This window comes from Bactrocera neohumeralis, chromosome 2, assembly GCF_024586455.1.
Source record: "Bactrocera neohumeralis isolate Rockhampton chromosome 2, APGP_CSIRO_Bneo_wtdbg2-racon-allhic-juicebox.fasta_v2, whole genome shotgun sequence".
NCBI classification, from domain to species: Eukaryota; Metazoa; Arthropoda; class Insecta; order Diptera; family Tephritidae; genus Bactrocera; species Bactrocera neohumeralis.
The window spans coordinates 4376802-4520980 of record NC_065919.1 but is presented as its reverse complement, the minus strand read 5'-3'; the positions used below and the strand labels follow the sequence as shown (position 1 = coordinate 4520980).

Sequence of the window (144179 nt, the reverse complement as noted above, 5' to 3'; positions counted from 1 at the left end):
GCTGTTGCTATTGTTGTTGCGGTTGTGGCTGCCGCTGCTGATGGCCGCCTACAGCCTGCGGTCGATCGGCTACCGACTTTTCGGTGTGGCATGTGGCGTGACGCGGTGTGTTGTGGTCCGGGGCCGCGACGCTGTGAGTTGGTGTTAATGCTGCTGCCGCCTTCGCCGCCAACCACTGCCGGATATATGGTATTTCATTTGGGCGGCTTTGTATGCTGCTTGTTGTTGTTGTTGGTTACGATATTTGTTGGTTTCTTAATGTTGTTGCTAATGCTCGCCCAAGTCGCTGCACAAAGCTTTGATTAGCTATAATGGTGTTGTTATTGCTTGTTTTGTTTACCGTATTTCTTCATTTTTTTTGTTTTTTTGAGTTTGTTGCTGTGCCAGTTTGCTGTTGTTCATTTTAATGCGATTTCCCATTATAGTTGCAGGTGAAAATAATACAAAATATCCAAGCGAAAACAACAGCAACAACGTGCATGTATGTATATGCAATGCAGGCAGTTCTTGCAACTCCCCATATTTCAGCGAAATATTTAACTGCAAATTGGCCAAGTAAAAAGTAAGAAGGTGCAGGAAAACATGTTTCATTTGCATTTTACATTGTTCTATGCATTTACTCAGATTGCATTTGCTGCTTTGTTATTGTATGATTATTGCTTTTGCTGCTGTAGTTGTTGTTGTTTATTGCAATTACAGTTGCAGTTCTTGCATTATTGCGAAGGGATAAAATATTATGAATTATCGTTGGTGCCGCCCCTCGGCGAGCTTTGTTGCTTAGTTGGGGTTTGTCATGACAAATGAGCGAAATTTGCAACGCTGTCCACTAAAGCCATACTCACCATCCATAAAGAATAAGAAAAATTGTAATGGTGGGCATGTTTTGAAGGTCATGGATATTATTTTTTATAATAGTGTTACATTTTTATTATTTACAAGAAAAAAGAACTGCTGTGTTCCCAAAACAAGGAATAGACTAGCCTTACTGAAGCAAAGTCAAAGCTGGATATGACAAAAGGATATTTTTTATAATAGTGTTACATTTTTATTATCCGCTTACAAGAAAAAAAGAAGCCTGGCACCCATACCAGTCTTATCAAAAGAGACTCGATTCTATTGAATGTACTGTTAATAAGCCGCTTTGCTATCTGATGGTCAAAGGGCACTGGCAGTAAATCTACTGCTCCCGCGGCGCAACCAGCTGCAATAGTCAAGAAAACTGAAGCTGGATAATAGGGAGCACTGTCAGTAAACCCTTCACCAAACTTTCTCCCAAGCTTTGACCCTTCCGTAAAGAAGCTCACTACCCCTCTCCTCCAACGGCTTCTTCCCACTTACAAGCCCCCAGAGTTCGGTTTGGCGACTCCATGATCCAAGTGATCCGGTATGAAGTCAAAGAGTTTGAGGATTTCCGAGTTTTCAGAAACGTGTTCTTTTAGGACCCCAGATTCTCTGAGTCTGATAGGAACTTTCGCAGCCATATGTGCAAGATGGTGTTAAGTGCCATGGCTGGAGTGGATCTTAGTGCACCTCACATGCTGATGAGCGCCGCTTGTTGAACGCTCTTGAGTTTCTTTGCAAGTGTAGTCTTTTCTAGAGCCCTCCTACGCACAAAGACCCCATAGAACATAATTGGCTTGACCATGGTGTCTTAGAGCCACCACTTGTTAACTTCTGGTGAGAGACCCAACCTTTTGCCAATGGCTCTTCTACAGCAGTATAAGGCAATCGATTCCTTTATTGCTCTCTCTTCGATATTCAGATTCCATGAAAGCTTTCTATGCAGTATGAGCCTTAGATATTTCACTGTATCCACCGGTTGCAGACGGATGTCTCACATTTGTGGCAGCGGTGCCAACCAGGGTAGCTTTGATCAATTTATATCTCTGATGTCTATATATATTTTTTCTCATTTCAATTTCAGTCACCAAGTTATTTTTTACCATCGGCACAATCAACAGTTAATTTGTAGAAATCAAAAATCCAACTGTTAATTTCGTTAACACCAGTTATACCAGATGTTGTTTGCGTTGTCTAAAAGAATCTTTGTATAATATGTTTCGTTATAAAAGCAATTAGTCTTCCAGGATTACAAGTTTGTTCTCTATTAATTATAACAAAGCTTCAACTTCGGTTGCATCGAAGCTATACTACTCTCTACAAATGAAATTTTTTACCAGGAACTTGTTTTAGATCAGTTAGCTTGGCAGCCTTTGGAGGGGAATCGGACGTGTGCAAAATTTGAGATTGATATCGCAAAAATTGATGGACTAGTTCGCGAATATACAAGCGAACATGGATAAATCGACTCAGCTTGTCACGCTCAGAACGACATGCCTTTATACTACATATAGTATAGTATATTATATAGAGTCTCTGACGTTGGCTTCCGGGTGTCACAAATTTCGTGGCAAACTTAAGGTGGTATTCTGGTTTAGAAATTCGAAAAAATCGATTTTTTTTTGCATAGTTTCATAGTATAACCCTTCAAGAAAATGTCCCTAAGAGGATTTTTCGAAATTCAAATTATTTGCCGAGTTACAGCTCATTTTGTGACTCCGATTCCGACTGCGCGCGACTAGTTCTCAAACTTTAACCCGTTTTTCTCATAACTACTTTTCTAGAAACGGTGTGCATGATATCTCAAGTTCTACTCAACCAATTTACATGAAATTTTACACAGAGCTTTCTTATACATTATAGTATCGCACTACGAAGAGCTTTCGAAAGAATTTTTTTTTTTTTTTAAAAAATTCCGAACCACAAAAAAACAGGAAAAATACGAAACTTTTTTTTCAAACCTACACCATTTTGTAAAATTTTTTTTTTTTCAAAAACGTTTCGTAGTGCGATAACTACACTTTTACTCTTCACGGATTTCGCATAAATTTTCATTTTAGGTCACGGAAAGGATTTATATCCTGCACACCAGGACAAGCCATTGTTTCATCAGTCTCTATTTCGCCGACCTGCAGTTCTTTAAATTAATTTTTTTTTATATTATTTATGTTTTGTATTCTTAGAATATCAATAAAAAGCATGTAAAAAAATGGATAGTCAAAATAATTTTTGATTTTTTTTTTGTCGGGTCAAAAAAAATACCTATAATTCGGGCTTCTAAACCAGAATACCCCCTTAATATACAATTTTTGTTTTGGGGTTTCGTTGTATTCGCTTGAAGCCTGATATCTTTACCCAGTAAAAGGCGGAGAGAAATAGATAAAATCTTGGTATTATCACTTTTCCTCAGCTGTGAGACTTTAAGTGTTTTCGATTACTTTTTTTGATGAAGTCCAAGGTTCATGTCCTGTACTATGTTTGCCGCACTTTTTTCCTGTTTGAGAAGAAGCGTTGCTGTAAGCACGTTGAGGCCTTTTGTGGTGTAATTTGGGGATTTTAGCGATTTTGGTAAGGTATAATACCGTTATTAGCTTTGATCCTAATGAAAATTTAGCTGAATAAGGGCCGTTTTCTCAATGTCTGGTTAGCAGCCATCTGTCAGTTAAGTTTTGATTAACTTAGCCAAGACTTCTTCTTTCGGCAAAGAACCTAATAAGTGTCAATTAAAGATCAAATTAATATAAACGTGGCAATATGCTTTTAGAAGGTCGGCATATATGTATGTTGTCGTTTAGGTTTTAGTATTTTCAGAATTCCATAATTGACAAAATCAACTTTTAGGTTAAGTCGATTCACGTGGATTTTTTTAACATGTACAGCAAAACTTCAGCAATTCTTAAAGTGTCATTCAATAATTACAATTTCTTCTTAACAACACGAACTATAAAAGTTTCTCGTTAAAAGCACAACAATCGCACAAAACCACCATCAACTTTTCAAAGCCTTCGGGTCGCGGGCAACATTTTATTGCAAATCATACAATATTTATTATTATTATTATTATTATTATTATTATTATTTTTATTATTATTATTATTATTATGTCTATTACTAAATTATATGCAATTAAAATTTTATGTTTTATTTGTTTTCAAATTCTTCTACCATTTTTCAAATATTTCTCAACCCCCTTTATTGTCGCGCGTGTTCTACGGCGTATTCCATGGGCAAAAGCGCTTAATTTCTGCACTTCACACTGCCCGAGTGTGCGTGCACTGATATGCTAATCGCTGTGTCGCTCTCCCCCACCAACACCTCTTCGTCATTATGCGAGCGTCTGGTGTAAAATGCTATTTGAGATTTGCCAACCAGTTGAGTTGTTAAGAAAAATCATATTAAAGTAAATAAACATGTAGGGAAGCACTTAAGATCGTTTGCTGCCAAATTTGCGGTACGAGAAGTCAACGATTGCAAAATGTGTATTTGATAAAAAAGTTTATCGCATTACATACATACATATATCAAAAAGCCGAAGTCGACTTTATTTGATGTCGTCATGACGATGACTAGAAAGAATTTGGGCGTATTCTTTGTTTCTAGTTTATGGTAATTCAAAGTTTTTGTTAAACTTTTCTACTGTTTAAGAGGTTACATGGGTTTACGGGTTTAAAAAAATCGATTTTTCTTATTATCTTATTAAATTTTACAACACTTCTAGAACTTTGTCCTATATTTTCAAGTTGATCCGAGTAATAGTTTCGGCGATATAGCCTTGAGAACCTGTGCGCTCGAGGCTAGAGCCGTCTTAAAGCATGTTTTTCTCGAAACTGTGTTTTTAAAGTCAGTTGGCAAGATTTCTCGAGAACTACTCAACCGATCTTCATGAAATTTTACACAGTTCTTTTAGGTACAATTCTTAAAGACTTGGACAAGGAATTTTTTTCGATTATTTGAAAAAGAAAATGTCGCCAAGTTTTTACTGAAATTTTAATTTTTCTGTTTTTTACCCGAGGAAACTCAAATAACCCCTTAATACAAAATGCAACTTCGGGTCCAAACTACGATGTTCGAAATAATGAAAGTTCTCTTCTTAACATAAGTAGACGTTTCCCTCATTTGAAGCATCCTTATAAAACCGTTTTTCTTTAAAAAATGTACATTAAGGCACAAGGCTTTTTTACCTTAGTGCTTAGTGCTTGGTGCTTGCGTTAGGTTCTAGATATATAAAAACTTGCAGTCGACTTACAAAAGTAAAACATTCTAACTGCATTTATTAAGGTAAAATGCAACAATAACAACGTGGATTAAGGCACAACAACAACAAGCAAAACACAACACCCAATGTGTTGCAAAAATTTGACCGGGTGGCAAATAAACAAACGAAGCGATAACCTGACACAGTCTGTCTGCATGCCACTACCAATACACACACACACACACATACATTCATATGTATATATATATAGGTATGTAAGCATGTGTGCTTACGGTTTGTTGTTGTTTGCGCTTACCTGTAGGTTTTCGCGGAACTTGGAACTTTTCTCCCATTCAATAAATCATTTATGAAATATGACTTTATTCATTATTTGATTTAATTTCTTCCCTTTTTCATAAGTTTTTATACTCTTAATTGTTGTTGCTTCTTTTATGCATTTAGAAATGGAAAAAAATATACTTGTTGCCTTGCATATTTTTATGCCGCATGTAGCTTGTGCTGCATGCATCAACTAGACCGCTGTGCGCGCCACTTTGTGCAGCGACTGTTTGGCGGCTTGGCTCGCTCCAGTTGCTGTGAACGCTCATTACATTTGATTTCTTTCGCTTTTAAGTAATGCGAACAGTTGCTGTTGTTGTTGTATTACTTATATTTTGTATGAAATACACATGGTTGTTGCTGCTTTTTGCGCCTACTTAAAGCTTAGTTTAATTAACTAAGCCAGAAATTAATGGAAGCGCTTGTGTAGCGAAGATGTATGCAACAACAACAATGAACAATTTTTTTGTCAAACATGTATAGAACACTTTGCGTTGAAAGTATGCGCCGCTTTGCTAGTCCAGTATTTTAGGTAGCCCCCTGCATTCTTACATAAGTCCCGCGGTACCGTACATGTGTCTCCAATTTAGTTATGGAAGCTGGACGGTCAAATGTAACTAATAATAAGGATCCCTTACTAGAGTTTCCTTTTATATTTCGGAATTGCAACTCACAACTTTATCGTAAACTTTCGAAGTGGCTTAACTCAGCAACAGTGCATCGATGAACTTAATTAAATTTTTGGCGATGAAGCGTCATTAAGGACCAGTGTTTAGCGATGGTATGACAATAAGAGGTCGTGGATTACGCCAAGCTGAATGTATTGAAAATCGTCCAAATCAGTTGATGTTCTGGAAACTATTGATGCTGTGCCCATTATGATATGGCAAGATCGTCATGTGATCTATCGTGAGATTGCAACAACTATAGGCATTAGTGGAACCAGCATATAGGCAATATTGCATGTCATTTGATCGTAGAAAAGTTCTTTTCACCTTGGATCCCACCAATATTTAGATCGTAAAAACAGGCACGTGTTGATGAGATACATGAAACCCGTCATTGTGACGGGTGATGAATCCTAAATTTACGCGGATCAGCCCGAAAGTCAACAACAGTCGATTGTATGGGTGTCAAGATGAGCCGAAACTAACAAATGATGTTCGCGTACGAAACACTGCCAACAAAATGGGAGTCTGTTTTCTTGGAAAAACTGAACATGTCGCAACCATACCACTAAAAGAGAGAATATTCTGAGTGGTACAAAACCAAACTGAGGTTTTGAGCACTCAAAACATCGATTTGATGAGTCATCCTCCTCATAGTCCTGACTTGGCTCCGAATGACTTCTTTTTATTGCCGTACGCAAAAAATAAACTGAGAGATTAACGTTTTTCGACATCTGAGGAGGCGATTGATGGGGTCAGAATATATGCTTCGGAGAAATCTCAATCAGAGTGCCAAAAGTGCTTCGACAATTGGTACAAACGCAAGCAAAAGTGTATAAATCTTAATGGAAAATATTTTGAAAAGCCATAAAGCGATTTTCGATGGTTAAAACTTGTTCTCGAATCCCGAAGTATGTTACAAAAGGCAACCTATGTATTGAAGTTGAACCAAATACTGATATGAGCAACGCTTGTGGTTTCTGCCGTTTCAAAAAGATTTAGACTGAAGTCTTCCAACTATTTTCTAATATGCATCGCAAAAGACCTCAAGAGAGGAAAAGGTTCGGTCAATGATTTTTTGTGAGTATTTTATACTCATTTACGAGCGCTGCCTCTAATTACCTGACAACTTTTACGTCAGCGGGTACCGAGCTTCACAAATTGTTATCTTTAGACTTCTTCATTCTAGGATTCATCAAGCCAGCAAGCTAGGCTCCCTCTCCGAGGACAATGTTCAGCAAATCTATATAAATAATCCTTTCAACAAGATTTCAACATGGAAGAGAGCAGAGCGCATTCCAACATGTGGCACAAAAATGGTGAAAGCGAGAAAGAGAGAGAGAAAGAGATGAAGAAGGAGCTTCTGCGTAGGAATTATGGCTATATGACCTATGAAGAAGATAGTAATTTTATATAACCTTTTGCAAACCCAAAAATTTTCAGTTCTCTCAAAATCACAAAATTACTGTAATATATTAAAAATAAGAAATTTTTCAAAGCACTTTGTGTTTGATAATTTAAAAATAAATGCCACATAATTAAGTAGACGAATACTTTTGCTCTCGAGTGTATACATTTCCTGACTTAAACAGAAATGCATGCTCAAGCACTTAAGTTTAGTCTCTTAGACACTTACAATTGGCATAAATTTGCCATAAATTAAGCTGTTAAATTCTAAATGTTTGCGCACTTTCAGCATTTTATGATTACAGTGATAAGTGAACCGATCGTTGCAAAGAAGCTACATTGGCAGCAATGTCTAATATTTTGGCAGATTTATGGTTTGCTCTACACAAATGCTACTCTTCCTACTTATGAGAAATCCAACCGACTCAAATGGCTCAGATTATAGGTTATATCGTTCTCAAATGAAATGCTTTAGTTAATGGAAAAGAAGAATTAGAAAACTGCGCAATGTGAAAGCTCAAAAAAGTGACATGAAAGTTCGTGCAGTTTTATGAAATCTTTGTGGAAAGTTGTTGAAAGAGTTCGAACTATTTAAGTTCACGGGAAAAGACTGATTTAGATGTAGCTGCATTACCATGCTAACGAAATCAGGAATAAAATGGAAATATTAGACTGTTTTTGTGGAGGTATGGTACGTCTAGTTATTTGAGGTCTTCAATTTAGGTTTATGCTGCTTGTTAGATCGACTGATCGCTCTTTTTAAGTGGTGAACTTACGTTGTCATAGCTCCAATATCTTGAAGAGAAAATACAGAGCTATATAAGGTGAATAAATGTTTGTGTTAATTTTAATTAAGAGTCAAACTATACATATTTACACTAAAGTAACTGTTAAATTGTAATATTGGGTAGTCGAAAAAGTATTTTCGTATTTTGTCAATAGATGTCGCTGCAGTCGTATATCTCCAGTGCTACCAATCACACTGTATCATACCATATAGTGTTAGAAAGGTGGGATTTTAAACTTCATTTAACTAAAAATTATATTCGGGGAAGTTGAAAAAAAGTTACAACTGTTCGAAAATGAATGCAAATAATGAAGAAATTCGCTATATTTTGAAATTTTTGAAAAAAGGGAAGAATGCCATGCAAGCCACCAATGAAATTTGTGAAGTTTACGGAGACGACGCTGTATTAGTTCGTGTAGCACAACAATGGTTCGCTCGCTTCCGTTCTGGAAATTTCGAAATTTCGATTTACACTGATGGAATAATGTCTCTAGCGGAAAAATGACAAAAAGTGGTCGACCAAAATGGTACATACTTGTATTTGTTTATTTATTTATTATTATACATATAAAAAAAATAAGTTGAAGTTTGATTAGAAATACGAAAATACTTTTTCGACTACCCAATATAACATAAAGGCAAACAAATTTGTTTAGACTTGAGAAAAATTCACGTCCAGTGACTGGCTAAGTAGCTACACCCACAAACAAACCTAACCGCATTGCTTCATGACGCGCTAAGATCACCCGATCACTGGCTAAACTACAGCCCATAAGTGCCAACTATGAGCGCAGCGTGAATATTGCCATTACATGGTCATTACAGAAATGTTATTACGATTATTGGCATTATTATTATTACTATTTGTTTTAGCCTGCGGCAGGTTGACTACGCGATCACTTGATCGCTGCGATCGTTCACAGTCATAACTTCAAATGCGCTTCAAGCTCAAACAGCAACTGCACACCAAATTGTTGTTATATGTTGTTGGTAGTTGGTTGTCGAGCGTTAGCGGGAAATGCGGAAATATGTTGCTGCCACAATTGTAGGCATAGAGAATAACGCAAACTAAAATGTATATTAAAGACACAGTCTGACATTAAATGCGGCTAAGCGCCAAGTACGTGAGACCGACATACGGACCGATAGACGCAGCCAAACACTATTGTGGCGATCACCGATCGTGGCTAAGAGATCGCAACGCATTCTGAACGCTCTTCTATACAAGTAAACGGCTCTTACTGTGGCGGAGTGGTACAACTGCTCTGGTTGTTCAGCAAAGGGTGCGATGGTAGGCTGTGAATGGATTGAATTCTTCGCCACAAATTCATCAATATATCGCGTGGCGGCTGTGGAAGTGCTGTGGCGTTGGAGGTGTTGTTGGCTGCGGTGGTTGTAGCGCCTAGACAACTACCTCAAAAGCGTCTCTACCATATTCCAATTCAAATATGTACTTCATCTCCGCCTACATTGTGGCGCAAAAAGAAACGAATGAGAAACGAAAAAGAGCAAATACATCCTGCAAGCATTTTTTCTTCGCTTCGTTGCTTGCCGTAGACTACATTGTCTAGCCGCAGCGACTGGTTGCTGGAGCGCAGCATACATCATCATAACCATACTGATCGACAGACAGACAGTGTACAGCTAGACATTGCATTGTGTCTTACCGGAGCAGCGTTTTCTCGTTGCGATTAGCCAACTGCTTTCATTGTTTGTTATTGTTTGCTCAAATATTGAGGTTATGCTTTGATTTTTCTTGTTCAATGTTGTTTTCTAGCTGTTGCTGTTGTAATTGTAATGTTAAGTATTTGCTAGTTATTGCAATACTTTTTTGTTTTATTTATTTTATGCTTTCTTTCGTTGTGTTTTTGTTGTGCTCTTTTGGTTTCCACCCACTAAATACAGTTCATAAATCATCGCGATAACAAATTACCGCTTCCAATGGCGCGTTCGCGGTATTGAGGTGCTGGTAACTAACTACCCGATATCCAGTGGTTAAACTCTTCCAGTTAGTGCGCAAAATAGGCGCTATGTCGATTAGCTGCACGACGCGACGCCATGGCGGCTACGGTGGGTCTTACGTGTATATTTGAGTGAGTATAATTAAGAAATCCGAGGCTTGTTGTTTCCTTTTCATTGGTAGGATTTCTTACGTGGCGTGGCGGATCCCAAGAATGTTTCGCCTTCTCACTTTAGCTCGTCTTCAAACGGATGTTTTTTGGCTACCCAGAGGATACTTGGTCTAAGGCCGGAAGTGGTGAGCTACTTGGGCCATATTTAAAAGAATCGTTTGTGGCCACTTCCAAGTGAATAGCGGTCAGAGAACTTTCCTCACTTGCGTGAACTCCTACACATGGCTCCATCCTCTGGTATTTGGTAACGAACGAGGGCAAGACGAAAAATATTCTGTCATCAAACGAAAAGTCGTCGCACTCGCGTCCTGGCTCTCACGTCACTATTGACAGTCATAACTTCGTTGCCGTAGATAATTTCGTCTTTCTGGATCCAGCATAAACACCAACAACAATGTCAGCCTTGAAATCCAACGTAGAATAACTCTTGCTAATAGGTGCTACTGCGGACTGAGTAGGCAATTGAGAAGTAAAGTCATCTCTCAACGAACAAAGGCCAAACTCTATAAGTCACTTATAGGTATTGTCGTCCGTATGGATGAAAACACCTCAGCGCTGAAAGTATTCGACACAGTACCCGCCGGGGGAAGCAGAGGAAGAAGAAAACCTCCACTCCGTTAAAGAGATAAGGTGCAGAAGGACCTGGCTGCACTTGGTATCTCGAACTGGTTAGTTCGCTACACTTCCGGTATGTGTCATGTATGCCGTGACCTGTCACTAGCCCTACAACCTACCTGCAGTCTTTTCGAGAACGAGTGGGCAAAAAGCGTGCGTAGTTTCTTCGGTGTCGTTGCACATGATCTTGACGATCCTGCATGTCTTTAAGGCATTCCATCTCTTCCTCATAAGTCTGTCACTCTTTTCGGGAATTTCATTTATAGCGATTAAGTATTTGTTATATATATTTGTACTAGTGCGACAGCCAGAAGTATGGTACATTGGAATGCCATCAGCTATTTCGTCTACCGGAATGCACTTGTGGCCTGGAACCCACTAACTCAGAAGAATATTCTGTGACTCAATACGATGTGACAATAATGCCTTAATTGCCGTTTGGCTATCGAAGCTTGCTGTCTTGTTAGCTATCGCAGTAATTAACCTAACCTCAAAAACTTCCGCCTGGATGATACTGAAGTATTCCGGAAGCTTGAAGGGTCCATCTTGAAGGGCTCCATCAGCCTGTTTTAACCGTCTGTTGTTTGCTCCGCTTGTGCCCAATCCAACCTTTTCTTTCCCAGATGAAGAAAATTTATCTCACGTCGCTAGTCTCGAATCTGATCTAGCTGGTGAGCTTTCCACTGCAATGTTAGAGATTTCTTTTCTTTATTCCAACGGTTTTCTGTATAAGATTTTGCTGACTACGGTTCAGCATATCAAAGCACTGTCTTAACTACCACCCCATGTCTAGCCTTTCACCTCATCATCCTTTCTTCCACATTGAGTTTCCACTAGAGAGTTTTATCCAAAATTACGCCCAGGTACAGGGTTTGCTTATTAATTGTGAACTTAACTCCGTTGATCCTGGGGGTTTCCATGGTTGGGATCCTGTACCTCTTTGAAAAGAGTACAATATCCGTCTTACCGCCATTTACCTCTAGGTTAGCCAATGTCGCTCAAAAACGTATTACTTTTAGAACACATTACTAATTGTGTTACATGACCATTCCGGATAAATCTTCCGCTCAGTGGAGCTTTTATCCATGCTAAGTCGGCGGATACAATCCGGACTGCTTCCAGTCAATTAAAGATTGCGTCTTTGAAGACATTATTGAAAGAAGTGATTTATGCAAGAACTATTCTTAAATGGGCCACTGTGTCTCGCTGCTCTTCTTCGTATAGACTAAAGTTAAATATTTAGAATTGGAAGTTGTGATAGATCAATCTCATTTGTGCCAAACAGACACACAAGCTGAGTGAAAACAATGTTTTAGGAGGCAGTTAGAAGCAAAAGAGGTTACAGAGAAAGCAACGCAAAGTATGACGAAGCAAATTGGGCTATGTAGCTCCAAATATAATATAAACTACTAAGCCTAGAATATATCAATACAAATTGCAGCGAAGTATGGGGAAACTCGATACTCTTTAAGTTTCGACTGGCGCGCGATTGACGTCTATCGCTTGACCGCTTGGCTTCGGACGCACGATCAGTTCCTCTATTAAATTCGCAGTCAGTTGGTCAAAGAGTGTATCCGCTTATAGAATCTACACTGCGTACGCGGCAGACATACTCAGCCTCAGACTGGCCGGGCAACACGGCGAGGCGTGAGCCTCTAATGCCAGCAATGCCAATTCGTAGCCAGTTAGACGGCTGGTCCGCGATTAATTTACTGATCAGCTAACGCTTAGAAGGCACCAGCTGAGATGCGGCGATGTCCGCACAACTTTTGGGTAGAAGTGAGCGCCAGCGCTAAGACAACACCGCAATATCATACATACACACCTTGCAGTTGAAGTAAGTGTGCCTGCTGTCCGGTAAACAAACTCACAATTTGGATTGAATTTATTTGTGCACAAACAAGACTGGCCCCCGCTAACGCATGTAGGACCCCAAAGCTTACGGCTGCACATTGATGCATTGTTGTTGTGTGCGGCGTGTCGGTGCACGCTTCTACATTGAGATCTTCATTTCGCGATCTCTATGAGAACATCTTCCCGGTGTCGGCTTGTAAGTAGGGAGCGCGCCGAGGCGGTCAATCGATTGTTTGACCCCGAAGGCCATATTGTGCGGTGTAGACGATGCTGCTGCTGCCGTTGCTTCGTCCGATATGCGCTCATTTGGACCAGGCTTAAATGCAGAGTCAATGCGCTTAAGAACTGATTGATTTTACATTGGTTATTTTGTTATTGTTTTGTTGCTTTTGTGTATATGCACTTTGTGTTTATCGCTTGATTATATTTGTGAACTTTTCGCTGGTTCAAGTTTCTCATACCACTTCTGCTTTTAGTTTTTGTGCATCATTTCTTTCTATTCCGCTATTCTAAAGCTAACGTTATTAATTCCATTTGTGATGATCCAGTCAAACGGTGAGGGCATCGGCAGCGACATCAATCCTCGTTGCAGGGGAATCCACAAAATCCTATGGCATTCCTTTCTCCCGAGTTCGCATCTCTCATTAGCTGCTGCATTTATCTTTTAATAAAGTTCAAAGTCAATAAATTTTGGCTAAATCAATATTTGATTTATAATTTGGTGTAGTCAAAGGTCCACGGTGTCAAGTTACCATTTGTTTGGATGTGTAGAAATTGGGAAGATATTTGATATTATTTTTGTGTATGAAAAGCGTACAAGAATCTTCAAGAGAGTTAAATTCGGGAGAAGCAAAATAAAAATCTCAGACGTTAATAGAACCGGGAAAGTACAGTTCGAATAGCTTCTGGAAGCTAGCATACTTTGAAAACACAACCGATATTACTTCTTTAAACTTTTGAAACTCTTCCCGAGGTAATTATGGCCTAGTTTTTCGAGAAGAGTTTAGCTTTCTTTGTATTTATATTACATCAATCAATAGTTTTGATTCCTTTTTATTCGTGAAGTATTGAGTTGATAATGCCGCTTCCAAATACTTCAATACTTTTCTGCTGGGATCCTTCACTGCTTCTGGGACTATTCCTTGCAATTCCGGTATTATTTCAGTCATGGACCTGCAAAAATAATAAAACTATTTTACCCGTATTCTTTCGATGACATAACTCTCATCCCCGAGGTTTCAAAATTGGTTTCCAAACTAGGAAATTATGTGGAATGTAATACTGTGCTTTTAGTTTCGAAGTCATTTTGTTTGACCTGGGATTCTTAATAGTCGCTTCGAGTTCCATTATTAATGCAACGTTTTCAGTAATTATTAAGTAATTAATTCTATTAAAGCCCTTATTTTTCGGCTTTCGTGGCTACTGTTCATCCTCATTCTATTTTCCTTCCATACAGAAGCCACAACTTCGTGGCCTTGCATAAGAAACTAGAACTGTTTAGTCAACTACAATACAATCTTTAACCATTGGTATTTAGATAGGAGCTCCCTGACGTCTCTCACAAAACGGTTTTGATTAGCGAGTGGTGGGTTAAGCAATGGATTTTCTCTAGAGAAAAAGGGAGCAAGTAGGTTTGGTTAGATGGCTGATTAAAGATCGTAGGTGCCTTTTCCTGCTGGCTCATCAGCTTTACAGTTTCCTTCGATTCCGCTGTGGCCTGGCACCCATACCAGTCTTATAACAAAGACACTCGATGCTATTTATAGTGACCAGCCCTCAAGACAGTATTAATGAGTTCAAGGCTAGTTTCGCCGCTCTGCTATCTGAGTGGATGGTCACTTCTCTGAAGGAGGCTGCACTCCGGAGCAGTAAATCTACTGCTACCTTAATGGCTGCAACCTCGGTCTGGAAGACACATGTGAAGTACATTTAAAAAAGGTTAGTCTCTTTTTACACGAGTTAGGTGATCTAAATTCATAGTCCAAACATTTCGAAAAGTATTTGAGAAGAATATTCTTTAAGTATCTTTACATATTTCCTATAAAACGTTTGAAATGAGTGAATGCAGCAGAACTGAGTTCAGCTCTTGAACAAGTTATCAGTGGATTACAGGCACTTTAAATTAAGTCACTTGTCCACACTGCGTAATGAAGAATTGTAAAGCAACAATTCCTTTTTTACTGTTTAACTTCTCCAATAAACTTGTTTCTCTTATGGCGATGCATTAAAAATTTGCATAATAACAGATTTTTAAATTTATCAACGGCTTTTAAGTGTACAAGAGGACAAACATATATAAATGCATATAAACAGCTTGAATATATGAAGCTCAAAGCAACAGCTGCCGAGGTGACTCCAGTTATTGCCTGTGAGTGTTCGCTTTCAAGCTGTTGGATCCATAATAAAAAGAGGTAAACGCGGAAGCTGCGAGACTAATGACCGCAAATAACGATTATTAAACTGACGGCTGCATAAAGGGCGACATTGAGAAGAACGTGAAAGTGCCAATGATGCATAAAAAAGAGATAGTGTCTTTTTTGGTAGATTATATGAAATGGCAGAAGATGAAAAAGTACCAAGATAAGCATTAACAAGGTCGTAAGATGTGACAAATCAGAAAGCTTTCTGCAAATACGGACTGCTGGAGTTTAGAACTAAGACATTACATCAAATTTCTACTTTTGCACAGGAAAATGCCAAGAGTTGTGATAACAGAATCTTCAATTAACATAAAACAAATAGAACAGCCTAAACTTATAGAGATATAACGGAAGCGATTATAATCCCCTAAGGAGGGATAATATTTACATACTCTCTCACTCTATCTCTCTCTATCGGTAATATTCAAGTCGTAAAATGGTAAAAGGGGGAAAAAATTGCTCAACAGGAAAGTTGGCTAAAAACGGGGGATAACCAGAATTAAATTTTACATGTTACGGAAGAGTTCTCAGAAGAGCTAAGCAGGGAAAGCAGGCTCGTTGTATTCTTTTGGGAACTTTAATCGTTAATACTATGTATGGAAGAATGAGCAGGGCGCGATACCGGATCAGAGAACATGTTGTTGTTGTCGTAGCGAGTACCTAATCCCGGTTAGGATGGTAAGGATTTGATAAGTTGTCATTGAGGTCATCCAACGGTAGGTCCAGGAAACGTGCTATTTCGACGGGGTCGGACTAAAGGGAGAAGAGTCTCAGATGAGTAGGGTTAGCAGGGCATGCAAAGAGGTGGCTAGTGTCATGCGGGTGCTCAATGCACGCTGGACATCTATTTGATATGTCAGGGTTTATACTTGATAAGTAGGAGCTTAACCTGCTACAGTATCCAGAACGAAGCTGCGCGAGGGTCACTCTCGTTTCTCGTGGCAACTCGATCTGTAAACCTCGTATTCAGTCGTTCGAGTCTAGTGGTAGGGTGAACTTCTCAGATGTTCCCTCTGTTAAGAATATAACGGTATAAAGATTTTCGATATCGATAGGATTAGAAACGGATTGGAGTTTTAAAATCTTTTTCGAATGCCTTATTATATTTCGATACTCAGTTATTTTGGTTATGATTATAATGTTGCACTCGGCACAACCTGCTCAGTATTTTCTCTAGTAGAGTTTATAATAAAGCTTTCACTAAGTTATTACTTGAACACTGGGTGTTGAAAAACGGTACGAAGGTTATGTTAATTAGAATTGGGTAAGATTACAAGGTCTTTCTCGTCAATGATCATAAGAAAAGAGCGTCAAGGCAGCTTTTAAGGCTTATGCGTCCGTAGATATCTACATTTCTGAAGTAAAATAACAGTAATTTCTTTATTGGAACTCTTCATGTAGCCTTTACAAGCAGTGTGGAACCAACTATACTAGTATTTGCGAGCACTATGCGATAGATTTTTGGAATTATCGCCTTTTCTGCATGTAAAATATCTACGAATTCGAGTTGAGTTCAGGGGTCATGGTCTCAATGAAAATACCTTTGAATTTTTTAAATGTAAAATTTAACAAATAAACATTATATACATACATATTCCCAAAAGTCTGCAAGTCTGCTGAAGAAAGTAGTATAATGAGATAATGAGCGAACCTGCATGAAACTGATACGTGAAATGATTTCGCCAAAAAAAAAAAAAATCAATTCAAGTCACATTTAAAAACAATCCACTTTCAAAACATTGTACGAATAACCTGTTGACATTGATCCTCTTCTGCATGGCACACGTTTAACTTGCCGCCAGTTTATATGTCACTCAGCATTAATGTCAGCAACAAGCAGCGGAGTTGCACCCACACAAGAAGCGCCTGCGTTGCGAGGGAGTTGCGGTTTTCATATACTGTTGTTGTGAAATATGATCTGGATATGGTTGAGGTGCCTGTTGTTTTGTCATTTGACGCACCGCACACGCGCCGCCGACAAACAGACAAGTGGCGAGGCTATAAAAAAGCGACGTAGTGAGGGAATGATGCGCGTGCAGCGGAGCTTTGGGTTTTATACGTATGCTTACGCTTAATTTAACCGATTAAAGGAGCAAAAAATGCAAGCAGAAGAACAAGAAGAAGAAGAAGAGCATGTGATCTTCACATATGAATATTAATGCAATGATAAAACCAACAACAGCACATTGCAAAGCGCTTATAAGCGGCAAATGCTTTTGGTTTCATATACTCGCATGCAGTTTTCTGCTTCTTCTTGTTCTACTCCTTCTATTACCATCAGGCTGCGGTTAGCGCTTCGCCCTATCTGCAAGTGCCAACATTCACTTTGCGCGCCGATGCGTGTGTGGGCGATAATAGCGCCTGGCGCTCAGTTAACTGCCGCTGCCTTCAGAGTTAAGGATTTCTTCGAATTCCTCGTGCGGTTTTCCACGCCGCTGCAAGTGGCGCGCGAAATTGATATTCATGGCTTCCAATTGTCGGCCGCCCACACACGTCGCTGCTGAGAGCATTATTCCTATGTTGTTGTTGTTGCTGGTGTGGTTTGGCATGCCGGGCAAGTAGCCATTGTCTGCTGTTGCTGTTGACAAGCTTTTGCGCCTTCCATTTGATCGGCTGTCAATCATTGCGTGCCATGTGATTGACCTGATTACTGGTCGATACTTGAATTATTTAAAGTGACTTTTACGGCGTTTCAAGGTTGGCGAAGCAACAGTTTCTTGTGTGTGATCGAATTTCGTGGTCATTGTAAATTGTCGATTGAAACGGAAGCGGAAGTGGAACTGTGTGGTTTGTGGTGGCGTTTTTGGTGAATGTGTGAGGTAATCACATCAAAAGAAAAGTAGTTTTTTTAGAGAAAAATATAAGTAGTATTTCTTAGTGAATGGGCGCAAAATTAATAAAATATTGAGGTAGCATTATCTATATGTGAGATGGTATCTCGGTTTAGCGGGCAAAATGCTTAAGAAGTGTAAGACAAAAATTTTTATTGACATCATGTACGAGAGTCTATTAGGAAAATTCGCTTGCTTTTTACTCACACGTTCTCGAAAGGACTGCCGTACGGCTGTAGGCCTCTTGACACATCACAACCTACTAGCAACACATACGAGCCGGATGGGCATAAGTGATGACGAGGCATGCCGAAAGTGCAGTGAAGTTGGCATGAGAGAGACGCTGGTAAAATAACCTTTGCCTGTGTTCAGCATTTTCTAAATCTCGTCTTAGGTATCCAGGAGCTTCGGAGTTCAAGGGACTAGATGAATTATCAAACGTTGATATCAAGTCTCTCTTAAACTTCGCAAAACGCGTTGATGTCCTGTATGACGAATACTTAAACTCAAACTAAATTGAACCTCCATCTGGCATTGCTAATGACCAGTATGGTATTAGTGTCCGGTCATTGGAACGTGCAGAATATGTAACTATATACATATGTACATATCATCACGTCATATCTCATTTTGTTTAGTTTGGCTCCCAACAACGTTAAGTGACTTCGTTTGGCTCCGATTAAGAAGTCTAGAACTTGCTATTTCTAGAGTCTTTAATTAACTAAAATTTTCCTGAAATCATATTTTTTGGGCTTTTATATAAAGAATTACTAGACTGGCCAGTATAGTCTTGAATCCCTGCACCGAAAAGTGCGGGTTATGGTCTCAATAACCTCACGAAGTATTTTTCGAAGCAAGTTTTTTTAGGAGCAAAAGAGTTGAGATCGGAAATCTGACAATTTATGACGTTGATTGTTATTATGATTCTATGCTAAAATTATGTTACAAGTAGGGTATAAGTGGTGACGTAATATTATGGTACAAAAACACAAATTTTAGACTTCGTTTGAAGTAGATCGCTCTCCCACGGAAACGATACAAATTATTTTTGTTATTGGGCTAAAATTAAAAAAGAAATTTTTAAACAAATAGAAATAAATAGGTAAGCCCTCGTAAATATTGTACGTGCATATACATACATACATACATATATAAGACTTATATTTGCTTATACAACGCGCTAGTAAGGAAAACCTGTACAGCGAACCTTCTTATTGCCAATGCCCGAGCGCTTGGACGGTAAGAAATAACCATATGTACTTATGTATAATCCTTGCTGCAAGTATTAAATGTAAATAGCTCAATGCCGCAAGCAGTATATGTTGCACTCACACACACACACACACGAGGGCAATGCATCAGCAGCAGCGGCAATTGTTGCAACGCCATAAGTGTTGCGTGCAAAAATGTATTGACAAACACCACAACCGACAACAACAACACGTAATAATATGAAAAAAGTAGTAAAAACGTTTATCTGGCAATGCAACAAGGGCACAAAGAAAATTACGATAATGCCGGAAAGTGGAAGGAGGAGTGAATGACAAAAAAAAAATAATAAAAATAAACAAAAAACTAGGCTCAAATGAATATTTAAGGGAAAATCGAAAAAACGTTCTGTTCAATACCTAAGTCATATGTTGATGCCACATCGATGTGGCAACAATTTTGAAAGCACTTTAGCATTGCAGCTGCGGTACATATAAACACAGGCTTCATGAATCTAGTATATATATGTACATATGTATGTACATTGTGCCACTACTGCCAGCAGGAGTAACAACAACGGATGCGCCATGCTGTTGTCGCTGTTTCTGAGCGCATAATTCAAAAATAACTCGGACATTTAATGTTTAGTGTCGAATACGATTGGCGGAGAGAAGCTGTGCACAGCCATATAGTACATAATTCACTTGGAAGCAAGAAATGGTGGAACATTTTATTAACATACATATATACACATATAAACATACAACTATATATGCGATTTGTTGTTGTTGTTAAAATAGTGGGAAGGGTCTTTATACCCTGTCGATGGAACGAAGAGCTGTATGAGATGTACAATGGCATTGCCATAGTTCAGCGAATTAAGAGACAACGGCTTCTACTGGTCATGTTGTCCGAATGGATGAAAACACTCCAGTTCTGAGAGTATTGGACGCAGTACCCAGCGGGGGAGGCAGAGGAAGAGGAAGACCACCACTACTTTGCAAAGACCAGGTGTAGAAGAACCTGGTTACACTTGGAATCTCCTATTCTGTTAAACTCGGTTATAACAGCGTAAGCGATGTCTACGGCAATAAAGAAGAAGAAGTCTGTATACTCTGAAGAGGGTATATTAAGTTTACCTGGAAGTTTGTAACTCCTAGCAGGAAACGTCAGAGACCTTCTAAAACATATTCATACATATGTATATCCATATATTTAATTCATCAGCATGCCGAGTTGAGTCATGTCCGTCCGTCTGTCTGCATATCGGACAGTCTCTCTGTATATACGTGAATTAGTCGCTCAGGTTTTGATAATTTAGATATCAATCTTTAAATTTTCATACGCCTTTTTCTCTCTAAGGTGCCGCTCATGGAAAACTTTGTCTAATTAAATTTGCTTATATTATTAAAGAAAATCTTGTTTTTTCTCTCTATATTAGCATGTATAATGTAATCTCTTTATGTTACTTACAATTAATTGGAACGTTGTTGCCGCAAACAGAAATCTACTTAATTATGCATAATATAAGCGTCAGCGGCATATCATCAGCGCTGGATCAGTTTCAAATTAAGCAAATAGCTTCCTTTATATGTAATCAGATGCATTAATGTTTATCGTTAATAGAAATCTTGGTGTGAACAAGACAAATCGACACTTTCAGTTAATGTAAAACAACAACAACAATTGCACACACGCATTTTGATCCAGAATACCGTTTACAAGAACAGGCAACATGGCATGGTTAAATGTTTCATTACAATTTCAGCCAACACCCTAGCAGCTACATACTCCAAGGCGAATGTTGCCCACAAAACGCTTTCAAGCGAAAAATCTGATGATAAAACGCTTAGACTGGGGAAAAAGGATTGGAACAACATAAAAATGGACCTACCTAAGGTATGCAGGTGTAGTGAAGTGTAAGTGAAGTGAATACACTAAAATGCACTGAATGGAAAACATAATAATTATGCTTAAGAAGCTTGAGGTAAAGAATACAATTTTTAAAGCAAAGAAAGAACAGTGCAGATCGTAGCAGAAAAGGCTTAAACAGAGCTATGTCAAATGATATCGTTAGAGGTAAATATTTAGATATAATTCTCCCAAAAATGACAAAGAAAATCTATAACTAACTTTCAGAGCATACTTAATTTAATGGGGGCAGTAGGCTTTTCTCTAAAGTGATTCACAGAGATAACTGTGAAATATATGTAATTAATACTATACTACTCAATTATAAAAAAATTTTGAATAGACATAACGGTGCATAAAATTTTTTTAGGAGAGAACACTTCAAGCACTAAATAGTATTATTGAATGGAACCGATGGAAATGGAAGTATAATCCAGCCAATCCATATGAATGAGAGTCTCCTGAACATCGCCTATTTTTCCATTGTTCTTTTGAACTGTTTCGATATTTGTGCAGAGGTTAGATCTAAAGGTATAAAACTCATTGGAATCCTCGGTTGGAGGTCACGCTTAAAACAATGAAAGTATTTCTGCAATGGATTACATAATAATCTAATTTATTCCACTATTAACTCAATCCGGAGACTGTCATGCGGTTTGTGTTATCTTCCTACGTTGAAAATTTGAGATTTATGTATTTCAGGCCTCCATTCGTTGTCAAAAAATATGACGTAGCTTCTTAATTTCCCGATATTTGGACCAAAGTAAGCCTCCTTGTCGGCCGCGGACGTTAAAATAACTGATTTTGATTAGGATAGCGCTCAAAGATGCTTTCCAAGTAGATGTTCTTCGTCTTTATTGGCGAAGGCACCGCTCACGCTTCCTATTTGCTGTTTGGCACCTGTCTCTTCCTCTCCTTCCCCCGCGAGTACTGCGTCAAATACTCTCAGTGTGTATTTTCATCTATTCGGACGACATGACCTAGTCAGCGCAACCGCTGTCTCTTAATTTTCTGAGTAGCTACTCACAGCAATAATCTTGGATATATTTGTATTCTTCTTCATACCTTAACCGTCCATTATATTGCTTGAATCTATGATACGCCTCAGTTTGCTTGCGAAGGTGGTTCTAAAAAATATGCGATTTTTGGTTGCCAAACCCAGCACTACACCGCAAGAACTCAAATTTTATGGAGAACCGTTTGCTTCAAGAAATATATGCGCTTACAACCGCCGACTTCAGCAGCACTTCAATGAGATCCCTGAACCCTAATTGAAGATTTTCACTTGGATTAGTTAGCGGGCCTCGCATAAGAACATCACGACCTGCGCAAACTTGGAAGTGAAATGAAAGTTTCATAATCGCTCTTCTCTTTTGCAAAACATTTAAGCGGCTTGTAAATGGTTCTATCTGAACTTTGCTACATGTAAAACCAGCAAATGGTTGACGAGGTGAGGCATGTCGCAGGAGCTGAGTTACATTAAATGTGCAATAAATCGCATACTTTATCAAAGGGAAACATGGAAAAAGTGAAAAACATCAAAACAAATGCACATACATATGTATAAACATGAAGTCATGTCAAAACGGCAAGGCAGACGAAAAAATAACACGAAAATCCAATATTTACTTTTCAACCGTTGGTTGTCGTCAGCGCGTCGCTGTCTCCGGCCGTGGTGCATGCCGCCATTACCACCACCACCACCATGAACACCAATACCATTAACACTAACAACAACTGCAGCCGAACTACTGAAGCGTGATTTATTGCGAGCGAGATGCAAATGCCGAGATAAACTAATAAAAGTTAAGCTTGAAAAATTTTTAATTACACCGTAATTAATTAGTAGACCGGCGGGGGCATAAGCTGGCGGTGCGGCAAATGCATAAAAAACTAGCGAAAGAAACAAAAATATTGCAAGTAGCGGCCATACATGAAAAACAGATTACAACAATATGAACAGACCGATTTTTGTTGTTGCCAAAGTTTTTGCTGTTACTTCCGCAGCCTTTCATTACAGCCAGCAGCAAAGCGGAAGCCACGCCCACGCTCCGTTTGTGGCGAACGTGTCAGAGTACCTTGAAAAATAGTTAGTGCGACAGAGATAGCTGCATAGCGGTGCTGTTTTCAAAAACCACATGCTGAGCGCGTTTTGTAACCTGCTGAGCGCGAGCGTAAACTTGCAAGAGAATACACTTGTGTATGCGTCGCTAGAATAGCATCCATAATTGGTGGAATGCTTCAGCGCGGCTACAATGCTCCGCGCGGAACGGAATGAGCAACGGAACAGTGTTGTATTTGCCATTGACGCCTCCTCCAATACGCTGCAACGCATTGCCATCTCACTTGCGCACACGTTGGTTGCTATTCGCCAGTCAGTTGCACTCTAGCAGCCATTTGCACTCAAACGCTTCCAAGGCGTTCCAACGCAGTGAGAATGCCGCTCGTGGCAGATCCATTGCAAATGCAGCAAAGTGACTCAGCCAGGCTGTGGAGTCCTGTCTGTAGCAGCGCATTGCCTTGCAGACGCGCTCGCGCACACCCACTCAAGCCGCGCTGCCACTGGAACTTCCAATGCTTCCAATACTCAATTGTGTTAGTGTTGTTGTTATTGTTAGCCACTAGTTTTTGACTCGCGGTTTTTCGGTTACGTTGGTGTTTTTTTTTGGCCAACACACAGGACTGGTTTTTCCAATTTCTCAGTTCTTGTTGGATTCTCGAAGAGTTCGTATTGTGCGCCTGTTTAGCCAGCACACCAGGTCGTTTGTTTGTTTGCTGGCGTCACGCCAACGAGTCCGTGTGTTGTTTATGCGGTGAGTGCGCGCATCGAAACGGCAGCCAGCACACATTTGTGCCGCTTTACAGTTTGTAGAAATCGTGCGTCTCAATGCCAGCGGCTCATCGGCCGTCGATTAGCCGTAGTTTGTTGCAAATTGAAAAAATAAAAACACAAAAAGGAAGCTTGCCGGTTGCATATGTCGCTGCCGCTGCAGTCACTGAGGCCGCTGCCGTTCTGTGGTCGCTTTCTTGTTCTGTTCGAGGCGGCGGTTGTCGTTCGCGTTCAGCAACGCGTTGTTGCGTGTTGTTACATATTATTGCATTGTCATATGTTTCGACGGTTTTCGTGCCTTTTTTTGTAATTTTTTCCACTTGCGGTCAATGCGTTGGCACGCAATGTGTTAGACGGCAAATAGTAATGCAAAAAACGTGTGATAAGGATAAATTAAAAAAAAAATAAATATAAAGTAATTTAATTGAGTACAAAATGATAACACGTAAACACGGAGTGCAATCAAGTGAAAATATAAACAAATCTAATAATTAAAGATAACAATGCGTAAATGTGCATAAAAAGCTTCAATAAATACGACAATGAATTATGCAAAAAGAAAAACACGCAACATTTTGATTGCATTGGTGACCAGATATATAATTCAACAGATAAATATGTAACAAGTGCAATCAAATAACCCATGCAATTGCATAAAATTAATTTAATTAAGAAAAAATGCAAAATATAATGTAGATTTCTATCGAGAACACATAAAATAAATTTGGGAATCTAATTAAATTATAAACTGAAATAATTAAGTAAAATATGTAAATGCATACATCGATTGTAAGAGCGAGGCAAGCGAGTTACAAATTGAAAAATATAATAATAATAATTTGTTTGGAAAATATACTTTTTCTTTATAAAAAATACGAAAAAAATTCAACATATTTCTCAGCGGAAAGCTGAGAAAAAATCCTAAACTTTAGGCTTGCAATTCATTCTTATAATGAGATACAAACTTTAACAAATGTTTAAAGGTATTTCCTTCGAGCGTTGAAGTTTAACTCCAAAATTTTTGCATATTGAGCCGATATAAAAAATACCTGACCAATATTTTGCCTCAAAAGATTAAAAAAAATAGACATATTTTGCAGGAACAAAAATCTTTTCAATATCTTGCATCAGAGAATTAAAAAAAAAGATAAATATTTTGCAGGAACAACATTTTTGAATGTAAGTTTTGGATGGATTGACCCATATACAGTGAAATTTCTCATAACCGGATACACACTGTCGCAGCTTGTGTGTTTTTAAGGGAACTGCCCATATATGAGGGCGTAGCAAAAATGAGCTTTGCTTTAAATGTATTCTTATAGTCAGAACCTATAACTCTGAACTATATTTATGCTGAACTAATAACTGCTAGCCAATGTCAGCTAGGAATGAATGAATGACAATATAGCATTAGTTCCCTTGAGCCACCGCGAGCCAAACGGCGCTGGCGCAATTTGTTTGCTGTGATAATTTTGCGTATTGTTCTTAAAAACAACTATCTCAAAACACCACAAATTAATAAGAATTAAAAAGGAAAAAGGGAACTATAAATTGTACATAATTTTCACGAAAATTTTATGAAATCTTGTCCGTTTATCAGAATTGTTATAAAGAAATATTATGAAAATAGTATCCGTGTCCGGTCACTGGAACGTTCTCACCTCCGGTTGGTTATACGGTTTGGTTTGTATGAAAATATTAATGAAAACGTTGTGTTCGTGAAATTTGTACTATCCTGGGCGCTGTCCGGTTATGAGAACTGTCCGTATTGGAGAATGTCACTGTAGTATGTATGAATGTATGTATATATAGGATTTTCGATTACAATAACGTGCAATGCTCTTCACATTTATATCTAAATAAAAAAGTAACTAATAAATAACACTTTACAAATAAAAAAGGACTTAAATTTGATCATACACTTTATACGGCAACTACTATATGCTACAATAGTCGGGTCTATACAATTTGTTTCCAGATTGTACCTTTGCCTTACAGTATGCTATTGTAGTACGATCTGAGCGATTTATTTCCACATTGTACCTTTATCGTCGGCAATAATTCTCGCCAAATTTCTTGAAGATAGTTCGTCAAATGGAAAAGCTTTCTATACAAGCACTTGATTCCGATTGTTCAGTTTGTATGACAGCTTTATGCTATAGCGTTACGATATCGATATCGGCAGTTTTGACTAATATGCAACTTCTTGACGAGAAAAGACCGTGTGCAAAGTTTTAGATCGACATCTCAGAAACTGAGGGACTCGTTTGCTTATACAGGCAGGCGGACCTGGCTAAATCGACTCAGATCTGATTATTCATATGTATACGTATATTATTTGTAGCGTTTCCGCCGTTTTTCTTCTTCTTATCCTTCCTTGAGTGCTACGAACTTCGTATCAAACTTCATATATCCTGTTCAGACTATAAAAATCTAACTCAGATATAACAGAGTTTTGACAAAAGTTTGATTCCATTTTCGTTTCTACAAAAAACTATATTCAATTTAGACAGCAGAAGATATTAACAATAAAAAATCAAATGTTGCAAATAATAAAAAAAAAAATAAAAAAAATTCAATAAAGAAAATAAAATAAAAATTAAAAAAATAAACTAAAGAAAAAAAGTATATAAAAATATATAAAAAAATAATATAAAATATTAAGAAAAATAAAATAAAATAAAGAATAAAAATCTACACTTAAACTGAGCAATGATAAATGCAAAACTTTTTGCAAAGGCGAGTGTCAAAACCTGATAAGTGTACGTGATTACAATACTAATAGATTGAGGCTTTCATGGCATAACTTGAATTTATGAAAAACGAAAAGGTCACTTCTGTCATCATAAAACTTCTCTAGCATTTAGGGACAAGGATTTTGTTGTTAAAAAAATTTCCCAAAATTACTTATGCATGACATCTGTTTGCAATTGATAAAACAAAAAACATTAAAGCGTTATTGTAAAGCTTATTTATCCAATAATTCAATTTACGAACAGAAAGTCCATATATACATTTTTATATACATTTATATTTTTAAATAAATATGTAATATAAGTTTGTAGATATATTAAAATACTAGAAAAAGTTGTGCTGTTTCTTGATATTTGATAGGTTTTAAGCGTAAGTTCTTAATTAGCCGTCGGCTGCCTTGGCTACGGCTGCTTGAATCGGATATAATAATTTGTTGTTAGTATGATAAAATTTTAGTTCTCTTATTTCTTTTATATGCATATATCTATTAAACTGTATCTTAGTGTAGAAATGAGATATGTATGTATGTATGTGGGTCATACTTCGTATTAAGGGACGACTGACGTACTGAGGACGCCATTTGCCTCTAAAAAAGTCAATTAGCGATTTATTAAGTTTAAATTTAAAATAAAGTATACTAACGACAAAAGAGTTACAACTTATAAATTTTCAAAATCAATTTTTTATTTACATACTTACATATCTACTTACCAAAGAAATTTCAACAATATCTTGCTTAACTGGAAAATCATCTTTGGTGTTAATTGCGTTCTCTCTTTTCTTAAGGAAACCCATATGTGTTCTCGGATAAAAAGCAGTCTTTTTTCAATATATGTGACCTGGTCTACGAAAAGGGAGCTAACGTGCGAAAACTAGTTTTCTGGGAAAAGCTGTTAAAAATAAACGTCAGTTTCTCGTTATCTCATTAATTGTTCTCCTTTTTTTTGACACCTAAGCCCCCTTTCCGTAGACCAGGTCACATACTATATATTTTTTATCATATAAAAAATTAAATTCTTCAAAAAAATGTTTTAAACTCGGCCATTGCTACGCCATTTCCGGTGACCCCTCGCCAAAAAGATGCGCTCGCCTTGGCATGATAACTTCTTACAGGATAATCTAAAGTGAAAAAATACGTGTTTTAGTTAAAACTTTTACTTAGAACTTGACCGGTATATAAACATTTATTTTAATTCAATTTTATAGTTGTAAAACAATTAACAACTTCTTCTTTTATAAATAGATATTATGAATAGAAAATATTAATAAACAATAATAAATGAAATTAGACGAGCGAAACTTACAAAAATATGTACGATTCAAGGATGTACAAGGTGTGTTCCAAAGTAACCAGGACTTTAAAGAAAAAACAGAACAAATAGTTTTTTTGGCAAAATCAATTTATTTTATTCAAAATAGTCTCCTTCTGCTTCAATATAGCTTTTTGCACGGTCCAAAAGCATGTCGAACTAGTGTTTTAGCTCGTTGGCCGGTATGGCCGCCAGTATGCCGGTGCAAGCCTCTACGTCTGCATAACGCTTTCCTTTCATGGGTAAATGCATTTTTCCGGAAAGGAAGAAGTCGCACGGTGCCATATCAGGTGAATACGGGAGTGGTTAATGGTTAAAATGTGATTTTTGGTCAAATAATCGGTCACAAGCGTCGATCGATGAGAGCAATTTTTGGTCGTCAGTCAATTTGTGCGGAACAAATCGTGCGCACATCTTTCGTAAGCACAAATGTTCGGTCAAAATGCGATAAATCGATGTTTTGGAGATGTTCAATTCCATTTCCATGAATTTCAATGATGATTTCGGCTGATTTTTGATGAATTCACGCACAGTTTCGATGGAATTTCCGGTGATTACGGATTTTGATTGGCCCACATGTTGATCGTCATTTATGTCCTCACGACCACTTTGAAAACGTGAAAACGTTGAAACCACTCGTGCACTCTGCTACGGGATAGGCAGTCATCGCCATAAACTTGTTTCATCAATTGAAACGTTTCGGTAAAAGTTCTACCAATTTTAATATAAATTTAATGTTGGCTCTTTGTTCGAAGCTCATTTTCGAACCGATAACACAAACTTCACTTCCAATGAATGACTTGTCATGAAATTCTCACTGGACAATCGATAAATATAGCAGATTTTAACGCACCAGTCGACATACAGAGGGCGCCACTAGGGGGCGCTAGATTCAAAAATATTCCTGTTTACTTTGGAACGCACTTTGTAAATGTTTCCTTCTTTGTCCTACAAATTTTTAAATTAAATACATAAAAAATTTAGTATTTAAAAAAAGTATCTCTGAATTTCACCTTAATTCGCGCCGTCGGCGTTGCTAATTGCAGTTAAAGTGAAGTAAAATAGATTTTCAATTGTACTAGCTATCAAAACCACCCACATACACAGTTATAGCAGCGGTAGTGGCATAAGTAAGAGTTGTTATCGTGCGCTTTAATCACCCCCCGCACCAAACACCCTTACTACAATTTAAACAAAAACGACGAGAATGTATTCCAATGGCGCAGGCAAATTCACTCGTTTCATTCACTCAAATCTGCGCGGCGCTTAGTCACTCAATTTTTGCTTTTATTGCTGTTTATTGGTGGCGCGCATGCCACCTACCAGCTAACGGTTTGCAACACACGCACACAGCAGCGAAACAATCAAACACACTGGCAATCGTGCAAATCGCGCATTTTTCGCGTTTCTTTCTCGTTTCAATTGTGTTTGTTGTTGTTGCGCGCTGGAGTCGCGAAACGATTTCGATTCGATTCGATTCGACGACTGCTGTGTGCAGCCGCGGCCGCTGCCGCACGGTCGGGCCAGACCGCTTTTGTGTATTCGTTTCACACGCGTCAGACAGACCGCAAGTGCTGCGTGTCACGGCTGCCACACGCAAGAAAAATCAAAAGGAATTGCTACCAAACAAAAGCAACAATAACAAAAAAGTAAATAAGCGAAAATGAGAAAAACGAAAAAAGCGAAAAAAAAACTGAATGGAAATGAAAAATAAAATTGGAAAATACAACACCACAATCAATGGCTACAATAACAATTCGTACAAAAACAACAACTGCTCCAGTTGTAAAGTTAGAAAATAAAATGAAAACGCGAGCGCACAAAAATATAACTGCAAATTTGTCGTGAAAAGAAATTGGTGCGAAAAAGTGCGAACACGCAATAGCAACAACAACAACAGCCGCCACAACAATATTGACAATAAATTTGTATCTAAATGTGCAGCAAAAACGCAATCGCTAATTGTGGCGCTCCATGTGCGCTTGCAAGAGCCTGTGTGCGTGCGTGTGTGTGCGTCTGTGATTTATTTACAATTCCGGTGCGAGAAAACGCGCAAAACAATAAGAAATAAATTAAAATGCTGCAATATAGTTTATGAATATTTATTAGCGCAGCGCAAAAACGCGCTAAATTTTGAAATTATTTGTGTGACAGCGAAATCAAAATATTTTTATTGCATTTTAAATTAAATGTATTTCTTTCAACAATTTATGTTTGCTCACTTGTCGCTTTAGCCGTCGGTTGGTTCGTGTTAAAAAATGTTTTTTCTTTAAAGACAGCGAGTTCTTCTAATGTTGAAGCCATGTTTTGTCTAGTTATGGAGCTAGACTCTGTAAATTTAGCAAATGTACTGACTTTCTTTTATTTGTTTATCCTGCTTTTTTGAGTAATTTTTAAACGAGAATAATGTTACCACATAGCGGTGTCTACGCCACTAAAGAAAAGAAGAATGTGTGCTTCACTTCCAGTTCGACAAATTTGCGCTCATTTACTGTCAAAAATTAGGAGAAAACGAAAAAGAGTTTACTTCGACTCCACCAAAGCTTTAATAACGTTCACAGGTGCCTTTCTTGTAGCATGAAAAGGAATAAATCGGCCGATTTGTATGGCTGCTTTATCTTAAAGTCGTCCGATTTGAGCAATATATTGGGAGATTGTAGCGTTGGCTTGAACAACAGTCTGTCAATATTATTTGTCAAGATAATTTGTTAAATAAAAAAGTTTTCCATACTTAAACTTGATTTTGATCGGTCAGTTTGTATGACAGCTATATGCTGCAGTGGTCCGATCTAAACGATTTCTTCGGGAATGGAACGTTGCCTTGGGCAATAATTCATACCAAATTTCGTGCAGATATGTGGTCAAGTAAAAAAATGTTCAATATAAAGAAAACCCTGCCCTGCTAGAGATATTTTTTATGTAGTGAAAAATTCATATTTTAATATCAGAAATCCATTTTTTTATATTTAATATTTTCTTTCATTACTTAAATCATTTGTTGTAAATTAAACTGGATTTGAGAAAAATTTTGAGCACAATGTCTCTGTTCCATGAAAGTTGTGATGAAAAATTGTCAGTATGCCTTGATCATGCTATAATTTATAGAAAGGTGGTTTAGTGGTTACAAAACTGGAAATTTAACGAGTTCTGTAATTTAGTTTCTATGAACTCAAAAATGGTTATGTTTAGAATACATTTCAAGACACAACCGCCATTAAAGATGTGAGCAAAAGTGTTCGAGAATAAAAAATCGTACGAAAGGTTTAAATTTTAGCAAAAAAAAAATAAAAAGCACGCATATAGCGAAAATTTTAAAATACGTTTTCGAGATGTTAAAAGCCTTTTACTGCAATAAATTGCTTTAAAAGAGGCAGTGCGCTGTCAGCCAGCCTTTACGAGGAAGTTTCTTTACTGAATTCTGCTTGTCAGTAAAAATTAAAGTAACTTAATATAATGTAGACTAATAGAGTTATGTTTTCTTATTATTAACCCAAGAAGTTGCCGAAAAATAATAATATTGAAACCACAAAAATATAAAGCAACAACAAAACATTTTTTTGCGAAAAATTACAAATTTAAAGTTTTTACTTTATTTGCAATTAAATTTTTTTTTACTGAAAATTAACAAAAATTGGAAATAATAATAATTTCGAGCTAATTTTTATACAGAAAAACTAAAAATGCCAGTAAATTCAAACAATTCATAATGACTAAGTAATTAAACGCGCAGCAACAACAAGTCGAAAATCTAAAATCGACAGCATATAAAAAAGACTGCAAAAAAGTACATAAAATCAATGAATACCAATCAATAAATCGTAGCCAATAAATAAAAGTGCAAAGCAGCAAAATAAATACTGCTACATACTAAAATAACAACAACAACAACGACGAATGAAATATGCTTGTATCGATGCCCAAAAAGTAGTGAAAAATCACTTGCTAAGCGAATGTAGCTAAAAGCAGATTGCAACTGTAGATATATCAATAAAAAGGCGTCGCAGCAATAACAACAATAAGCGCTAACAATACTAAAGCAACTGCTGAAAAAAGGCAGCCTTAGAAGCTGCAAAGTGTATTGGGTCGCGAGCTTATCTCTCAATAAGCAAAATAAAGTGCAAAAAACAAAGAAAACACACACATAAATTGCCCAAAGACACAAGAAACAACAAAACAGTGAATTTGACGTGTGTGGAAGCAGAGCTTGCGGGAAGGTGCCACTTTGCAATTGCACCTTTGGCCGCCGTTGAAGCACCAACAGCAGCAGTGGTAGCAGACGCCGCCGCGCCCTTTTAAGAGGCGCTTGGGATCAGCAGCTACGCAGCGCGAACGCAGTCAAAACGGCGACCATAACGAATTCCTCGGCGTTAGCGATGAGCCAACTGGGCACCGTCTACGCGACAAAGCGTAGGCGACGCAATGGCAAAAGGTGAGTGGAGGAGCAGAACTGCTTACATACATACATACATTTACGTACTTGTGTGTGAATGACACTTAGAAAGAATGCAAATGTTAGAGAAAAATTCATTCAGATTTTCGTAAGGACTTTAGTTATGGTTAATTCAAAATAAACTTGTCTTAAAACTGAAATATCTGCAGCAGTTTTGAAATGAGTAATATATCAAAATTAATTTTTTTTTCAAATGTGTTTTTTCTTTAAATTTTTTCCTTCATATATTTTTTATCGTATTTATAACTTATTATTTTTTGAAATACTTAAAGTATTTTCGATGAAATTTAATTAAACTGCAAAAAATTAAATTTCAGTTCACAACTATTTTTTAAAACGTTATAAAAACAAAAAAAAATATTTAAAATTATAAAAAATAAATTTTTAGTTCACAATTTTTTCAATAGTTTTCTAATAGTTTTCTTCAAATTTAAAAAATAAAATAAAAATAAAAATTGTTACATTAACAAAAATTATGAACTGAAATTTAAATTTTGTAAGTTTTATTTCTATTTTATTTTTTAAATTTGAAGAAAACTATTAGAAAACTATTGAAAAAATTGTGAGCTAAAAATTTATATTTTATAATATTAAATATTTTTTTTTGTTTTAATTTGAAGGAAACTATTAGAAAACTATTGAGCAAAACAAAAAAAAATAAACATTTCAAAAATTAATTTGCAGTTTTAAATTTTTTTGAAAACTTTAAATTGAAAAAATAAAAGTTTAAATTACAAAACTTAAATTTCAGTTCACAATTTTTTTTGAACATTAAATAAAACAAAAAAAAAATAAAAATTATAAAAAATTAATTTTTAGTTAACAATTTTTTTAAAAACATTAAATAAAAAAAAAAAATAAAAGATATAAAAAATTAATTTTCAGTTTTAAAAATATTTTTAAACCTTCTTTTATTTTTTTTATAAAAAAAATGATAAACTTTAACAATAATAATTTTTATTAAAAAATTTAAAAGATTTTCTGTGTTCTTATGGATTTCTTGGTTTTCCTTAATTTTCATTTAGACATTTATCTATTGTTATTTTCATAAAATTACATGAAATATTTGTAAAAAGTTTTATTGAAATATATATAATTTTTTTTAATTTTGTATGAATAGAATAACAAAATGTGAGCAGTAGAGTATACTTTTTTCGAACATTTTATTTATTTTTCATACTTTGAAATTTTTCTCAAAGTTATAATATTATGAAAATTTGCAACAAAATTTATATTTTTTCATTGTTATTTTACATAAATACCAGAAGTGTTTTTATTCATTATTATTTCTTGTTGGTTTTTAAATATTTCTTTTTAATTAAAAAGTATCAAGTGTGAAAGTTATTCAGAATATTGAAAATAAAAAATAAAAAAAAATATATTTTTTTTTGTAATATGAGTTGTTTTTATGGTAAATGGGGTTTTCCCAATAAATAAAATTTAATTTTGAAATTTGGTAATTTAATAATTGTCATAAACACTTTATAAAAATTGTATTAGTTTCACATTTTATTATCATTTCAAAGACATTTCATTAAAAAAAATTCTATTTTTATATAAAAATATTTTTTTATATATTTTTATATTCTAATAAAAATAATAATTAAAAACAAAATTATGTGTCATTTAAAAAACTTAATGTACTTCAATAATCGTTCGTCGACTTAATCGTTTCTTTGAAAAAATTTGGATTCCCTTGATTTTGAAATCGAACCACCAAAAAAATGTGTCTGGCGGTGAGGCAGATTTTACTACTTAAAATTATCTCAAATCGAAAAAAAACAAAAAAATATTATTACAATAAAAGCATATAGATATAATGATCGAAAATCTTGACAAAAATGCGACTCCCCCAAAAAGTCGTTTTTGTGCAAAAATTTACACCTCAAAGTGACTTAAAATATCGAATTTATTTTCAAAAGTCAATTCGTGAGAAATTTATTTAAGAACATCTTGAGAAAATTTCAAGCTGATTGGTCCAGCTGTTTGGCGAACAATTTTCCTCTGCGGCTCTAAAAGTAATGTTTCGAGAAAAAACGCATTTTAAGTTTTGGCTGTCTATTACAGTAAGTTACAAGATTCTTACATGCTATATTCTCATATCGCCGAAACTACATGTTTGTCGCAACAACTTCAAATTCTTGGAGAATATTTTCATATACAAATTCGATATAGAAACCAAATAAACGTTTTTTTTTCTTTTTTAATTCACAAGTGTTTATAATCGCTTAAGCCTCCCTTTGTGTAAGCTGCAATATCATAAATCTGATCAGCTTCGCATACAAGCTCCTTAAAATCAGCAACAGTCAAGCAACAGATCGCAAACATTCAATCAAGATCACTTCTGCATTACGAGTACAAGCACTTGCTTGATTTCACGCCTCTGATTGCTGCGAAGTGCGTGTGCGATGCTGCCGCTGGTGCTGGTGCTGTAGATAGACTCCGCCTTTATCTTACATTGATTACGAACCGCGAGCAATTTTCATTTGTGGTCTTTCCCGTTGCTGCTGCGTGCTTCCGGCGCTAAGTGGCATGCCACCCGCTGCTTGCAACACCAACTATCAATCTACAACGCCTTCGTAATTGCAAGCGATTGCAAAAAATCAAAAAACAAAAAAAAAAACGCAAATGCATGAAAGTGTTGTTGCTTGCAGCGAGGCACAGCAGCCGTTGCTGCCAACAAATTCTCACGTGGCGTGGCGACGCTTTGACTGATTGCTGTATTTATTGGCAAACGTTTTGCGCGCTGTTATTGCTATGTTGTTGCATGGATTGTATGGTGTTTGTTTTTTTTGTTGTTGGCGCTCTGTCATTATTGGCGCGTAATGAGCGTTTAATAAATGGTGGCCATTTTCACGCTGCCCACACACTCGCTGGCGCTGCGCAGGAGCTGTTTTTGTAAAAGCCCGCAATGTCAGTGTGTGTGTGTGTATGTGTTCACGCGTGTGTGTGATTCAATCAACCTTTTCCACTTGCTGACAACGGCACTTGCACCCGCTTAAGCGTATGCAAGGCAAAAAACAGTAAGCGTAAAAGCCTCTTGGCGTTGTTGTTAGCGCAACAACAAAAACAACAAAAACATTTTTTTTTTTATAAAAAACAGAAGCTTTATTCCATTTGTTGCTTTTCTCATTGTTGTTGTTGTTATCGCCCATATGTTTAATGATGCACGATTGTTTTTGTGACAGTATTCATTTGTTTGATTTGCTGACTGCCTGACGGATGGCTCGCTCGCCAAATTGCCTGACAAATAGCCGCTACTGTGCGCGCTGCATTGTTCATTCTCTCTTGTCTTGGTTGTTGTTGTGCCATATCCCGTCTGCGGTGCCCAATGGGAGATTTTGTTCCCTGTCACTTGACGCCGCTTGAGATTTGTTTTGACTTTGCTGTTTGATAGCTCATAAGTGCTGATTATTTCATATATAAAGGCCTTATTCATATTTTCGTAGAATTGAGTTACGAATTGAAATTGATTATTTTTCGTGTTTTGTGTTGGCTGCAGCTTGGTTGGCAGCAAATGTTGTTCATTTGCCCCCTTAATAATTTCATCAGTAGTCTGACCGCTCTCAGTGCGACCCGCTGACTTTTTCCGTTGTTAATATTTGCGGAATTATAGAAATAACTTCATTTTTTGAAATTCTGGGAAACATTTTTTATTAATGCTACTTTTTTTACAATCCGTATGATTATTTAATGAAAAAAATTTTCAGTTCAAGTTTATAATCAAAAATGAAAAAAAAAAATAATATTTTTAAATTCCATATTTTCTCGTATTTCGTGTGCTGCCACTTTGAAATAGAGTTCGCAGAACTAGAACTCGAAGTTAGCATAAAACTTACTATGACCCTTGAACGTATGGGTAGAAGTTTTTCTAGTTTGTCGGAAAATATTTGCCTTTCGTTTTGAAAGCGGACACTTTCCACCACTACGTGATCTGCCGTTTCGATACAATATTCACAGTGCATGCAGAAAGGAGATTCAATATGGTTGAATTCATACTGATAGCTTCTGAAGCAGCCGTGGCCAGATAAAATTGGAGTAAGGTAGTAGGTTGGGCATTAGAGAGTGGGTCCACTTTCCCTTCGTTGAGGAATTCCATTTTCCTTGCCATTGCTAGTGGCACTTTTCATAAATTTTTGCCAGTTCTTGTCTGTATGAGCTACGTGTTTAGTTAGTCCTCATATCGCGGATTGATGAGCAAAGCTCTGCTGCTATGTCTATGGGGAGTCTTCTGATTTAACATTGATTGTATCATCCGATACTGTTCTGAGTGCGCAACAGGTTCGTAATGACGCCAGTCTGTGTACTGAAGCAACTCCTCTCATGTACGAGCTATGTCTAGTAGCAGATAACCAAATTGGCGCCGCGTATAGAATAATCGAGCTACTGATACTTGTCAGCAACTTTCTCACTAGTTGTCTGGAGCTCAGCATATTGGGCATTATTCTAGCAATTGCTGACACAGACAGCTGTATAGCAACTTTGGCACATACATATGTGTGGTTATTAGGTGCTGCTTGAATGAAAGTCTGTGATCCAGGATTACGACCAGATATTAGAGATATGAGCTCTGTTTTATGGTATTCCTATCAATGCAAATCTCAATTGTTTCAACTTTTTTTGCGACCACTCAATAATACCGTTCCATGAGTCAGCAGTCTTGAGCCATTTTTTAGCATTGTTAATGCTTTCATTAAACTTGTTCCTCGCCTCGTCATGTGTTGATACTACCACTACGACCGCAATGTCGTTCGCATATCCTACTATCTTTACCACATCCGGCATCGCGACTCTCAGAATACCATTGTACATTACGTTCCAGAGTACTGGGCCGAGAACTGACTGATGCGGAACGCCGCCTGTAACTTTGATGTTTCAGGCCCAATTTTGTTGCGTCTAGTACTCTGCTTTCAAACTAGCTTGCCACAATTCGAATAAGGTAGTCAAGAAGCTTTAACTCTGTCAGAGCTCTAATATATAGAGTCCAGTTCGCTGAGTTGAAGGCGTTTTTAATATCCAGGGTAATGACTATACAGTGTTGTTTGTCACCCCAACGCCACCTATTCCCTTCCAATCTCTTTTCCAGCTATTTTGATAACAGTATTTATAGCATCCACTATGCTTCGTACTTTCCAAAAACCGAATTTCATTGGATGTGAATCTGGAATCTCCTTCCGTATATTTTTCAAGCCGCTTACAAATAATTGTTTCGAATATTTTTCCTGCCGTATCATGCATACTTAAGGGCCGATATGACGAGGGTTCTTCCAAAGGTTTATCACCTTTCGGAGAAGAACGAGGCGTTTACGTTTCCATCTTCTTGGTGTAGAACCGCTTACGATTATAGCCAGTTCAACAGCGCGCCAGTTTTCAGCTTGTGTATGCGTTTTTCCAAAAGGTAAAGATGGCTTTCTTCCTCTTGAATGATGTGCTCCATAGTAACGAAATTGTCGTCGTATTCCGTCCCAGACCGTCCATGCTTTATCCAATCTTGTGTATGCGTAATAAAGATGGCTTTTTGAATGATGCGCTTATCGCAATTATCGCATATTGTATTTCTTCATGAGATTATTCAGTGATTTCATTCAAGTTAGTTTGAGGAATTGAAACTTGCATAGTTCGCCTCTTGGAAACAAACTATGGACTATCTTGCGTAAAATGGTGGGTGATATAGGTATTACCATTCGGTAGGCTTTTCCCCTAGGGTCGTTTTCTACCTCTGAAATAAGCAGCTGTTGACTATGGCCTCTTCTTTCTTCCGAAAGTTTAAAAGGAGTTCAGCGAAGTCAGCTCTTCCTCCAGCTCGTTGAGGAACGTGGAAACTTGAGACATTTAATTCTCAGTTGAGCGATTTTTTCAGACCATCTGTATAGTGGAGGTTTGTTTTCTCCGTCTATTCTTCGTGGTATCGCGGCATCGGCAATCGGTACTAGTGATTTTGTGATATGTTTTATTTGAGCGCGTGTTTTACTCATAGCAGTGTATCCTTATGCAAAAAATAAATAAAATTGGGCGAAAACTTGACCTACCCCCTATATAAGTATTATCAGAATTTTCGAACATTCGGCTGACTGTACCTCCATATGGTTGGTAATTGTATGTGAGGTACCTCAATGAAACCTCGGGAAAAATTTTTTAGTATGTGTACTGGCAAAAATAGATAAAATCGGGACAATAGTCCCATATTTTCCTGAATGAATTTCTCGGTCTTTGATTCTTGCAAGTTGCAAGTATATAAAATGTTCGGTTAAACCCGAACTTTGTCCTTTTTTACTTGTTTTCTTAAGATACATCTTCGGAGAAGGTCTCCACTGCAGCAGCCGAGCACTTTTCAGCGCCGTATCAGATCGCATGTAACTCGAGAATTTATTTATTTATAAAAAAAAATTATATAAATATATAAAATTATGAAATTTATAAAAAAAAGAATGCTCAAATTACTTTTGTTCAAGTTATCAATTAAAATTTACTTTGTCAATGACTTCACCTACCAACAAAGTCACAAAGTAAGCCTAAAATTATGAAATTATTGATTGCTCTGCATTTGAGTTCGAGCTTGCATATCTAAATAACCTCAAATATGCAACTAAACTGAAGCTTAAAAATATTCATCGCATTCCTTACACGTCCCAAAGCATTAAATATTATAATTTTACAATATATTAGCTCTCTTCTGTACGCTTCTGTAAGTTATACACACGAGAGTGTTTTTGTATAATTTACCAGACAATTTAGACTTATCAGCAGCTTGGCATCTGCCTTAAAGAACCCTCTCCTTTCAATTGTATGTATGTATTGACTCAATGTATCAAGCAGCCGTGAAGCCAACTTCTTCAGTTAACCAGTAACCCTACTTTTGCTACTTGAGAGGCGACGATTTATGACTAAAATATGATATTAACGTTACAGCGCCTCTAAATATGCAATGCACTCGCATTTAATCGATGTTCTTTCTTCCTCTTCGCGCTCCTGCTTAACTATGCAACTGAAGCGCGTAATTGCGCGGCGAACAATCAACAAAAAAATTGTTGCAACAACAACAACAAAAGTTCGAGATATTAAAATAAACAAATAACAGCAACAACAACAATAAGTTACAACAAAAATAAAAAACGAAGAGTTGCATATTTAATTAGCGCAAACACACAGTCTTTCTGCGACAGCAGCAGGTGCGCGGATTGGCGGAAAACTCCGCGGCATATATACAAACGGTTGGCAAAAACAATGCCACGCTGCACTTGCCTGCCGCCGCTCGCCACTCAACTTGCAATTATGTCAATAATCATTCTGGAGTGATCTACAAGCGTCTGAAATGCAGCGGTGGGTAAAAAAGCTAATTTCCCGTTGCTCTTGTTGTTGCATACTTTGTTGCATACAACGCGCGCGACAAGCGTAGCAGTGCAGCGGCGCGTATTTGTGTTTGTGCGCATGCATCATTTGCCCCAACAACCAGAACAAGCTTTGTGGTGCCACCTAAACGCTGCATTTTAATAAAGCGCATTTGTTGTTTTTGCTTTTGATCGCAACGCATGCGCAATTAGCTGCCACTGCGGCGGTGTGGGGACGCGTCCCGCCGATGTGTGTGTGTTTTTTTTTGTGCGCAGAAATGCGCGCGCACACATTTTCGCGAAAATTATGGTCATTGAGCCCCGCTGCCTTCTTAATGTTGCGACGCTGCATAATTTTTATGGACAATTTTTCACCTTTGTGTCTGCAGTGCGTTTGCTGTTTTCAGCGGGAGGGTGGAGGTAGAAAAGTATTACAAGAGATAAACATATTTTTAAGGTTCTAACTAAAAATTATATTTTTTTAATTTTCTTTAAAATAATTAATTTTTTAAAATTTGTTATTATTTTTTAATTTTATTTTAAAAAAGTTTTCTTAAAATTATTAAAATATATTTTTTTATAGAACTTAAAAAAAATAGATATTTTGCGGCAGTCGCTAAAAAATACCTAAAAGAGAATCTATTTCACCTTTCTGTTTATAAATAGCTTCACTAATAATGTTAATTTATGAGATTTTGGAATTTCTTCACCCGAACAAGGCAATTAGCGGATATAATCAGATTCGTAAGGGTCCACTGTTGAATCAAAGGGTAAAACAGTAACAGGAGAAGAGAAAATCTACAGAAATTCAAATGACTATAAATAGAAGGCAGCTTCAAAATTGTGGGCTAAAGAAGATGCCAAATGAGCTTCCAGCTCTAACCAGCGGGATCATAAACAGTCTCGTAAATAGTCAAGCAGCAGTTAAGTCTAAGCGCCAATACTAAGACTCGTTGTGCTAGTTTATGTAATCAGTCAACAACTAGACTTTTAGTAGGTAACTCAGTTAATATCATCTGTGTATGTATGAGAATAGAAGGAAATGAAAATGCAGCTCGATCAGAGGCAGCTGAAGACATACTTAATCAAAGGCCATTCAGCACCTTCATGGGTTATTTGAAGCAATGGAGGAACATCTCAGGTCTTGGAACTCAAGGGATATTGATGATATACGGACCAAAAAGCTCTTACTTCTAGGCAAAAAGGAGTTTAGTCACACAGTCATCATCGGGCACCTACCCTTAAGAAAGATCCAACTTCAGAAAAATGAGAAAAATGGATACAGCGGAATGCAGAGCATGTGCGGAAGATGATGAGACGCTGCACCATTATCTATTCAACTATTCAGCCTACAGCCGGAGAAGAGGGACATATCTTACGGCTTTCAGTATCCCAACTTGAGGAGACTTTAGGCAGCCCGGGTGGAAAAGAACCAATTTTTTTACCGAATCCACTAAGTTTCTGGATGAGGCTTATATTGGTTACCACCCGGGAGCACAATGGGCCTAAAGATGGTCTAAGTATGGACGCCTGCGGTTCGGCGCACATGCGTCTCCTTTTCAAACTGTCTATACCAACCATCTATCTTAATATTTTTAATTGAAAGTCATTGAAATATACATATTTTTATTTTCTTTTATAAAAAACTATATACATTCACGGACAAAATTTCAATATTTATATTAAAGGCCTTGATGAGGTTCCACGTACGCAATTATCTACATGATCTTCATACATGTACTTGCCTTGCGTCTGTGTGTTAGTCATTTGCAAGTTCGCCATGCTTGAGTGACGCAAAATTAGCCCAAACATAACATACATATACATCCATACATACAACAGCGCATAGCACACGACACACATACAGCGTACGAGCGAACTTGCAGTGTCACCAACACCGGCTGCCTGCAACACTACACCATAATTAAATGTTGCACACACCAGCCGGGCAGCGCATTCCCTTGCAATGCCATACATTTATATGTATATACACACATACATATGTACATGTGGGACTGTATGTGCATACTACCTATTTTCCTCTAACCTCCAGCTGTTGGGTATCACTCCTCATATCAATATCACTCAGCTGACCGCCAGCGCTTTTGTTCGCTGCTTGTTCCTATTGTTGTTGTGTGTGGGTTTTGCCACCATTAGCGTCAGCATTGATGTGTGGCATTCACAATGACAATTCTATTCAAAATTTATGATAACAACAAAAAAATCGAAACAACAACAATAATACAGAAATAGATTGCAAAGCGAAAACACAAACAAAAAATCGCTAAGCTTCGTGTTCGCCTTTGAAGTGCGTCCATTTGATAAGATCGTTTGTTGTTGCGCCTGGCTGTTGAAGGTGTCGAGAGTGCGCTGTAGTGTTGTGAATATGCAAACATTTGTAGGTGCTTTTAATAAATGCTAGATGACAGATATGTTCAATTTGGCTGCATTTGATTGTGTTTATCGCACAAAAACCACAGAGTGATTGGCGCTGGGTCACAAACCTTTTGGCGACTTGACATACATACATATATGTTATTATTATTATATTTTTTCGTAATTATAAGTAAGCGGAGCCGATTAATATGCGCCTTTTTATTTTTGAGTTATATAATTTTTAAATTTAAGTGGGTGCTTTAAAATATTTTTTATGATATAAAAGTTACAGTCAAAGTTTCAAAAATATTTTTACATTAAAAATAGTTTCGAATCGGTAAAATTTGGAAATTGGTGAATCGAACAAACAACTTGCATAACTCTCATAAACTCGCATAATGCATTGAAGGTGTCTGAAACAGTTGTTTATAGCTTGATAATTTTGTTGTTGCTTTTATATGCAATTTTTTTGGCGAGAAAGCAGATAAAAGTGCAGAATCCGAGACTGTCATTGAGTAATTGAAATTAACCTTTAAGGGACTACATAGGTTTCTTCTGGTAAAAAACAGCCTTTTTACAACAATTTTTTTCTCATATAAAAAGTGAAATATTTTATTAGAATTTTTTATTGTTAAAAACATACACTATTAATAAAGAAATTCGGAAATTTTCGGAAAAAATTTAATTTCGGCCATTGCGACGCCATTTCCGGTGGCCCCTCGGAAAAAAGATGCACCCCCGTTCGCAGGATAACTACTTACACGATCATTTAAAGTGAAAAATACGTGTTTTAGTTAAAACCTTAACTTAGAACTTGGATGAAGGAAAAAAACTGAAAATTGGATTTTTGGCAGACATTTTTACAAAAAAAAAAATTTTAATTTCAGTGAAAATTGTGTGACATTTTTTTTCTTCAAATAGTTGTAATCGAAAAAATTCCTTCGTCCATCTATTTAAGACCTACTTCCAAAACATAGTTTCGAGAAAAACGCGTTTAAAAACGGCGCACTTAGCCTAGCTAGCCTCTAGCGCACAAGTTCTCAAGGCTGTATCTCCGAAACTATTGCTCGGATCAACTTTAAAATTTAGGACAATATTCTAGAGGTGTTGTAAAATTTAATAAGATAATAAAAAAAAATCGATTTTCTGAAGAAAAAAATGTCCGTTATGCATGGTTAAGTCAAGTTTCACGACTCTAACCTTTCTTTACTTTTCTTCATCCAACCATAACTGAAAGTAGTCCGATATTATTGAGTTTTCATGTCTGAAACTGTCGTTTAGTGTTAAATGGATTGAAGAAGTAATTCCAATCCTCTCAATAAACCTGCAGCTATGCGTTTTCTTTGGTTCCGTGAATAGGTGGGGATCTCAACGTCTTTTCTAAATGTTCAGCAGTTTTCAAATGTTTTCAAAATCCATATTGCATATACTAATTTTTAATACCTATGTATGTATATTGTGCCGGTAATAGAAATTTTTTTAAACACTTAACTTTCTGCTAAAGTTTTCTAACGCTTTTCACATCGGTCTGTCTCTCAAAAATTCTGACTTCACGTATTTCGGTCTCCAACTTATTTTTCGTTGTTCTTTCTGTTGTATTGAACGGCATTCCACGTCGTCCAATTATTGCTTCGCACCTATCGAAATCTAAGAAGGAAGTAGGAAATTTGATTTCCAGCTGCTGTGTTTTGTACATTGGCTTATTGTACATTCTCAGAGAGCAGTTGGGAAAGCCCATATTGCTTATAGTTAATACATGATTTCGGTACGTTTCTAACCGTAAATTGTGAGAACTTCGGTTAAAGTCCATACACATACTTTTTAATTCTTAAAAAATAATAGATACTTAGTCTTCTTTCACCTTTCCGAAATTTAGAGAATTTCTATCAACATAACTTTTTATGCACCTTTCGATTATCGAAAAAAATTTAGAGAATCTGAAAATTCTATGCAACATAGCTTTGAAATTATCCAGCTATGTTCTAGGTTCGATTATCGATAAAAATATCTTAATTAACCACATTTCATCTCTATGAAATCTAGAAAATCTGTTCTATGCAACATAGGTTTGAAATTATCCGCCTGGGTTCGATTATCGATAGAAAAAATCATTACCTATTATTGATAGAAAAAATTATTATCGATTATCGATAAAAAAATATCTGCAAATAATCAAACTACTTCATTAAATTCTATAAATCTAGTTTCCATTTGCTATTTTTAACATTTAATATTATATTTTTATATTTTCGTAATAATTTCCCGCTCACATATACAATATATATACATACATACATAGGACCATATGGGCATATGTGTGTGCTGAGAAACACTTATGCTCACCGGGAGTGTACGCTTCTGAAATTGAAATTTCAACAACTTCAAAAAAAAATTCAAGTTCTAATAAAATATTTGCACGCAAACGCATCGTGCGAGGTGTTGAGCGGGGGAGAGCTGTGAGGACGGCAGCGCATTAAGCGGCAGGTACTATTTAAAATAGTTTGTAGCAATAAAATTGAACGCTGTTAAGCTGACAAGCAAAGCAGTAAGAAACGACAACAAGAAAAACAGCAAAATTGTGGGAGGAATAAGCTTACACTAACAGTATCTCACCTTGCCTTGGCCGCAAAGGTTACGCGCAACCACTTTCCAAGGAGCTGAAGCACACATCTACTCGAGAGAGTGTGCGTGTTGTGCTGAAACATTAAGAAATTTAAGCGCATTTGTATGTATGCGTATATAGATGAGTCTTTAGCGCTTTGTTGCATGTGCGTGCTGCTTCCCGGTGGTGTGCAACACTTGCTTGCAACAATTTCCATTCGATTTTATTGCTTTTCTCCGCTGTGCGACTGAGGCGAAAGACAGTGTCTAAACATATATACCAAGTTATTATATATTTGTGTTATACATAAGTACATACATATAAGTACATATGTGCAGTTTTGTATATGGAATATGTGTATATGGTATAGCGGATTTTTCGCCCTCTTTCAACAAGTAGACACTTAATTTGGCTTTATTTTTGTTCTTGTTTTTGCTTTTTCCAGCGTCACTCTCTGCCGTTTCGCTCTGCTGTCTTTAATGCTTTTCGCCGTTTAGCAAATTTGTTCGCAATTTTCATTGCTTTTTATTGCCAGCGCACTTTTTGAAGTGGGGTACCTTATTTTCGGGAATTTATGGTGCTTTAAAAGTAAAATTATTACGACCATGCAAGCTATAAAGTTCTGCTCGACTATGTATTTAATTGTGGGAAGTATTTTTTTGCAAGAAAATCACATTTTTTCTCGGTCTGGGAAAATTTCCAGCGCAGCTGTTTGAGAAAATGATGAAGACTTCAAGAAAAGCAAGTAGATTCAGTGAGGTTTTGGGATTTTAGTGCTTAATAAATAATTGAAATCGCATTAGTATTAGTGACCTCGAACAATCACATAGTCCATAAGAACTGACAAGCTATAATCGATGTTTTTTTCTAGTCAAAGTTATCGATATTTTTTTACATGTTGCTTCATTTAAGTGTTATTAAGAATTTAAGTATTTTGAGCTGTTTTGAAATCTTTATTTGGAGTAATATCGATTTTTTATGATATAAGTAATCGTTAATTAATCGATATATAATTGATGTTTTTCTCGCATTTCATTTATTTATGAAAAAACCTAATAAACTCCAGGCTATCATTGTTTCCAATAAAAAAAAAATTTTTGAACTAGTTTTCTAAGAAAAATGTTCGATAATTATGAACAGTGTTCAAAAGAATTTATACAACATACATACATATGTTAATATATATAACTGTAGGACTGTGAAGCGTTGTTAATTCTTTCTATATTTCGTATTTATACGATATATTTTCGATATTTTTAAATAATATATTCCCATTTATGTCTATCGAAAAATATTTTTTAAATCTATATTTTGAAATAGAATTCCAAATTATTTCTCCTTTTCGCTACGACTATATGTAGATCGAAAAATAGTTTTTTAACTGTAGTGGATCGCAAGTTTTCTAAATTTAATCGACATATTTTATATGTCTTCAAAACATGTTTTCATAGAGAAATAATAAATTTTTGCAGCGTTTTATATTACTGAATTTTTTTATAGATTAGAATTCAATATTCTAAGGGAGAAAGAGAGAAAAAATTTTTGAAGAAAATATCTACCAAATCTTCTTCTAGAGACTGGAGCCCTTGAGAACTTCGGGCTCGGTAGGTATTGTCCCCGATCTTTTATATTATTGTCAAATATTCTCAGAGAGAAAGAGAGTAAACCGGGACTCGGGGATCATTGAACCCAAATTTTTGACCAATTTTTGACCAATCAGAGAGAAAGAGAGAAAACCTATCACTGATTTCCTTTCCTCTCTTCTTCACTTAATATTCTGTGTACTTGACAGCACAATTATACATTTTTTTTACTTCTTTTTGACTTACAGAAAACAAACCATTTTATTATTCGAGCAATGCTTTAAAGATTAGGAGAAAAATCGATACATTTTCGAAAATTGTTTCTTTAAAAAATAATTAAAAGGCCTTTAAAAGTGAGAAAGTTCGTCTTTATAGAATAATATTACGGTTATCCCACTATTTTTGAAAAGAAACTCAACCAAAAGCTTAACAACGCTAGAATATCTGTATTAAATATTTGCCTGGGTATGTGGTGTTCTAATCCGTTACGTTACGCGAGGTCACCCAGTCAACTTTGGAATACTAAACCAAGTAAACTAAGCAAAATAAATCGTAAATCGCTCATTTGCTAAACGGAAAATAAAGAAAGCTGAGAAGCATTAACACAAAACGGAGATAAATACAGAAAATAGACGTAAAGTTCCCCAACCTAACTAAAGCACAAACAATAGCATTGATAGCTTACGGTTAGGCACACATACAGTTAAGCATACTCCACCCACCGAAAGCTGCCCGAATGGAATGCAGTTTGCATGAATGCATTGCAGTTTTGTGGCAAATTGTTGGTGGTGCGGAAGTGGCGCCTCAACGGCATTGGAAGTTTATATAGCAGACCACCATATATGGGTTGCAGTGGCTGGTGGCGAGGCGGTTGGTGGGAAGGCGACTGGTGCACTCATCAGACACTAGACAGGCTTCGATACGCCGCATTACGCAACGGTGTTAATTACCAACCGAACTAACTAACAACTGCCACTAAGCTGAAATAGCCAACTTAAAGTGAAGGCAAACAACAAAAGCAAACACAAAAAAAAAAGATAATAAAAAAGTAATGAAATCAGAAAAATTGTAGGAAAGCATAAGTAGATAGCGGTTGAAGGCGGCAGCAACGGACCGACAGCTGCTATTAAACGCTGGCGTATTTTCATAGCAAACAAGCTTACAAAGGCATATATTGATATGTATAGAAGGTATATGGCTTACAAGCTCAGGCGAAATCTACTCTTTAGCTAAAACAAAAATTACATATTTACATGCTAATATACTTAGGTATGTCTACAAGTGTGTACGAACCCTCCGCCTTCAAGCCGGCGCTGTCGTCATTGTTTGCGCGCTCCCGCTCTCCTGCATTTAACACCTGTTTATTGTGGGTGGCTTAGTTGCTATTGTTGTCAGCCATTGTGAAAGCAGGACAGCCCGTCAAGCCGTCAAGCTGGCAGACCTTCGTTGGGGTCTAAACGCTGTGTGCCGTCAGTCAAATGTAGTGAAGTGACTTTGGATTAATGAACCATTTTGTTTACAACGGATTAGCGCCAGGTGTGGTTTGACGGTTCGGTGGTGTGAGGTGAATGGTTTTGGGTCGATCCGCGGGTGGGTCAGTGATTGAGACAAACCGTGCCACACAATAGGGGTGAAAGTGAAAGGATATGCAACTCATAAAAAAGTGCTGAGTGCTGGAGTGGTGTCTTATACGAGTAGTGTATTCAGGGCTTAGGTGAGAGTGGTGAAAAACCCTTTAAAGAAATTGAAAAGTTTGGAAATTGTAGCATTAAAATATACTGCCCGCAAGTTTTCAATGTTTCATTTAGTTCGGTGTAGAGAATAAAATTACTAACGACGCACCGAAACACGAAGGCGGTCCGATAAAAAAACGAAACTTTTTGTTTTAATTTCGTTCTAATGCTTAATACAGTCTTCACTTAGTTCGAATAAAAACAGGTCGTGAGGAGGTTTGCAGAGCAGGTCTCATTACTCGACTCAAATTTATGCCTGAGAATGATTTTTTTAAGCATCAAATAACCTGTGCGAGCATAAAACGAGAGAATACGACGAATGGGATAGGAATGCGTGGCGTGGTGGTGGCGAAGGTGTGGGAAGGTTCGTTGCCATGGCGGAATAATACCCATAAGAACTAAGGCCCAGTTGAGCCAGTTTTTTTCCCAATTCGACATCAAACCGATTGAGTTATTCGGAGTAGCAGAATCATCTTACCGTTTTTTGGCTGAAGTCCACTGTTTTGACTGTTAATTGGCGGTTGTTCTTACTTTTGTTGTTGTTGTAGCGGCAGAAACAATTCCTGAAGTAATTTCGAGGCATGGTGCCGGGTTCTCAATCCTTGGCCGAATAAATCTCCGGGTTTGTTACGGTTACTTAAACCCGACTGCAGTGGGAACGGGCTAATTCGCGGCTTTTATGTAACAGTGGATCTCATTTCGCCAAAGTTATGAACCGTTGAAGAAACTCCTTCAGTGTGCGCTTTAAAAGCGTCAGCACTATGGGTTGGTCTGCAGTTGTGCTTGTTGAGCAAACACAGAACTCTTTACCTCGACAGTTTTCTCAAGCCCAAAATTTTTGGCATAATATGACCTACATATATGACCCACTTTTAAAACGTCCACTGTCTCAGCTAACTTCTCTCGCACTATCTTTACTCTTGAGTCACATTATCTTCTGTGGTTGCATTGGTTTCAGTGCTACTTTCATCGAAGGGAAAGAGTCATTGTTCATCAGTAAAACTGTAAAGTAAGTAAACGCTCTTTGATTTCGCTGAAAAGTTTAACATTTTCCTAGAAGGTGTGAAAAATCTAGCATTAAAGCACTCAAATTCAATATTCGAAAAACTGTTTCTACCTATATTTCAGTTCAAAGTTTGCAATATTGTTAAATATATGTATGTGTCTGAATCTATTCTTTATATACTGAGCATTCAATTCCAAGTTTATTAAGGTTTTAATACAAGTCAATGCTCTTTGTATCAAAAAAAATAGTTTTAAAAATATAAAAAGTGAACATAAACACTTTACAAAAATAAAATTTATGACTAAAAGAGAACACTGGTAGAACATAGAAGAATCAGAATTGGTTTATTGCTACCAAAATGTTATAAAATAAGTTGAACTTCACTTGAAAAACAATAAAAAATAATAATAACTAAAATAAGTAGAAAGGTACCTTATCATAAAATACTTAAGATAAAAGATATTTTTATTGCGCATATAAAACAGCTGACGTTTGACGTTTGATTGTCACTTAATTAACGGCAGAAAGCACAAATGCGCTATAATAGCTGAGAATGAGATAGAAAGTGAGTGCTTTGTTGGCTCTAGGGTAGGCACAACTGACGCGCAGACCATAATGCACACACACATACATATGTATACATATATAAGGCTATTAAACTGTATCTATAACTAAATGGTCAGTATCTATAGTCAAATATCTCACGAGCCACTATAATTAACTAAAATTCCATATGACCCCAGTCAATGGGTGCAAATTTTTAATAAACCATTTTTAACCCTCCAGCACTAAAACTGCAGCGGTGAAGGCTTTTGTGGAAAATTAAAATTGAATTGCTTGTATAATGGACTCAAGAATATGACAGAGTATCCTGCGCGTTGTTGGGAAAAATAAATTGCAGCGCAACTAATGAACTTAGGCTTGTACTTACATATGTATGTATGTATGTGTTGTGTATGTGTACTCACGGTTAACTGCAGCCGAAAGGACTTGACGAAAATTCCACCACCAAGCAGCCTCACTCGCCCTCTGCCGAAGGGGTATTGCCTACGCTCGATTACTCGTACTTCAAATTGTTTTTAGGTGTGTTGCAAGTAACGTTGGCCCTTTTCTCATTGTTGCTGGTCATTTTTTTGGTTAGCAATAAAGAAACGTAACAAAACGAAAAGTGAAATTCATGGCACAAATATAACAGCTTTAGCACATACATACATACATACATATTTCTTTTTTCTTTTTCTTCGCACTGACCTTACTGGCATTGTTTTGCTGTTGGGAAAATTTATTACAACACTTCGAGTGCAATATGACATCTGGCAGCCCGACAGCACTTAGTCGCATACAGCAATCTGCAGCACACCTATCCATATATGCACCCATACATACATATACACCTATCTACATAAGTATATGTATGTACACATACTGAGCACCTAATTAGCCACCGCGTCCAGCTCACTCGTACATACCCAACCATCCATCTGTTGTCCTGCAGTTTGCGGTTTATCGACCACTGATCCTTTCCTGCCTACCAATCGACTGTCGGTCGGTCTGTTTTTCACTGTGCCGTTATTTGCCGTTAGGCATACATACATACTTCCACAATCTGTCATTTTGCTGATGAATTGATTAGGCAAATTATTTACGTTCGCCAAGTGAGACTAATTATTTTTTCATATGCTTGTATGCGTGTTAGTGATGTAGTTGAATTTTAATTATGGGTATTTCTAATGAAATCGACTGTCTAATTTACTTACATATATTATATTTAATATAATTTATTATAATTGCAATTAAAAATCGTTGAAATTCAACTGCAATAAAATAATTTTTTTTATCAAAGATTGATACATTATCGATTATTTCACAGCAAAAAAAATCGATTATTTCTTATCAAAAAATATCGATTATTTCATATCGAAAAATATCGATATTAATGTTTTTAACGCGCAACTATATTTACTTATTAATATAATATGATTTTCATTTCGAACATATTTATTTTAACTTAGCTATCATTAATTAACGATTTATACCGAAAAACTTGATAAAATTATACCACAAAACAACCCTAAAATAATTTAATACCAACACAGTTATTTTTACTCTTCAAAATCTACTTCATACCTCTCTAATATTTTCGAAAAATGCTTACGTATTATAAAAAAATAACACGATTTTTATTTTTAAAACGTTTTTGTTTAAAAATAAGTTACTAAAAACTTTTTTTTACCTTATTTTGTAGTTATTTAACGAATTATTTCAAACAAATTTTTCTTTTTCTTTATTGGCGTAGACAAAGTACTCGTATGAGAAAAATTCCAAAAAATTTTCAACTGAAAAGTCGATGAAATTTTACTGCAATAAAGAACGATTTTGATAGAGAAATTATTTAATATTTATCAATTATTTCATATCGAAAAAATATCGTTTTTCACCTTTAAAAATTCAACTATGTCATACTTCACTAATAGTGCCAAAAAATGTTTACGTAATAAATTTAACATAATTTTTATATCGAAAATGTTTATTTTAAAATAATTTTCTATTTTTTTATAATATTTCGTCGTTATGTAGCAAATTATAGCAAAAAAGGGCAATTAAAATATCGATACAATTTTATCGCAATAAAAACAATTTTTATCGATAAATTTAAAAATACATTTTCAATTATTTTATATCGAAAAATAACGATTTTAACAAAAGTGTATCATGCCGCTTTTACGACCAATGTTTAGTTATATACATATTTAGCACGATATTTATTTCGATAATATTCATTTCTAATTTCAAATAAGTTGACTATATTTATTTTTTAGTCATGTTTTGTTGTTATTTAATGAGTTATACTGAAAAAATTGCAACTAAATGAAAAATTTCGCCACATTAAAAACAAATTTTATCGATAAATTTACTTGATATACGTATTATCGATTATTTTATATCGAAAAAAATTACATAATTTTTAAAAACAAAAATTTAAAATCAACCATCTGATTTAATGGGAAAGTTACAATTAATTTAATTATACCAAATAAATCGTCAGAATTTTTTATGCAAATTATAACCGTCAGGTACGCTATAAAACCCAATCCACAATAATTCTCTTGGAAAATAAATGAAATTTTCGGAAAAAATCGTGAGGAGATCAGAATATTTGCAAAAAACTGCCTTCCTGCTACAAAGTAGTTATTAAAAAAGCATTGCTGCCAATTAAACTTTTTACTAATACATACATATGTACTTACATACATACATTTATTTGTACTTTGTTTATTTGTATGGCGAATGAGAAAAGTTGGGCCTTAATGAACTCTCGACAAAAGAAAGCCCTTATTTTTTGGCAATAAAAACTTGGCAAATTTCACAAATATTTCAGTGACAATTTTGCCAAATGCGCCGTTAAATAAGACAGTTAAAAAGAGAATAAAAAGTAAATGATTGGCTTTGGTAATAAATCATGGCGAAATACTAAAATGTCAAATTCAAGTTTCAATGGAATTTTAGTATTTAATTGCCTACAAAGTAAGTTACGCTGTAAATAAGGCAAGTATATGGATAAGGCATATATGTAATACCGTTAAATCTACTGCCTTCAGAATAGGAACTTATATTGATATTTTGGCGTTGGCGCTGATGGGCAGCAGTTCATAATTTTTGATACTGTCATTGAGGGCAGTACCTCAAGTTCGTCTGTTTGTCAACAAGTACGACTAGTATGCTTATACATAAGTTTGTATACATATATATATTTGTATGTATGTATGTATATACATACAACTAAATAGTTATTTCTTTAACATTCTTGGCATAATTTACCATCTATATTGTTGTTGTTGCTGTTGCTGTTGTTAATATTGTATTCATTACAGTTTATTATGAGTTATATATAAGCATTTGTTGTTATTGTTTTTGTATTTATAGGCCGCTGCTTTTGAAAAGTTACCGCCAACAATATTTTTTTGCTGTTGTCATTGTTATTGTAGTATTTGATTTGTCATTGTCTAGCAAAACTTTATGAAAAGTGAAGGCAAACGCACACACACACACACACATACACAAGCAGACATATAAAAGTTATGAAATAACTGCGTCAACTATGCCAAACTCTAGTACATAAATATGTAAATATATCTGTTATAAATAACAAAAACAAAAAACACAATAAAAAAATATCGTCGTAACGACTCGCTGCTTTGCCCAAATACGAAGCAAACATATGTATGTATATACATTTACCATATTTATTTACTTATATACATACATATGTACATATGCTAATAAGTTGTATATATGTATGTCAGTTATGAGCGATAACAACAACCAATAACCACGTGTGTATTGTCAACAACAATAATTCAAACATACATACCTACACACATAGATACATACATAAGAACACTGCTGAGAGTAGTAAATGCCAGCGCGACTCATTTATTTTATCGATTAAACATTCGCGGATTTTGCGTTGTATCCGTCGTCATTGCTGACTTTTTCGTCGCTGGCGACACACACACCCACACACACTCACAAACACATATCCAAGCACTAACATGCAGATAGTCGTCACCCACCAATGGTTTGGCGCGCCGCCTGCTCTCTGCTCTATTCGATTCCTGCTGGCATTCGCCATAGCACGCTCTCAGTCGGGCGGGGCGTTAACGGTATATTAGCGGAACGTACATTTTTTGTCGTTTATATCTCGGTTATAAATCGAAAAAATATGAAAACAAAAACAACCGTTAATTTCGGTTGGACCGATGCTATAATACCCTTCACAAATACAAAAGGTTCTTTGCAAGAACTTCCAATCGTTCAGCCTGCATGTTGTTAAAGTGATCCGATCTGAACAATTTCTTCGGATATAACATTATTGCCATAGGCAACAATTCACGCCAAATTTCTTGAAGATATCACGTCAATTGAAAAGGTTTTCCATGAAAGCACTTTATACCATTCGTTCAGTTTGTATGGCAGCTACATATGTATATGCTATAGTATGCCGATATAGGTCGTTTCGACAAATATGCAGCTTCTTGGCGAGAAAAGGATAGGTGCAAAATTTCAGATCGATATCTCAAAAATGTATGCCCGTCAGGGGGCATAGCTAAATCGACTAAGCTCATAATGCTGATCATATAGTATATGTATATTATATATTTTATTGGGCCTCCGACGTTTCCTTCGAGGTGTTACAAATTTCGTTGCAAACTTAGGGTATAAATATAGTAGTAGGGTATGGCGAAAATAGCATCCATTCTTTAGATACATGGAAATGAGTAGTGCATGCATTTAGCATAAAAATATCAAAAACTCGAGATTTTTTGCAAGGTTTCTGAAAGTTCGAGATCTATTGCTACAAATCGAACTAGATTGTTTTAAGCCTACCCAAACGTTATTTGACCCGACAACCAGAAGTGCGACTTCTAGTCCAGAGTAAAGCGTGAGAGGTACTCCGAACCATTGGCTCTTAGCAAAGCAATCTCATCAGAGTTCGCACGCGCTGCGGCTAAACAATTTGGCGAGCGCTTTGCTAAACCAGTATGGAGGAAGGCCAGATGTATTTATCCTGTCACTTCCACTTCTATTGCCCGGCTATTGTCAGCCTGAGCTTGAAAACTAGGGCTTGAGATATGTAAGATAGCTCCGGATTGCGAGAAAATTTATGTGTATATATGAAAAACTTTCATTCCCGAATTGCACTTGGGAATCTGAGGTTGTTTTCTAACAGGAAACATAAGTTAAAAAAGCTATTTTTCACAGTGGATCCATCACAGTGCGATTAAGCCACCCTCCGTCTTTATTTGACATAGATAATATCTACAGTACATTACCTAGAGAATGTTTATTCTATATGCTGATTCTTATTACTTGATCCTTTTAGGTATTTTTCAAGGGTTTGTTACCATATCTAATTTATTTTATTTACCTAAGTCTATATAACTGAGTTTCTTTACACTTTTCGACTAGCTATGCGTTTTTGGTCTGCGAATTCGAAAGTTAATCCATAATTCAGCTCACCTAGTATCCGAACACATACCTTTGCTGATGAAACCTTAAACTTTTATAAGTCTTTTCAACGTCCTCTACCTAATGAGCAAACTCAGTATCTCTACACTGATATTTGAATTATCTAACAACTCTACCGCCAGCTGAATACTCATTTTAAAACAATAGGTGAGGGGGAGAATGTAGGGATCTCTACAACTACAAAAAATGCTGACCCAACACGTCATTAGTCAGTCAGTCGGCAACGTTTTGTGGTCAAAAGAACACACCGCATACACAGGCAACGTTGAAACGAATGGTTGATAAAGTAGACAACCAAGTACAAGGCGCAAGCGTGGAGCGCAACACCGACTTAAGTCAAAGCACAACAAGTCAGAACCTTTTAAATGAAGTCAAGTTAAAAGCTAAGCGCCATTTAAGCGGCTGTCAGCCGCGGACAAACAATTAACAGCTACCGTTGCGTCGTGGCGCGGTTTCGCCCTAAGCCAGTTGTGCTGCAGCGTGTCCCTTCGCGATATTTGTTTTTATTGTAGGTGCACAGCTATGCATGTATGTATGTATGTATGCCTTGGTTTTGACTTGTTTCGATAACTGACATTTCGTTTCCTTCGCCGTGGGCTTGAGAATGTTTCGGCTGTGATTTAGTGGCTCGAAAGTTTGGTCGATTTCGTTGTTGACACGTTGTTATTGTTGTTGGCTTTTTTGCGTTGCTGTTCCACTTTCGTGAAATTTCGTATCCCAAATGCACTTGAGCTGCACTTTAATCACAAAATGAACTTAATGCGTTCACGCATACGCTCCGTGCCGCGGCATAGTATATAAAACGTACAAATAAATTACAATAACAAAAACAAAACTCATAGTTGATATCGATATTTATTGGAGTGAATACGTACAAGCTGAAGGCATTTAAGAGCGTCAAGCTGTTAAAATTAACGACTTAGCTGCTGCCAATATCTTCACTCACTCGCCGTCGAAAAGTGTGGTTATGTTAATCGAATGCGAGGCAAAGTTGACGGTTTTGCGCAGTGTTTTAGTTCGGGAATTATGCGAAATGATCTCAAGGTATTTTGAAAGGAATAAACGACCTCTTTTTTATTAATATGAACTTCCTTGCTTTCTTTGTCTCTTCTCCATCGGTGCCGAAATCAAAGATAGAGAGCGCAGTTAAAGGCCAAATTAAATCGTTCATCTTTTTTAAAGACATTTTTCTCGGTGGGGCGTTTAAAGTCCCTTAGCATATAGTGAATGCTTTCATTGAGTTCGGTGTTTTTTCTGCTCCGATGATAGTTTATGTAGATGACCCTTCCCTAACGGTAATTTCTGTAAGAAGTGAAGTCAATTTCTATGTTCAGAAAACATTTCAGCTATTTAAAGAAGTAGGGGTAATTTGAAGGTAGTTGAGGCCATGAACACAATCCGCTCCACATATTTTGAAGGAATATTTATTTACATTTCGCCGCCTAAAGTTAATGGAAGAGTTAGGCTCCTCCTCCGATCTTTGGAATCAATTAGCACTAAAAAGATCCTTCCACAGAAAGGATTCTACGTCAGCATTCGACCAAACTAATTGTGGAGAGGCATAAAACCTCTACAACAACAAAAATTTACCATTCCCGAGTTCTAATGTTTCCGAAGGATTTACTGTTTTCAACTTCAGACATTGTAGAACCTCATAGATAAAAAACTCATTAAATTTTCCACTTTTGACAGAGCTCGAGAAGAAAACAAGCACTAGTACATTTCTTAACAGCAAGTCTCCGTCAAAACAAAGTTTTCGAACTTCTTGAGAATATATAAAAATTGAAAACAGTGAACTTCAGAACTCAATTTTTGTCCAGTTTTAGAGATTATTTTTTAAAAAATTCTATTAACCGAATATTTTCATGAATTGATTCTAAAGGCATCATTTTGAAACACTGTGCCGCATGTCGCTTGTCGCTTCCGAGACGCGTTAAATGCAAATGCAGTAAAATTGTCAACTCAATCTGGTAGACAGTGGATGGCTCTGCACTAGAACATTGGAAGCCATCCAGCAGCTTAAACTACCTATACATACATACATATGTATGTACATGACGAGGTTCGTGTGTAAGTTTCGAGCATCCTCCATAAGAGCCTAAAGTCTGATACGAGTGTGTAGAAAAAAAGATCATGGGAAGCATTTTCGTGGTGAACTGAAGTGCCGCGGCTGCGAGGGGTGTTGCTTGCGCATGCGCTTCGCTAAACTCAAGTAGATACACCGCCTTTAGTTGTTGTTGTTGTTGTAAGATTGGCGACTTTTGCTTGCATTGTCATTGTTGCATGCATTAAAAATGCGAATGTGGCGAGAATGTGCGTCGCTATCACAAACAGTAGCGACCTTTTCGATTAAACTGCAAAATACCATTTATTGTGCGACATTTTATTGCTGTTGTTGTGATTGTTATGGTTATTGTTATTGTGACTTAATTCATTGTTGTTGGTCATAGTGCAACTGTTTATTGTTAGTGTTGCTGTTGTTGTTGTTGCTATAGCGATTTAAAAAGTCACCTTCGTGCCAAAAGTGTCAGCGATAACAAAACGGCTGCTGATAGGAGTCATCGTCGCGCGGCCAAAGGTTCAGCGATTGGCGCAGCGATTGAGTTGGCGGCGTGACTTAGGTGCGGCGACTTAAGCGCACGCACACACACACACACACACACACACACACACACGCCAATTGCATGCACTTTTGCATGTGTGTGTGTTTGTGCATGCAAATGTGACAGCGTCAGGCCAGATTGGCTGCTTGCTGGGCTGGCGGTGGTTGGCTGCTCGCAGCTCATACCTTGATACATACAAATGTATGTATGTATGTATGCTGTGGCGGATACGGATGCGGATGATGCTTGGCCGCAAATTGAGTTGTCAATGTCGCATTTGCATTTTGTTAATGACACGAAAACAACAAGAACAACAGCAGCTAGTGCAGGCACTAAAAGTGGTGGGCTTAATGTTCCAACAACAATGCGTTAAGAGCTGAGATTTGTATTTGTTGGCAAGGGATTGTGTGTAAAGAGCAGAAAAACTGTTTGAAAAGAAAATAACGTGAATATTTAAGGTTTTTTTGAAACCCGATTTTTAATTTTCTGGCATATTGAAGTTTATATTCGACGCATTTCGGGGCTTCAAAATTTTTACACTAAAATTTCTATAATATTTTTAACATTTTGTGGTCTTGGGAGAAGCGCTACTTAATCCGATTATTATCAAAAGTACATGGAGCGATGTTACCAAGTTCAGCTGTATTATAAATACCATAACTGTATATTTTTAATTACGAATTCGGTCGGAGAAGACTTTAAATGAAATTTTCTATGGACATTTCAACCCTTTACCAACTTGGATTTATTATTTGTAATTTTATTTGGGTCAAAATTACCAAACATATATGAAGTAGAAGGTTAATATTGTACATACATATGTATGTATGTACCAAACAATATGGCTCAACAAATTTTTCGAAGACCACTTATATATAGTATAAAATAGTCAAAACTAGCGTTATAGGAGATTTTTACATTTTTTTTTTAACATCTTGGAACAAAATGTCGTGTTCTCAAATATTTTGGATTTTTTATTTTCCTTCCTATTTTTAGCTGTCACACTGTACCGGGGTTGTAAATAGGGACGTTACAAAAGCAGACCAATATGGACAGCAAACGACATCCATTTTTTCCGCTCTTTTGACATTTCTTTTCAATAAAATTTGCCATTTCATCATGGAAAGACATACGATCCAACAACGTGTCGAAATTATTAAAATTTACTACCGAGCTCTACGTCCAATTTATGGTCGTCATAATCGTCCTGTCAGATCAAAAATTGAGCGTCTTGTAAAAAAATTTGAATCTACAGGCACAGTACAAAATGTTTCCGTCACTGTTAAATAAAGAAGTGTCCCTTGTGTTGAGAAAATTGCTGCCGCTAGTGCATCAATTCAGGAAGACCCGAATCAGTCTCTCACACATCGTTTTCAAGCGTTGGGCATCTCTGTGACGTCGTTGTGGCGAATTTTGCGAAAATATCTTGGCCCACATCCTTACATGGTCAAACTGACGCAAGAACTGAAGCCGTTTGACCACCAGAATTGTCGTATGTTGGTGAATTGGACTGAGCAACAACAAAATTATCCTGATTTTCAGTGAAAAATCATCTTCAGCAATGAGACTTATTTCTGATTGAATAGCTTTGTCAATAAGCAAAATCAACAAGTACTCCATGAGTCACCATTGCATCCCGAAAAAATCAGGGTTTGGTGCGTTTTATGGGACGTCGGCGTCATTGGGCCGTACTTAACGCCTAGAAATAAATAAAAAAAAAGTATTAATAATAATTGAGAAGATGACTTTTAATTTGCTATGAAAATTGGTTGCGAAATGAAACAACTGATATGCATTTATTCTCCTTAATTTTTTCGAAATTTATTATTAATTCTCTAATTAAAAGAGAAATTTTATGAAACGTTGCCTATATTTTGGCGCAAAGCGCAATATTTACGGGAGCTTAAAAGCTAACATTAAATAAAAAATGTCTAAAACAACAATGAGATATAATATTGTATATTCTTTCTTAGAAAAAGTCGAGAGCGTTCAACGGGCGGCGCTCATCAGCATGTGTGGTGCACTAAGGTCTGCTTCAACCATGGCACTTAATGCCATACTGCACATATTGCGTGTGGACATCGCCGGAAGGTGTATGGCTGCTAAAGCTGCCATCATACCCAAAGAGTCAGAGTTCTTAAAAGAACACGAGTCTGAACACTCGAAAATCTTCACTCACTTTGACTTCTTCACTTTGATCATGAAGTTGCCAAGCCGAACTCTGGCGGCTGTTCTCTACCTCCATACCGGTGAGGGAGTTGTGGGTGGGAAGAAGACGTTAGAGGAGAGGGGCAGCACCTCTGGTTTCAGACTTCCTGACTATTGCAGTATCTTCCAGGCCGAGGTTGCAGCCATTAAGGTAGCAGTAGATCTGCTGCTTCGGAGTGCAGCCTCTTTCAGAGAAGTCACCATTCACTCAGATAGCAGAGAGGCGATACTAGCCTTGAACTCATTTACTCTGCGTTCAGGGCTGGTCGAAGAGTGTCTAAGCTCGATATCAATAGCATCGAGTGTCTTTGTGATAAGACTAGTATGGGTCGCAGGAAACTGTGAAATTGATGAGCTAGCAAGAAAAGGCACTCTAGAGCCGCTATCGGTAGAATGGGAGCGGATCGGTGCTCCCGTATCTACTTGTGCTCTACTACTAAATAGCTGGACTTCGCGGAAGTTTGGTCAGCGCTGGGAGATAAACCGTTCATGCGCTGTCGCAAAAGCTTTTTGGCAAAAGATCTAATGATCTCTTTACCCTCAGTAAGGCTGGCCTCCCCTTAGTTTTGGGGCTTTTAAGGGGCCATTACTCTATTGGCGTCCACGCAGGAAGGGTAAGAATCCTACCAGACGCCATCTGCAGAAGCTGTATGGAAGAAGATGAAGTGGAAGCAATTCAACACTTTCTTCTTGACCACTTCATCCATTATTGTTGGCCTTGGTATGTGATAGTAGCCAAGTGACGAAGGCTCAAAATTGTGTTGCAACAAAACCAACAAAACATTTGCATATTAATCGCTCGGCAAAGCGGCGTGACCGCTCCCATTGCTTGCATATGGATTTTGCTTTGATAATTTTAAATAATAAAATTTTCAATTGATTTTTAATACAGTGAATAAAGCAATGTTAAGTGTTAATGACGATAAGAAAAATCCGCAAAGTTGCTAAATTGAGGAGCGGCATAAACCAATCGAATGCATGAAGCTGAGAAACCAACAACATTAGAAACAACAATTCTACTGTAAATGTGGCAATTGTTGCGAAATGCTGGCCGTGTGGCATGCAACATTTGAACACACACAAGCAAATTACACTAAGGAAATATGCATTTAAACACACGCGTATTTGTGTTTGTGTGCCTGTCTGTCAGGGCGTTAGAAATACGTCAAAAAGTAACGCCGTTTCACATGTCCATATCCAAAGCTGTAAATATGAACATATGTGCATATGTATGTGTGCAGCTCCGCATGAGTAGCCAAATGCTCGTTGCTTGAATGGCTGAGCAAATGGTCATATGCATGAATGAAATGCCGCCGCACTATTTAACGCCCATTTGCCTCAAGGAGCGCTGTCGGTATCTAATAGTCCGTTTCGTCACTTGCACTCTCAAGTTATGTGCGCCTGTGTGTATGCGTGTGCTTTATGCGCCATTTTTTTTATAAACAAATGACACGCAATTCCACTTTGAGTCACTTGTTGTGTTGTTGTTTTCAATGGCGTCACTGAATGTCATTGTTATGGTCGAAATGTTTGATTGCTTGCATGCCAAACAGTTAAGTTCGTAAGTTCCGACGTCAGAGCGGCGTTGGGCTCTCACTTGGTGTGTGTGACTTTGTGGTTGTGTGAGTGAGTCAAGCATTTCTGTGGTCAAACATTTGTCTGGTGCGGTTTCCTGAGCCATGATTGACTGTCAAAAATTATTATGTACTTCCTCTATATGGCTGCTACACACATAAAGCGCCGGATTTGTGGGCAGAAGAAAACTCGAAACAAGTATTTTTGTTTTTGTGGAAATATGTGATTTTTTTTTTTGGGTAAAACAGTTAAATTTTGTTGCTTGAAAATGATAGTATTTTTTACCAAAGACACGCCCGAAAGTCGCCTTGTCTGAAACCTCGTATCGAACTCTTCGGAGAAGTCCTTCCCGATCTTGACTAAGCTTTTGGTATTGCTCCACGTCAGCTTACACAGCCGTATTAGTTTTGCGGGGATACCAAATTCAGACATTGCGGTATAAAGGCAGCTCCTTTTCGTGCTGTCAAAGCAGCCTTGTAATCGATGAAGGGTACGTGTCGATTCTCTTTTTACGGGACTTTTCCAAGATTAGGCGCATGGTGAATATCTGGTCGGTTGTTGATTTGCCAGGTCTAAAGCCACACTGATAAGGTGCAATCAGTTTGTTGACGGTGGGCTTTAATCTTTCACACAATACGCTCGATAGAACCTTAAACGGGATGTTGAAGAAGCTTATCCTTTGGCGCAGATTGTCTTCTTTTTTGTGGATTGGGCATAGCACACAATATATTGAGAGAATAATAAAACTGTGACCCCTTTTAGAGAATGGAATTGAGGTTATGTTGAGGAAAAAAAGTTTTTTTAAGGGTTTTTTTTGTATAGAACTGACTGAAAGTCTATCAGATCACATGTATAAACTTGTCGCCTTCTACTTCTTGTAAATTCAAGAAACACTGCGTCTTGAGTTTGAAACTCCAGAACAGCCGCTAATTGATTGCCCAGCAGTCTGTAGGCGCAGGATAAAGGCTCTTGGATACATGTTTCCAAATAGGAATCACATCGCCTCAATAGCACCTAGCAGTATATTGGAATTTATAAATTTTCTGGTGCTAGGTGACTTAAGAGAAAGCACAATATACCTTAGGTCGCGGTGCAATCCTCATTTCCTAACCTAATCTAAGGGATTTCTTCTAAAATATTTTTGCTGTTTATAGTTACGATTTTTTTGGGTATTTAATAATAAAGAATATACAATGTTTCTACTGGCATTCAAGAAGAGTAACTCTAGGAACATGGGCGCGGTGGACTCCTGTAGAATTTGTGCTGACAAATCGAAAAGACTGCAAGAAATGTTTAGAGCAAGGTACCGGGAAAACAATGCAGCATCTCTTGTGCACTTATCCCGCATTGACAAGGAAACGTTTCAAGCATTTTGGGTCTCCACGGGATGAGACACTGGAAGAGGTATCATTAGTGAGGCTACAGAGCCTGTTGATATTCGCGTCAATCACAGGATTTATAAATGATGACTACTCTTCTTGGTCTACCTATCAAAACTCCATCTGATATCGCTAAGGACCAAAACTGGTCCAAGCGTAGGCCAGTAGAATACTAGGCTAAACTAACTTAACTTTTTACTGAAGTGGAAAAGGCTGTAAAGGACATTAAGTTTATGAAGATCCTAGTGTAGGTTTAAAAATTTTCGAATTAAACTTCATATTCTACACAGCTGATTTAATACGTCTAATTGTTGTAAACCTGACCTAATTGTTAGAATATAGTTATACACATACATATGTATATACATATATTTATGTATGTATATCCTCTTGTTTAGCATTTGGCATGATATTAACGCCCGCGGTAGTTTAATGATAATACGCACGCGCGCCCAACAACAAACATGCAATGCAAAAATAAACGTCATTTATGTTGTGTGCATTTAGGCACGCACTAGTGTATAAACAGTTATTTATATAAACATATTAATAAATACATTATAGACACACATTAGGGTCAAAAATAGGTTATTGGACACCTCTACGAAAATGTCTCCAAGTACGAGCTCTTAATTGTGACGGGAAGGCCCTTCGCCTTACACTTTACGGGTCTTTTCTTGGTATTAGATAGAGAAATTCATAGTACCAAGCTTAAAGAACACTCGTGACCCGCCCCAATGTACTTACATATATGTACACATATCAATCCACAAGCTAAAATACCAAAATGCACGCACACAAGCCAAACACGCAAATTGATACTACAAAAAAAATCAACACGAAGTGGTGTACTACAGTGTATATATGTATGTATGTACATATGTATACATTCCTACAAATGCGACATGCAAATGGCAGAAAAATATTGCACTTGAAAAATTTGCGGTCGAACAAAATCACAGGTTAAGTAGAAACATACATACATATGTATGTATGTATGTGTGTAGATATACCTACATTTATTTACGCATGTACATACAATATACAATAAACATAATACGATATGACAGACAGAATGAATGAATTGCAAATTCAACGCGTCCAATTGCATTATAAAACAACAACAAAAGTGCATTAAAAGGTAAATAAAGGAAGTCAAACAACAAAAGTGTGTGAAATTGAGTAAAAACAAGCAACAACACCGAAAACAATTTAGTAAAAAAGTAGTAGATAAAAAAGGAGTAGAAAAAGTACTACATACATATATACTGACTGTGTGAAATTGCAATAAAAACAAGCAACAACACCGAAAACAATTTAGTAAAAAAGTAGTAGATTATAGGAGTAGAAAAAGTAGTATATGCATATCTATAAAAGCCGCAAAAAATTTTAGTAGAGACCAAAATAAAAACAAAGAGGCACAAATAAAGCTAAATAAACATATAGTATGTATGTATGTATGTACATATATGTCGAAGCGCTTGCCTAACTGCGCCTGCGTGCGTGCTTCAACGCATTCTGTGTTTACCTGCGTGAGTGTGAGTGCGTAGCGCTTTTTTTTCAAACACTAGACTTAGTACATTAAAAAAAAAACACAACAATAACAAATAAATGGCAGGCACTGTGATTTTGCATTACTGTTTTTTTTTTGCTTTTGCTTTTTTGCCAACTTCAGTTACACTGGTTTTTTCGGACACGCTACTTTGCGTTTCGACCGTAAAAAGCCCATTGACTGGCGTTGTCTAGGCCAGGTTGGCAACAACAAGCTGCCGGTCGAACAGACAGACAGTCAGGCGGTACGCACACACACACACACACACGTCAATATCACCAGTCATGCAATTTACATAGCTATGTAGCGGCCATTAAAGTCATTGCACGCACGTGCTTGCTGGCAGACGCGCCTCCGCATGCGTGCGCACCTACACATACATATAAAATTAAGTATATATGCATGTGTATGTATGTATATATGTATGTATGTATATGTACATAAGGCTTTATGTATTGGTGAGCTAGCGTGCAGACACCTTGACGTGCATTCGTATTCATATGCATGTATGCGTGTGTGTTCGTGTTTGTGCGTGTCCACCTGCATGAAAGCGAAACTGCAACCTAACCTTAAAAAAAATCACTCACGACTGCATGCAAAATGCAGAAACACGCTCAGCTGTATATGTGCATGTATGTGTTGCGAAGTGGCAAAAATAAGTAACGGAAGTGCCTAAACTGCAATCGAATTACTGTTATTGAAAACAAATGTGGTCACGGACACGAGCTTAACCGAGGCACACTTAACAGTAAACAGCTGTTGAGAAACGCACAAATATACAATTGACATTGTTGTTGTTTCTTCTTAATCTCATTACTAAAGTTACTTCTCGATTAAATGTGACCTTTAGATTTGATTTAGGTAAGCTTCAAGTGCATTAAGAATTGCTTCTTCAAATGATTGTATTATAGGTCATGAATGTGAGTTTATTTCACTCTCGACAAGGTCACAAGGTGGCGCTGCTGGCAGAAAACTGTTGCAGTATTCATATTTAAGAGAACTGCCAGCACATTCTGTTAAAAAAAATCAGAGAATTTATACTTTAGGGGGTCTAAAAGTGGCCGAAATACCCAGAACTTGCAGTGTCGGTAGTTTAATTTTTTCTGCTGCTCTCTTCTCTTTGAGTAACACAGAGGGTTGGCATGCTATGAAGAATAGTAAAAATAGAGCTCATGACAGTTTTGCTTCATTATATTAGCACCTATAGCGACGTGACATAAGGGGATATTATGGTTCAACGTTACCGGAATTGACCCGGATTTTATCCGGCCAAGGGCTGTATTTTCAGAGATCTAACCTCGTTTGAATCGGTAAATTTCTAGGGGATGATTTTGTTTACAATTACTAGAAAATTAAATAGCTCTTCCGGTTGTGACGTCACACTTAAAATCTTAGCTTTTAACTATGGGTTCTAAGAAAGGACTCTAATAAGGTTCGAAGCGTGATAATTGTCAGCTGAAAGCCTCAAATCGCTATTTTCAATTTCTTAGTCAAGGAGAGCACTATCATGGATTTCGAAAAATGGTATCTAATTACCGGATGAAAGCCACCATTTTTAACCCCAGAGTCAAGGAGCTGCTATTTAGAAAACTCAAAAAATGTTAATTGCCGGATTAGAGATTGTTTATTTCAGATATCGTCGGATCTCCAGAGTTCCTACTCATAAAATAATAACAAAAGTAAGTCAAGTTGCGTCGAAACGCAGGACCTTGGTGTTCGATTCCAGTTCCTTCAATGCAAATTGATCAGAATAGCCATTCGTGTATTTTGCTTTTGCCAGAGTAGTCTCTCTTTTGTGTCATCAAAACTGTACTTCAAACTGAGGTTTAGTATCGGCGCTCCGAAGAAGTATTGGGTTTCTCGATCGGTTTGTTTTACACATTTTTTTTACATTAAAATTTTTGAGAAAAAATTTCATTCTTGACTCTTCCAGTGATAGTGATGCAAAAGCCGAATTGAGACCTCTGTACAAACACTTGTGAATTTCAGACTTCTTGTATTTTATTTACCCAAATATCTTGAGCATTTTGATTATTTCTTTATTCCAAAAAGTCAAAATTCGTCTTAAGACAATATAACAGTACAATTACAATAAAACTGCCGATTCCTCTGCCGTTTTCGTTATTTTATAGTATTTCACTCTGCATAAATTACAGCGCATAAAATCATCAAAAATGTGTGGCTTTTTGGTAAAAAAAATTCCGCGAATCGCTTTCAAGCGCCGAATTTTATTGTGCGTGCCATAAAATCCGCCGAAAAAATTATAAAGCAATTTGAGTGCTAATATTCGTTAGCACACAAACACATACACATATATGTACATATGCATATGTATATGTATATAGATGCATAAATGTATGTTTTCAACAGCTAGTCCGCTATAAAGCACCCAAACCACTTTGCTTCAATTATATGCCATAAACACTATAATAACGTCTAACTGCATTAGACTCAAATTGTTCAACTTAACTTTAAATTAAATGCTAAGATTTTTATAAACACACGCATAAGCACATAATAAATGCAAAATGTGAGTATGAAAGTAGTGGTCATAGATGCATTTTGAGCAGGAGTGGAACTGAGGACTGACGACGCTAATGGTGCAATATATAATAATAATAAAATAATAAAAATAAATAGTGGTAATAATAATTGAGACTAATCTAAAATATTATTTTAAAACATTATTTAGTAAAATAGAGAAATATATTCATTAGTTCTAGAGCCATAGAGAAAAAACCGGCGACTGGATATGATTGTATTGAATTGTTGAAGAAAAAATATACTAAAAATTGTTGCAGAGCTACGGATCTCTTTGCGAAATCCGGATCCTGGAAGAACTGCACCCGATCTAACTGGCTCGTTCGTTTACAGATTAAGTCTGTGTACTATAGGTTAAAATTAAAAATAAATCCAAACAAATCTCGTATATCTCCTCAGCTAGAATAGTTTTTCGAAAAACAATTTTTTTTTTTAATTTTCTGAATTTACATACTGACATGCCATGTTATCGTTTTGGGATACTTTTTTTTCTTAAATCTGTCTCGATGTTCTGAAATTGACGAACGTTCTTCTAAAATGATGGAAAAAGCTCTAAAACTGATGGGTTGCTTGGAACGTGATCAAATAGTAATTTCAGAATATTGAATTTCGTTTAAGTTTTGTAGTCGGGTCGGGCGACCTCATCTTGACAATTGCCCTTGTTGCCTTTGTGATGTTAAAATTCTAATGGATGGAATATGACTTCATAGATGGATATGGATAACATCTGATAGAACGATTAATTTCGATATCAGATAGTTTCCTGAATGAATGTACGTTCACATGCTTTATATTTTGCCTCGAAAAAACGGAAGAGGCGAGATGGAAGATGATTTGATCACTGACGATTTTACCACTTTGACACACATCAGTAACATTCTTTTATGTCAAAAAGATCCATTACAAGCAGATATACTTGCTTTATTGCTCCTATGAATCTGCATCACTCGAACTTTACGAAATTGTTATGTGTGAACTTCGGGAATACCATTAGTGACTTCTCATCATCAAATGGAAAAGGTGATTTTAATACCAGATTAAGAGGAAACAAGTATCCTTGTTCGATGGAAGTAAAAACCAACTTCTACTTTGTGTGTAGGTGAATGGTTAAGAAAATAAGAACCAAAGAAACTAGAAAGTTTATATTTTCAGTAGTGAAATGCTCTTCGTTTTGACAATTTCCAAGTATACTAGTAGAATCAACGTACATATATTTCGACTTTTTCAAAACACTGTAATCCCAGCAGATTCAACCTCCAACTTCACTGTTATAGTACAATTATAATGGTGCCAGAACTGTTGCCTGAACAACTTTTCCCTAGTTAATACATGCTTAATTAATAATTTTCGTTTTTGTATTGATCAGATTGAAGTTCTTATAGATAAGCATATATTGAGGAAAATTAAAAGTTCGCTTCAAATTTCCAAAAGATTACTTCTTCAAAGATCTGGACCGTCTAGAGATAATCTCTATGCAAAGATATACCAGATTCTAGAAAAATTAAATTGTTTTTCTAAGAAGCAAAATAGAAATTCTCAACGAAGTATAGGATCCGAATAATCTAATAATAATGACTTTAATTCAAGTTATTATAACTTTTTCTCTTTGAAAATCGTTATTTTTTATTTTTCTCATTTGAATAAGTATGGACTAATTCCTCCTCGACCTTTTTTGGGTATTCAGTCGATTATTTCTTCTTGCTCGCTCAGTTCTTTAGTCGTTTTTAGGAGTGTCTTGCTTTCCTAATACACCATTTAAATGTTAGTGTATGTTTGTGTGTTCGTTTTGAAGTTAAAATGATATCATTACAATCAGACAAAAGCGCTACAACCTGAAACATTATACAATATTAATATCTCTATACACATACACATACAAACTCACACACATACATACATATTTGTGCGCTCGCTCGTCTATTTTTAGTCACTTCGCCAAGTAATTTCTCTAAAAGCAAATCATTTTATTATGGTCAGCAAAAAGAAGCGAAACAAAATGAAGAAAATAAAACCAATAACACACAAAAGCAGCAACTCACAGTGGTTGTTGTTGTAGATAGCTAACAGAAATGTAGGAAAAAGCGCACAGTCGGGTATATCACTTGGTCCACAAAATGAAAGCAAAGAATTTAAGAAATTCGCTACTTTGTAGCACAAATGGAGAATGCAGAAAAATAACCTGCAAAAAGCAAAAAAAAAACAACAACACAAAAAAGAAATGGCAGAGAAATAATATTATTTTACTTCATTGCCCCCGCCAGCTACTTGGCTGCGCCATGCTAAGGCGCCGCAAGGCGGACGCGCTCCAAATGGCAAATGGATTGGCTGCCTCGCCGGCGGTGTGTTGCGGTGAGCAGACAAGCAGTTTACCGTTTACCAGCAGAAACACATACATATATGCTTATTTGTGTATGAGTGTTCCATGTGGCGCAGATCCACGCTGGCAATATCCTTGCAAGTTATTTCTGCCTCAATTCCAATTTTTCATTCAACTAATTCGGCTTTTTTCTTTTAAACCACAGTTATATTTAGTAGAAACTTGTTACTACATATACATACACATACAGTTACTACAGCTGCTTCTTCAAATTATTTTGTGACTGCAACTTGTACTTAGTAATGTGCAGCTCCTCCCACAGAGCGCTCTGGCTGACATTCTTGGTGAAATTCGCTCACCTCTTCTTCATAATTCTGCTCAGAGTCCTTCATTGTCAGACAGACAGCGTTGTCCAAAATGTATCACTATATAATGAGTGATCCAAGTAGAGGCAAATTTGGTTCAGCGATGAGACTCATTTCAGCCTCAATAGGTATGTAAACAAGCAAAATTGTCGCACTTGGAGCGAAGAGCAATCTGAAGAGATTCAAGAGCTGCTATTTCATCCAGAAAAAATAACGGTTTGGTGTCGTTCGTGGTTCGTTATCGTCCGATGAGAACCGACTATTTGATGCTTGAAATTGAAGCTCATGGTCTGGTCCCACACATCACATCAATCAATGCATTTATTGAGAGAATACTTCGGTGAGCAGACAATTTCACGTTTTGGGCTGGCTGGTGTGATATCAAACCGTTAGACTTTTTCCTGTGGAGATATGTAAAGTCTAGAGTCTATGCGGACAATCCCACTTCGATTCAAGCCTTGGAGCAAAACATCCCGCGTGTTATTTGCCAGTTATCAGTCGAAATGCTTGAACGAGTCATCGAAAGTTAGACTCAACGGATGTGTCATCTCAGACATCACCGTAGACCACATTCGAAAGAGATAATCTTCGAAAAGTAAATGCCAAAGAACGTTTGTTCGAATGGTACCAAATATTCCCCATTAAAGTTGAAGTTTCTGTGCTTTTTCTTTAAAAAAAGTAATTTGGATAAACATTTGGGCGAGGCAAATGGGTCTGGTGGTGAACGAGGGCAAGACGAAATATCTCCTGTCATCAAACAGACAGTCGTCGCACTCGCAACTAGGCTCCCACGTCACTGTTGACAGTCATAACTTCGAAGTCGTAGATAATTTCGTTCATCTTGGAACCAGCATCAACACAAACAACAACGTCAGCCTCGAAATCCAACGCAGGATAACTCTTACCAAGCGGTGCTACTTCGGACTGAGTAAGCAATTGAGAAGTAAAGTACTCTCTCAATGAACCAAACTCTATTAGTCACTCATTATTCCCGTCCAGCTATATGGTGCAGAGGCATGGACGATGACAACAACTGATGAGTCGACGTTGCGAGTTTTCGAGAGAATCTGTGAAAGATTTATGGTCCTTTGCGCGTTTGCCACGGCGAATACCTTTTAGACTGGCCTAATTATATAGAAGTAGACTAGCAAGCAGTTTTTTTAATGAGATCTCCACTAATTCAGTTATAAAACTTTGTTGTAATTTTTTTATTAATTATTTTTTTTTTATTATTATTTTTTAATTATTTATTAATATTTTTTTATTTAATAAAATAACCGTTCGAAGACAAATTAACTACAACCAGTAACTTTCTATGTAGCATTCATACTTCTAAGCCTTGGTAGTTCCAAACAGATGTAGTGCAATTACTTTACCTTCCACTATAAAAATAGTTCCGTTATAGCATATTTTTCTCGAATATATAACATTGCATATATGTATGTACATATGTATCTTTATGAGCGTTCATACTCATATTACTCGTATAAGAGTATTTTGTATGTAAGTGTGTAATATCCAGAGAACGAATTACAGCTTTTTGTGTCCTTCAATTTCAACATTCTTGTACGATTCCTTTGTTTGGCTCTTACAAGCAATTCCACATTGTATTTTTCGTACTTCTTTTTTACATTCATTTTTAGTGCAGTTTTCGGTTGTTATTTCTTATTATCCTTTCTTAGTTGCTGCATACGTCGTTGTTCTGTTGTTGTTGTTGTCGTCGAGGTTTTATAGATAATAAGAAAATTATACATTTTATACAACCCCCGAAATAAAAATGAGCCGCAATATTCTCAACTTGCTTTTGTTGTTGTTTTTGGGGTTTTTCTTTATTTTCTGCCATCATTGTTGTTTTTGTAAAGCAAACCTTAATTTAGTAGTAAATTATTTATGCCGCAGACTGCAGTAACGGTGCCACACAACGTTGTCGGCTGAGCGAATTGTGGCGAGTAGGAGCGAGAATTAGGGTGTGAGCCGCGACTCAGTTGCGGAGTAGCGTTTCGGTTTCGAAATGCAGTAGAAATTATTAACGGCAATATTTTTGAGGAGTGCCTGGCAGTTTGTGGAGATAAATAAATGATTATTGGAAATGTGTTAGGATATTAGGGAAGAAGTCTAAGTATTATTGAATGTAAAAAAAATATTCGAATTCTTACTAATATTCAGTCGTATTGGAGTAGAAAGCTTGGGACGTACATATTTATGCTTTACTGTTATCCCCTGTGCCGCATTTTGTACTAAATTTGAAAGATTTACTATTCTTCGTGCTTCAGGTGTAATATTTCATACATTTTCGAAAATTATCGTTAAAAGGGTGGATGTTTATTTATGGTTTTAAACTACTCTATATAGGACCAAAGTTCTTCCTCTTCTTCCCCCGACGGGTACTGCGTCACAGCTGGAGTGTTTTCAACTATTCGGACGACATGACCTAGCCAGTGCAGTTCGCTGAACTATGGTAATGTCGTCGTATAACTCGTATATCGTTCCATCGAATGCGATCATCGTCGTGGCTAATGCGCAAAGGATCATAAATCTTTAGCAGAACCTTTCTCTCGAAAACTCGTAACGTTGACTCATCAGATGTTGTTATCGTCCAAGCCTCTACACCATATAGCAGGGTGGGGATGACGAGTGACTTGTAGAGCTTGGTCTTCGTTCGTCGAGAGAGGACTTTACTTCTCAATTGCCTACTCCGTTCGAAATAGCACCTATTGGCAAGAGTTATTTTGCATTGGATTTGGTATCGAACGGCCCAGAGATTCGGACGGTTCTTGACGGAGCTTTTGATATTGCGCAACGTCAGTTTAAACAGCCGTATTAGTTTTCCGGGGTACCAAATTCAGACATAAAGGCAGCTCCTTTTCGTGCTGTCAAGAGTAGCTTTGAAATCGACGACGACGACGGGTCTTTTCCATAATTTATGAATGGAATCTTTGAAAATAAGTCTCTAAGGCGATCTAACCTTTTTTAAGTGTTTTCCATTGTTGTCTCAATAATAGAGCAATAAGAAACGGCTTTTCAAATTATGAAACGTAAAGTAAAATTCTCAAGCACAGTGAAGCTCATCACATCAACCGGCTTCATCTGGCACACATTGAGTTCTCTCAATTAGCTAACGGTTTCAATACCGACGCTCCAACAGCTGATGACCTACAATTACCATTTAACTTCGCTTTTACTCCGCTATAATTCGTTCTTATTATTATTGCTTTCATACAAGTGTTTGTATGTGTGTGTGTGTTAGCATTCCCAGCTCTTCTGCCTTTCTTCTGCACTGAAATTATCTAATCTCGTCTTTCGCCCATTCATTTGCCAATTATTGTCTTTTACCTCACTTTAGTGGCAACAAAGTATCAATTTTGCATTTGTTTTAACCTTTATGACTTTGTGGCGCAAATACGGTAATTCTACGAATCTGTTTCTTTCCGAACTGTAAAATTATTGTCGATCTTGCTTTAGTGCTATTAATTTTCATTTGATCACGTTTTTTCATTTAATTAAATAAATTGCATTGATTTGCTACTTTCTTCAATACAATTCTCTGCAGATATGGATATACATATGTACATATGTATTATATATGTTACCTATGTATGTATGTATATAACATTCGCATTCCAATGCGCAGCATTTTTGTGGTTATCCTCTGCATACCGTCCTAATTGTAAGGTAATTATTGCTTAAGAACAGTTTTGGAGTAAATATTTTAGTTGAATAACTCTATGAATTATGTGCATATCCTTTTAGTAAAATATATAAATTTCGAGTCTACATATGCATATAGTCATTTAAGAAGTAACGGGTGATCTAAGTAGAGGTACTTTTTTTCAATATCCCTTTTTTTGATAGATCACACGTGAGTTGTGTCAAGCTGTCATGTTATCTTTGTTCAGGATTGTTTGGCATTTCATCATCGAAAGACTTAGGCCTGAACAATGTTTACAAATCGTTTAACTTTATTGTAGAAATTCACTTTCTGTAAATAATGTGTTTCGTGTTTTTAAGCTCAACATAGTTCGCCTACTGAGCGTAGTATTCCCGACACCATCATCCATCTTGCGACAAAGCATTCATTATTGGATAATATTCGACCGAATATACCACATCCAGCACGCAGTGAGGAAAATATAGCAGTCGTAGCTGAGAGTGTACACGAAGACCGTGGAGAGTCCATTTGGCGCGGTTCGCAGCATCTCGAACTGCCGTAAGGACCGATAATGGCGCATTTTACGCCGAGATCTTAAATTGAAAACGTACAAAAAACAGTTTGTGAAAGAATTGAAGCCGCTCGACCTTCCCAAACGTCATCGCTTCGCTCTAAGAGCTTTTGAAAAGTTTCGAGTGTTCCAAGTGACGATTTCGAGCCAAATTTTATTCAGCGATGAGGCCCATTTCTGGCTCTATGTGTATGTAAACAACCAAAATTGTCTCATTAGGGACGAAGAGCAAACTGAAGAGATTCAAAAGCGGTTTTCATCTAGAAAAAACAACGGTTCGGTGTTTGTGGTGGGCCGTAATCGCTCGTAATCTCGGCGACATTTGGTTACAACAAGACGGCGCTACTTCCCACACATCGCTTCAATCGATGGATTTAGTGAGAGTACACTTCATTGAGCAGATAATTTCACGTTTTGGGCCGGTCGATTGGTCACAAAGATCATGTGGTATCACAACGTTAGAACTTTTCCTGTTGGGATATGTAAAGTCTAAAGTCTATGCGGGCAATCCCGCGTTCGATTCAAGCCCTGAAGCAATTATCATTCCCTAGTTTCCAATCGAAATGCTCTAACGAGTCATCGAAAATTTAGCTCAACGAATGGACCATCTGGGAGGTAGCCGCGGCCAACTTTTGAAAGAGATAATCTTCGAAAAATAAATGCCAAAGAATGTTCTTTCAAATATTAATAAACATTCCCATTTAAATTTGAAGTATCTGCGTGTTTTTTTAAAGTCTCTTAGAATTGCTTCGAATCGTGTGATTCAAGAAGCCAAGAGATTTTATACTTTATACCAGTTTATGAGATTTATACCATTTTGTGCGCATTTGTTCGATGCGGCATTATACATTACACAATAAGGAATGACTCAACAAATGTTTTTTTAATATTATTTTATTTATTGCACAGTCCATCTCACAGTAGCAAGGCAGAGATGACAAAACTTTCAAATTTGCATTACATTTCTTTCATCTTCTTTATCCAGTCTGCGGCACTGAATTCAGAACTCTACATTTTCAAAAAAAGAATTGAGGCGGTAATTTTTCAATTACAATTGTTAACTCCTACCTTGCTGCTACTAAACAATACCCGCAATTACCGTTAGCATAAAATATTTATAAGCTACCTTACTTACTTACGAATTTACAAAAACATTCACAGCGGTATATACTCGTTGTTATACATATATGTATGTATTTATTTACATATATAAATATATAAGTAAATAAGTCGTACAACCGTTTTACTTCACCGAAATTACTGTTTCTCACATTTTGCCTCATTAAAGTTTTTTTTCGTTTCCTTTCTGCGCTTTCGGTTTTGGCATTGTACCAGAGCTGACTTCCACGTTGCCTATCTGTCTATTGATTTCACTCAGTGAGCATTGTTTTTCTGCAAAACTCATTGCAAATGGTCGGATAGCAGCGCCAGCTCACCGTTGTCTCACAAAACTCCCGATTTTTTGTAATTTTTTTCATTTTTATTATCTAACTCTCTTATGTACCCTGCTCATTTTCTTGGCGAATTTCTCCCACCAGTTCATGTGTCTACTCCTTGGCTAGCGTCGTCTTCTTATTATTTTGTTATTTTGCTTTCGCTTGCTCATGCCACAGGCTGCACCCCACCTCACCCACCAACATTTGTAATTATGGGATCAAGTGGGCATGGCTAATCGATTCTAACCCCTGACTTATGTGTCTACTTTTCGTTTCGACGGGTATATCATTTGTAAGCGTTGTTACTGTTTTTATGTTTGCTAAGCTCTGTACGCATTGAGAAATTTGTAGCGTAGCTATGCCCTGCCAAGGGTGGTTCAGTCAGTACCTGCGATTTACAGAAATTAAAATCCTCTTATCCCTGCTTTACAAGCTGCTCTACAAGTAGCGAACCAATCAGCCAACCACAAGCTCTTGGCAGCACTCTTGACACGCTCGGCACCAGCTATGTGCCGTCTGCGTCGTGCGTCAAGCCGGACTGACCTTTTTTCCCGCTGGCGCGTAATCGATGACGGTAATAAATGCTATTATTAATTATATATGCTACTCATCCTTGGTGTAACCCTCCTCCCCACCGCACTGCTGTTGATCCGCTTGACCATATTGTCCGCGTCATCTGCAAGCAGCCCAATTTTCTATTCTATTCTCATCACAGCGTTTAATCGAGGGCAATGACGCAAAGGAAGTGGAATCAAATACATCCGTGTGTGTGTTTTCCCGTTGAAAATTTTGAATTTTAATTTTGGTTGCTTACTACTTACTTTGCCATATTTGTTGGTAAAACAGCTGTTAGCTGCCTAATTCTTCCTTAAGCATATTTATAACTAAATGCCCAACAAATATTTTTACCACGTAATACAAGGAAATTAAATTGTTCGCTTTTAAAAGTTTTTTAAACATTTTCGAATTTTCGCACATACATTATTTACGATTTCAATCATCAATAGGCAGCATTGTCGAGGAAGAGAAATGAAAATAGAAAGGTCAAAGCTCCACTTTCATCCACTTGCCTTTAATTTGTGTATTTTTACTTTGATTCTTTTTCGAATAACTGATTATGTAATCGATTTAATTTTCTTTTCAATAAAAAATTTATACCCACTCTTTCTCTCTCTCTCTATTTTGCTTACAGTTTAAAGCCACCGCCCAAGGATGGCGTCACAAAAAGTAATCCATCGAAACGCCATCGCGAACGTCTCAACGCCGAATTGGATTTGCTGGCCTCGCTGCTGCCATTCGAACAGAATATTCTCAGCAAATTGGATCGACTGAGCATTTTAAGGCTGTCTGTTAGTTATTTAAGAACAAAAAGTTACTTTCAAGGTAAGAAAACAATATTCTTAATTAAATTATTTTGAAAGCTTTGGTCGGCGATTGCATGAAACGTTTCTGGTATTTTTTGTTCACCATGCAAGTCTCCATTTTGATTAGTTTATTTTTTAACTAAACTTTTAAATTTAGCGTATATTTTTCTGCTGCTCGCTGACAAAAGAAAGGGGTCTACTTTTCAAAATCCAAATTTTGCCATATTTCATTCGTTTTAGCTCTAAGAAATAAAGAAAAAATCCAATTGTGGGGAGTATCAGTTTAGGTTAGATCGTGGGGTTGATTCCAAATCGACAAATCTCGCATGGACAAAAATTCGTAAAAATGTCTTTTGTATCATAAATCCTCATCTCTCAATCGATGAGGAAGCATTTTGTGCTTATCACAAATTTATTAAGGCGACTTAATATCAATCCCAGAAATTTCGTTAGGTTCACCACAAGTGGGTCAACTGAGATATTTCAATTTTAGTCTGGCAAATGCTGGGAAGTAGAGAAGGAGAAGATGATTCCAACGCGCCTTCCTCCAAACAACTTTGGCAAAGAGCGTCCGGCAAAATATTTAGAGGCAGCGCATGTTAACCTATTGGACAATGTCAGTCAGAACACCTATATAATTGTGTCGATATTGACTGTGCTAAATGCCAATAGTTTGAATGATTTTTTACGGTTCACTCTGAAGGATTTTGAAGTCGCACAAGTTCTGGTCGTTGACAAGAGCCTGATGAGCTCAGTGGAAGTTCAAAGGTTAAACGCCACAACACAAGCAGACATCGGAGAACCGAAGAGTGAAGTGTGTCCTTCCTAGTCAGCTCATCGGCTTTGCAGTTCCTAGCGATTCCGCTGTGTCCGGGCATCCACTCGTATCTAATATGAAAGAAACTTAAAGCTATTGCTAAGGAGGTCATGCGCTCCTTGACTAGTAGTAAACGCACAGTTAACGAGCTCGAATTCAGTATAGCCGCCTGGCTGTCGAAGAGCATGCATAGCTTTCTGAAAAACACTGCACTTCGAAGGGTTATATGTACTGCTGCCTTGATGACAGCGACCTTTGCTTGAAAGACGCTAAAGTAGTCTGGTAATCTGAAACTATTGTTAATGGAGAACCAGCAAAAGATGACTCCATTACCTACTCTCCTCATTAACCTCGAACCATCAGGTGAGGGTTCTGGGGTACAGTGATCTCGGTCGGAAAGAATGCAAACCAAGTATTGGATTTTTTCAGTGTGTTCCTGCGCGGGGTCCCACATATATCCAGATTCACTAAGTCTAATAGCAGCTTTCGACGCCAAGCTTGTACCAACTGTCGTTACAGGTGCAATGTATAGAAAGGCATTGGGTTTCATTGTTGGGGTAGTCCTTAGCACACTACATTTGCCGAAGAGGAGCGCTCTTTCAACACGCTCCAGCTGCAGTATGCTTATAAAAAGTATTGAAAATTTATGTGTTTATACTTTTTCCGAAAAATTCTTGTACTTTATTCATAAAGTTAGATATTGGAAAACGATACACCTTTCGAAAATCGAATTAGAACCGAGAGTTTTTGAGAAGCTTTTTTTAGTTACCAAATTTCGAATGTGAAATTAAATTATTATTATTATCGGAATTAAATTAATTAACTAAAATTTATTTTGATTCAAAATTTAAAACTAGTTTTATGAAATCGAAAATTTTTTCGAACCTTGTTTTTTTTTCAGACATAACTCAGCTTGTCATTTCGAAAGTGATCATAAATATTTGTCAATTTCAAAATATTTAAATGTCAGTATGTCAAAAATGTTCTAAAAACGTTTTTTCTCAAGAAGTCAACCTTAAAAATTATTAGTCATTCGATTGCAATATTTGTAACCTAACTTTTAAGCGAACTTTATTAAAAATATACTTTAGCAGTTCGGCATTACAAGTTTAGAAAACGATTTTTAGAAAGTCAACTTCACATATGTATGTATTCTCGCACGAAGTCCTTGCTCTTTTCCTTTGTAATCTCATTAACCTTATTCTCAACAACTTAAAATATGTTTATATTAAACCCAATAGAGTCTACAATGTGTTTATACAGATTAGCCGAACAATAGGCATAAAACCACTGACCTCTGACCAGCTGGTCACCAGAGGTCATTCACTTACACGTTCTGGACCATTAACTCTTTCCCAGAGTGGACAACAACGACAAGGAATAAATGTTCAAAAAACACAAAGCAAATAAACAAACAAATAGAAAGTAACAAACGACCCGAAGCAAAAGGGGAAAGTGGAGGGAAAAGTATGTTTTTCCAGGATAATACACATGACACAGGAACACTTAGCGACCGAACAACACACGTCTCGACACAAGCAAACAAACACAGGACACAGAACAACTGACAAAGCAAGAACAATGCGGGTGCGAAGTGAAAACAGGGGCAAGGCGCGTGGCGAACACATTAAAATCGTATCAGAATTGTAAATATTTAGGCTATTGTCGGTCTATCTACCAGTCGGCCGTCAGCATAATATGCTAAGTGTATAGGTTAGGGTTGCAGGTTAGCATGCGTGGGTGCGAATTCCAAAGGATCGCTTCAAAGTATATGGAAAATGTGCTGCAATGAATTCCGGTTTAAAGTTAATGAAGTTCTGTAGTAAATTAAGGAAACATTAAGCGGCCAAGATCAAAAAGGGCGCAAGTTCTGTAGTGCTGAAGTGAAACGAAAGAAGCGCTAAGAATGTGAAATGTTTGACGACACTTTTTTTTGGTGTTTTAAAAATGTTTTTCCCAAAATTTTTATTGACTTTGAAAATTAAGCGGCACGCAGGCGCCACGTGCCGTAGATTTGCCGGACAGTAAGCGTAAGTGCAGCGGGGTATAGCGACAGGATGTGCGACAGCAATTACCGAGAAAGGACAAACCTGTGCAAAACCAAAAGCAAAAACAATAATTATGCTCGCTATGTGTACGATAGCGTAGACTTCAACGAGCGCACGCACGATTGACCGCTAATTGTCAAAATATTTATTCGACAAGGCACAAATGCCCTCGGCGGTGGTCGGGGGGATACAGCGCTACAATTGCAAATAAAATGCCATTCGTGTCATCAATAAGTTGTTTTCATTTACCTTTTTGGGGTTTTACATATTTTTTCCTTATTGTTTGTATTTGCAAAGCCGCCACACGGCACGTGATCGCGTAATTTATTAAAGCGGCTTCGGCAGCACCATTGGCAGCGTCATTATTCTCTCAACTCGCAAGCACTTCATTTACTTAGTTGACATTCAATTTGTTGCAGCTCGCGCTGCTCGAGCGAAACTTTTCGAGGCTCGCACTACTTTACACATCGCTGTAATCTTTCAACGCCCCCGTCTGCCATCTTCCAGCCGTTGTCCGTCATTGTAGCGCTATTGAGCTATTAAGTTGTCAATAAGGATTTGTTTCGACCTCCAAGATGTATGTGTGTGTGTGTGTTGACAGCGAAAGGGTTGAGCTGAAATATTGAAATGAATACCAGTAAAGCTGCTTTGACCGACCCTGTGACTCTTTGACTGGTCATTAGCCATTTATCGTGTCTTTATGTTGGCAATTTGAGTTTCTTATTACTTCTACAATTTGATTATTTATTTGCTCGAATGTAATTAATCTGAAAAGCAATGTAATTAATTGAATTACTGTCTGCTATCAATTGATTGCATGTTTATATTGTGATATATATATACATATATACATATGGTATATACTGGTACATGGAAGAGCGTGCCATCACAGGGTAAGAAGCAGAGCTTCTATAAGACTTAAATTGTAACTTCATACAATATCTCAACCTGGAGCACATATACCTGTATAAAGAAAGTCTTTTCGGTTAGTTTGTGAATTATGAAATCTATGATTTTTCAATCCATTCTTATAAGAAAAATTAAAACAAAATTGCTGGACAATCCAGAATCAGATATCCTGTTGTTTCCTGTTCCATGTCGCGGAATCAGCAGTTTGCGCAAGAGACTATGCCCATGTTGGACAAGTGCTTCTTGAGACGGTAGTACCTTATATAGGGTCCTTAAATCTTGCAACGTTGTACTCTCTCAGAAGTAGCTCGCCATGGCGCATTTCTGCTGCCTGCTGCCAATGCTGTTCTCTCTCTACTACCTCCTCCGTGCGGAACAGCTCTTTTAAAATGTGGGACCTTAATACAATGCATGGTTCTGGCCCCATCATCCTGGATGCTGCCGGCCAGCTCACTGCCGGCTACCCCTTTATGCAGATTATTTGTATCCAGTTGCACACTGATAAGCGGTTCAGCCTTCATATACACTCCTCCACTAAAAGCGATTTATCTTCATATGCTGAGATCGTCTTTAGTGCCGCTTGACTATAGCTAAGTATAGCGATACGCTGGTTGCGTTTGTTACGGTGGAGAATGAGTTCTGCACACTGACTTATAGCAAAGACTTCAGCTTGAAAGGTGCTCAGAAAACGGCCCATTGTTATGGATAACTTGGTAAGCGGTCTCGTAATGCCTGCACCAACGCCTTCCGGCCGAGCCGTCAGTGTACCACTTGATAGCGCTGCCCTCAGTGGTATGTCGAGTGTGGAACTGGTCCACTCCGCTTTACTGGCGAGAGGTACTCTGAACTTCTTTGTAAAGTTAACCTTCTTCGTAACGCTCCTTGGAAGAAGAGCCAGGGGTGTGTCTTCCGCTAGGACCTCCAATTATTGAGAGGACGTTATCTTCCCTTCCTTCTTCCTGAAGCGCAGACACAGGCGAAACTTTGCAGCTACGATAGTTGAAGGCCTACCAAAGACTGCGTTGCCTTAGATGCCCAAGCAACCGAAACATATCAGGAGATCTATTGATTCGCTTTGCAGCCACCTTCCGAATTGAAAGCATTCAAGTTGAGCCTCGAGAGAACTTGTTCAGCGCTACTCAGTTCGCAGTATTTTTGTTCTTTTAGTGCACAATAACAAGAAATCTGGTGTGCACCTCGCCTTCAAGCGAATTTACCGTTTCTTTGGTTGTAGAAGATTATACCAAATAGTCTGAAATTCTTGTCAAATACTAGTAATCGATGTTGCTTGGAAGAAAATGAGGTGGAATCATCGCAATAGTTCCTAAACTGCTGCTTGATAACACAGTTGACACTCTTGATAACTTATTGTTTTAGATAGAGTTGAGAGCAATCAGTGAAACAGATTTGTGATGGGTTGAAAATACTTTGTCAACATATGAGGGTTTAAATGCATCTTCGGGATCTTTTCGATGTGATGGACCCGTATTCTTCTTCTTCTTAATTGGCGTAGACACCGCTTACGCGATTATAGCCGAGTTAACAACAGCGCGCCAGTCGTTTCTTCTTTTCGCTACGTGGCGCCAATTGGATATATAGTAGATATACCTGTATAAAGACCCGTATTACCCTAGCTTTATAAATAGTTGAAAGCAGCTATTGATTTCTCAGATGGTGAAGAAATGGGCGAATCGAACAAACAAATGGTATAAGTTACACAGTGAGTGGAGTTCGAACACAGCGACCGATAGAGCATAGAACTGGTATATCGAAGACGACCCTGAGTTTGTGATATAGTATGTGTACATATTTGTGAATTATTGAATAAGTATTATAATTTAATTAAAATAATTTCCAATTACTAGTATATCTACACCCTATACTTGGAATACTCAGACAATAAGTAAGCGTGAGTCATTTCATTGAAGACAACAATAAAACATTTAAACACAAATAAATTATTCAAACGAACTTTCATTGAGTTCCACACGTGGCATAAAGTTCACGGATTAACATAAACCCGAATCACTCTACCAGCGAATTGCGGAGAATTGACAAGGGAGAGACAGGGAGTAAGAAAAGTGGAAAATGTTAGAATAAACGGCAAAGGTGGACGAAAACAAAGGTGTGCGACAGTTATCCTTGTTCCTTTGTGGGCAGTCATTTGTTGTTGTGTGTGTGGCTATGTATGTATGTATGTTTGGTAAAACTTTCTATAGAAATAAAGAAAAAAAAGTGAACTTCGGCTGTACCGAAGCTATAATACCTTTCGTATATAAAAAATTTTTCCAAACAAGAACTTTTTTTATGGGAAAAGACGTGTGCAAAAATTTTGCCCGATATCTTAAAAACTTACAGACCTTAGAGTGGGAAGTACGAAAAAGTCTTTTCGTATTTTGTCAATAGTTTGGAAAGTAATCATCCAGTAAGTTGCTGCAGCCTGTTCGAACAATATATTTTACATTTTGCTGTCAACAACTGATGAGATGGAAGCAAGCAATTTGAAAAAACGGCCAGAACTGATCAACAGAAAAGGCTTCGTCTTCCATCAGGACAACGATAGACCACACACATCTTTGATGACTCGGCAAAAACTGGGAGAGCTTGGCTGGGAAGTTTTGATGCATCCACCATATAGCCCTGACCTTGCACCATCGGACTATTATTTGTTTTGATCAATGCAGAACTCTCTTAATGGAGTAAAGTTGGCTTCAAGAGAAGCCTGTGAAAATTACTTGTCAGAGTTTTTCGCCGAGAAACCACTGATGGAATAATGTCTCTAGCGGAAAAATGGCGAAAAGTGGTCAACCAAAATGTCATATATTTGGTTCAGTAAAGTTCATTATAAATAAAAAAAATAAGTTGAAGTTTGATTAGAAATACAAAAATACTTTTTCGACTACTCAATATATTTGTAGGGTCTTCAACGTTTCCTGCTGTCTCTTACAATTTTCGTGGCAAATTTAATATAATCATGTTTAGCTTATAAATATTCAAAGTGAAATCGTAACAAATTCGGGGAAAAGGTGAAAGAAACGAAAATAAGTGTGTGACAGCAGTGTAGTAAATCAACGAAAAGACAAGAATAAAAACACAATAGAAAATTAAATATGTAGATCCAAGTCGAATTGGGAAAAATTAAAAAGCGTTCACACATATATACATGCATACATACACAATAATACATATGTGCATGTGTGTGTGTGTGCCGTTGAATCCGGCGAATGGGGGTAAAACATATGTTTTCTCAAGAGAACCGAGAACCTTATTGACTCGACGCGACTGTGCTGGTGTTGTTTGTAGCTGTTTATCACTATTCTAGCTACACAAATACTAACACATAAGTATCCTTTTATAAATATATACAAACATACACAGGCCGCTACAAAGCTAGTACGTGCAACATGAATTAAAAGGTTAGGCCAAACGCAAAGGTTGAGTTGCTTCATACATACACACTCCCACATAAGTATGTATATATACACATATCTACATATGTTCGTGTGTCTGCATGTGTGTGTATGTAGTGTTGCGAGTCCGTTTTGTTAGCCAGCTGCTTGATTAGCCGCCTGTGGGTTGGGCGCTTGGTTGAGTGACTGACTGAAAATTTAGTAAATATGTATATATTATGTACATGCATATGTATGTATGGTATGTACACATATGTGTGCTTAGCTTAGCACATACATATGTATGTATGCATGGCTGGCAAACGTTGTTGTTTGCGCGAAAAGTCGCTCTTTAACGTTAGACGACACAAAGGACGAAGTTTGCAAGCGCCAATACATACATACATAGATACGGTACATATTTATTTAGCTATAAATATATACATATATGCATAACTGTTTATCTATATGCATTTATATTAGTATGTAAGCATATATTTTTATTGCACACTAGTTCAACACACCGAGGGCAATGACTTGCGGCGCTTGGCCACACTGCAGCGACCGGCTCATTCAATATTTCCATGTGTTGCCAACAACTTTTGCTTTTAAATTAACCATGGTATTAAATGTTCAGCTTTGTGCTTCATTTGCGCACTTTAATATGCATAAGTAGTGCTGTAATTTATATTGGTTGGCAAAATAAGAAAAAGTTTTGGTTAAATATAATTTACAAACGCTTTATGCGGTTTAAGGCTTTCTGCTCAAAGCAACAATAAAAAAATGAAAATGGTGTTAATGATTTCTGCTTAAACTTGAGGAAGCAACGCAGTTCTAGATTTAAAATTTATAGTATGAAATTGTTCTTATGGTCTATAGATGTTTTTTTTTTAATTTTATTTAAAATAGTCGATATTAAAACAACTTTCTAAAAATAAACAGGACAATTTTTGTAAAATCAAGAAATGATCTGCTGAAATTAAAAAAAAGAAAGAAGAAAAGACCTTAACTTCGGTACAAGGTTCTTGGCAAGAACTTGATTCCGATCGTACAGTTTGTATGGTAGCTATATGCTATAGTAATGCAATCTGAACAATTTCTTTGTAGATTGCCTTATTGCCTTACATAATGATCCCCTCCAAATTTCGTCAAGATGTCTTGTCGAATAAAAAAGTTTTCCGTACAAGAACTATATTGCGATCGTCTGTATTCATTTTGTATGACAGCTAAATGCTATAGTGGTCTAATATAAAAAAACTTCTTCATATTTGTACCGTAACTCCGTTAAAAACTTAAAATATCCTCTGCAGGGTATACATTTTGTCGATGGGATGTCCATAATAGCTTAACTCAAAATTTATAAACTCACTATTAACTTACGAGTAAGACTTTTGTGTGTAAAATCATGGACATACAGATTTTTGTAGCTGAATTTTAAAGCTGTGGAAATAACGGTAAATCATCTATTTAGTTTACAAAGCTATATTAGCTAGATTTACATAAGGATGCGGTTACACTATGCAATTATACAAATATCTTCATGTTTGTAAATTGTTGCACTGCCTAAATGTATGCTTCAATTTTTGAGTTCCGGAATATATATAATAACTACATATGCTTTGCTAACTGTAATGTTCGGGAGGTCAAATGAAATAGCTTCATTATTAATACACTATGAAATTATTAATTTTTTACGAGGAGCAGACAACAAGAAAAAGTGGTTACCCACCACAAGCATAATTGTTAGTGAGTTCAAGATCTCCAGGGATGTGCAGAAGTTCCAGCCATTATAATGCTATTTGGCTTGTAATTTCTTGAAGCCAACAACAATGAAAGTAATTTTAATCAGAGAAGATTGCGGAAGTAATTTGTGCTGAGCGACAATGTCAACGAAAAACCAGTGTTGCCAAGCGCCGCAATGAATGCTTCGTAATTACGGCGATGGCGGTTGTTATGCGGCATTTGCTTGTTGTTGGGAGAACTTTAAAAATACATCTTGTCAAGCAGATACGTTTGCAAATTATATTATTAAAAATATATAAAGGGAAAAGGAAGAAAAATTATGGAGAAATAATGAAATTATAGCATGAGACAAAAGAGAGAAGAAGAGGAGAGAAGATGACAGATGAAGCGAGAGGTGGCAGAGCCAGTAGAAAAGAGTGATATCAGCCGGTTTCGTGCAATTGCAATTAGTGCTAATATTACAACCGTGCTAAGTCTATTCTTTGCAAGTTCATGCCACGTATTTTCTATAAAATGCTGCCACACTTCTGCACAAAGTGCCGTTATTTTTTCTGCACTTTTATGTCAAATATTAGTAAATACTCATTTCATTAAGAGCTAAATAGTATGACAGTGAAGAATTTTAACATGCAACAAAATGTGGCATGCAACATAATGTGGCAAGAGTGTAAAATCAATGCATAACCGCGGAAATTAATTTTGCTTTCATGTGCAACACATGCACACATACAAAGAAATTATAATTACGAGCAAAAACAACAACAAAACGTGTTCGTGTATTTTACGAAATTCGCACAAGGTCATGTCTGGTCAGGTATGGCGGCAGGTTTGAGCCTAAATTTAGATCGCGCACACAGACATTTGCGGTTAAAGCGTTAACGATTTCGTGAAGAAATGGAGACCAGCAATGAATGAGTGACTTGCTTAGCCGAGGAATAACGAAACACCGCACAGACGTCTGCGTGTTTTCAGTTATTATTGCGGCGTTGTGTTGCTATTTCACTCTCAGCGCGCGGCAATTTGCCATTATTGGTGTTTATGTTGTTGCAACAATATGCAACTCCTATATTATATGCATATATGTACATATGTATATGTATGTGTGTATGCATGCATACATCTAACCTATAAACACGTCAGAGTTTTCGCAAAACCGCGCAAGCTTTCGTGCGTTAGTTAAATTAACCGCTAACAGGCGACGCGACGTGCCACACCGCCTGATTTGTAGTACCGTTATCTTCGGTACGCTACCCCGTTACCCTACAATTCCTATACCCAATTCTGTGCGCGCTTCAGTAGGTCTGTTTTATAATTTGTGTTGTTGTTGTTGTTTTCCTTTTGTAGGTTAGGGCTACCGGAGCGGCCTATATGCATGTCAGTTGGTCGCGCTGCCTGCAACTCCAACACTTTCCATTTTACCGCCAACCGCCGCATGCAGCACTACTCAAGCAGCGCTCGTCAGCTGTTTATGGCTTGCATTGGCACACACACACACACACACTACTGACACATATGTAAATACATATGTATATACCATTACTGCATATAGTATGCAATTGTGGCTCCCCTCTCCATCGAGTGTATGTGTGTGTGTGCCGAGCGCCCCCAAAAAGTGAGCGCATCATTAACGAAAGCATGGCGTAGCTATCAATCTGCTGTTGGATTGCGTTTGTGTGCGAGCGCGTTTGAAGACAATGTCCGTCCGTTACGGCGGCAATTGTTGTTTGGGTCACGCTATAGCGCGTGGCTTGCGTGACTTACGTGTGACGTATGACGTACGTACGTATATGCAATAATGCTGCAATGCAACAGTGCGATTACAACAACAATAACAACAATGCAGGGTCAAAAAAGGCCGCGGTTCGGCAACAAATGCCAATAATAATGGCGATAATGATAGTGACATGCAAACTTGCCGCATTCACGATTATGTAGTTATGCCGTCATAGTTGCGTATGTATAAGTGTGCAACTGTAAAGATGTGAAAAACATATATATTTTCAATTACAGCATTTATATCAACGAAAAATTTTGAAAAACTTGAAAAAACCTGCTGCACCGAAACTGCAATACCCTTCATGTATATAAAAATTAATTACAAGAACTTTGATCGTCTGGTTTGCATGACAGCTACATATATGCTATAGTAATACGATCTCAAAAATTTCTTCGCGGATTACACCGTTGTCTTGGACCCAATAACCCATATCAAATTTGATGAAGATATCTCGCCAAATAAAAAAGTTTACATACAAGACCTTGATTCCGATTGTTCAGTTTGTATGACAGCTATAGGCTATAGTGACTCAACAGCGGCGATTCCGACAGATGAGCAACTAATTTATGTGAAAAATATGTTCCAAAACTGAGGGATGAGTTCGTATATACTATATATACATATATACAGACAAATAGACGGACAAGGCTTAATCGACTCAGCTCGTCACGCTAATCATTTATATATGTACATACTTTATGGGGTCTTCGACGTTTTCTTCCGGGTGTTACAAAGGGGGTGGCAAACTTAATATACCCTGTGCATTCTGATGCCAGAGCTCACGATTGTTGATTACAACATAATATTTAGTTGCAGTATACTATAAACCCACTTTAAAGGAAACTACGAAATATGCAATGTTTTGGAATACTTTTCAAATTCTTTCAAAATTACGAACCTTCTTTGACCTATGAAGCTCATAAAGGCACAGGTTCCACAAACCATAAGAAGAAAAAAAAATCAGTCTACTAGAGTAAACTGAAAAGCAAAATTATTAAATATTTTTTGGTACTTAAATATAAGCTTAGACTATACTATCTAGTATAATAACTATTTTTGTAGTTGTATTGTCGGAAAACATACCCGTTATAGTATTGAGGAATGCTGCTTAGTAAGCATATTTTGGTCGTTCAAAATTCTAGATCCGTTTCGGTTACGTAGGCCTGACTGTCGGGGAAGGCTATAGCGATATTCGGCTCTTGAAACATGAAATTTTGCTTTATCATGATTTTGACTTTATGTTCCAAATTTTCGTTTTAAAACCGCTAAGTGGTGCTGTAAGCGTAGCCTCTGTCTTTTAATTCGTTGAACTACAAGTATGTCAATGTCGTCGTATAACTCGTACAGCTCGCCGTTCCATCGACTGCGGTATTCTCGGAACGTCGACTCTTCAAATGTTGTCATCGTCCATGCTTCTTAAACACATAGCAGGTCGAGAATAATGACTGACTTATATAGTTTGGCCCTTGTTCGTCGAGACAGGACTTTACTTCTCAATTGCCTACTCAGTCCGAAGTAGGACCTGTTGGCGAGAGTTATTCTGCGTTGGACTTTGAGGCTGACATTGTTGTTGGTGTTAATATTGGTTCCAATATAGACGATATTATTTACGACTTCGAAATTATGACTGTCAACAGTGAGGTGGTAAGGCATGCCTGTCGTAAGAGGCGACTTCCTGCGTCCAGGGCTGGACTTTGAGACTTTAACCTGCTGACATTGTTGTTGGTGTTAATATTGGTTCCAATATAGAGAGGTTTTAGATGGGCGATATTATGAATGGAAACATGCCATAGCTTGGTACTGAAAATCGACTTCGGGCACTCAACGCATTGTATGACTGTCAACAGTGACCTGAAAGCCAAGTCGCGAGTGCGACGACTGTTTGTTTGATGAGAGGTGATATGTCGTCTTGCTCTCGTTCACTACCAGACCCAGTTGCTTTGCTTCCGTATCCAGTCTAGAGTAAGCTAAACTAACGGTGCGGTTGTTGAGGCCAGTGATATCAATATCATCGACGTACGCCAGTAGCTATACACTCTTATAGAAGATCATGTCTTCTCGATTAAGCCCTGCAGCTCGAATAATTTTCTCTAGCAGTGGAAATTGTGCGATCGGAGGGGTCCTTCCTGATACTGGCGGAGCTTTTGGCTCTTCAACGTCAGTTTAAAATGTCTAACTAGTTATCACAAATATAGCGAGAGAGTTAATCGGCCTTCGGCCACTTTTCATACAACAAGATTTGTGGAACAATCCAATTTTTTGATTTCATGAAATATTCTTTCTAAACCACTAGTGGATGAGTTCTTTTACTACTTTTACCTAATATTTTGGGATCGTGTTAAATTACAAGCACCGAGAGATGCTGGAAAAGAACAAGTCTATAATGGCACATAAATTTGGATTCAAAATATAGGCACAGGGTTGATATTGTTGCACTTTGATTCCAGTTTTTATTTTTCTAGTTATTATAACTTCCCCTCAATTATTATACATTTAGTTTTTATATTTATTATCGTCATCAAATCAAACTAAAATTGCCTTGCACCCCATTTTCTATGCTTCAAGATTGTGTTTCTTTTCTCTCTTCCCCTCGGCGGAAGCGTGCGCATCGAATGAAAGCTCTTCGAACTCATTTTCTCAAATAACGCTGCAGATGGACTAGATGAAAACACCCTTAGCTGCGGCCGCCGTACCAACTCATTGCTTAAAAGGTTTTTATCGCTTTCTTTTGCAATGGATTTTCTTGTAGCCATCTTCTTCTTTCATATCTGCCAATGCCATTAAGCTGAGAGCAACGTATCTGTATACATAAGAGCATAAATGAGGTATATAACGGATTCGCTAATGGCTGCGTTTATGCTGCAGGCGAAAGGAAGCGAGTTGGAGGTTATGTCGTGCTCGTAGAAATGTATATACATATGCATATAAATATGAGCAAATATATAATCCAATATATAAGACATTTTTAACACAAATTATGGTTGCGGTACACAAAATATGACAGTTAGGTTTCAACTCGTCAGTGACAAAAATAATCAGAGTTGCTTTGTTGGTTTTTGAGAATAAAAAACAAGGTTATAATGGATACTCATGATTTTTAGGTATATTTTTTAAAACTTCTTTGAAAACACCCCTGTGCTAGGAACTAGAAGTTCAAATAATAAAATAGATTAAATATAAAGTCACAAAATAACATAATAACAACAAAAGATACAAGACAATAATTACTTTTACTACTCTTCATAGTTCATAAGTAGCAACAAAATGGCAATTTGTCACTCTCCAACCAACTATCAGTGGCATATACCCACATATAGCCCAGTGGATAAGTTGCGCTAAGCGTTTGGGTGGGAGTGAAGAAAAATTGCCCGTGTGGGAATAAGTAAGAACCGCTAAGGGATGGTGCTGTACAAGACAAAAGAGAGTAGCAGAGAAAATAAGTTTAATGACAGAGCAAATTTATTTGGCAAAGCGAATGCAATAAATATTCGATTTTGTGTATCTTTGTACACTTTAAGATATTCAATTTTAAATGCAATAATGCTTAAGTTTTTCTTGTAATATCTTAAAAGTTGATTGGCTGTGGGCTTATAAATATTAAACTTATTTCAATGAAGATAATAATTGCATTAGTCCCAATCGCAGGAATAGGATATTAGAAAGCGAAATGTGGACCTTAATTGATAAGGGTTAGAAGGACGAAAGAAGCGAATTTTCCAGTACTTTTTTTTCTGAGAAAACTTTTAAATTTTTTGATCCAAAAATTCGTACAGATACTATGATATCTTTTAACTGTATTTTAAGACTTAGTATGAGCAAAAATATTTATTTGGAAAGGAGCTACAGTTGATCTCCTGGAGCTCCTCTCAAAAAAACGTTTCTATATATCTGAACTGGATCCTCTGAAATTGAAAAACCAAACAGATTTTGTTAAAGTAATCTTAAATCTAGTAAACCAAATCGATGAAATAAGCAAAATAAATGTTTTTGACAAAATGGCGATTTCGATTTTTGACAATAATTTCGGTTTCGGCCTTAAATTGCTTATAAAAATTATTTGTCGGTGAGAAAAAATCTTCGTTTAATTACTTAAAAATACATTTAAGAAGCTCGTGTTAAAATTTGAGACTAATAGTCATTATACTCTCGCAACAAAGTTGCTAAGGAGAGTATTATTTTCGAGTAATATTGGTCACCGACTTTGAAAACACAATTTTGAGAAAAACGCATTTAAAGTTTGGCCTTGTACTTCCAAGCACTCTGAAACGCCTTTTCAAATTCGCGTGTAACTTCCAAAATATTCACCGGAACGATATGGAATTTTCTGTGTTTAATCTTAAATATATTTACATTAAGAAAATAAAATAAAACTTTTTTTTTTGAAAATTTTAAGTGTATATTAAGGCAGTTACCTTATCAATTATTTGAGATATTTCAACCATACTTCCTGAGAATAGTTTCCTGTATCTTCTTATATAATTATTACGGTGTGAAGAGTGGCGAAATCAGTTGATAAATAAAGAACAAATAATAATAATGTTCGAAAGGTGAACATCGTATCATGTTTTCATATAGACAATTCTATAATTGGACTAAGGACTAGGCACTGCCGACTTTTAGGCTACACGATCTACTTAATCGGCATAAATAAAATTTGGCATTAATGGTTTTCAATACATTCTTTTAGTCTAGTGTGAAAAAGTAGTAGCAAATTTCGATCCATTTCTTACTTATGTCTCTATATATAGATATACCCAATACTTCTCACACAAATAAAATCCTACATTTTGTTGTCTCTGCACGTTTTGTTGTTTCTGCCATTCTTTTTTTATTATTTCCATTTTTTTGTGCTGTTTATTGTTTTTGCTTTTGACCCTGACTTGCGCAGTTTTTCGTTTAGCTGCGAAAATACATAGATAAAGTGGCGGAAATTTTCTCTATACGCGAGCAAATTCGGATTTCCCAGCAACTGCCGCTGCTGCATATACAATTTGGACATAAAAGTACATATATGTATATTACATTATGTATATAAGTATATATATGCACTTACTGTAAAGTATATAGATATTCATTGCAGGGTACACTATTTATTTTTATTGCAGAGCTGTAGTTTCACTAATCCATTCACATTTTTATGCTGCTTACGATTTCGCCCTCGTAAATATTCGAATTCAGCTACATACATATAAACATATGTATATATATATATATGTATGTACATACCCTTAGCAGAGATAACGATTGTATGTTCAGTTCCTCAGCAGTAACACAAAGCAACTGCGACAATTTCTTTAACAATTTCACCGTTACCAGCAGTTTTTGGTTTAGCAGAGAAATTTAGCAATCGATTAGGGAAAGAGAGTTAAAAACTCCCAAACCATGAGTTCTGCCATTTTCTTTAATGAAAGTTCAGTCTTTCTTGAATTTTAAAGGTCTAAATGTTTTTTTTTTAAGAATTAGCAAATAGTCACATGGTATTAGAACAGATGAATATGAAGGTTGGTTGATGAGAAAAATTCCGTTTTTTCATCAAAAACTCGTTCTCTTGTTTTTCTCTCTCATATGAAACTTTTATCTCATGTGGAAAGCGCGCAAAAACATTTCATTTGCCCAAATATTCAGTTAAAATTCTGCAAAAAGTATTTTTACTCGCAAATAGGCACTCAGCCAACATGCTCGTAGTAAAATTTGTGTCGATACCAATTAGCTCACAGACTTTTCCATCAATTCAGCATGATTACTAGCTTCTGGACGACTTACACTTTATCCCTCATTTAAATATAATTTTCACTTATTTTGGGATCACGAACTTACAATAGCTCGAACAGCAGTTCAAGGTTCCTTACAGTTGTTGTTGTTTATTTTTGTTGTAATGGCAGCATTCTGCCGACTTCCTTACAGAAATTCCAAATCCCTCTTCTGCACTTTCTTTGGCTTTCAGTGTAACGAATCAGTCTTAGTCAAGGACTCTGGTTGATCAAGGGCCGAGACACTTCCTCAGTTTCGGTGTAACATTTTTCTATTAGCCATGTAACTCAAATTTTCTGGATCTTCCAAGAATCAAAGAAATTAAAGTATAAGAAACTCTTCTAAGCATTATTTAATTGTTAAGAAACTTCACTCTAATTGAGTAATTTAAAAAAGCATTAATTGTCTTCGCACAAAACAAAGCTGCCACCTGCCTATTATATAAGTATCTAGTTTATTATTCTTTTGCGCACATCAACGCACCCCTCTCCCACACCACTTCTACGCGCACACGCAACTGCCCATCAATAACGCCCTTAGACATTCATAATTGAGTATTATTCGCAATCGAACTCAATTTAATTGATGAGTTTCGCAATTAAGTGCAAAATATTTGCTTTTAACCGCAATTTAACCTGTGACCTCAACGCTAGCCAACTGGTCATTATCTATGTACATCCATTTGTATGTATTCGCGCTCGCATGTATGTATATGTTTGTGTGTATATGTATATATGTATTTATATAATATATACCTGTATATATGTATGAAAGTGTGTATATTATCAGCACTAGCATGTACATATATTTCATTTCGAAACACTTATATAATTGTAATTGTTGTTGTATTGCAGTAGCAGTTTTAGTGTTTTGTGTACAACGGAAGATAGCATTTACAAATAGTTGCTTCAATAATTTATTTCGACACGCAATTGCATTTAAAATGTTATTATTCATGTTATTCATAGCCTACTTGTATCTAAATGACGAACTTCAATGTACAAAAGTGACACATTAAAGGTGATTTATTAAAAAGAAAATGGGGTTTTTACCGCTTGAAAGAGTTATTCTTTTTCAAGTATATAAATTGTACTAGAGTTAATAATTTTGAAATATTGGGTAGTCGAAAAACTCTTTTCGCATTTCTAATCAAATTTTAACTTATTTTTTTATATTTATATTAATAAAAAAATTAAGAAATATGTACAATTTTGGTCGACCACTTTTTTTCCACAATTTGAAAAACTATTATCGAAATTAAATTTCTAATTGTTTTTTTTTAATTTATTGGTGGCTTATAAATATAAAAAATTTCAAAATATAGCATTTTTTATTATTTTCACTAATTTTTCAAACCATTTCCTGAATTTTTTTTTAAATGAAGCTTCAAATCTCACCTTTCCATCGTGATGGACACAATGTGACTGGTATCACAAGCAGACATCATTCAAAAAGACTTTTCGACTACCCAATATGACTTTATTATATATAATGAATCATTTTGAACTTTTGAATCACGTTTACTAATTTTTATAGTTCACAAATGCAATTTTTTGCATTAAAATATTTGAACTGATCGAATTTAACCCGAACTGATACATATAAATTACGCCGACGGAATCGATAAGATTTTTCTCGGTTTGGTACAACCTTTTCTATATTCAGTGTGAAGTTTAATCCCCATTTGTCAATTAGTGTGTGTTTGGTAGCTGTTTTTTTACGACGAGAAAAGTTCGTCTGGCGATTTTTGGCATGAAAACATGAACAACGAGTTTTCTTGAATCACGGAATACGGAATCATTGAAAATGTGGTGTTTTGAAGTGTTTTGGGGAGTCTATTTATCACGCATACAAGAGTTTGAGTTTCACAAAGCTTTCGTTAAAGTTAAAGTTCGCGAAAACTTGACTGTGTGAGTCGTTCAACTACCTCATCGCGTTGGCAAAGAGAGATATCAAACAAGCTCAACATCTCCTATGAGACGGTTCAACACATGTTTGGTTAACGGTTTGGGTATGAAGCGTGTCAATACTAGACTCATACTAAATGATCACAAAAAAGATGATGACAACGTCACTAAAGCGTCATTATTGAATGGCGCTCCAAAAAGGAGCCGGAACCGAGAAAATCAAAACTCACTGAATGCACTAAAGATCATCCCAGCCGAGGCTTATAGCAAGTGAATGAAAATTAGATTAAACGTTGGCATGATTGTATAGTAGGCTCTGGAGCCAATTTTGAAAGCAATAATAAAGATCTGTACTAAAATACGTGAAAATGTAGGTTTGGCTTTCTGTCAAAACAAATTAATATAAATTTATAGGATTTGGCAATTGTAGACATCTTGTAACTCACAACTTTATCGTAAAGTTTGACAGTTCTTATATTTTACCCAGAACGTTTTGACATAGGAACGCTATTTGTGTTGTTTACAGTAACTTAAAATATTCAGCTCAGCGTAAAAATAAATATTTCACAACTTTTGTCGTCGATTTTTGGCGATGAAGCGCATCAAGCGCCAGTGTTAATCAATGGTATCGCGAATGTCGTGAAAGCCGTTGAAAATCATGTGGTTGTTCCGGCAACTATTGGTGCTGTGCGCAATTTACTGCACAACATTTTTTTCACGTTGCAGCCCATATAATTTGTTAATCGTTTAAAAGAAAGCTCTTGTCTTGACTAGTAAATTATCAGTGCTACACAACCATTTGTTTGCCAGCTGTCTTTGAATAAAAGGGGAAAACCAGCCACCGAAGACGCTTCACTCTTCAACACCACAATGCGAGCTTTCACAAAACGCCTAAAACAATTGAGCACTCAAAACATCGATTTGATGAGTCATCCACTGCAGAGTCCTGACTTGGCACCGAATGACTTCTTTACATTCCCGTAAGTAAAAAATAAACTGAGAGGTCAACGTTTTTAGACACCTGACGAAGGAGTTTAGAACGCATGCTTTGGAGATACCTCAATCAGAGCAAAAAGTACATCAAAAATTCATTCAAACGCATGGTAAAGTGTATAAATCTTAATGGAGTATATTTCAAAAACCTTAAAGCGATTTTGGTGATTAATAATTCTTTTTGTGCTCTAATCTCGAAATATAAAAGGCAACCATTGCATTATATGTAATAAATTAGAAGGACGCAGCACATTGCTTTAAAATCTCTAGTCTTCCTGGCAAATGTTAATTAGCTAATTAAATGGGTAGTTAAAAGCGTAAGAGCTCATTAAAATTATAATATTTATGAAAAAATTAAAAGTAAGAAATGCAAAAGGTTCACATATATGTATGTATGTTTTCATATGTGTGTATTAGAGCGGGTCATTTTACAGTCAAAAATGAAAAAACGAAAAAAATTCGTTTGTAGGAAATGTTCTATGGATCATTTTGTTTTTTTTAAGTTACTTTGAGCCTAAAACCGGCTTAGAGTCAGCGATTTTTAAGGTTAAGTTTATTAAGGATTATAACAATTTTTTCGTCAGTTTTTGAGTTATCACAATGAAATTTAATAAGCAGGTGCATTTCTATATTCTGTTAATCATTTGTCGGAATCAGCAAGATCGCACAACTATATCACATATCTTCCATACAACCGATTTTTCAAATTTTTAAAATTCACCTTAAATCGCCGACTTGGAATAGATTTTAGACCCGTAGACTCTTAGGCAAAATTTTTCAAAATGAACCGTAACATGTTTTCTGCATACGTGATTTTATAGTAAACAGATTGATCCGATCTAATGTTTATAAAATACTAAGCTCATAGTCTTCAAGCTTAACAAATGGAAAACGAAAGTCCTTGCAGCTAAAATGGTGAAATAACATTGCTACATATAAAAATATGAAATTATATATACACAAACACACATGCAAATATACATATGTCTGTGTGCGTAAACACATACAATACAATTGCATTCAGCATTGCCACTAAAAGCTCAGCTGTAAATCTCCGAGCATGGCCAAAGGCTAAGCATGAATTACGCACAGATTTGCTGCGCCTTTTAGCTTATTAAATACATACATACATTCACACTTAAATACATACATGCAAAAGTGCCGCGTTGACGGCGAATAAAGTGCGGTATACTTAAGTCAAAATTATTTTAATGAGTTTGTGCACGTGAAATTACAAAAAAGCTGCGCGGCGACGGAAGACAGTGCGAATGTGTTTGTTTGTTTGTGCGGGTGAAATAAGTACTAAAAATATGAGAGTATAATAAAACCGAAAACAAAAAATCAGAAACTGGCTTGTGCTGAATGCAGCGACAATAAAAAGTGAAATGGCGGCGAAGATTTTTTGGGAATTAAATTTAATGTCGCGCTAATTAAATTATGAATAATTACATGACAGCGTGACGGTGCCAATGCAATGCGCGCTTGTACAACTGTATACAGGTATATATGTTTATAAGTATAATTTTATAGTTTACTGCGGAAACACGCACATTTTTTAAGTAATGCAATTTATAAATTACTAAATTACTGAGAGATATAGCGAAAAAAAATTAGCTGTGTGTACATTTTTAGTCATAAGTACGTTATATATTCTGTATATTTTTCTAAGATACCTTGATATATTGTGTTATAATAACTTGAACTTGTGTAGAACACCATTGCATAATAATTTTATTATATGATAGATGATAGTGTTCTTAGATTGAATCATTATTCGAAGTAAAACAATGATCTTCATATTAAGATTTATATTCATACTAGAGGACCCGTCCACGCTTCACTATCGCTGATACATAGGTAATACTACTACTACCATCTATATGATTTCTATTAGGTGGCTTATAACTATTAGTTAATGAGATATAGCATTTTTGTGAAGCAACTTGTGTTAGTTTACAAAAAAATGGATCATAAAGCATTTCAAATGTTAATAAAGCATTGTTTTTTTGGGGAAAATACAGTTGAATTTGGGCTCAGGGAAATCCACCGTTGAATAGATATTTGCTAAGCTGGAAACAGGCGAAATGAGCACCGAGGACAATGATGCTCTAAAGATTCATCATCTCTGTGCAAAATGGGGGCCTCGAAAGTTCATAATTCGACAAAAACAACGAATAACTGATTTTGAGAAGTGTTTGAGTGCTCTTTAATCGTAATAAAATCGAATTTTTGCGTCGGTGTGTGGCAATAGAAACATAGCTCCATAGTTTCCCACTGGAGTCCAATCGACAGTCATTCTAGTGGACTGCACATGATGAGCCGGTTTTCAGGCGTGGAAAGTCGAAAAAGTCGGCTATAAAGGTTATGACATCAGTCTTTTGGGATATGAATACATACTCAACGACTGATTACTGAGCCAGTTATAGTCTATTTCACTGCGTATTTGCTTGAACTTCTTTTCTACTATTACAAATACTTAGCAATTGTATCATTTTTGAGGAAAAATCTGTTTAAAATTGTACGCATATATTAAGATGATTCCTACAAATATGAATTTTGAACAAATGCTTATTATATGAAATATAATTTTTGTATTTATGAGTAGTATTACATTTTGACATAAGGAGACAAAAGGTATTCTATGTCCTTACCCTGGTTCTAGACTACCTCCCCACCAATTTTCAGCCAAATCGGTTCAGCCGTTCTTGAGTTATAAATGGTGTAACTAACACAACTTTCTTTTATATATATACATAAATTAATACTCATATACATATATTTTTATAGCGAGTTTTATATAAAATGAGGAGCTATGAGTTGATTTAGCCATGTCCGTCTGTTTGTATATACACGAAATACTCCCTCAGTTTTAGAGATATCGGTTTAAAATTTTGCACGCGTCCATTTCTCGCTAAAAACCTGCTTATTTGACGGAACCCGATATCGGACCGCTATAGCGTATAGCTGTCATATAAACTGGACCGTCGGAATTCAAGATCTTGTACCGAAAACTTTTTCATTTGACAAGGTATTTTGACGAAATTTGGTATGGATCATTATCTAAGGCAATAATGCAATCACCGAAGAAATTGCTCAGATTGGATCATTATAGCATATATGTAGCTGTCATACAAACTGTCCGATCAAAATCAAGTTCTTGTATGGAAATTTTTTTTATTTGTAAAGTGTATTTTTTGGTTCTTTTCTATTTTCTTTTTTAAATATGTTCTCGTATGGTATCTAAATTCATAATCATAATTACTATGTTAAATATACTCATATTCATATAAAAAGTTCTTATATTTACATACATTTCTATGATTTCGTAAGCTTAGCCATATATATGCATATACATACATATATATATGAATATAGATTTTAATACTCACATTTCAATGTATTTTCATAATTTATACATAAAAATTCTCTTTTCTAATCAGATTCTTACACTTAATTATGTTCATATATAAACATATAAACAAATACAATAGTGTGCCATACAAATATATGTATGTACATACCCTCACATACATACATGCATACTCACATACGCATTTTAATAAAATGGCATTCCCATTCCAACACTTAATTTTCACTTCCCCACGCTTAGCCATGGCGTATGAGTGCTCTTAATGAGTTTGAAAAATTATGAAATTACGTATACGCACCGGTCGAGCCGCGCCGAACTTAACTACATAAATTCATTTGCGTTTATGAGGCACAAATGCATGTGTATGTGTGTTTAGTGTGTGTGAGGGCGGCGCCTTGGCATGACCGCTATTTGTTTTATCGCACTTTCGCTAAAATGAACCACAACAACAGCAAACAAATTTTCATAACAAAAACAACACTATGCAGGTGCTACATATTAAAAATACACCCCATCACGGGCCGTTGCTTGCGTTGCGCACATTTTGTTAATTTGATAAAAACCAACAACACCTGAGATTAGAAAAACGCCACCTAAATCAGCCAAGCAACTAACTTCAAAAATAATGTTATAATAACAACAAAAGCAGTTTTTCCACTTTTTCACTCGCTAATTGAAATTAAAGCCCGACAATGGCGTCGCCAGCGTGTGCCTGAAAATATTATTCTTTTTTTTTTGTAATTTTTGGGTTGTTTGTGGTAAAATGTATATTTTGTGTTTGGCGCGTATTAAAATTCGTTTGTGGTTGCTGAACCCATTGTGATTTCAAGTGTAAATCATTTAAATTTTATGAATAATGCTTTTTCAAGGAGTGCTAAAGCAGGGCTCAGGGCTTATGCTTGTACTTTCCGTTGGGAAAGTGGAAATTTTGCATATTTTTTGTTGATTATCCGCTTGTAATTTACTCCCGTTGGCAGCCATTTGTAATTTGAGCACTAAATTCTTTATCGGAAAACAAGGTGAAGCCATTGCTGCATAGCAACAAGGAAAATAATCCAAAATCTGCGGTTAACTACTTTTCTGGTATAAGCAGTAGCTAGATCTTGAAATTATATCTATAGAGTAAATATAATATTTTTGAGTATGAAATTATATTTGAGTGGTTTTTAAAAGGAAAAGGACATACTCGCGTCTCTGCTAAGTGAAGCCTGATTATAAATATTTTGTGAAAAAATGGGTTGGATAGCGCATAGACAATTTTTTAAGTAATTTTTGAGGTTATGCAGACTCATTTGAAACTAAAAAATTTTGCTTTTCGTTTTTGTTTTTTTTTTTGAAAAAATGCATGGTGACTTAACGCCTCCAGCATACATTTCATCGGTACAGTTCCCAAACACTTTAATTAAAAATAAACTGCACCCTGTATTTATTCGGCCACTCCATTCGAATTATTAATTAAATAATTTTCTAAAACTTTTGAACTCTCCGACTAGAAGCTCGTTTCCTGTAGGTACCTGCAATCGCTCATGCTTGAACCGTTAGAATTTTTCATATTTCTACAACTGCTTGCAGCTTAGAGTGAATTATTTCATAGAGTTGTGACATTTTCTCTGCGTTTTTGGTTGAATTACTGATAGTGATCATAATTTATGACAAACAACCCTCGAAATGTGAGCCGATAAGAAGTGTGCGAATATGAAAGTAGTGGGAAACAGAACGAACGTGTAACACGTAATAAATGCGCTATGAGAATAGCAATAACAAAAAAATATTAATTACAACAACAATAAATATTTAGTTGACTATAGTGTATTAGGGTGGGTCAAAAAAATTCAAATTTTTTTTTTCGCGTGGTTCTCTGAAAAATAGTTATTAGTCCTTCTATGAAAGTTTCTACAAGTATGAACTCCTAATTGTAAATAGAAAAATTCAGTTATTGCCGTACTGTTTTTAATTTTCTCGTATTATCGAATAGAAAACTTCGTGTATCACTCGCAACTACTTAAAAAATATATTTTGTTTCACACATTTTGTAGGAAATAGAATGCTTTACGAAATAGTCTCATTCAATTCTTTCGGAAAAATAACCATTTTAAAGTTGTTAACGGTTGAAGTTTGATTATTTTAAAGCAAATTTTTTTCTTATGAATTTTGTAGCTCAAAACAAAGATTTTTTAATTGCAAAATTCATAGTTTTGTGGGAAATTTATTTTTCAGAGCACCAAGCGAAGCAAAGAAAAAAAATTTGCTTTTACCCACCCTAATGTTTATTCATTTGTTAGAACGCAGTTAAACATTATTTAGGAAATTTAGTTTCCAGAACACCAAGCGATAAAAACATCGTTTTTTTACCCACCCTAATGAATATTTCTTTGTAAGTCCGCAATATAACACTAGTACTAAAAAAACGAAGAAAAATGCCAAGTGCTAACATTAAATGTACTTCAAAGCAAATACACCAAAAACAAAGTATTCTACAATTATATTGCAACAACAAGCATGCTAACAGAATTTACTCTGGAATTTTCAACACAATAATCTGACAGCTAAACTTGTGGGTCTGTTCCAAATTTTTACTTAACAAAACTAGTTTATTTATTTGCCGACATTTTATGCTTCTTTTTTATTTTTTGTAGGTTAGTCTTATTTATTTTTATTTTTTACGCTTCCTTTACATTCATTATGCTATACACACCCTTCTCCTTCGCGCTTTTCAGCCTTTCCACCTTGCAAGTCCTTGCTCCGCATTCATTTCTGTTCATTTGCTTTTCATAGCCACCCCTCACCTGAATTTTCGCTCTTCCTTTGCGACTTCATTTTTATTTGTTTTATCGCTCGATCGGCATATAAATCAATTTCTATGACAAATTTATTATAAACGTCGCAAGTAAATGTATTTTATAACTCTCACACCCACCACCATCACCTGGAGAAATATGTAGTTGTTGCCGCTTGCTCTTACCAATTTGGCCGAAAAAGTTTGCCGCCAACGATTCCGTTATTTCCTTGTTTTATGTTTTTTTCCTACGAAAAAGAATTTGTCGCAGCAATTTAATCAAATGTCGTAATGCAGTGAAAATATTTATGGTATCGTGTTAAATACAAAAACAATAAAGTATTATGTGCCAAGCTCACCCTCCAACCCCGCTGTAGCCTATAACAGAAATGAATTATTAAATAAAAAATATTTGGTTCAATTGACACTATAAAAATTTCGCCTTTTATGGCAAGCATAAATTTTCCTTTTGCTCTTCCGTTTGAGGGTCTTGACTCATAATTTCAGTTATATATTTATATGTACATATAATAATATACATATATTTGCATAAAAACTTCACTCTTGTACGTGTGCTTTTATTCTACCAAATTGTGAATAATACCCTTTTTGGTTTGATTGCTTTTCTTTGTTGTTGCCATAGCATAGTTGTTACACTGTCGCCTATAGTTCCATATGGTCATACTTGGCGGCACATTATTATTGTTGTTCGATAATAAATAATATAATTAATATCTAAAACGTTTGAAATAATATTTCTTTCTTTGCCTCATATTTGTTTTTATTGTTCAAAACTGTTTTCGACTTTCAGTATTGTCTAAAACCATATAGATCCTTAAAAAGTTAAAGAAAAGACATTTTAATCTAAAAAAAAATCTGCATTAAAAAATATAAAAATTCGTAATGGCACAAACAAAAAGTGAAAACAAATATTTTTGAGTTTCGAAAATGCTGATCGAAAGAATATTTCGAACAATCCTCAAGATGTCTTTGATTGTTTACTTTTGCGTTGCTCTCCTAAAATTTCACTTATACCTTTTAAGCCAAAGTGACCACATAAAGGTACCGAACTGAAAATGTAATCATTCGAATTTCGAAAAAAATTTAATCGAAAAAATACACGGAGGTAGATATTTTTCAACTGGAAGTATTTTAAAATTAAATCTCAATCACACTTTTCATTTTTTCCCACTTTTTGTGAAAAGTGTACATATATCCTATCCACAATTATAAAATTAGTTACTAAAATGCATCTTCTCAGTTCGATTTTCAAAACTTTCCAAAATCAAGTGACACCGTTTTGTCTTGATTACAAGTATATACATAGTTTTCTCCTATAAATTGTCGCTTTGCATCCTAAAACGGTTTGCTTTCGTGATTTTTCAATAACACTGCAGTTAACTTTATCGTTTTTTTTCTTCTTGTAATATAATTTTGATAATATAAGTACGTATAACTTTATGAACTTATGAAAATTTAAATAAATTACCCTTTTTGGTCTATATCACTAATCTATTCGAGCTTTGCTCACTAATCAATTTTGCAAACATTTGTGTGGAGCAAGTTAGGTCAGCGTTTTTTCAGTTATTTTGCTTTTAGTTAAGTTTTCATCAAAGCTATGGAAAAGCTTGAATGAATTAGAATTAGTAGATTGATTTGATCGAGTCTTCATTCTGGAGCAAAAGTTGAGACAAAATTTAGTTGACTCCAAAGAAATTCATTTTTTTTTTTTTTCCACTTAAGCTTTCATCAAAGCTTGTTTATTTAGTGGAGAAAAGCTTAATTTTTTTCCTTTCACTTAAGAAGGAATAAGAATAAATATATTGATTTGCTGGAGTCTCCATTCAAGTGAGACAAAAGTTGACAAAACCACATTTAATTTTTTTTGCTTTCACTTAAGTTTCATCAAAGCTCAGTCTCCAAGCTTGAAAGAATAAGAACTTGACCATATTTAATTTTTTAATGGCCTCCATTTCAGAAATGGACTCCAAAAGTTGACAAAAAAATAATTTTTTTTCTCCTGCTTTGAATTCTAACTGAATTGTCTGTATGTATAACTTTCAAAAACTAATATATACATACATATTTACATTTACTCTACTTAAAATAAAGCTGATTAATTGTTTTCTTAAAAACAAAAAGTTTTTTTGGCTTCATATTTTAACGAATCTACTATAACAAATATTCTTACGGCATCCATTAACTACTTTTCTCTACTAAAAAATAACTCAATCAATAAATTTCTTTCTCATATATTCATTTATTACTATTCTGTAATTACAGTTGTTATGCATAAGGATAAAGAGGAGAATGGCATGTTGCCACACATACACACACACGCACATGATGGCTATCGAACGCGCGAATTGGGCGCCTTTGAGCATGGCCTACTCGACGGTGATATGTTCCTGCAGGTGAGTAACAAAAAACTGCCAAATTGCTTTATATACCACAAGTACATATGCATGTATGTGCATATACATATGTATATATCGATTGTGCTGTTAATTACTCATTGATATATTCAATTATCCTATATTACGGTAATTTGTAATCATTAAATAATCAGAAGTAATTGTGCATATCGTTCTTCGAATATCATATACACTCAATCATAATAGCGCCTATTATCGATATTTATGAAGACAACTTAATATAAGACTTATCACTTCTTTTAATATCTGTGACTGTGATATATTTGTGGTTAATGGTTTCTTAAAGATATTGGATTATTTAATTTGGCTTGTGAAGAATATGATAATGATATTGATATCATTTCTTACCGATTACCACCCAACTGAATAACAACAACTGAATGCACTATAACCTAGAATGATCTTAATGTAAATAACGGAACAAATTTACCCTTATATGTATATCGTTAGCTTAAGCAATCTAGAGCCGCTCTATCATGTGTCATACCTAGATACTTCCGCATGTCTTATAAAAGCAGTACTCACTTTCAAATAAAAAGCAGAGAGATTTTATGGAAGTTCTTCAGCTTGTTTAAGAACTTTATTCGTATTTCTTCTGCAAAATACGTTACAAATCTGCTAATGTTTGTCATTAGACGTGTAGCAAGCAAAAGTGTCATTGTGCTACGGTAAATGCCTGACAAGAGCTTTAACCCAACCTTAAAGCTTTCATATAATTCCAAAAGCTTACATAATTAATTATAAAACTCCACAATGTCATCTTTCAAATTAGTATTTCTACTATTGCAAAACTTGAAGGATTCAAAATGCATAAGCTGTCTAACACTGAAGCTTTTGAAGGCTGTGAAAAGCTCTTTGGTGTAAAATATCTTCGAACGTTACTATTCAGTTTTGAACAAACAGTAAAATGTCAAGAAGACTACGCCTCCAATCGATATAAATAAACAGTGCATCCAAGATGAGGCAAAAACCGCGCTGATTGTTCTTCTGCTTCGAGACATAAACAAAATTTCTTTTACCAAAAAGCTCTAGAGTTGAACACTAAGCTTCCCGCAAACTCAATGCTTCCTAATTTTACTACCAAATATACATATTTATGTACACATTTAGGTCAATTTCCATAAAGAAGGCTATAAACAACTTCGACTACTAACAAAGCTTTAAAGCTCTCTACATTCAATACATCACTTCTGCATACACACGCATTACGAATATCTATCGGCAAATCGTTGCACTTCAACACATTGCCATTGCACACTTTAATATTTACAAATAATTCAATTTCTCCAGTGCATAATTCATTCGCAAAATATTTTCGCAAGTGCGGCTAAGAAGGACTTGCGTGTTTGCGAATAATTGCGCGAGCAATTTTCAATTTCAATTCAGCTGTGCAAGCACTCAAAGTGCAAGTACTTATGTACCGCTATAACCGTTAAATACATGACTAACCAAATTGCACAACGCCATAGCGCAGCAACAGCGCTACAACAAATACTTTGCTGTGGCATGAAAGGAAAAACCGCCAAAGTTGAGTTTGCAGTTAATCGCGATTTTTGTTAAGAATTCGCATTTGTTGTGCAAAAACAACGTGCTTTGAAATTTTTTTTGTAAATTTAATTTTTAGGTACTCTAATATAGACTTCTATCTAATTTTAGCCACAAATATTACCCCTTAAAGCGCAGTATTTTAAAACTTCATAAAACCCACTTGTGCTATTTTTGCGTCTCGCCAGAGCACTTATAAAAATAAATGCGAGTGCAATGCATTTGCAGCGTTTGTCACAGCGAGCTTGGCCACTTGTCAAATACACGCGTTTGTCCGTCCGGTCGGCGATCGCGAAACGCGCCGTTTATACGAAGTTTTCGCGCACTCCCTGCTAATGCGGTTGTAGTTGTTGTTTCAGTTTTTGCATGCAACTCTTTTTGAGCTTTATTTTTTTTTTTTTTTTTGGCTACCCTCTGCAGGCTGTAGGCTTGTTAGGCGGCTGCATTTCAATGTCAAGACCTAGGCTTTTCCTTTGGTGAGAGGGTGGCTCACAAAATTTTCTACAAACTGGCAGTTGTTGTTGCAAAAAACAATCAAAAAACAACGCGGCGTGTTTGTTGACCCACAACACATTTGATTTTGCTTTTGTTGTTGTAGAAATTATGCAGGTGCGTTACTGTTAGACGAAGCAAGCAAAGGCAACGCAGCTGTCCTTGCAGCGCTATGCACATTAGGGTTGTTAGAAATGTTTTGAAATAAGCGAATTAAAAATTCCAAGCAACATTTTTTATTAAACGCGCAAATTTGTAAATGAATGAGTTAAGTATGAAAGTTTATTAATAGCATATAAAAGAGACGGCGTTGCCACCTATCAGAAAATAATACATATCAAAAGAAAATAGGCATATCAAGTGTAATGCCTTTGAGCAAAATATTGAAAAGCATCTCTAAAAAAATTAGTGCAGCTAGTGCTGCCACCTGGTTGAATATTAAAAATATTGCATACTAATACATATGTGGTTACTAATCAGCAAACAATTTCAGCAAAACTTTAACGAATCGGTAAAATGCTGATTTTTTAGTTTGGAATTTTTGAAAAGAGTTGCCAACCGTTTGTAAATTAAAATAAATATCAGTGTGTCGATAAAGAATGTTTAAGAAATGGAAGGCATTAAAGAATGCTATAGGCAAATAATCTTAAATTAAAAAAAATAATAATAAAGTGCTGCCACCCTTTTAAAGCGAAATTACCAAATCTAACACTGTAATATGTGTAATAAACAGAAAATATTTTCAGCATAGATTTATGGAATCAAAAGATTATTGCTTTAAAGTTAGGATAAACCAAATTTTTAACAGAGTTGCCAACTGAACTGAAAATGAAATGTATAAATAATGAAATTAAGAAGTATGGAAGCTATTTTCGAAGTTTTTGCAAGAGCTTCTAGATTAAAAAAGAATATAAAAATAAAAAAAACATAAACTGAGTTGCCAACTTCTTAAAAACGGTACATATGTATATTAGCCAATAAATCATTTTTTTATAAAAAAATTCATAAAATTCGTACCAGCCAGCGGGCAAACGAAAAAACTATAGCACAAAGAATCGAAATGCCATAAACGCGGTTGTCAGCTGTTAGTGCTAATAAAAAATATTTTTCAACTACAAAATTTGATTATGTTAAATCAACGAGTATTTGGTTTTTCCAAAAGTATTCAATTTTATAAAACAAAAATTCTTTATTTACCGTTATCTGTAGATGATACATTCAACCCTTGCTGTCATTTACTTTTAACTTTTTACAACCACCCTAATATTGTATAGATGCATTTTAATAGCACAACTCCTTAACATTCCCAAACAATTAGTCCTTAACCCACACCTGCCTACATTGCCACCTGCTCACTTCGCGACTCTTGCTACACTTCACCCTCGACGCGGCCGCGAATTCGCTTGCATTTCCAAGTACAATTTGACCAATGTTGCATTTCCAATGCATTTCGCACCTAATTTTTCTTCAACACTACAAGTTGCAATTTGCTCGTACATAAGCTTTATGTGTGTGTACATACATACACGTGCGTATGTGTGTGTGTGCATTGCTGTGCTGGCAGTGCGGCAGATAATAACGGCTTTTTGGCACACAATTTCTGAATTATTAGTGCGCGGCAGTAAACAAACTAGCTCGCTTAGACTGCACTTGCATTTCACACACACACACACACAAGCACGTGTGTGTGTGTACCCATACGTATTCACATTTGTATATGTGTTGCATTTGTTTGCGCATGTGTGCGTTTGTGCAAAGCACTTTCGTTGTGAAAATGCGAATCTTTTACATTTAGTTCGTGTTTTTTTGTTGTTCTTAGAACAACAACAACAGCCAAACTGACGGTTTGCTGCACTAGTTCTGTATATAAGTAATTTGGCGGCGATATTTGCTCAAGTGCCAACATTGACTGACAAGTCTCTATGCGCGCAATGTGTACAACAATAAAATGCAACAACAAAAACAATGCGCCTGCATGCTTTTAACTGCAATTGAAAAGCGGCAATACTTGAATGAATGACACGTGCTTAGATATTATTACTTGCGCTACTCTATAATTAATAGCATTTGGGTCCCAGTGGAAAATGTGGAGATATGGGTTTTAAAATTGTTGTTGGTTTTATTATTAATTACTACGATGTAGCAGATTTATTATAATTTTTGTGTGTTTTGGTTATTTTTTTATTTATGAAATATTTAGTGTGGTCAAAGTGTAGCTTTCAGAGGGGAGCCTGCTTTAGAAGCTTGAGTTTGCTTAAATCTCTTTAGATGTCCTCAAAGTTATAGATGTGAATGAATATATTGTCGAAGCTAGAGGGGAAATAGTGGCCCACCGTATAGCAGGTATATGAACGCTTTGGCAAAAAGCGTAAACTTTGACGAGCGATTTCTCGGTTTTTAATTTTTACGATTTTTCTTAATTGGCTAGCAGGATAAAAAAAACAAAACGTCGTATGAATTAGAGCAAAGTTTATTATCTTTGGCATTAAATTATCTTCTATTTAAACTAACCAAAGTCAAGTTTGAACGTATTTTTAAACAACATAAAGTAAAATTTTGTTTGGTCGAAAACAACTTTTTTCCAATTTGTAAAAATTGTAGAATTTTACACTATTTTTTGGAATTTTCTTAGTTTAACTACAAGATAAGTTATTAACAAATATGAATCTCTTTGAATTATTTGTTTCGTATAGAAATTGCGACCTGCATCCTGTCCGCCGTCTGCCAAATGCATAGCGAGATGCATAGGGCAATTGCTTCCCAAAGACAGAATAACAAAGATTTCGTGCCCAACAAATGTGTGAATGATGTCTAAATATATAACTATAAAACCGAGAAATTTCGTCTTAATCAATTCTTTCTTTCCCTCCCAAAAAAATGCTCAAAAAATCGTTTTTTTGAAGCCTCTAAAACAGGCTCACCCCTTAAATATTATGGAATTGCGGAGAGAAATTTCTACAACACTTTGAATTTGAATTTATAGTTCTATGAACAGAAACATATGTATACTGGAGATTAGTTCTTGATAACTTTTTTCGAATAAACAGATTAATAAAAGTTTTGGGCTTGGGTTGAGGCTATGTTCTGGCCCTTCCAGTGCAGTTATTATAACTTAGTGGTCAATAAAATCCGTTAATCATTTGTTGAGTAATTCTTCCGATCGGCATATAATGATAATTTATTTTTTCAAAACAATGGCTAAGATCTTAAATCGGACACTTTTTATACAAAGATCCGCAATTTCCTAGACACCTTCTCAAAGACCAGTTCGCATGCCACAATATTTACTAGTTGTCAATGGCTTACTGACAGACATTGAGTGACTTCCTTGAGCACAAGAAAATATAAACTCGCCACGACAATGCACGTGATGGAAATGTGCCAAAATTGCATGCACCGCTAAAATGTCAGCATACTTCAAACATCACCCTCTAGCCTAACACTCCCCCCTCAATCATGCTGTAACTGCCGTTGCAACGCATGCTAAGCACGTGAGTGTGCCACAAGTCCATTACTTTCAACTATCGCGTTGCAAGTGCAATATTTTTGTGACTGCCCTTTTGTCACACACACACACACACACACACTTACACACATTCAGAAATACACATTCAACAAAAGCCTGCTTTATTGTTAGTTGTGCATTCGTTGAAGTTCGTGTGTGCGCACTGTCGCTATTGCTAATTGCCGAGTTGCACAATTGTGCACTTCCGTCGGAGCATACATTTCACCAGGCGTTCGTGTTTCCCGTTCCCCGTTCCCCCACACCCCACATTCGACACTTTTTACCGACATTTCGGTGGCTTGCATTGCATTTTGCTACGGTCAAGTGCATTCTTCATGGTGGCGCCTGCTTAGCATAGGTGCTGACGGTTTTTGTTTTGTGTGTGCACCAATTCACCAGCACCGAATGCATTTCGTGGTTATGGACCCTTAAAACTTTCGAATGCACTTGTTATGCGCATTTCTAGCGATTTTGCAGCTCTTCACCTGTTGCTTTTGAACAGTTCTTTTGTTATTGTTGTTGTAATATTTTGGTTTTATTTTTATCCTCTTTATTCTAGCTTAGAAACAGTTTCATTGAAATGAGTGGTATTTTAAATTCATCGAAGAAATCTTCCAAAGCAAAGATTTTCGATCAACATAACTTCCCAAAAGCTTTTCAATGGTCCGACTTTTTTCAAAGAATTGTTTTGATAACAATTCCTTCAGTTTTTACTGAGCATAATATTGAAGATCTAGGTTTGAAGGAAGAAAGATGTGATATGACTTGTTGGTAGACGCGATTATTTGGGTAGATCATAAATCTCGAGTTGCAGAAAAAAATATAGTATACATGCACCGCAAAATCCTTAAGGGGTCAGTAGGGTAATCTTTTTTCAAAATATTTTTTTTTGCATTTTCTGTTCCCTTATATCTTTAGAATTAATGTAGAAACCTAGAAACCAACTTTAACATTGGAAGGTTTCGAAAAAGGCCCAACGCTCGACGTTCGGAGCGCTCTAAGTGCGCACCTCAAAACACACTTTTTTAAACTGGCGGACATGATTCCGGTGGAACTACTCAACCGATTTGCTTAATTTTTTTTAAATGTTCCCAAAACGCCTGGTTATCGTCCCTACTAGATTCATAACTTTTTATAATTTACTGACAATGGTATGACAAAATTTATGTAAAAAAAGATGGGAAAAAATTAAAAAAAAACTTTAAATACTTTTTTATTTATCAACATTTTTTCATTACTATAGTATGGACGATAACCATTCACGTAATTTTTAAGAATAAATTAGGTTTTTGTTTTCAAATGAAAAAAAAATCGTAAAAAAAATTCAAGCCAGACAGATATACAAAAAATTCCGAAAAAAATTTGTTTATACACTGATCCCATGATATAAAAAAGCAGATTTTTGAAAAAATATTAAAAAAAAACAGACCAGATTACCCTACTGACTCCTTAAAGACAGATTTTTGAAAACCCGCTTTCTCTTTCAGAAATGATTTTTATAGTTTGGTACCTTGAACATAATAATTTTGAGGTTATTTTTATATGGCAAAACCGCTTTCGACTGAAGATCATTTAAGAGTCTTAAATTTATTTTCTTTTTTTACCAAGATCAATTTCTTTCTTCTGCACCATTCCAATTTTCTTACAAAATCAATAATTTTAGCTTTTTTAGAGCTTTCTTCGCACATTTCAAATCAGCAAAAAATATGTATTTACCAATGTGCCACTTTAAGTGAAAAAAGAAGCTCTCAAATAAGCTTCAAAATAACGTGAAAAGCATAAGCGACATGCGTGTGAAAATTATGGAAAAATCAGAGGGTTGAGAAAATCTACCTTTATACAAAATTTGTTATAACTAATTTAGGGGATTTATTAATGCGAATTTCAGTTGTGTAGTCAAAAGGAACCAATGCTTGTACGCCTTAGGCTATACGAGTTATACCCGCACTTAATTATGTATGTATATCTTTCTACTGAGATATAAAAATTTTCAAGCCATGTTCTTTAGCACTCAATTCTATTTTACTTCCATGTTGCAAGAGCGTTTTTCGTTTGTTATGCAGCTTTCAGCTACACATGCGCAGTGCTGAAGTCAGGTGTGTTCTATTCTTAGCTAGGGAAAATATCGTTTAACAAAGGCAAGTAGTAATGCAGAGATGTTGATGATACAGTTGAGCGTTTTTTGTTGTATAAATGGCTGTTATAAGTGTAAGAATCATAAAATATTTGTACATAAAAAAAGTTTATTATTGGGCCCAACATAGATCAATTTCTTCTAAAAGTCTTTCTTCACAGCACCATTTTTAACTATTTTAACTTATGTGTCAAGTCTTATCCGGGTATCATTGTGAATGTCAATCAGTATATTTAAACATCATTTCATTAAAAAAATTATTGTCTAAGGTGGACGATTTTGTTCATAATTTTAATATTCTTAATTTCTTTTTCAAAATCTAAGTGTCCCACACAAATTAATCCCCCTTGGCTTCAATAAACGTGTGTCAAAGTTTTCTTTCCGATCCTCGAAACATTGTTTACGATTTATTGTCAGAAACCAAGAGTTTTTGGCCCATAATTCCGGCCCCTTTTTACGAGTAGCTACGCGCAAACGAAGCATTCCTTGTTGACAGTTTGACCGGTCAGAAGGAATTCGGAGTGAACCATACCGCGATAATCGAAGGAAACGGTCAACATAATCATATTCTGCCGATTGATCGTCTGTTTCCATGACTCATCGCCAGTAATAATAGGTTTCATGACATCCTGGTACGGAAAGTTTTGTTTCACAGACGTTAACGTGACGCTTTTTTCTTAAGAACTTCGTGATTTTGAAGGCAATCACTTTTCTTAGGCTCAAGTGTTCTTTCAAAATAGTTTTCACTGATCGCTCCGATATTCCAACGATGCCAGTAAGATCTCTGACTGTTGATCGGCGATTCTTAAGCATGAATTTCTTTATTTTATTTTTTTATTGCTGTGTTGATCGTCAGTTGATGTTGATAGCCATTCTGAACGTACTTCGTCGACAACGCGTTCTCGAATCTCTTTGAATAATTTGTACCAATCAAAAACACTTGCGCGTGTCAAACAATTATCACCGAAGTGCTTTTCCAACATTCTAAACGTTTCGGTACCAGAAATTGGATTCCGCACTCAAAACGGAATGGAACTTCTTTGTTGAATAATTTCACTCATCGAAAAAGTCGTCGAATGCACTTTATGTACTTCAGAAAGACAAACGTATATTAAGATCTAATGATTACTTTGATGTGACATTTGGCGCAGAGGTCACTGACGGTCATACAAATGTAGAAAAAAAATTTCGACGAATGGGTTTTCGCGCGAATAAAAATTAAATTAAATTAAAATTTTTTGCTCACAATAGTATATATGAACTCATGTGAAGCTTACTCGCTATAGGTATGGTTTTGCATAAGCATAGATTATTGTGACTTATAAGAACAGATATAACACTGCTTGCTGTCTGAAACATCTGTTTAATCAAAAATAACTTCAGTTCCTCCAATTCGGTTAACTTCTTGATATGATTACCCAATGAAATATTTTTAGTGAAGTTTTTTTTAATAGTATACATATATATTGTATATATTTAAGTCATACATATAACTCTTTTCTATTTCTTCTCTTCAAAAGTATTAATTTCACTCAAAATTTAACAACAAAAAAAAAAAAAGTAAAAAAAAGCGGCGTTTCAAAGTGTCAAAAGCCGCTGTAATCTGCAATGTAACTGCGACGTGAATGATCGCCGCAATCAGCTTAAAGGATCCGCCGAGGATCCATCAAAAAAATTAAAGATAAATTTAATGAATTTTAATTGCCAGATGAGAGTAATTTGTAAAAAACTGCAAGTAGTTGTAATTAATCTGGGTGTATTTAAATATCACTTTGCCCATAGCGCCCATGAGCACAAGCAAATGGACATTACACACACATACATATGTATGTATGTATATACAAAAGCAGGCAAATTTATAACGGCAAACATTACGGCGATCTTCAAACACTCGCAAAAGTCAGCGAAAACACCTTCAGCTGGCTTTACGAGTGCAGTGCCGAGCACATGCAATGCAGGAGACAAATTAGCAACGACCCCCCGAAGCAAAGTGTCCACAAGAGGCACACAGACAGGCATGGCGGAGATGGATGAGTAGGGCTGCGTGAGAGGTGGCGTGTAAGCAGCCGTAAATGCAACTAAATGCCACACGCAACGCAAGAGGAAGATGACGGAGCACCGAAGGATGGAGTGGAGGGTGCAACGCAGTCGACTTGAACTGCTGCTTTTGCGTCATTAACGCAGCGGCGGAGAGACCAGCGGCAACACCGCAATAATGATGGCAATCAAAACGAAGTGAGGTTGAAGAAAGCGCTTGCAAGTGCTAAAGAAGCGCTGGGTCGAGCAGAGGAAGCAGAGGCTGCTGCCAGGCGGTAGTGTGAAACAAGGATGCCAACGCATTTATATAAATACACACACACACACACACACACATAACCACATGTAGGCACATAAAATACTAAGTGGCGTCATATTTTGAAATGCAATAGCGGAGCAATACTACAACAACAACTAAATAGATGTCATAATAACAACAGACTCGCATGTCTGTATGTATGTGAGCATGTATGTATGTATGTATGTGTATTTGTATGTATATTACACCCATGTTTAATGATGAGCGATACTGCCTAGAAGATTACACTGGCTTGTGTGTACGAGTATAAGAAGTCGCTTCAACACAAAAACATTAACTCAATAAAAATCCAAGCCACCCAACAATAACAACAAATAATTCACAGTTTTCACAACGCCAACAATCTGGTTCGTCATAAAATCCGTCTTGTTGTTGCTGTTTGTGTTTTATTACCAAGTCACCGCCAGTCTAAACACATACAAACATACACACACACATACACATATACGGAAATATTTCATTCGCTGGGCAATTCGGCTGCTCTGGGGCGGACGCAGCTCATCAATAATCATCACAAGGATCGCTGTCAGCCAGTCGCTCAATGCTCTCTTCCGTTACTCCGCCCTCTTACTCGCCGCGCTGCCACATTTGCCGTCGGCTGCCCTTCCATCATTCACCAATATGCCATTCGTTTCGACTTGGGAGTGATCGTCGTTGCCGACGCTACTCGCTGCATCTTATGTGGCGCTGCCTCTGAGCCCCGTTAATTGTTTTTCTTGGCACTGTGTGCGCCTTGGCTGTAGCAACTGCGGCTGCAGATAGCATTCGCGCCCAGTGTATTAACTCTTTACTCACATGTTTCTTAACTTTTTTATTATTATTTATTTTTTTGGAAAAGTCGAATGCTCGTCAACATCCGCCAACTTCGTCGCCAAGCACTTCGTCGCAACAACAAATACAAATGTTGAGCTAATTAAAATTGCTTCAACTGTTATTTTTGTTCTGTGTGTTGTTGTTGTTGTGCTCGTTGCCGCTTTGATAGCGCATTCTAATGCGATTTTAATAATACACGCCTGTGAGGTACAAAAACAACGGCAAAATACAAATATGATTGCGCAATCAACGATGTGGTATAAGATGCTGTTGCGCATAGATTGCTCGTGCTGTAAAGGGTGGTCCTAATACAAATTTATGCTTTTGGATGAATACAGTAGAGGCCCGCTAATCCGGATCAATTAAAAACGGCTCCTATCCGGAATATAAGGAAATCCGGATTACCAAAGACATATCAAAACTATGTATTATGAAAAAATATTTATAAATTTCTGTTTGTTTATTATAACAAATAATACACATGTTACAAAAACACAAAAAAAACTTAAACCAATAAAGCATAAAAGCGAATGTAGTGAATAATAAACATGTGATCCGGATTAGAGAATACGGATAGAGAATGTCGGTCCGGATTACAGGGGACATAATAGAAATTTTGATTTTTTTAACCCTGTCCGGATTACAGTGAAAATAGTGGGTAGTCGAAAAAGTATTTTCGTATTTTGACAATAGATGTCCTTGCACATTGTGTCATATCATATATGTAGTGTTGGAAAGGTAAGATTTTAAGCTTCATTTAACCAAAATTAAATTCGGGGAAGTTGAAAAAAAGTTACAGCTGTTCAAAAATGAGTGAAAATAATGATGAAATTCGCTATATTTTGAAATTTTTGTATAAAATAGTGAAGAATGACACACAGGTCACCAATGAAATTTGTGAAATTTACGGAGATGATGCTTCATCAGTTCGTGTAGCACAACAATGGTTCGCTCGCTTCCGTTCAGAAAATTTCGAATTTTTGATTTACACTGCTGGAATAATGTCTTTAGCGGAAAATGGCTAATAGTGGTCGACCAAAACGGCGCGTATTTGTTTATTTATTTATTATTACAAATATAAAAAAAAAGTTAAAATTTGTTTAGATATACGGAAAGACTTTTTCGACTACCAATATTATCGAGAAAAAAATAAAGTTCACCACACCATTCACACTACTCACACAGTGGATAAAAATTCATTTATTTTTCAAACATATTCTGACACTAACATTTTTAACGACGCTTTGAGAGTCCTGCAACAATCCGAGCAACTTATTGTTTGTGAACGTCTTACAACATTGGAACAATAACAACAACAAGAGTTTGAAATGTTTTTCGTTGAATTTTCTTGTGGAAACGAATCTTAATTTTAATAGAGATATCGGGATCATGGCGAAAAAAGTATGCTGAGCGTTAATGAATTGCCTTCAGAAGTATTTACTTTTAATACCTCTTTTTTGGATATAGTGTTTTATTGAGAAATTCGGTGTAGTAATCACAAAGGCTCATTGAAATTTTGACTTATTGCCGCAACCTGCTGAAATTATGAGATCAGTGTTGAGAATTTTTGAAATTCTGAAGTTTTCAGCCAAAAAACATTGCTGTTGAACGTTGTTATCCATTTGAACGGAGGTCAGCTCAGTCTACTTTTTCCCATTCTGTTAGAGTAGTGAAAAATAAGTAACCTATTCTTATTTAGAAAAGAGCTGTGTAGCGAAATGAAATTCAGCATTGTTAAATTGTAGTTTGAATGACTTTAGATTTGAGGTTTCTTCCTCTAAGTGAAAAGAAAGACAATTTATATAACTGAGAAAAAATATTAGGTGGGCAAAAGATAGTAAGGCTTTTTAATTTCGAAAGTCTAAATATGTTTTTTCTTGGTTGGTATGCCTGCCGAGACATCTGCGTCAAATGTCACATCAAAGTAGTCATTAGAGCTTAATATACATTTGTCTTTCTGAAGTACATTAAGTGCCTTCGGCGACTTTTTCGATGAGTGAAATTATTCAACAAAGACGTTCCATTCCGTTTTGAGTGCGAAATCCAATTTCTGCTGCCAAAACGTTTAGAATGTTGGAAAAGCCCTTCGGTAATAATTGTTTGACGCGAGCAAGTCTTTTTGATTGGTACAAATTATTCAAAGAGAGTCGAGAACGCGTTGACGACGAACCACGTCCAGAACGGTCATCAACATCAACTGATGATCAACACGTCAATAAAAAAATAAAATAAAAGAATTTGTGCTTGAGAATCGTCGATTATTTGAAAGAGATCTTACTGGCATCGTTAGAATACGGAAAGGCGCAGTGAAAACAACTTTGAAAGATCATTTGGGCTAAAAAAAGTGAAAACACGATTGGTTCTAAAATCACTCAAGTTTTTCGAAAATCAGTAAAGTCTGCAAAACAATGCTTTTCGACTACCAGGATATCATGAAACGTATTATTACAGGCGATGAGTCTTGAAGCTATGCTACCGACCCGGAAACGGACTACCAATCGGCTGAATATCGTGGCAAAGATAAGCCGAAACCGAAAAAACAGGTCAAAACAGATTGAAAATGAAGGTTATGTTGAAAGTTTTCTTCGATTATCGTAGTGTGGTGCACTCCGAATTCCTGCCGACCGGCCAAACTGTCAACAAGGAATGTTATTTGAGTGTTATGCGTCGTTTGCGCGAAGCTATTCGTAAAAAGAGACCGGATTTATGCTAATCTAATTCATTTATACCGAATGGGTGTTCGATTCACCACTCACCAAGTTGTAGTGAAACCAAGTCAACTAATATTTCAAAGATTTTTTATTATAGACAATAGCTTGCTTAAGATTAGTACTTGTTAGAAATCTAGCGCTCGAGATTTATAGCCTTTGCAAGAGCAGTCTCCAAAAATCATAATCATAGATGTATATCACTGATCAGTATTAATTAAGAAACTTTGACATTTCTTACAAAAAAAAACGAAAGAATGGTTCCAAGAATCCAAGAACTAACAGACCGCAGCGGCAATCAAATCTATTGAAATATATAAAATGCGTTCTAGGCATGCGTGTCATTGCACACAATATATTCACAATTTCTTGGAAATGCAAAATTGCGCATGCGCAATGCGCACAATTAAAATGAAAATCATAATTTAGGAGTGCAATAAGAAGAGTCACACGAGCAGTCTGCAAGTGGGCCGCCCACTTTTAACGCCTCACATAGCAGGGACATTGTAAGTATGAGAGCATATATATTTATATGCATATACATATATGCTGATTTGCTTGAGTGGATTTCAGCGCAACCAGTCAACAACAATAACTGCAACAAACAACGTTATGAATTTGTTGTTGCTTTGCGCCATTTTTGGCATTCTTTTGCAATTTTTAGTGCAACAAGGCTATAAATATTTATACTCAGGTGTAAGTGTGTGTGTGTGTAGTCTTATTATTGAAGACATCAATTGTTGCTGTGTATAAATATTTATGAAAATTATCAAAGCGCAAAATGAGAAATATAAAATAAGTACACGCCAGCTATGAGCACAGCGAAGATGAGGAGGAAATCTCGACGAAAAGCGGCAGACAAGCTGCGGCAGGTGCGCCGGCGCGGAAGCGAAAATATGGAGCAATAGAAAATCATCGCTTGAACGCCTGTAAATACAGCGAGCATAAATTGGTTTTTATTGCGAATTTTGTTTGTTGTTATTGCTAGTCATGTTGCATGCCTAGCTGTTCGTTTGTCGGTTGTTGGTTGTTGGTTGGCAGCGGTGCGGTTCGCATGCGCCAAACCAATTAACAGCTACTTAAAGATTGCGCGCTGTCCGCAAATGCTGAAAGGCGAAAAACGCTTAGCGCAAAAACGCACACACGCACACACGCACGCGCATATAAGGCGAAAAAGCCAGGAGATAAAACACAAAAAACATCAAATGGCAAAAAAGCATTGCGAAAATGTGCCGAAAAGCTAAGCGCTTTGCGCAGCAGCCCAACTTCTGAGCAAGTAACAACAAATATGCAATGGAAATGAGGCGAAAAAGTATAGTGGCAGGCATGCGCATGCACTTGCTGGCGGAAAATTAAATCACTTACACATAATGTATGCATTAAATTGCAAATTTACAAGCGCGCCATGGCGCAGCGCGTCCAACTTACATACAAACATATACCTGTATATAACTGCTCATAATGGACGCAACGGTGTTTGTGTTGCAAGCTTACAAGCTGCGCATAATGAAAATAGGCGAAAAAGTCGTGTTAATTTTTGCGATTCCCCACGCATTTGGTGCGTGTGACGTGCGCGCGCTGGAGCTATTGCGCCTGCGCTTACACTCTCTATACGCCTTTATTTGATTATGTTGATTGGCAGTGCGTGGTTGCGCATGTGAGATAAGCAAAACAAGAAACAAGTCAGCGCGACATAGTGTGGGGGTTACGGTTTTCCTTATTGAATGAAAATGTTATGAGGAATTTCCACACTCTTTTTTCACATAACGCTGCTCAACGAGACTCATCGTTTGTCTAAATTCGGTATATACATACATATGTAGGCATCGCATTTCGTTTAAACTAACTGAAATAATTTAAGCAGGAATATGGATAGTTTGAAATTCCACAGAACAATCCATACTACAATAGATATAGAGCAATATGTAAGAAGCCTTCAATATACCATAATTTCTTCGAGCAATTCTCTCGATAGCACCGGCTACATTGTGGCAAGCTTGATTTTATTCGCTATTACATACAAACAACGTCTATAAATCGGTCAGCTTTATTAAGAAAATTCACGTTCTTTAAAAAAGGTGTTTCCCGATTTTCGCTCAACCTATAGTCAACATAAATGGCCTACTGAGCGTACTATTCGCAACACGATTTTCCATCTTCAAAACCAGCATTTATTATTGGATAACATTCGACCGAAGAGACCACGTCCAGCAAAGACGTGAAGAGTCGATTCGGTGCCATTCACAGCAACTCGGACTGACGTATGGAACGACTTGGCGTAATTTATTTCGAGATCTTAAAATACAGCTTGTGTAAGAACTGAAGCCATTCGACTTTCCCAAGTGACATCGGTACGCTCTTTGAGCTCTTGAAAAGTTTTAAGAAGATCCGACATTTTCGAGCCATATTTTATTCAGCAATGAGACCCATATCTCGCTCTATGAGTATGTAAATAAGCAAAATTGCCGCAGTTGGGATGAAGAGCAACCTGAAGAGATTCAAAAGCTGCCATTCCATTAAGAAAAACAACGGTTAGGTGTGGACCGATGAGATCATCGGTCTATATATCTTCAAAACTGATGTCGGGGTGAGCATAACCTCAATAGAGACCGTTGATAACCGACTATTTGATGCCTGCAATTGAAGTTCGTGATCTCTGTATATACCCTCACCATTCGAGTTTTAGTTTTGTACACGTTCTTTTCTTACCAAGAAGCTGTTTATTTGTCGGAACCGCCGATATTGGATACCAATCGCTAAAACTCAATTCCTTTCTTGGAAAAATTTTTATTTGACAAAGTAATCTTCACGAAACTTGGCATGGATTATAACCCAATAACCGAAGGCATTGCTACAATCTCCGAAGAAATTGTTCAGATCGGACAACTATAGCATATAGCTTTCATACGAATTGTTCGATCGAAATTTAGTTCTTATATGGACAATTTTTTTTACGAGTTATCGTTACGAAAATTAGAGGTGGAGGTGTGGATCGGTGGCATCATCGGTCTATATATCTTCAAAAATGATGCCGGGGATAACCGTCAATAGCGGCCGTTGATTATCTCAGGTATCTCTATAATCTACGAAAATATTGTTCAGCACATAGCAGCCATAATAATAATTGATCGATCAAAATCATGTAAATGTCGTGTTAAACCCATTTACGATGTGAAAAATACACCTGTGAAGGATATTATAGCTTCGGTGCAGTCGTGTTCAACATTCTTTCTTGTTTTTTTTCTCAATTATTTATAAACAAAAGGCGGATGGAGGTACTTTTCAAGGCGATATCTTCCAAAAAATCGCATTTTTCAAGTGAAATAAAAAGTTATGCGCAAACACTTATGTATATCACTAACACGGACCCATTTCCTCAAAAATAAATTCGCTGCACTATTTTCGGTTCACTTTCATTTTACTCCATATTTCACAGTTCACAGGAAATGGCCAGATTTCCCTACCTCTAACATGCAACCCAGCTTCGGCCGATCGCAAACAATTATTTAGTGTTGAAAGCAGCGAAAATGCGAAACACTTTCGGCCTTCAGCCAACAAAATTATGAATGAATGCGCACGGGACAATTTTAATAATGAAACAGATGCTTAATCAAGCGTCGAAAATATATAAAAGCGGTGATTTTGGTTAAAAATTGTGTTTTTGTTTCAAAGTGTATGCGTATACAAATGTGTGTAAGTGCCAAAGTGCCGCCAAGTTTGTATGTATAAACCGCATAAATAGAAAATGATCAGAATTGGTATGACAAGTGCAGAGGTAAAAATTTGGTCAGTCTACATAACAGCAACAAGCGCAGCCACAACTACATGCAGTCACAAAGACTTTGCCTTCATCAAAGTCAATACAAAATAGCAGGTATTTCGACCGCAGCTTCCACTCCGACTTGTGTATGTAGTGGAGCTCATTGCTTTAATTGCTTGCCATTTCCTGGTTTCCCCGTTTGATGTAGACCTCTGCAGGTTGTCTCTGCTAATAAATATATACACATATGTATATATAAGTATATAAATATAATATATGTATGTACATATATAGTTGAGAAGTATATTGTTTGTAGACGCATGGCTTTTCACCGTCGATCTTGATGAGCCTTGTGGCGCTTAAGCCTCTCTTTCATTCATTCAACATTTCTTTACTCACTTCTTTTGTTTTTTTCTTTTGCTTTACATATGAACAAATGACGGATTAATCTTTTTATTACAACAGTCAATGGCGGCAATGACAACGTGAACAAATACTCGTATCTCGACTAAGAGTATGGATGTTGTGATTTGCTGCATTGCTTGCCGGTAGCGCTCGGCTCGGCGGCGATCGCTTTGACGCTGTGGTTTCTTGAATTTCTATGCGGCAATTATTCTGTCTTTTGTGCGTTAAAAAGTGAGATTTTGTTGTTGTTTTTTGTTTGGGTGGTTCTACCTGTTTGTCGTTTTATGATTTATTTTTGTTGTAATAAGTTTTTATTGTAATTAAATATGGCGGTTCTTCTCTGCTCTGAAGCAAAATCAATAAGAATAGTTGCGAGAAATATTAAGCTTAAGGCAAAGGTGTTCGAAGAGTTAAGAAACCACAATTCATCAAAGTTTAATACATTCTAGGAAGATGGGTTTCTTCGAATATGAAATCGCACTAGGTATATATCTTAAGAGAGGAAAATTTTGATATCCCATAAAATATTCTATAATAAAATATGTGCTAGTTTTACATGAGTTGTTTTGCTTCATTTCTTCGACCTTTAACTACTATAAAAATCATCGCCGAATGGTTTATAGGTTGATCCGCTTGGTATCAAATGAAACTTCCTTTGCTATTTCTTAAGTTCACTTCGGTGGATCAGAACCAATGTTTTATAAATTTCTCATCGTGACCTAAGCTTAAAAAAGTCACGTTTTGTACTGCAAACTTACAGTACAATAGCGATAAGGCGGATTTGTGTCTCAGGTTGAACTCAAAAAAGCATATTCACCGGACTTAGAGTTCGAGTTCGTGCCAATCATCTTGAAGAGACTGCGCTGGCTCCCTTTCATTTCTAACAGATACGTGAAACAAGCCATCCCTTGGTGCATGCACAGTTTACGCCTCGGTTGGGACAAACTTTTGGTAAATAAATCATGCTAGGAAATGAAATTCATTTTGTCTGAAAATTCTTGGACTCTTCTAAAACTATAAACAATTCTGAAGATAACTTGTTCACTGCTGATAAACTGACCATACATCACGATCAGTGTCTATTATAACTAAATGATATTTCTTCAATCGATATTTTACTTTATGCCTTATTATTGGGACACTGGAAGCTGAAAACTGAAAGATTGTATCTTTTGTCTTGCGAAATAGTTATAAGTTTTCTGTTACCGAAATGAGCATTCAATGAGATTCTTAAGGAACATTTCCATACTGAAAATATTTGTTATATCTGTCTATGTGTATATACATATATTTGTTTAATATTAATAACCCAAATAATACAGAAGCAGCTATCAGTCTACTCTTGCCACATCAGCACTCCAACTTCGCACACAATGTCATAACGTCGAGCTCCAAAAATCTATAAAAATCAAAATTTTAATTAATTTAGCAATTAACTCCATGAAAGTTATAAAAAGATCTTCTGCTATCACTTGTATTACAATTAAAACTTATTACACACATACACACGTATATGTATTTCACATATTTTTTTTCATTTATTCTAAATTCTTGCTTTCTCTTGCAGGCCTTAAATGGATTTCTAATGATTCTGACATGCGAAGGCGAGGTCTTCTTTGCCACGCACAGCATCGAGAGCTATTTGGGTTTTCATCAGGTAAGTGAGCACAACAACAAAAGTACACACATTTACCTGAGCATGAAATAAATCGACATTTTCGACAAGAAAAAACTTGAAATTAAAAAATATTTAGAAATACTATAAAACAATAACCAAACCGCTGACCACTTTTCATATCCACAAGTGAAAGATTTCAATATTTACTTTTTTCTCAAATCGATTAAATAGATATTTGGTATTTCTTTCATATTGCCTTGATTGACTCGTTTTTTATTTCCATAACTATTATTTTTTTTGGTTTTTATTTTATGTATTGTGGCATTTTTGTGAATGAAATCCATGGTGTGTTGCAACAACCTGACACTACTTCACGCACTTGTAACGCAGCTACCTCACGTCCGTCCATATAATTAACATTTTTCCTCTTTTCAAAATCTCTAATTGCTGGTGATTATCAAATGCGCTACCGTCTTTGATTTGTGGTTAATTACACTTTGAATGCCAACAATTTCGGTTTGGTGTTTTTGGTGGATTTCGGTTTTTGAATGGAAACACGATAAGAATTCGATGTTATGTATGTATGTGTCTATAATGAATATATAGATACCACTCCTTTAAAAAAAATATATACGTATATATATTTGTGTGTGTCTATATATGCATGTGTGCTAATTAATCCCCCACACGTGTTGAGGAAGTCATTTCGCTTGCGGCTTTTGAATGTCTGAATGGAGAATCAGGTTAGGTACGGTTGAAAAGACAAATCACTGCTTGAAAAGTAATATCCCAGTTTTCTAAGTTTGAATTACAAAGCTTTTTCGATAATACGATAGCCAATATAGTCTCAACTCTGTAAATCGCTATTACAAATCGCTTATTTGTTGGTATAGTCGAAGTATGGAAAATATATGTTGTTGACGAAATTAGTCTTAGTGAATATAATATATGATCCATGATATATGTATGAACTCTATATATGACATATATATATTTTTTTGCACAAAAAAAAGTTGAGAGAGAGAGAAAGTTTTCGAGACAAAATTTAAAAAAAAAGATTGTTAAAAAATTTCTTTTTTCGGGAGTAAAAAAAGTTTTTTTTGAAATATATTTTTTCAAAAAATGAAATATATATATTTTCACAAAAAGAGAGATCAAAAATTATTCGAAATAAAATATTAAAAAAAAGAATATATATATATAAAAAAACTCTTTTCGTAATCAATAGATTTCATTTCATAACCAGTGTTAAAGAAAGTTTACAGTTTTTTTTTTAAAGGTGAGACTTTAAACAAAGCTTCAAAAAAAAATATTTCTTAAACTTTTTTATTCAAAACGTACATAAAAAAATTTGATATTTTTTTTGTATATACATATGACATATACATATGTATATATATAGCACAACATTTTTTTTCCGAATTTCTTAGCATTTTTTTATTTCGTAAAAAGTTTTTTCAAACTTTTTTGAAAATTTAAAAATTGTTTAAAAAAACATTGTATAAATATATTAAAAGTATATTTCAAAATTTTTTTTATTTGTTAAAAAAAAATCCAATATTTAATTTCTTTTTTTTTTTGCAACAATGAAGTTCAATTTTTTATATTGTGATTGCACTCCGATCCATCTAGTGCTTATACAACAAAAAAAACTGAAAATCAGGCGTTCAGCTGAAGCATATGCAGTCGAAGTTTTAATTTTTAATTGAGATGCCAAAATGGGCGGAGCAAGTGTCGATTTACACATTTACAACTAAATTAAAAATTGCGCAAACACTCAACCACACTGAGGTGCGCGCATATGCGCCGTGTTTGTTGTTGTACGTGCGGGCACAATACAAATATTGTTTTAACAATTGAATTGCAACGAGATATTGTTGTCAGAAAGTGGCAGTGCGGGCAGCTTAGTAAATGTGTTGCAACCCAAATCATGTAGCAACATTTTTTTGTTTTTGTTTTTGCACATTTTTTTACAACTTTTTTGCCACAACAGTTAAACAAACAAGCAAACAAATGTATTTGCAATAAAAAAGTACAACAGAAAAAATCACAGCCGCCACAAAGTGTGGCAAAAGTGCTGAGCTTGCTCATACTAGCAGCTCTTGGCAACAACGCCGAGGCAAAGCACTTGTGTTCTTATGTTTGTATGTAAGAATATGAATTTTTGCCTCCGCTTTCATATACGTATCTATATGTGGCATTAGCGCAGAGCAAACAAACACAGCCCACCTGCCACAAGCTGCTCTCGCCAAGAACAACAGCGCCAGGCGCATGCGCATGCGCAACGCGCCAAGCCAACATTAGCACAGCTTACAGGGCGAACGGCAGCAAGTGGCTGCATTTGCCGGAATCCCCTTCACACACATGCGAACATCACTATTGCCACATACAATTCAATTTGATTCCGCAGTTCGATTCAATTTGATCGCTGCTAGCAACAGGAATCCGCAAATGCGTTCGTTTTAACGCCATTCAAAGGCAATAATAACAAACAAGCAAATACACGTACAAACAAACATACAGACAAACCCATTTCACATATAGTATATATATGTATATACATATATATAGCACAAATCATGCACACACTGGAGTATAACCGCTGAGCCGGCAATCGATTGCATCTGCCCGGTGTTGTGTTGTTGCTGTGTTTTTGTTACTTTTGCCTTTCGCATTTCTCGTTTCCTTGTTGTGTTTCCATTTGGTTCTGGTTTTTGTTGTTCTCGCTGCACAATGCGATTGCGCAATCCACCCGCTGATCTGATTTTTATTTATAGTCGTTCGATCGGGTTGGTGCTGTCGATCTGTCTGACCATGCCTTATTGTTGTTGTTTGTTTTGGTTTCAAGCAGCAGCTATTTGCAAAAACAAGTCAAGGCGCTGTTGCGCTGCCAAACCTCACATTGCTTCAAAAGTCAGTTCGACGGCGTACAGTGTGTGTACGTTTTCGGATCTTCCATTGACTCTGCTTAGACGACAAAACTTTCCGACAATGGATAGAATGGATGGAGTGCAGCTCGTTCAATATTCAACAATCTCAGTGCTTAAGACGGCTTTTAGAGAATTCAATAATGGTTGCACCTGAAAAATTTACGCCTATTGATCAGGTCTCCCAAAAAGGTCTTGAGAACTGAATGCATTGATAAAGTTCATGAAAGATGGCCAAAGTCTGAAAACCCGTGAAGTAACTTATGTAATATATATCGCTACATCTGATACTGGATTTTAAGTGATCCCTTTTTATCATCCATGTTCAAAAGAATCGTATGAACTTGCAATGAACTCGACTAAAATCAGCAGCTTTCTTCAAAACAAATTTGAACTTGTTTGTGAGTCCACAACAACCACAATAACAATATTTATACTTGTTATGAGAGCGGAATGTACTTTACATGAGTAGTAATATTCCACTGTATGTCCTAGATCTTCAATCATAGCATGACTTGCATAAAAAATGTAGCTAAGCGAGCATGAGCTGGCTCCTTAGCACAATCGCTAAGAGAGGTTGGCTTAAGATAACCCATAAGTAACCTAAACCTAATGTTTTGACTCTTCGACCTTAACTTCTACTCAAGTTCTCTTCACATATGATGCCTATTTAAGTCTTTCGTGGAGACAGAGTTGTTTTTTAGAACCTCCATGTACACAATGTTTCCAAAGCCTATTAAACCTAACTCGTAAAGGTGAAAAGTTCTGAAAAAATAAATCTTCGTACAAATATACAACGAATATTGAGCTAAGCACCGAACATTTTTGAACCTGAGAACTTGTGACAGAAAAATATCTTTGGATTTTCTTTTAACTATCCAAAAAGTCTTTATTTTAGAAACGAGAACCGATCTCAAAATCTGTCAGTAAAAAAATGATTCTAGTTTTGCTTGATCAATAATTTTCTGCCGTGTGTTGTATCCAGACCAATCGTCGAAGGAGCTCTACCTCAAAAGACATGTCACAGAGAGCACCTAAAGATGTGTGGAAAACAAAATCATGCTTATAGATATATCTCAATTTGCCGTTTTCTTACCTGCATCAAAACAAAATAACTGCATGAATTGCCAACACAGACTTGCGCATGCGCGACTAAGTTTTCAATTTGTCTGTTTTATGATTTATTAACCGTTGCGCCAATAAAGAAATCAATAAGCAAAACAAAGAGTCAAAGCGAAGTAAATAATTAACAGTAAAACCTAAAAACGGCGCCGAATTAAGAAACACGGCTAGTTACCCCTGATGTATTAACACATGACTTGCTTTATTGATTGCCATTTGTTTTCTACTCCCCCTGTCACACTACTTCCAGTCAGACATCGTGCATCAGTCCGTCTACGAGCTAGTCCATTCAGAGGATCGTGAGGAGCTGCAGCGACAACTGTTATGGAACTCATTTCTTCCCGCCGACATGTCTACCATACAACTGGCCGACACATTGGCGCCCGACAAGGCGCTCTACTTGGAGCGTAGCTTCACCGTGCGTTTTCGCTGCCTGCTCGATAATACTTCCGGCTTCCTGCGACTGGACATACGTGGACGCATCAAGATACTGCATGGCCAAAATCGCAAAACCGAAGAGCCACCACTGGCGTTATTCGCCTATTGCACACCCTTCGGACCGCCCAGTCTGCTAGAGATACCGCACAAGGAGAATATGTTCAAGTCGAAGCATAAGTTGGACTTCTCACTTGTCTCCATGGATCAGCGGTGAGTAAGGTGTGGGGAAATTTCGAGTTTTTTACGAAACTAATGTTGTATTGTTGTTGTTTGTTGTAATTATAGTGGCAAACATGTTTTGGGTTACTCCGATGCGGAACTAGTCAATATGGGCGGCTATGATTTGGTGCACTACGACGACTTGGCCTACGTGGCCAGTGCGCATCAGGAATGTGAGTAACATATTGTTTGAAATGCCGACATTTTGCATAAAAAATAAATTTTTGCAATTTTTAGTACTAAAAACTGGTGCTTCGGGTATGATCGCTTATCGGTATCAGAAGAAGAATGGCGAATGGCAGTGGCTGCAGACGAGGTTAGTGTTCATTATAATTTTTTTTTTATATTTTCCTCTCAGGTGTCTTATTATGGAGTGGCTTGTGTTATTCTTCTTAAAATTTGAAAGCATGACCTCTTTCTTTAACAAAAATGTAGAGACTTGTCGGAACTATCAGTGTAACGAGTTTTCAAAAAGGTTCCATAAAAAAGGATCTGCGTCTAAAGCTTTTTTTTAATTTTTACGAATACAGTTGAGTACCGTGAGAGACAGAGATAGCAAGAGATAGCGAGATATATAGGTAGAGAGAGAAAAAGCTAAGAGTCCTCATTCGGCTCTTCAATGATGTCGCATGAGAAACTAATGAATTTCTTATAAAACCAAGTAGATCAGAAAATCTTAACTCTTCTGCTTTAATTTCAAAGTCAAATAATTAAAAAAAAGTCATTATCGAGCTTCAAATACTCCTTTGCAGCTCGCGATTGGTATACAAAAACTCCAAACCGGACTTTGTGATCTGCACACATCGCCAGCTGATGGATGAGGAGGGGCACGACCTGCTTGGCAAGCGTACAATGGACTTTAAAGTGAGCTACTTAGACACCGGTCTCGCGTCCACTTATTTCTCGGAGGCCGATCAGTTGGTGGTGCCACCAAGCACCTCACCGAATGCGCTGCCACCACCAGTGACACCGACGCGGCCAAATCGACGCTATAAAACGCAATTGCGTGACTTCCTATCCACTTGTCGCACCAAACGTAAGATGCAACAACAACAACCGCAACAGACGTCTTCACTGGGACAGGTAAGTCCGCTGCGTTTCAAATAAAGTCGATGTGATTGTTTCGAAAGTTGCTTTTGCAGGTCACCTCACCCGCGCCGGTGGTTGAGTATCTGCCAGATCCCGCTGTGGCTGTCGCCGCCGCCTATTCAAATCTCAATCCCATGTATACCACCTCGCCCTATGCAACCGCTGCGGATAACATCTACATGGGCACCTCAGTGCATTCGACCAATTTCTATCCGGTGACCGAGAATCTCTTCCATCAATATCGGCTGCAGGGCGTTAGCAGCTACTACACGGACTATCATCACACGGGTGCGCCTGCTTCTGCCTATGTGAACGGTTTTCTGCCCTATGATGGCTATACGATTGCGCCCAAAGATGACAAGTGGCAGGAAACGGGGAAATACTATAGCGGTTATAGTAGCGGGTATGGCAGTCCCACATCGACGCCACAGGTGAGTCCGTGCTACTTTGGCGGCCATTTTCACGCTCACAACAACAATGTGTTGCACGATTCGTTGTAGCAAGTTCCGCTGAAGACGCCGAAATCCTCGCCGCACATCATGGAGGTAGTGTCGTGCTCATCGGACGGACCGTCGCCGATAGATGGGAGCGCTGCCGCCGCCGCTGCTGCTGCTGCTGCGCATGCGGCCAGAGTGGGCAGCAACACAAATATAACGGTGAATGGCGGCAGCGGTAGCGGTGGCAGCGCTACGCCAAAACTGGAACTGAGCGCGACGCAGCACGATCCATATGAGCGACAAACTGTGCTGATGTGGGGATCACAATCGAGCGGCATTCCCATTAATAGCATTGGCGGCGGCAGCAGTAGACGTCATCACAGCAATGCTGAACGTTCGCCGCAAGCTACCCCACTGACCAATGGACTTAGTTACGCTAACAATAACAACAATAATGAAAATGAAGTGGTGAGCGCCAAATGGAATGGCAGCGCCACCGTGAAGGATGTCAAGAACGCTGCCACACCGGACAGTTATCAGCTGCAGCACGACGATTCGGGGCTGTATTCCTCTTCCTCCCACACCACCTCACCTCAACAGCAGCAACAACAACAGGTAGCGCCCGCAACGCAACAGCAATTGACGCAACGCTCCAGCGGCAATTCGGTGGCTGACCAACAACTCTCCAATACCACTGCCACACATTTGACACACCCACATACGCAACAGCAGCAGCAGCACTTGCACGCACACATGCAACATGCAAGCGCCAGTGATATGAGCACCCCTACCACTGCTTCCGCCAACAATCTGCCATTGCACTCAACGCGCTTAGCGCCGTCAGACATCGGCGCGACACCAACAACAGCAGCCGCAGTAGCAGCGGCGGCGGCAGCTGCCTCAGCTGCACATCAACATGCACAGTCACAGCACGCAGCGGCGGCGGCAGCACATCACCACGCTCATCACCATTCTCACGCACACGCGCACGCGCATTCCCATGCACATGTGGCGCACGCGCATGCGCACACTCATCCCCATCACCATGCTCATCATCATGCGCACGCGCATGCCCACGCTGCTCATGTAGCGGCGAACGGTAGCGAGGTATGGAGTCCTGCGTACCCACAATACTCGCATTCGTATTTCACTTATCACCATCACCACCATCACCATGCCACCAACAACAACACAATCAGCACTGCAAATTCTGCTTCTTCTTCTTCTTCTCCTTCCAGCACTACACATAATGGCTCACATATTGTGACGGCTGCAGCTGCCACGCAGCATGTAGGAGGCGCTCTGTGAGCCAAGTTAATAGAAAATACACAAATTATGTAATATGTTTTTTGTAAATGTAGTTTGAAGACAAAGAGGCGAGGTCAAGCAACATAATTTTGTCACTTTGTTGTGGTGCAATATTTGTTAATTTGTATCGGTAATTTGCATTGTTCTGATTGCGCTTTGATAAAAACTGTTTTACTGCGCTGATTTTTCTCTTTATGACGTGAACTTGAAAATGTTGCAGAAACATGTTGCTAAAAATTAAAAAAAAAAAAAATGTCGGAATATTATTTCTTTTTACACAAATAAAATAGCTTGTTGCTAAGAGTCAAAATGTTGCCAGCAACATGTTGCTGAATAATATTTAATATTGGAAGAATTGAACCATTTATGATAATAACAAGCAATACATTTTTCTTTCTGAATATGAAATCCAGTGTTGATGAAAAATGTTGCTGGCAACATGTTGTTGACTATTCTGTGGGTGATAGAAAAAATGCATTTGTGATATATTTTGATTTTTTTTTGCTTGTGAGATTTCCCTTCTGACATAATCAGCAATGTTGCAAATTTGTTCTGTCGGCAAGATACGCAAAATATTTCGTACACATTGTTGCTACCCAACAAGGGCTGGCGTATCTTGCATATCAAAAGTTCATAGTCATAGTTTATTAGTATAATAATAATGCTATCAATAGTTTATACCAGAAATAGCATTGTCAATTATTTTATGGAACATTGTATGGATTGCTTCAAAATGTTGCTAGCAAGATGTTGCCAAAAATATTTCGAAAAATTTCACAATTTTACTCACCCACCAAAATACACGCAATATACATGTTTTTGCAAGTATATGTGCTTGTCCCATATATTCTATAAAAATGTTGCAGCAACACCAGTTGTCTACACTTAACACAGACAACATTTAAGAACAAATAAAACAGTTGTTGCCGGAAAATTGTATACTCTAGCTCTGCATAATTTACCGTTGTTCAATTTTATGTTGCTTTCGCTTAGCTTCATTTTGTTGTAGTATATATGCAAATTAGATCAAGCACTCAAATCACTTTTATAAAAAAACAAAAACAAAAACAAATAAATTTTCTACATTTCAACTATATTCACTTAGCCATGAAAAGAAAAACAAATTTGTAGGTTTTTGTTGTATATCGTTATTGTTGTTGTTGTTGTTGTTACACAAAACTTATTGTAAAATTTTGTTGTAAAATAGGTGCCAACGCACACTATCACTAGTATTATTTGCTTACAACTTTACTGTGACACTTTAAACACTGTTTAGTCAGATATACATATGTTTGTACCGTATATATACTACAGATGTATGTATGTATGTATGTATTACTTATGTACCACAAACTACCGAACTCAGCTACTAACCATGCTACTTTCTTACCTCCTCCATTTTACATCACAAAACAAAAACACAAAATAATTTGCAACAAAAAAAACAACAAATATAGGTATTGCTCAACAATCACCAACAACAACAACAGCAGCAATTGGAACAATTGGAACTGCAACAACTGAGCTACACCAACCATTTACAAACACTACCCGGTTGCAATTCCACAGCTTCGTCCAGCTCATCCCCGACGTGCCACTCCCCCAGCGCCGGCAGCGCTGCAACAGCGTTAACTAACTCTGCCGCCGCCAACGGTCACATTGCGCTCCTGAATGGCGGCGGCAGCAATGGCAGCGACACAGATATACCAAGCTCGAGCTCAGCTGCAACCGCTACAGTGTCCTCTGCCGCCGCCGCCGCCGCTGCTGCTGCTGCTGCTGCCTACCATCACCATCACCAGTTGACAATCATAGCGCCGATAGTTATTACACCAGCATCGATGATGAATGGCGATGGCGCGCTGCCGCTGAGCACCGCCCTGCAGCCCATACATGCCAGCGAAGCTATCACAACAACGGCAGCAGCAACAGCATTAAATGGGCTGGACCACAATCTAACGCAGCGCGCTGTCACCTCGTCCCAACATCACGCCGCTCATCTGCTGTCGCACAGCGCACTGGCCTACACGCCCAACGCTGCGACAGCGACGTACTTGATCAGCGGCAGCGGCGGTGGCAACACTCAAAGCAGCATTATCAGCAACGGCATTAGTGATCACATTATGGCCAACGGCAATCCGCTGTGCTCCTTCTCGGAGGTGACCAACACGTTGCTGAATCAGTAGGCGGTTTGTCTGCGTGTTTGACCTAGTAATGTTGAGGTTGAAGAAAGGTAATTGGTGAATTGTTGAGGTTAATGCATATTATAGCAAGGGTACAGTGTTGTGCAAAGCTTAATATATACTAAAACTATCAAACTTTATAGAAATTGTCTGCACTAAAGAAGTTTTATAAAGAAGAATAATTATATTTGAGTTATAACAATTAAAATAGAGTACATTCAGCATATACCATACATATGTAGTAACAGTAATCTTAAAACTCTTTTAATTATATGTGTACTTGACTCTTCAAGCCTCCAAAAAAATCTTTTTGTTTTTTTTTTTTGATTTCCTATGTTGTCCCATATATTTTTTTTACAAACTACACTTTAATTTCAACCTAACCTACAAATTTGTTTGTTAGATGCCGTTTTTCTATCACAAAAACTTGTTTAAAAGCCTTTTTGCTATAAAATAAATTTTAATTGCAATTTTGAAACAAAAAAAAAATTAAACAAATTTTAAAAATCCAGAATTTCTTATTTTCCAATTTAACTCATAACTCCATATGTCAGAGCTAAAATTCGGAAGCAGTTTTACAAATAAATGCATAGATGATATAACAAAACTATAACTTCTCCCTCAATTTCGCACCATTTCTCTAAAAATATAATTTTCCCAAACTAAAATTACGCAAAATGTATAAAATATAAATCCAAGTGTAGGAAAAATAAATATATAGCGGCAGATTCAACCACCAACCGAGTTAAGAATACATAAATAAATGCATTGGAATTATAAAAAAGTGAAATAAAACCGTTTGCCAAAGTATATACTATCTAAATCTTCCACCAACATATTATGGCACAATAAAATTTATGTATGCATTGTAATAAGCGACAGAGGAAACAAAAATAATTTTTGACTGCATTCCACCATATTTTAACAAAAGACTTAAGACACGTACTTCCTGAGTCTCATAAAATTTTCGGGTAAATCGGTATAGTAGAACCTGAAAAAGCATGGATATCGTTTTGAAAAAGACTGTTTCGAGAAAATGCGTTTAAAGTTTCAGTTCCGGTTAAACCAGTTTGGATGCCGGGTCAGCAAAATACCTATATTTTGGAAAATAATTTGAATTTTGAAAAATACCCTTGTTACCTCCAAAAATTATTAGAATTTTGAAAAATCTTTTTGCAGACAAATTATTGAATAGTTAAATTTTGAAAATAGGAAAGCGTTTTTTTTTCATTTCTGGACTAGCAGTACCCCCTTGGTGTTTTCTTTATCAAATAAAAAATATTTTGAAAAATTCTTTAGTAGACTTATGCCTGAACAGTTAAATTTTGAAAATGTAAAAAAATAAAGTATTTTTTTCTCAACAAGAATATGCCCTAAATTCGTTTTTTCTTTAACAACAAAATACACACAGTACATACATATGTATGTGTATGATGGTTTCAGCAAAAAGTTCGTGTCTTAAGACTTCACTTCATATGAGATTTACTTTGCAGATACTAGCTGAAAACAGACAAAAGAAAATTTATTTGAAATTTATTTATTAAAAAATAGCAAAATAAAATATTAAGGAAAATTAAATATCGAAATATGCATATCTATAAGCCGAACATGTTTCATATTTAGTTCACTTTTAAAAATACAAAAAATAGACAAAATAGAAAAAAATTCCAAAACTATATACACACATATTTGCTTCACAATTAAAGTACTTCCTTAAAACAAAAAAAAACTAAACAAATAATTAAAAAAACATAAAATTGTAAAAAAGTCTTTAAATTTTTCAATTATTCAAGCCAGCAGCAACAGAAAATTTAAAAAATGTATGTATAATGTACATATATATTTCATTAACAAGAAAAACAACAACAATAACGCTATAACAACAATTACAGCCCATAAACGTTTCTTCAAAAGAAAAACTATTGAAAACTTATTTTATTATATAAAAAATAAGAAAAATTTTGTAAGACATTTTTAATAACATTTTTTTTATAACACTGCAACATTTTCCTTTACATTTCTTAAAAATGTACTTTATCTTGATTACATAAAATTTGATATTTAATTTAACAATATACAAAAATTCCACAATGTACACCTTTACATTGCTTAAAAATACAATATTAGAAAACAAGAACTTAGAGTGACCAAGACGAAACCAGTAGTTGTAAATACAACCAAAGAACTAAGCTTAAATATGAGTTTAAAATATGTAGACAAACATACATATGCATGTAAAAACCTATGAAAAAAATGCACGCGTTGACTTTTTCAAAAAAAATATTATTATTAATTTTTAAATTGACTTTTTCAAAAAAAAAATATTATTAAATTTCAAATTCACAAAAATCTTTTACAAAAATAAATATTTGAAAAAAAGGCATAAACAGTAAAAATAAATAAATAAAAAAAAAATTTTAATATTTTGAAAACAAAGCGCCAATTTTCTATTTGAATACTAAACATTTACTAACCTAAGCATTGAAAAAAGAAACTTTTGTAAAACTTGAAAATACAAGGCGTCGCAATTTATGAGACGGAATTATGTAATGCAATTATAAATTTTATGCACATAAACACTATGAACATATATAAATACACGATATTAAGCATGCGATATGTACATGCTAACACACACACACCTACATACTTGTGTATACAAATATATTTAAATATAAAAAACAAAAAATAATTAAATTAGCAAACAAAAACCAGATACGACTTTGAAAGATAATGTATACTAGCAGAAACAATACTAAATTAAATTAATCTAAATTAAAACTAGCAATTTACTAACTTAACTATATTATTAATTAAATACAATAAATACATATGTACAATGTAATATAAACTTTGGTATGTAAAGAGTACAGTTTCCTATTGCTTTAGCGCTAGTTATTAATAGTTGTTTAGCAAAACACATTAATTTTAAATAATTAATATTATATAAAAAATTTAATTAAAAAAAAAATAATTAAATAAAAAAATTATTATATAAAAAAAATAGTATATGAAAAAATTAAATACAAAATATCAATAGTAAATAAAAAACGGATTTTATTCGCATATCTAGTCGCTAACAATTACAACAGATAATTAAAAATGTATATATATTAAATTAAATTTAAAAGAATATCGTGTTTACAACCAAACGCCAATAACAAAAAATTTAGTAGCAGAAAAAAATTGTAATAAAAATATTTTCGCAAATTCCTGCACTTTCATTGTAAATAGCATGAACCTGTGCATATATTAACTATACATATATACACAAATTGTATATAAGTGCATATACATATGTATAACTGTAAGCTAATTACTGGCTACAAAAACTACAAATTATAGCAATAAAATAAGCAAACAAAAGTTATAGCAATTCTCTAGCCCTAACCAGTGACCAAAATTAATTTAATAAAACAACAAAAATATTATGTGGCAAAAAGCACATATTTAATTTTATTTTTATTTTTTATACCCTTGCAACATGTTGCTACAGAGTACAGGTATTATAGTTCTGTTCGCCTAACGGTTGTACGTATCAGCTTAAATTAAGCGAGATAGATACGGAGTTATAAATAGTATGTATAAATGATCAGGATGACGAGAAGAGTTAAAATCCGGGTGACAGTCCATCTCTCCGCCCGTCTGTCCGTTTTTGCAAACTGTAACTTGAGTAAAATTGAGATAACTTGATGAATTTGGCACACATATTCCTTGTCAAATAATTAAGGCTGAGTTCGTAGATGGGCGTAATCGAACCACTGCCACGCCCACAAAACGTCATTAAAAGAAAACCAATAGAGCGCCATAAGCGCACTTAATTGAGTTATATAACTATAATTTGGAACAAAAGATTGAAAAATCGGGCGTGGCTCCGCCCTCTAATAGGTTTAATGCACATATCTCCTAGACCGCTAAAGCTACAATAGCCAATTGACTCAGGATAAATCCACTACCGACACTGTAAAAATGGTTGAAATCGGAAGAAAAACTCGTCAACTCCCCATATAACGGTACTGTTTAGAACTACCAAAAGCATACAAATTAATAACTAAATATGGCAGATACTTAAATTTTACAACCGAGATGGTATGAGAGTGACTTTATCCCCTCCCCTTTATGGGAGCCGGGGTAAAAATTTGACGTTTTTAAGTAAAATCACATATCTGGCGACCCGACCAACCGATTTCAATAAACTTTGGTAAGTGATGTATTACTAATATTCCTGTGCCAAAAGGCGAAAATGGACGAAATCGGACAACAACCACGCCTACTTCCCATATAGCACAATTTCAAATTACAACTGATTCTTTCACTCACTTCAAATCAAAAAGCAATCAATATATCGGGATAAAGTTTGCACTAATAATTCCTTTAAAGTATGCCACCTTATGACTAAAAATTTCTCAATTTCAACCAATATGTAGGCTCCAGTGTCCATCGTTGGCTTTTGATCAAAAATATCGCTCAATGTATGGGATATACAGTTGAAATTCAAAGAGAATCCTTTGCTGGCAATATTATCTCTGTGTATCAAAAATGGGTTACATCTGGTCAATACTTACCAGAGCTCCATATACCTAATGTAAAGATTTTCGAACTTCGAGCGTGTTTTACTCATAACAGTATATCTTTAAGCCTAAAATGAATAAGATTGAACGAGACTTTGGCTTAGCCCCTATATAACTAAAATCAGCATTTTCGAACACACAGTTGACTTTACTCTATATGATTGGTTTATCAAAAATAGATAAAATCGGGTCGATACTACGTCAACTCCCACATATGTACATATGTACTTCATATGACCTTATGCCGAATATATCGGTCAGTGTATGAGTTATATATAGTATATGTATATTTAAAATTGCTTAGATTTCCGCCCTTTGGTTGGAGTAATTCCAAGTAAAAGTATTTCCCTGGTTTTGATTCTTGCAAGTTGCAAGAGTATAAAATGTTCGTTTTTAATGTTTTCTTTTCCTTACTTGTTTTAAATTGAAAATTATCTATAAATTTTTAATAGTTTTTTTCATTAAATTTTTCGATTATTAAGCACTTTTTTAATGCTAATGAAGTGGAGTTAGAAATTCTGTAATTAAAATTTGCAAGCGTATTTCAATTAAATCTAGACATTAAAATATAACATAACAAAAAAGAAACAAAAAATTATAAAATAAATAAATAATAATAATAATGAAAACAAAGTATGCATTCACGTTTAATTTAATCTTAAAAAAACTTACAAATTAAAATAAAGCATTATAAATTATAAAAATATAATATTTCGATATTTTCTTTGTATTTCTTGGTGAAAGTGGCAGGTAAGTGTGCGACTGAAACTATGAAATGGAAAGAAAGAAATTCGAATATATGTATTTATTACTGCATCGAATGTTTAATATATGGTGAATTTTTAATTTATACTTGTACTTCGTATGTTTTTCGAATCGGTAAGTTGGTAGTACTGTTAGTGACATCTATGCTAAATTTCACGTCAAAATATTCATTAGTATTTAAGATACGCATCGTTTTGTGAGGCTCTAAAAGTGAATTCTTCGATTTTTACTATGTATGTATCTATTGAACAAAGAAGTGCGATAATGCACCATCTCATACTGCATTGGTTATTTGTGATCATCTCGCTATATTTTCAACTAATATCGTGCCGCAACCGCCGCATTCGCCTGATTTACCTTCGTGTAACTTCTGGCTATTCAGCAAATTCACATGACTACTCCGAGGACACCGTTTTGACTCAATTGAGGATATAAAAGCTGAATCGAAGGAGGCTCTGATGGCCATCACGACGGAGGATTTTTCCAAGTGCTATGATGACTAGAAAATCGTTGGCATAAGTGTATTGCAGTGGGAGGGAATTACTTTGAAGGAGATGAAATAGACAAAATTCACCTTTCAATTTGATCACAGTAGTATATTCTTAACTAGTCGGCATTTGAGAAGTAAAGTCCTTTCTCGACGAACAAAAACCAAAATCTACAAGTCACTCACCATCACTCTGCTCTATAATGCAGAAGCATGGACAATGACAACTTCTGACGAGTCAGCGCTACGAGCGTTCGAGAGAAAGGTTCTGCGGTAGATTTATGGTCCTTTGCGTATTGGCAGACGGCGAGTACCGCAGTCGATGGAACGATGAGCTGTACGAGATATATTTCGCCGTTGACAGAGAATCAAGAGACAGTGGCTGCGAGGGCTAGGTCATGTTGTACGGATGGAAGAGAACCTTCCAGTTTTGAAGGTTTTCGATTGAATACCTGTCGGTGTAACCAGAGGAAGACTTCCACTCTGTTGTAGATATAAGCTGGAAAAAGAAGAAACGACTAGCGCGCTGTTGTTAATTCGGCTATAACCACGTAAGCGGTGTCTACGCCAGTAAAGAAGAAGATGATTTGGTGATCCTGTGAACTGTTTCTAGGATTGAAAAAATGTTGACACAATTGTATTGGCGCCAATAGGGCTTACTTTAAGGCGTTCAACAAAAATTTTTAAACAAACTCTTACTATTTTCTGCTCATAGTGCTTATCTGCCTCTACTCTGACCCTAATCCAACACTATTTAATCTTCATAGTCATGTTATATGTCTGAAATAAGCCACAAATCGTGTTCTCATGAGTGTAAATAACAGGCGTAAAATATTATTGGCTCAGCACATAATAAATATAGCACCATATAGAATATAAATTTTTTTGTCATTTATCAACAAATAGTAAAAATATTTATTAGGGTGGATCAAAAATATAAATTTTTTTTTCGCTTGGTAATCGGAAAAATAGGTTCATCTAAGAGAGCCTCTTCAAAACATAACGAGGGTTTTTTCTCAGTTGGAAAAATTCAAATTTCCCATTAAACTACTTTCTTGAAAAAATATCTCGTTACAGAGATTTTATAGTAAATTGAGTGGTCTACAAAATGGTCTGTCATATTTTTTCCACAGTTAAGCGTTTACGGGATATTCATCGGCAAACATTAATGCATATCTCACAAACATACACATACATATAAATGTATACAAATCTTTTTTTTAACCACCCTAATATTTATATATTTGAATTAATAATATATTAAATTGAGGTCTAACTGGAATAGATATAATAATAACAGACTCGATTGTCATTGTGGCAATCTTTCAATAATTTACACTCAACGCATTTTATATTCCACATAATCATCACAGATTCAATTCACACAATTTTTTTTTTTTTTTTGGGGTGGGCGACACTACTAATTATCGGTATCAACACTTAGTGGACACAATCAATTGTCACCGCGGCGCAGAGAACGCAGAAGCTCAGCGCACAAATTGCGGCGAATCGTAGCAGTTGGTAGAAGTTTGCCAACAAACTGAATCAGAAAACAGTTGTGTGGTCCAGTTAGCGAAAGTTACTCGTACGGATCGGTCAAACGGTAAATTAAAAACATAACATATTGGAACGGAACATTTTGCTGAAAATGTCTGTGTTTGAGTTGCAAGAAAAAGTGAAGACTAAAACAGTAAACGCATGTACCGTTACGCCTATGATCTTTGCGCTAAGCGACACAAGCAACAACAACAAATGTGATACAACAAAAACAACAGAAAAACAGCACAACACCTCAGCGCCAACCACAGGCAGCTCGGTTGCGCCACAACCGCCGCCTCCCGACATCGTGCAACAAGTGTGCGGCAACTTCGGTCACTGGCAGCTGCGCACCATACTGCTGATCTTTCTTTGCAAAATACCCTCCGCCTGGTTCATGGCTTGCATTATCTACACCGCGCCCACACCGAAGAAGGGCGACTACTATTGTCGTCCGCCGGCGCTTATGAACCTCAGCCGAGGCTCATTGACGGCCGACACGCCCGCCTGGGTGCGCATGTCACATCCGGTGTCGGACGAACGCGACACCGATCGCCGCTTCTATTTGGATGCGTGCAATATTTACGAGGAGCAATTGCAACGGGATTTCATCGCCAATCATGCCAACTATACAAATCCGTTCGAGCAGCCCGATGTGGTGCGCCAGGCGAATGGTTCGTTGAAGTTCAAGGTGAATGTGTTGCCCTGCGAGCATTTCGAGCATAACTCCGATTACAAGTCGTTGGTGTCGCAGTTTGATTTGGTGTGTTCGCGTCAGTTGTTGATATCGATGACGCAGTCATTTCATGGTTTGGGCGCCTTCATCGGTGGGCTGGTGGCACGTCACGCGCTAAAACAGTTAAGTGCGGTTTTTAATCGATTTATTTTAAGAATTTTCTATTTTCACAGTTAATTAGCGCTGCGACTTTGCGTGTGTGAATTGTAAAAATATATACAAACAGCCTACATACATATATGTATATATACATATGTATAAATATATATGTAATTACATATGTACATACTTAGCCGCTTGCAATTCCAAGCGCTAAGTACATAAGTATCCAGCTATGCAAATGTGATAAAAGTCAATACGAAAGCCTTGTGTGAGCACTCTGTAGTGAAACATTGAACTGTCGTGGAAAAATAACGGTTAAAACTAGAAATTTCTGTTTGCAAACGAACTAATGAGAAAAGTAACAGGTTTCTGTCATTTATTAGACATTTTTAGAAAGAGATTGTAACTCGGTTGGCAAATTGGAGTATTTTTTTTCAATAAAAACGCGATGGATTTGTTCCAGGCTTCCACCAAAATTGTATTTGCTCCTGAGTTCCTTAACCGAACTAGTACATTTTGAACTGGCATTATTGACAATTGGCATTTCGCAGGCATCGAACTGGCAAAATTAGCAGTTTCTTGTATGTAAAAATAACATTATTCTAACTAGTCCATCTTGCAGTCCTTATTATTTAGTTATGATCAGTTTACACCCAGTATAATTTGCTGACGGACGGTTATCAAAAATTTTCCCTTTTCATGACACTCTAATATTCGCTTGTTAGCACTTATTTGTTCGTTGATAATACCAACAATTAACTTCATTAAATAAATGTGTAACTGTTAAGGCATAAATCTGCGAATGTAATGATTATTTGCAACAAAGAAAGGAATTTGCTGTTGACACAAATACATTTAAATGCCTATAGCGCATATATTGGGTAGTCGAAAAAGAGCTTTAATGAACCAAATATATATTTTTGGTCGTATTTTTCTAGATTATAATCAGTTCTGGTTTCTAGGACAAGTATTTTTTCTCTTGGATATTTATAATTAAGGAAGTTCTTTAATGGTAATTGTGCAAATATATATTTTTGGTGCATCAAAACCATTTTCCATTTTTCATCAAAGATGTGCTAGATGGAAGACGATTTCTGTTGATCAGTTCCATCAGCGTAGAATCAATGGTTCGACCAGGCTGTAGCAACTCATAGTGGATAATTCCTTTCCAATCCCACCAAACACTCAGCATAACCTTCGAGGCGTCAATCCTGGCTTTGAGACCATTTCTTGTGCTTCACCGCGCTTGGACCATGATCTTTTTCACACATTATTGTCGTATTTCATCCACTCTTCGTCTCCTGTTACCATTGGCTTCAGAAATAGTTCGATTTCATTTCATTTCATTTCAGCAAAGAATCGCAGATGTTAATTCGGTCCATTAAATTTTTCACAGACAATTCATGTGGTACCCGAACATCGAGCTTCTTTTTGTAGCCAGCATTTTTTAAATGGTTCAAAATCGTTCGATGAAGAATGTTAAGTTCCTTAGTGATGTCACGGCTGCTGATGTGGCGGTCCTAGTAAATCTATTCCATAATTTCATCCACTTTTTCAACGATAGGTCGACCAGAGCGAGCCGCATCTTTCACATCGAAATTTCCAAAACGGAAGAGAGCGAACCATTGTTGTGCCACACGAACTGATACAGCATCTTCTCCGTAAACTGCACAAATTTCATTGGTGGCTTGATTGGCATTCTTCCCTTTTTTATACAAAAAAATTCAAAATATTGCGAATTTCTTCATTAAATTCACCCATTTTTGAACAGCTGTAACTTTTTTCAACTTCCCCGAATTTAATTTTTTTTTTTTTTTTTGGTTAAATGAAGCTTAAAATCTCACTTTTCCAACACTGTGTGTTATGACACAATGTGATAGGTAGCACTGGAGATATACGACTGCAACGACATCTGTTGACAAAATACGAAAAGACTTTTTCGACTACCCAATATTTCGAAATCACTTTTTAACAGTCTTTTATATTGCAAAATGTGGACAATCTTAACTAAACTTTATTTATATTTCTTTCCAATTCAACACACAGTGTGAGTCCTCGGCGCCTAATGCTTGTCGGCATGTTTTTCCAAGTCTTCTGTGGCTGCATTACTGGCTTGGTGACAAATTTCCAACTACACATTTATTTCCGCTGCTTAACCTCCATCGCCTGTACCGTTATCATGTCTGCTGGCCAGGTTATATGTAAGTTAATCGCACCCATTAAACGCTATCTGCTATTTAC

General features: G+C 36.3%; 2 protein-coding genes across 3 annotated transcripts in view; both read left to right on the top strand.

Moving 5' to 3' along the window:
* The first annotated feature begins 29655 nt into the window (after window positions 1–29655).
* Window positions 29656–137198, top strand: LOC126767683 (neuronal PAS domain-containing protein 2). 2 transcript variants are annotated; one of them, XM_050485223.1, is made up of 12 exons: window positions 29656–29751; window positions 31772–32531; window positions 76599–76789; window positions 104534–104664; window positions 123971–124060; window positions 128321–128718; window positions 128794–128900; window positions 128965–129043; window positions 129480–129810; window positions 129870–130247; window positions 130317–131360; window positions 133019–137198. In XM_050485223.1, the coding sequence occupies exons 2-12, from the start codon at window positions 32476–32478 to the stop codon at window positions 133742–133744; spliced, it is 3531 nt and encodes a 1176-aa protein (XP_050341180.1). In that variant the 5' UTR covers window positions 29656–29751; window positions 31772–32475; the 3' UTR covers window positions 133745–137198. The 2 variants fall into 2 exon arrangements, with proteins under 2 accessions (XP_050341180.1, XP_050341178.1); XM_050485221.1 differs by having other exon boundaries at window positions 29660–29751; window positions 130317–130868.
* A 3967-nt stretch (window positions 137199–141165) lies between these two features.
* The window catches only part of LOC126754444 (solute carrier family 22 member 3), a 5948-nt gene continuing 2934 nt past the window's right edge, over window positions 141166–144179 (top strand). Inside the window, exons 1-2 of the mRNA XM_050466409.1 lie at window positions 141166–141958; window positions 143985–144139. Of these exons, the coding sequence (XP_050322366.1) occupies window positions 141213–141958; window positions 143985–144139 (901 nt within the window). The 5' untranslated portion in view covers window positions 141166–141212. The remainder of the gene's footprint in view (window positions 141959–143984; window positions 144140–144179) is intronic.

Bases quoted from the DNA above. Each gene is read 5' to 3' on its own strand.
- LOC126767683 (XM_050485223.1), top strand. From the start codon at position 32,476: ATGAGCCAACTGGGCACCGTCTACGCGACAAAGCGTAGGCGACGCAAT. The intron at 32,532-76,598 runs GTGAGTGGAGGA...TTTTGCTTACAG, and splicing joins AGGCGACGCAATGGCAAAAG to TTTAAAGCCACCGCCCAAGG. The intron at 128,901-128,964 runs GTGAGTAACATA...TGCAATTTTTAG, and splicing joins GGCCAGTGCGCATCAGGAAT to TACTAAAAACTGGTGCTTCG.